The 131,513-nt window shown below is 35.1% G+C and overlaps 14 protein-coding genes, 1 long non-coding RNA gene and 1 pseudogene across 27 annotated transcripts; 6 read left to right on the top strand and 10 right to left on the bottom strand.

Moving 5' to 3' along the window:
• Nucleotides 1-6,321: 6,321 nt before the first annotated feature.
• Nucleotides 6,322-14,168, top strand: LOC122307547. Its single transcript, XM_043120472.1, has 3 exons — nt 6,322-6,541; nt 6,878-7,104; nt 13,683-14,168. The coding sequence occupies exons 2-3, from the start codon at nt 6,922-6,924 to the stop codon at nt 13,947-13,949; spliced, it is 450 nt and encodes a 149-aa protein (XP_042976406.1). The 5' UTR covers nt 6,322-6,541; nt 6,878-6,921; the 3' UTR covers nt 13,950-14,168.
• Nucleotides 14,169-14,692: 524 nt separating this feature from the next.
• LOC122307717 (mitochondrial intermediate peptidase, mitochondrial) lies at nt 14,693-26,870 on the bottom strand. The gene is made up of 17 exons (XM_043120776.1): nt 26,484-26,870; nt 26,310-26,391; nt 26,104-26,156; nt 25,941-25,995; nt 22,650-22,788; nt 22,499-22,553; nt 22,130-22,349; nt 21,763-21,858; nt 20,908-21,027; nt 20,678-20,803; nt 20,270-20,425; nt 18,305-18,421; nt 17,208-17,333; nt 16,909-16,976; nt 16,275-16,410; nt 16,006-16,171; nt 14,693-15,287 (listed from the first exon to the last, which is right to left on the bottom strand). The coding sequence occupies exons 1-17, from the start codon at nt 26,684-26,686 to the stop codon at nt 15,034-15,036; spliced, it is 2,172 nt and encodes a 723-aa protein (XP_042976710.1). The 5' UTR covers nt 26,687-26,870; the 3' UTR covers nt 14,693-15,033.
• Nucleotides 26,871-42,183: 15,313 nt separating this feature from the next.
• On the bottom strand, nt 42,184-44,216 carry LOC122306656 (MYB-like transcription factor ODO1). Its single transcript, XM_043119102.1, has 2 exons — nt 43,884-44,216; nt 42,184-43,256 (listed from the first exon to the last, which is right to left on the bottom strand). Exons 1-2 carry the CDS (start codon nt 44,144-44,146, stop codon nt 42,713-42,715), a joined length of 807 nt encoding a protein of 268 aa, XP_042975036.1. The 5' UTR covers nt 44,147-44,216; the 3' UTR covers nt 42,184-42,712.
• An 11,017-nt stretch (nt 44,217-55,233) lies between these two features.
• Nucleotides 55,234-56,050, top strand: LOC122307155 (21 kDa protein-like). Its single transcript, XM_043119836.1, has one exon. It carries the CDS (start codon nt 55,299-55,301, stop codon nt 55,890-55,892), a length of 594 nt encoding a protein of 197 aa, XP_042975770.1. The 5' UTR covers nt 55,234-55,298; the 3' UTR covers nt 55,893-56,050.
• A 4,508-nt stretch (nt 56,051-60,558) lies between these two features.
• Nucleotides 60,559-61,410, bottom strand: LOC122307152 (pectinesterase inhibitor 4-like). Its single transcript, XM_043119834.1, has one exon. The coding sequence runs from the start codon at nt 61,350-61,352 to the stop codon at nt 60,648-60,650; it is 705 nt and encodes a 234-aa protein (XP_042975768.1). The 5' UTR covers nt 61,353-61,410; the 3' UTR covers nt 60,559-60,647.
• A 3,914-nt stretch (nt 61,411-65,324) lies between these two features.
• On the top strand, nt 65,325-66,274 carry LOC122307153 (21 kDa protein-like). Its single transcript, XM_043119835.1, has one exon. The coding sequence runs from the start codon at nt 65,402-65,404 to the stop codon at nt 65,999-66,001; it is 600 nt and encodes a 199-aa protein (XP_042975769.1). The 5' UTR covers nt 65,325-65,401; the 3' UTR covers nt 66,002-66,274.
• A 2,927-nt stretch (nt 66,275-69,201) lies between these two features.
• LOC122307156 lies at nt 69,202-72,938 on the bottom strand. Of its 2 annotated transcripts, XM_043119837.1 has the most exons (6): nt 72,691-72,927; nt 72,519-72,574; nt 71,789-71,909; nt 71,590-71,696; nt 69,650-69,719; nt 69,202-69,553 (listed from the first exon to the last, which is right to left on the bottom strand). In XM_043119837.1, exons 1-6 carry the CDS (start codon nt 72,770-72,772, stop codon nt 69,474-69,476), a joined length of 516 nt encoding a protein of 171 aa, XP_042975771.1. In that variant the 5' UTR covers nt 72,773-72,927; the 3' UTR covers nt 69,202-69,473. The 2 variants fall into 2 exon arrangements, with proteins under 2 accessions (XP_042975771.1, XP_042975772.1); XM_043119838.1 differs by lacking the exons at nt 69,202-69,553; nt 69,650-69,719 and adding an exon at nt 69,956-70,320 and having other exon boundaries at nt 72,691-72,938.
• Nucleotides 72,939-74,018: 1,080 nt separating this feature from the next.
• LOC122307151 (endoglucanase 8-like) lies at nt 74,019-77,195 on the bottom strand. The gene is made up of 7 exons (XM_043119833.1): nt 76,913-77,195; nt 75,659-76,066; nt 75,448-75,540; nt 75,016-75,213; nt 74,813-74,921; nt 74,556-74,719; nt 74,019-74,426 (listed from the first exon to the last, which is right to left on the bottom strand). The coding sequence occupies exons 1-7, from the start codon at nt 77,141-77,143 to the stop codon at nt 74,079-74,081; spliced, it is 1,551 nt and encodes a 516-aa protein (XP_042975767.1). The 5' UTR covers nt 77,144-77,195; the 3' UTR covers nt 74,019-74,078.
• Nucleotides 77,196-79,397: 2,202 nt separating this feature from the next.
• Nucleotides 79,398-83,152, bottom strand: LOC122306182 (annotated as a pseudogene).
• A 2,436-nt stretch (nt 83,153-85,588) lies between these two features.
• On the top strand, nt 85,589-87,593 carry LOC122307150 (probable pectinesterase/pectinesterase inhibitor 60). Its single transcript, XM_043119832.1, has 2 exons — nt 85,589-86,639; nt 86,794-87,593. The coding sequence occupies exons 1-2, from the start codon at nt 85,745-85,747 to the stop codon at nt 87,486-87,488; spliced, it is 1,590 nt and encodes a 529-aa protein (XP_042975766.1). The 5' UTR covers nt 85,589-85,744; the 3' UTR covers nt 87,489-87,593.
• Nucleotides 87,594-91,830: 4,237 nt separating this feature from the next.
• LOC122307767 (probable pectinesterase/pectinesterase inhibitor 17) lies at nt 91,831-93,878 on the top strand. Its single transcript, XM_043120853.1, has 2 exons — nt 91,831-92,756; nt 92,986-93,878. Exons 1-2 carry the CDS (start codon nt 91,877-91,879, stop codon nt 93,675-93,677), a joined length of 1,572 nt encoding a protein of 523 aa, XP_042976787.1. The 5' UTR covers nt 91,831-91,876; the 3' UTR covers nt 93,678-93,878.
• A 1,476-nt stretch (nt 93,879-95,354) lies between these two features.
• LOC122308086 (monocopper oxidase-like protein SKS1) lies at nt 95,355-100,544 on the bottom strand. The gene is made up of 9 exons (XM_043121256.1): nt 100,170-100,544; nt 99,043-99,152; nt 98,656-98,926; nt 98,427-98,565; nt 97,516-97,882; nt 96,575-96,940; nt 96,413-96,491; nt 95,743-95,942; nt 95,355-95,643 (listed from the first exon to the last, which is right to left on the bottom strand). The coding sequence occupies exons 1-9, from the start codon at nt 100,317-100,319 to the stop codon at nt 95,544-95,546; spliced, it is 1,782 nt and encodes a 593-aa protein (XP_042977190.1). The 5' UTR covers nt 100,320-100,544; the 3' UTR covers nt 95,355-95,543.
• A 262-nt stretch (nt 100,545-100,806) lies between these two features.
• On the top strand, nt 100,807-106,581 carry LOC122308085 (protein FAR1-RELATED SEQUENCE 4-like). Of its 4 annotated transcripts, none has more exons than XM_043121253.1 (8): nt 100,807-101,247; nt 101,979-102,080; nt 102,166-102,292; nt 102,379-104,474; nt 104,559-105,195; nt 105,339-105,437; nt 105,548-105,641; nt 106,288-106,581. In XM_043121253.1, exons 2-5 carry the CDS (start codon nt 101,988-101,990, stop codon nt 104,745-104,747), a joined length of 2,505 nt encoding a protein of 834 aa, XP_042977187.1. In that variant the 5' UTR covers nt 100,807-101,247; nt 101,979-101,987; the 3' UTR covers nt 104,748-105,195; nt 105,339-105,437; nt 105,548-105,641; nt 106,288-106,581. The 4 variants fall into 4 exon arrangements, with proteins under 4 accessions (XP_042977187.1, XP_042977189.1, XP_042977186.1 ...); XM_043121255.1 differs by having other exon boundaries at nt 105,542-105,641; XM_043121252.1 differs by having other exon boundaries at nt 104,559-105,437.
• Nucleotides 106,582-106,837: 256 nt separating this feature from the next.
• On the bottom strand, nt 106,838-108,437 carry LOC122307994. 2 transcript variants are annotated; one of them, XR_006241885.1, is made up of 3 exons: nt 108,267-108,437; nt 107,335-107,489; nt 106,838-107,239 (listed from the first exon to the last, which is right to left on the bottom strand). It is a non-coding gene; the product is annotated as an uncharacterized LOC122307994 (long non-coding RNA). The 2 variants fall into 2 exon arrangements; XR_006241884.1 differs by having other exon boundaries at nt 107,335-108,437.
• Nucleotides 108,438-110,268: 1,831 nt separating this feature from the next.
• Nucleotides 110,269-116,870, bottom strand: LOC122308234 (trehalose-phosphate phosphatase A-like). 8 transcript variants are annotated; one of them, XM_043121438.1, is made up of 13 exons: nt 116,464-116,865; nt 113,727-113,786; nt 113,295-113,627; nt 113,035-113,175; nt 112,848-112,919; nt 112,114-112,239; nt 111,966-112,022; nt 111,762-111,863; nt 111,542-111,619; nt 111,353-111,422; nt 111,186-111,256; nt 111,013-111,105; nt 110,269-110,618 (listed from the first exon to the last, which is right to left on the bottom strand). In XM_043121438.1, exons 3-13 carry the CDS (start codon nt 113,589-113,591, stop codon nt 110,565-110,567), a joined length of 1,161 nt encoding a protein of 386 aa, XP_042977372.1. In that variant the 5' UTR covers nt 113,592-113,627; nt 113,727-113,786; nt 116,464-116,865; the 3' UTR covers nt 110,269-110,564. The 8 variants fall into 8 exon arrangements, with proteins under 8 accessions (XP_042977372.1, XP_042977373.1, XP_042977375.1 ...); XM_043121439.1 differs by lacking the exon at nt 116,464-116,865 and adding an exon at nt 114,945-115,204; XM_043121441.1 differs by lacking the exon at nt 116,464-116,865 and adding an exon at nt 115,029-115,204.
• An 11,387-nt stretch (nt 116,871-128,257) lies between these two features.
• On the bottom strand, nt 128,258-131,015 carry LOC122306181 (protein FAR-RED IMPAIRED RESPONSE 1-like). The gene is made up of 6 exons (XM_043118621.1): nt 130,461-131,015; nt 129,821-130,346; nt 129,327-129,613; nt 129,133-129,222; nt 128,961-129,035; nt 128,258-128,290 (listed from the first exon to the last, which is right to left on the bottom strand). Exons 1-6 carry the CDS (start codon nt 131,013-131,015, stop codon nt 128,258-128,260), a joined length of 1,566 nt encoding a protein of 521 aa, XP_042974555.1.
• Between the last annotated feature and the right edge of the window lie 498 nt (nt 131,016-131,513).

The following is a 131,513-nucleotide window of genomic DNA, read 5'->3' as shown; positions in this document are numbered from 1 at the left end:
TGTTACCTCAATGTCATCTTTAGCCATAAGACAAAGATTTGCTGACTCTTCATTGCTTGCTTCACTATCTGAGTTACTTGAATCATCATCTCATGTAGCTTTCATTGCTTTCTTGCCCTTGTTTCGATCTTTCTTTAGCAGAGGACAATCTGGCTTGATATGACCAGGTTTATTGCATTTATAACAAATTAAAGTGTCATTTTTACCTGAATCTTTTTTGGAAAACTTTTTGAAGGATTTCCTCGGAGGAGTTCTATTTTTCTTCAAGAACCTCTGAATTCTTCTTGTTATCATCGCAACTTCTTCATCTTTATCGTCATTTTCCTCATCTTCATTACTTTCACTTTCATGAGGAACAGCTTTAAGTGCTAAGCTCTTCTTTGGATTTCCTTCTTCTTTTCCTCTTTTCAATGTGTACTCATGGGTGATAAGTGACCCGATGAGTTCACTGAATTCGAGCTTATTGAGGTCTCTAGCTTCAAGAATCGCTGTAACTTTTGATTCCCAACGTTTTGGTAAAGAGTTGAGAATTTTTCTTACTATCTCCACCTTGGAATAAACTTTGCCAAGAGCTGTCAAGCTGTTTATGATATTAGTAAAACGAGTGTGCATACTAGAAATAGATTCATCATCATTCATCTTAAACATTTCATATTCATGAGTAAGAATATAAATTTTTGATTCCTTGACTTGCGAAGTTTCTTCATAAGTAACTTCCAAGTTATTCCAAATTTCTTTTACCGTAATGCAATTCATTATTATATTAAATTCATTTCCATTAAGAGCATTATATAATAAATTCATAGCAGTTAAATTTAAAGTATAAAGTCTATCGTCTTCCCGATCAAACTCTTCTTCTTTCGTTTTGACCTTTACTTTATCAACTATTTTTGTTAGAATATAAGGTCCATTTACAATACATTTCCAGATTTCTCTACCTTGAGTTTGAAGAAATATTCTCATTCTAACTTTCCAGAATGAGTAATTATCTCCACAAAAGAGTGGAAGCCGACTGCTAGATTGACCTTCACCAAATGAAGCTGCAATGTTAGTCATAAGATCTTAACTCAAAAGATAGTTAATCTTATAATAGAACTCTTAGCTCTGATACCAATTGTTGCCCAGATGACTAACACAAGAGGGGGGTGAATTGAGTTGTATTAAAAAAAATAACAATTATAAATCAAATATATAATATAAAATATAAATAAAATATGAAATAACAATAAATATAAAGAGTAAGGGTAAGAGAGAAGCAAACTCAGTATGTTAACGAGGTTCGGCCCCACTGCCTACGTCCTCGCCTCAAGCTACCCCTTGAGGATTATCAAATTCACTATTCAACCTCCTTCAGGTGGAGATAGAAACCTATTACACATTTGAACAACACCGCTACAAAGGATTCGTGTAGAACACCCTCTACACTTGCAATCACCTTACACATGGTGATTCAACTATTCCCCGTGTAGAACACTTTCTACACGCACAAGGGTTATACACACCCTTTTTCTGATACAAAAACTGATAGTGGGTAGGTTATCAGAAAACACTCCTCAATGAGTGAAATAAGAACAATACATCGCAACCTATATCTCTCAAAATGAACAAGGATTAAAGCTCAATGCTTAGAGAAGAGAGAATGAAAGTTTTGAATGAATGTTGTATGCCCTTGGTGTTGTAAATGTGAAGCTATCAAATGATCTATTTATAGGCATATGAGACTTCATATTCAAATTTAAAAAGATTCACATGTCCAAGACAACATCATTCACTTTTTCAAAAAATTCAAATAAAAGGTTCTTCTTTTTCAATTGTCAAAGACAACATCATTCACTTTTTAAAAAAATCAAACCTAATCTTTTACTTTTGGTATATGACAAAATGAGCACACTTTCCTTTTCAAAAAATTCAAACCTAATCTTTTACTTTTTGCATATGACAAAATGAGCACACTTTACTTTTCAAATTTTTCAAACAAAATCATCTACCTTTTGTATAAGTCCAAAAAAGTATCAATCACTTTTGAAAATATTCAAATAAAACATGCACATATGAAAGATGACAATCAATCATCTTTAATATTTTTAAAGTTTAACTCTTTAATCAAGGCATGCACATGTAAAAGATAACAATCAATCATCTTTCAAAATTTTCAAATTTAATTTTCAAAAATATTCATGCACATGTGAAAAATGTATTTTAATGCTTTATGATAAAATATTAATTTTGAGCATTAATCCTAATTTCGAATTTTGAAGAGATTTACAACATTACTCTATAATTTTAATGTGAACTTGTTCCCTTCTTGCTTATGCTTGTTTCCTTAATGTGCTAGACTCCATTGTGTAGACAACTTGAACTTGAGACTTCTTTATTCTTTGAATTCATTTGTTATCGTCAAAATCCATGTGTAAATATATAATTACACAAAACTTGAAATCTTGGGTTCAACAATTGGATTGGCCTTCACTCCCACATTTGAAATTAGTTGACCCAGGTGTTCCACTTCTGGAACCCAAATCTGCACTTTGAGAGCTTAGCAAAGAGTTGATGGTCTTGCAGCAGTTTCAAGACCTATGTAAGGTGCCCCAAATGTTCTTCCCACACGCCTTGCTGTACACTAGGATGTCGTCGAAAAAGACCAACACAAATCTACGTAGTAAGGGTTTGAACACATCATTCATTAACTCTTGAAATGTAGATAAAGCATTGGTGAGATCGAAAGGTATCACCAAGAACTCATAGTAGCTCTCATGAGTTTGGAAAGCTATGTTGGCGATGTCCTTGGGTACCACCCTTATTTGGTGATAGCTCCATCTAGGTTCAATTTGGGGAAGACCTTAGCCCCCCTAGCTCATCCAACAGCTCATCTATGACAGGAATGGAGAATCTATCATTTGCTATCTCTTGGTTAAGAGCCTTATGGTCAACACAAAGTCTCCAACCCCTACCTGCCTTGCCTACTAGTAGCACGGGTGGTGAAAATGGGTTGGAACTTGGCCTTACTACTCCATTCTTCAATAGTTCTACCACTATCTTTTCTATCTTGGACTTTTGGTAGTAGGGGTACCTGTAGGTAGGGGTGTCGTGTTCGTGTCGTGTCAAAGCATATATATTATACTATATAGGTAAACCCTAACCCGACCCGTTAAGCTTATCGTGTCAAAATCTCAAACCCTAACCCAACCCGTTAACATAACGTGTCGTATCGTGTCAACCCGTTTTGACCCATTAGTGAATATTACTAAATAAGTTGACATGAAACAATATGACTCGTTTCAAACCGTTTATGTAAATGGGTTGAATATGTCTGAAATTAACCTGTTTGACTTGATTAAATTTAATATAATTTTTTATAAATGTTAAAATCATAATATCTATAAAAATTATAAAACTAACTACAAGTCCAAAATTACAATCTAAACAATAAAAATATTGAAATTAAAATTCTAACAATTTTACTTTTAGGTAGAAAGATATAATTGTAACTTTAACTTTATTAACGTGTCATAACGGGTTGACCCGTTATCAACCCGTTAAGCAATCGTGTCTTAACGTGTCAACCCGTTTTGACCCGAATCCATTAAGGCTAAACCCTGACCCGCTATTATCGTGTCGTGTTCGTGTTGGGTTAACGGGTCGTGTAACATATTGCCACCCCTACCTGTAGGGTCTTGTAGATATAGGCTATGTACCTTCTTTCAATGTAATTTTGTGGTCACAAGATCTTGGTGGTGGTAACCCTTGGGGCTCCTCAAAAACCCTATTGAAAGCTAACAACAATTATTTTTATATTTGGGTGTATTTCAACTTTCAGCTCACCCTTATCACACTGTTCAATCTGTAAAAACAGTCCCTTACTCCTTGCTAAAGAGTCCAACATACCCTTACCACTGCATTTAAAACTTAGAGGTTGTGGAGTCCTGAAAGACTAATTTCTCTTCCATTTTTTATAAACTTCATTGACAAGTTTGCAAAATTCCAAACCATGGACCCTAAGGTCACCAACCAATTTACTCCCAGAACTACATCACATCCACCCAACTTTAAAACATAAAGAGAGGGAGTGAACATGTTACCTTGGATTTTGACCTTCACGGCTACACAATAGCCTGCACTTTTCACCACCTCTCCATTTGCCACCCTCACAATCAACTGGGTAGAGGGAATCAATTTTCAACTTAGTTTTCCTGGACATAGCTGGGTCTAAAAAACTATAGGTGCTCCTCGAATCAACGAGAATGACCACACTCTCCCCTGCAATCTACCCCCACAATCTCAAAGTAGTTGACTAGGTGTTCTTGTGATGGCATTTAAACTGATTTTAGGTTCCTCAGCCAACATTTTAGCTCCTTTTGTCTCTTCTACATAAGGCAAGTCCACACTAGGTTCTACAAAACCTTCACCTCCATCTTCATCACAGCCTTGTAATAAGTAGATTTTTGGTTTACATGTGTCGGTGGGATTCCACTTCTCATTACAGTGGTAACAAAGGCCCTTTCACTCTTTTCTCATCCATTTGGGTAGACCAAACCCTTATTGCAGGAGCTGGTGATTTTTATCATCTACTGGGGCCCTCCTACCCTCTTGAAACCCTGGTGTCGAGTATGGTGTGCCACTACTCTTCTCCCCCACTAGTTTAGAATTTTTCTTAGTGCTCATTAGGTATTCTTCTTGAGTTTTGGCCATCCCAAAAGTTGCAATAAGGCTAATTGGGTTAAACATCAGGATTGATACGCGAATTTCATCCTTAAGTTCGTTGATAAAACAGCTTAGCTAATGATTTTTAGGGAGTCCCTTCAACTAATTAGAAAGGGTTTCAAACTGAGTCTTATAGGCAGCCAGGGTAGAGTTATGCTTCAAATGAGTTCAGGTCTCCATTGGATCATTGTAGGCTGTTGGACCAAAGCAAAGTTGGAGAGCCTATGCGAAAGTCTCCCACGAATCTAAATGGTTGCTGTCAGATGCATCCTAATACTAGATTAATGCTTCCCCTTGCATATGGTAAGAGGCCATAAGTAATCGATGGCCTGTTACGTTTAATGGTAGCTAAAATACTAATTAGCTTTGAATACCCACCCAGCTGCATTCTCCCCTTCAAAATGTGGAAACTCTAATCTAACACTTCTAATATTTGTTCTTCTAGGGTCATGGATGTCAAGCCCTCTTTGTAGTTGCTGGTCACAGTTGTCAAGTTGTTGCTGGTGTTCAAACATGGTGCGGAGCATGTCGGTGATTTGGGCCACTTGTCCTTTCAGATCCTGGATCTCCTCCTGCATAGCCAACTGATGTTAGTTTTCCTGCTGCTATTTATTAGATCTTGTATTTTCGGCCATAAGTGTGGAAATAAGAATTGGTTGCCGTATAGTATATGGTGTTTGTATTTGGTTCTGTATATGGGTATGGGTCTCTGTATAAGGAATGGTTCTAGAGGAAAATTGATTGGTGTAGGTGAATGGTCACTGTATATGGGTATGGTTGTGTGTATGGACAAGGAACAGTATAGGTATGGACAAGTATAGGATCTACAACTTGGGATACCACTTGTTAGGACTCCCTTAATTTCCTGTAAGTTAACAGAGTAACAATGGAATAATCAACTTAGGAAGAAAATGAGAATGGCCATGCCTTGGGTATTCGAGACATAGTTTTGAATTTTGTACCGTACTGGCCGGTACAGTCGAAATATGCCATATTGGCTGGATAAACGGTACAGAGAAGACCCTTGTTTCGAATTAGTAAGAATTTCGACTTTTGCTTTTTTTTTTTCTTCAAACTGCAAACTCATTTTTTGACCTCTAATTCAAATCAAACTATTTATAAGTTATATATACATATTTATATATAATTTATTCATATACAGATTATTATTTTAAAATATAATCTATATATATAATTTATTTATATATCGACTATTTCGAAACGGTATATAAAATAGTACCGATATCAAAATATTTTATTTTAATTCCTTGTCTATTACAATCTCGATTCAAAACTTTGATTCGAGATCCCAATTCCTCTGGCCGAACACAATTCACAAATTGACGAAACGATATTCCTCCCCGCTCAGATAAGAGGGATATACAGTTCACAACACAATTACTTATTTGCCCCCAATAACAGCCTAAACATAAAGTATAAAAACTACATCGTTTAGCACTACATTGCTTGGTTTATCAAAACGCAGCCGTCTGATGCCAGGGATGAAAACGCAGCCGTTCCTTTAGCAAAACGGTGCCGTCCACTTCCTTCCATCATGCGACGTCGTCTGGCCAAGCCCGAACTCCGAAGCCCTAAAACTCAATTCCCTCTTCTTCTGCTCATTTCTTCTCTCTTTTGCAGCCTCTCCCAATCCAAAGCTCCCATATTTACATCTTCAAACCAGCCCATGGAAGCTTCTTAACATTTTTCTTCATCTGGTTTCAGAAAATCGTTGGAGTTTGCTTCCTTTGATTTTTCTTCATATTTTCTGTGTTCGGCGACGGGAGGGAGGGTGCTGCTTGTGTTATGTTTTGTTTTGTTTTTTAAATAATAAGTAGAGGTAAGTTTGAGCGGTCATGGGGAGCGGGCATAGTAGCATTTTCCTTTGTTAATTCTGTTGGTTAGGAACAATTTGAATGTTTCAGAGCTATACAAGATACGACTTTTGAGTATTTTTAGTAGTGTTAAATTTTCCTAGCAACCAAATAAGACTTTTGGATTAATTTGTATTTTTGTTTTTTATGCTATATTCGGTGTCGCCGTTTTCTGCTCTCCTACTTTCATTTTGTTCGGATATTTCATTGGTTTGTTAAAATTCAATTTATTCTGTATAAGGTTAGTCTGAAGCGAGATTTGAGATTTCATTTGTTTATTAAATTGCGCCATGTGATAACAGCTTAGAGGACCGGTTCAGCTGCACGAGGACAGGAGGAAAAAAAAATGCCTCTATATGATTGTATGCTTCTATTGAAACCCCATGTGACGAATGAGGCCTTAATGGACTTGGTTGCCCGAATAGGAAAACACATTTACCGACGAAATGGGGTTCTCACCGACATGAAGTCTTTTGGATCTGTTCAATTGGGTTATGGAATCAAGAAGCTTGATGGGAGGTACTACCAGGTGTGAATTTGCAAACTTTCGCCTTTATATTGTCTTTGTTAACATGGAACTTATATTTTGTGTTTTGTTGGTTGTGTTTCTCATTTGTACTTGTAACTTAAGGTCAAAGTGGTTAACTTAATTGCAATAATGGAAGCATTCTTCCCTGTGAACTTTGATGCATAGTGCAAAAAGAATAAACATTATCTTTACCTAGCTTTTGGGATAGATCAAGGTGAGAATGAAAAATGAGAAACTTGAAGTGTTATATATACATATAAATATTTATAAGTAATAAGATATTTTATTGATATAAAGATAGGCATAGCCAAGGTACACTGGAAGTATACATGTGAAAAACTTGAAGTGCTATATTTGTTTTAAAAGGGAATGATGGATTATTTGAAAGAATCAACTTAACGGAAACCGGGTATCGGCAGTGTCATGATTCTTGACTAGTAGGTTGGGACCCAAGGGATTTGGCTTAATACCATGATTTAAAAATCATCATTTTTGGAGTGCAGTGCTAGAACTTTATCATGAATTTCTTTAAGCCACATCTCAGGGGACTTTTTCAGTCTAGAACAGAAACTGTGTTAGTCTGGTGTGATAAATATCTTAATCCTTTCAGTTGGATAACCACTTGATCCTTAGAAGTGGAAAATTGGCTGTAGAGGTTCCTCGTGCTCAGGAAACACTATAGAATTGCATTTTGAAGCCTAGTTCTTTTTAGCCAGTATGATTGATATCTTTTTTTTTTGAGAAAACAGTATGATTGATATCTACTACAGGTTCTTCATTTTTGTTTGCCTTTTCTTTTGGACTTACTGTTTCTTCATATGCAAAGCATCCAGTTCTATTTGGCATGTAAACACCAAAACTCTTGCATTCAAAATTGACCGTTTGCTTGAGTTTGGGTCATTGTCATCTAACACTACTGAAGTTACTATTTTGATCCCTAACGAACACTTGGGGGGGTGAAAAGGTGTTGAATGCATTGTTGTTCTTTGCTTGATTCGGGATTGTGTCGGTACATCTTCGGGTTTCTGGTAAACACTTCTTACATTTTCTTAGGAGTCCCAAACTGAATTTCCTTGCCATCCGAAAGGGTGAGAACTATCTTCTTGGCAACAATATTTACTGGAGATTTACTTGCACTTTTTCATGATGAAAGAAATTTGGTAAGGATCATTAATGAATGAAGGTTTCGCGTTACTAAATTAATTTTGAAAGCTCTTGTGTACCTCTTGCGTACTTGGGCTATGCATATTTGTGGTAATAAAACTCTTATTAACTATCAAAAAATAAATAAATTTGAAAGCTAATATTTGGGATATGGGCTTTCTAAGCTTTAGACCAAAGCTTTTACGTACAGGCTAAGCATACTGGAGTGAAGGACTAAACTGATCACACTTCATATTTTGTTCTTTCTCCCATAAAAAAATAAATAGTAACTTATCAAAAATAAAAAGAAAAAAATCGCATCCATTTATTTTCATGGAAGGAAGTCATAAGTTTACATGAAAATCTGAGGTTAATTCATTTTGCACCTGTTAAAACCAGCGTTGTGAAACAATCATGCCTAGGTGTTGCTCTTGTATATGTCCCATGTACTTGGGCTATTTCTAATTCTCATCAATAAAATTCTTATTTACTTTTTTTTTTGTAAGTAATAATATTATTGAAGAAATTGGCATGAGCCCAAGTACACAGGAGGTATACAAAGGATAAACCTACAACTTCCAGAAACAAAAAGAAAACAAACCCAGGAAACTAAAACAGGTTCAGAAATTTTTTTTTTTGATAAGTAAGAAGAAATATATTAGAAAGAAAAAGGGCAAGGCCAAGTACACAGGGGGTATACAAAGAGCCTTGCTACAGGCTAAGAGCTGCGAAGAGCAGTGTAAAGTTCAGAAAAAGAAGTGCCATTCAGTACAATAGAGGATGCCCATAAGACTAAAGTGTGGTAAAAGAAATCCCTAAAGCCTTCCGGAGATCGCTCCTTATCCTTGAAACAACGACTATTCCTCTCGGTCCATGTGCACCACATTAGGCAGAGTGACACCATTTTCCAAATATCTGCAATCTGCCCCTTGCCCCGGATTCCTCTCCAACAAGCCAAAAGGTCTACCACCTTTCTAGGCATTACTCATGCCAGGCCTAGTCTTGCAAAGATGTCATCCCATAATACCATGACGGCTTCACAATGAAGAAGTAAATGGTCTGCTGTCTCACTGTTGTGTTTGCACATAAAGCACCAATCCGTTAGGTAGAGGCCACGTCTTCTCAATTTATCGATAGTCAGTATACTCTCATGGGATGCTAGATTGACCTTGAGTTCGGAGACGGCTTCGAAACAGAGCAATAAAGCCCTTAGAGAGCGGATCTGATCAGGGTCTGGCTTGCAAAAGATCAAAGTGTCGTCAGCAAATAGAAGATGAGAAATAGAGAGATTACCATGGGTGGAGCCGTCCACTGAGAAACCCGAGATGTGACCACCCTCCACTATTCTATGTAACATTCTGCTTAAGACATCCATTACTAAGATGAAAAGAAGAGGTGATAAAGGGTCTCCTTGCCGCAGGCCCCGGGAGCTACTGAAAAAAAAAAGCCTTCGGGAGTGCCATTCACCAAAACGGAGAATCTGACAGTTGAGATACAATGTTTCATCCATTGACACCACCTTTCCCCAAAACCATACCTGCCAATTATGTGTATCAAAAAGTCCCAGTTTACATGATCAAAAGCTTTCTCCATATCCAACTTGCACAAGATACCTTGAATGCCAGCTTTGACCCGACTTTCCAGACATTCGTTGGCAATAAGAACGGAGTCAAGAATTTGCCTCCCTTTCACAAAGGCGTTTTGGGACTTCGATATGATCTCTCCCATAACGGTGCTCATCCGCTGGGCTAGCACCTTAGAAATAATTTTGTAAACCCCACTCACCAAGCTAATGGGGCAAAAGTCCTGCAGCTCTACCGAGCTTGCCCTTTTGGAATAAGGGCGATAAAGGAGGCGTTGAGACTTTTTTCGAATTTCAGGAAAGAGTGAAATTCGAAAAAAACCTTCATAATGTCCTCTTTGATGATGTCCTAGCTAGCTTGAAAGAAAGCCATAGTGAAACCGTCAGGGCCTGGGGCCTTATCTTTTTCCATCCCTTTTAGAACTTTAAGCACTTCCTCCTCTTCAAACTGCCTTTCTAACCACGCTGCACTTGATGCATCAATAGAGTCAAAAGCCAACCCATCTACCTTAGGCCGCCAAGAATGTTGCTCTTTAAGCAACTGGTCGTAAAAGTGCACAATGTGTTCCTTGATGGCTGCCCTGTTGGAGATAATCCTCCCGTCGGAGTGTAGAACCTCAATGGCGTTGGTTCGTCTATGAGAATTGGCAACACTATGAAAGAATTTAGTGCATTTGTCCCCTTCTTTCAACCAAAGGGCTCTTGATTTTTGTCTCCAGGATATCTCCTCCAAAAGCGTGATTTTTTCCAGTTCGGCTATCACCACTGTTTTCCTTTCCTTCTCCTCAGCCGTGAGGACCACGGATGCTTCTTTGTCCTCAAAAAGTTGCAGTTCCTGAAAAAAAGTGTATCTTTGGTTATTTAGATTCCCGAATGTTTCCAAGTTCCATGTTCTTAGATCATTTTTCAAGGTTTTAAGTTTTCCGGCTAAGACAAAACTGGGGGTGCCCGAAAATTATCTGCCATTACATAAGCTTTAGCCCAAAAACCCAAAGTACTCAACAAAAAATCCCTAAGTTCTTCCAAAGAGCGTTCTTTATCTTTGAAACATCTCCCATTTCTTTCGATCCATAAGCACCACATAAGACAAGGGGGAATCATCTTCCAAACACACACCACCTTCTTACAGCTCTTCAAACCCTTCCATCCTACCAATAAATCCACCACATCTTTGGGCATTACCCAATGTAAACCTGTCCAGCTCAAAACCTCATCCCACAAGAATCTAGTCGCTTCGCAGTGAAGGAAAAGATGATTTACTAATTCTCCATCCCTTTTGCACATGACACACCAGTCAGTAATAAACAATCCTCTCCTTCTAAGATTATCAGTTGTCAAAACTTTGCCCAAACAAGCCACCCAACAGAAAAAAGCAACCTTGGGAGGAACTTTCACTTTCCATATACTTTTCCATGGCAAAACACAACTACTGTGACTTGACAAAACTCTATAATAGGATGAAACTGAAAACTTAGCATTTCCAGCAGAAGTCCATATCATGCTATCCTCCCTTTCAAGCACCAACTTTAAGTTGTAAAGTTTAACCAGCAATGCCTGAACTTCATCCACTTCCCAATCATTAACATCGCTTTTGAAAATATCCACTTCCCAATCATTAACATCGCTTTTGAAAATAACATTCCATTCAACCTTATTATTGCTGCTGCAGCGAGAATCACAAACAGCTGCATTTTGATCCCTTGCAATTCTGAAAAGGGCAGGAAATTCCAGCTTGAGAGCAGTATCCCCACACCACAAATCATGCCAAAAGAGAATTCTCTTTCCATCTCCCACCTTCAATCTAAAATTGTTAGAGAAGAAATCCCATCCTTTTCTAATAAATTTCCACAAACTCACCCCATATGCTCCACTAGAAGCTTTAGAACACCAACCTCCCCACAAACTTCCATACTCCACATCTATCACATTTTTCCATAGAGCTTCACTTTCCAAATGATATCTCCAAAGCCATTTCCCAAGTAAAGCTCTATTAAAAACCTTTAAATCTTTAATCCCCAAACCACCACCATCCAATGGTTGACAAACTTTCTTCCAACTAACCAAGTGAAACTTTTTTCCCTCTCCTCTACCACCCCATAAGAAGTTCCGAAATAAACTCCCAATTCTCTTTTTCAACCCTTGCAGGAAGAGGAAAAAGAGAAAGGAAATAGGTGGGCAGGTTAGACAAAGAACTTTTAATAAGAGTTAATCTTCCCCCCTTAGACAAATAGATCCTCTTCCAACCCTCTAACCTCCTTTCAATTTTTTCAATCACCCCATCCCATATGTATACAACTTTAATAGAAGCCCCCAAAGGAAGCCTAAGATACCTCAAAGGCAGTGAAGAGATTCTGCACCCCAGTAAATTTGCCAAATCTGATAAATTCTGAACATCACCCACGGGAACAATTTCAGACTTTGATAAATTAACTCTTAACCCCAAAGCAGCTTCAGAACACAGCAATAGTGCTCTTAAAGCACGTAAATGATCAGAATCAGACTCACTAAAAATCAGGGTATCATCAGCAAATAATAAATGAGAAATCTTTAATCTATTCCTTGTCTCATTACCCACCAAAAACTAGACAGAAAATTACCCTCCACAGCCTTCTCAATCATTCTACTCAAAACGTCCATAATCATAACAGAGAGAAAGGGGAAATGGGATTGGCTTGCCTCAAACCACGAGAACTACAAAAGAAACCAGCTGGTTCTCCATTCACCAAAATAGAAAATTTAGAAGTCGATACACAATACTTCATCCACGAACACCATTTAACTCCAAAGCCATATCTCTGCAACAAATATTCAAGAAAATCCCAGCTTACATGATCATAAGATTTTTCCATATCCAGTTTAACAAGAATACCAGCTTTCTCCAACTTAAATCTACTCTCCAAACATTCATTAGCATCTAAAACAGAATCTAAAATCTGCCTCCCTCTCACAAAAGCATTTTGAGATTGTAAAATTATCCTCTCCATCACCCTACTCAATCGATTTGCCAGCACCTTAGAAACAATTTTATAAACACCATTCACCAAACTGATAGGCCTGAAATCTCTTATCTCCACAGCCCCTGCCTTTTTCGGAATTAGAGCAATGAAAGTCGCATTCAAACTCTTCTCAAACCTCATATAAGAGTGAAACTCGGCAAACACCTTCATGACATCATCTCTAGCAACATCCCAGCACTCTTGAAAAAATGCCAAAGAGAACCCATCTGGACCCAGTGCCTTATCTTTATCCATACCTTTTAACCACATCCAGGACTTCTTCTTCTTCAAACTCTCTTTCCAGCCACACAGCATCTGCCTGCTCTAAAGAATTAAAAACAAGGCTATCTGGTTTTGGTCTGCACGAAAAATTTTCTGAAAACAACTTCTCATAATAATTCACAATATGGGCCTTAATATCATTTTAATAAGTAAATTCTTATTTACTGATTTTTTTTTAAAAAAAAAAAAAAGAAAAAAAAAAAAACCAGTTTTGTGAAACAATCATTTCATGGGAGGTTGTTACATAGATCTTTTTCTTATTTGTAGATCAAAATTTGAGGTTAATTCATTTTGCACCTGTTAAGCTGGTTTAGCTTTGTCAAACACTGATTTTCATAGGATGTGATGATATGGAGATCTTTTTCTTATGTTTTGGTAGGTCTTATTGCAGTCCCTTCCCTCATTACTGGTAGGGGTAGGGTTTATACAACCCCATTATACTCCTTCCTCAGCAAGTTCAAATGCATAATCGATACAAATGGTCCATTTCTTTTTTAATCAAACAGGAAACTCGTCTAATTCATAATTAGTTTGAAATAAATAACAGACTTTTGCTTCTTTTATACCTCCTACAGGGTCGACTGATGCAGATGACAATGATGGCTACACCCAACATCAACAAAGAGCTGCATTACCTTAACAAGGAAGACAGATTGCTGCGTTGGCTTTTGGTTAAACACCGTGACACAAAATATGGGCTGGAACTTCTAAGTGAGGATGATGGGAAACGTGAGCTCAGTAAATTTTCTCGGAGTAGCCTATATGATGACGAGGACATTGATGAGGATGATGACGACGACGATGAATATGATGCGGACCAAGAGCAGAGTAAAGAGCAGTGAGCATGGTGGATGCTGAATGATGCTGGTTTTCTCCTTTTACAGTGGGATCCCAGAGCGGTATGATAACTCTAGAGAGTTCATCTTCCAAATGGTGTGATAACTTGGCAGGCTGTGACATGTATGGGAAACTCGAGAACTAAGCCATTCTAGTCATTGAATTTTGGCACATGCACTTTTAAACTAGTCTTGTCATTAGCAATAAACAGGCTATTTTGAGAACTTTGATTGATCAGTTAGTGGGAAGGATCTCAGAAGGTAGATTCTGGGTGCGCGATACATTTTGGGCCGAAGGATCAAATTGATCAATGCTTATGCCTTTAGTCATCATCTCGGTTACCGATGACCAGTTTTGAATATGGATACGAATCTGAAATGGATTCGTTTAATTTCAAAAGTCAAATAATACAGTATCATCATCAGAATGATCTCTCCATCTTTTACATGGATGGCATCTTGACTTTGCTACCTATCATTTTTACAAATTACTTATTTTTATTTTATTTTTTGTTTATTTCCCTTGAGCTAATTGAATTATTTTATTCATCATTCATATACTATTCATATACTACACATTTGGTAAGGAAGAAAAAAGTACGGTAAAAAAAAGCGTGCTGTGATATGTAAAAGTGATGAGTAGAATTTTTCGATAAGTGAATTCATCTTCAGACTAAAAAGAATTCAAATAATATATAATAATAGTAGTAAAATGAAAAATGACAAATTTAAGATCATGCATCTCGTAATAAATGAAAAATACGAGTAAATTGAGCTAGCTGGAAAAATTCTTGAAAAGGGTTGGGTGGTCTAAAGGTGCAATTTGTTGTATGCTGACAAATATGTCCAAGCATACAGCAAAAACTTGCTAACAAAATTTTTTGAGTTCCTCTCAAGTTGAGTAGCAGGGATGCCATCACAAACTAACTTTCCCAAGGCATCCTTGCATGACAGTTATTAGTCCGGTACATAAGCTGTCTCACCTTCAATGGGAACCTTTGTTTTCACCCTCCAATCTTCTCCGACCCAACCCGATCCCTTCCTATTTTCTCTATTTAATTTCACATCCCCTGGTGATGAGGAGCTACTCTTAAACACCTTCTTCACTCAATCTCATCTCATCACAAAGGCTCGTTATGTCCGGAACAATTCCTCCATCACAATATCTTAAAATGCCATCTCCTACAAGACCATTCAACAAACTAGCTGGTTCTCTGGCTCCCCCATGCTGAAAAAGTCTTGTCCTTAGGGCATTTCCGGTGGTTAAAGATAATGGATCCTCCTGGCACAGCTTCTGCCAAATGGTTGCAGCAAAACATTTGGCATACAAGTAGCTGTAATAACCTGAACAAAATAAAGTGAAAAATCAATCTTTTCCACAGTGGAAGGAAGAAAATCTAAAACTAAGTTCTGGATGAGAAGTTATTGAAGTACAGTACATTCCAGAATTTAAGCACATGTAGCAGCAGTAATTTTTTCTTTTTTCAACGATGATGATAAAACTGAGGGAAAGTAAGAGTTAATTTATCATTTACATCACTGGACTGGAAGATTGAAAAGCACCGCACTCCAGACACTAGAAATTGACCACATATATGTACCATTTACAGAAATAGAAATGTTACATATCAATTAATATAAGGCATTGCTTGTAACAGCAAGTGGAAACTTCTTTATGCATGCATTTGTACCCAGAAATGGACAAGTTATACATGTTATAATTGCCCCTGGAACATCAGAAATAGAGCATTATCCAATCTTTGTCAATCAGAATATCTCTTTCCCAAAGTTCCATAAGTACTTATAAAGCCTTAACCAGTTCCAAGGACTAACATAGGGTAGTACCCATTGTTTTCTGACAAAAAAGAATAACTTCGGGAGATTTTCAATATACCAATAATTGCTTCACCAACCAATCAAATAATTAACTCCACAAAGGAAGAGAAGCACAGCTAAGTTAGAAGCCAAGTAATGTACTCAGAAATACTACGTGAGAGCCAATATATATTCAAATTTTCAACTTTCAGAGCATTTCTAGAAGTTTATGTGATTTCAGACATACCTGCACCATAATTCAGGAGGTGATTGAATCGGGTCTGCCAATGTGTGCCCTCCACATGCTTCCAACTAGTATGCTGTCTTTTCAAATTGGCAACAATAGAGCTTGTATCTTTTGGTGAGGCTGGCTGCTCCCCAAAGAGCGTTTGGTCAATTAAGCCGTAAAAGATCTGACAAAAGTGAAAAAACAATCAAAGATCATTCAATGCTTCATTTTTCAAAGATGCTTTATCTTGAAGGTTTGCTGATAAATAGCCTTGGACATTTGTAAACCTGACGTTGCAATTCAGTAGCAGCAAACATCTTTCTGGCACCCTGCATCGACTCCACCAACTTCTCAGGAATTATTTCACCAGTTATATAATGTCTAGCAAATGTCCTCAAGACTCGATAGTCCCATGCAAAATACCTTGAAAATCACCAGAATATGATGATCACTACCATCAAAGCAAAAAATTGTGATAAGGATAATCAGACAAGGTATTCACAAGGCCTTCTCACTTACAACACTTTTCACAAGCAGACTTATGTTTTCAGACAAGCCATTTATATGTTTCAATTCTTTTCTTTATATACCAGTGCAAAGATATTCATGGTCAAACATAATTAGAAGCTTTGACTTTGAAACCTGAAAGTTGAATTTACAATTCTTTAATGCAGGTAGCTCAACACATTTTCCCCACGGTGAAATACTCTCCATTTGTAAAGAAAGGACGGGACATAACTAACTTATAGAAACCTACAGTTCAAAACAAGGAAAATCATACTACAACATGGTAACAAGTAGCCCTGCTCAAACTATTCAGATACACTGCATGTATTTGTACATTAATCTTCATAAGCTAAAATAAGCATTAAACAGCAATCATAGGATTATATAACCAGGTAATTTCGACAATCTACTCACTCAAAGAGGTTTGAAGGTGTTTCAGCTAAATCAAGAACCACCCTGGTACCTGAAAAATGTTGGTAATCCTGCAAGATCAATTGACAAATTAATTACAATAAGGAAAACAAAGATATAATAATTTTTTTTTGATAGGTAAAAAAAAAAAAAAAAAGAGAGAGATGTTAATTAATGACAAGGAAAACAAAGATCAATTTTTTTTGCAAGATCAATTATCAAATTAATTACAATAAGGTAATAATTGTTTGTGTTAAGGTAATGCTAGCATGCCACTTGTAAAAGAGATGAAAATAGAATACCGTTCTTGAAAGCAATGAATGAAGAGCATGTCCAAACTCATGAAAAAGAGTTTCTACTTCCCAGTGGTTAAGCCTCACGGTTGATGGATTACATGAACCAGAAAAATTGCAAACAAGTGCTACAACCTGCAGTATCAGAAAAACCAAAGCTAATTGTGATAACTTTTTTTTATTGGTAAAGCTAATTGAGATAACTAAAAGTTTAACAAAAGATCATTCATCAAGTTTATACATCAAAAAGAAATTATGAATCCCAAATCATGTCAAACAAAAATGTTTTCCTGTACAAGGTAAGTTAGTAACTGATTCAAAATTGAAGATATCAATAAAACTAGAAATTTAGAAAGTAAGAGAGCTTGGGATGTCCTTGTTGTCACACCTCTATTATATATGTTCAGCAATTGTCAACCATATATAGCATACCCAAATCAACCAATGCTAGTTTGGTACGTTATCTTACACACTTTACCATCCAAGAACGTAGAAAATCATCAAATTGCGGTACACTGAAGAGAAGACAGATTAGATAGACATTTCTCTTTGTTTGTTGGAGAGGATAAAAAGAGATCAAGTGGTAAGCTGTTAAGTTGATTTTCAAATTTTCCTTCTTTTCGTACCTGAAGATAGATGCAAAAGACAATAAAAAAGAGGAGGAAAGCAATGAGGGCGTCGCATTTTAACTAGCTTAACCTTCCCTAAATATGTAAGGGTATAAAGTGAAAGACTAAATTAATTTTCTTCACTTCAACTGAATATGAATGTGATGAAAAGAAAAACAGCAACCTTGCCTTAGAATCCATAATTTTAATATTACATCCCTCCACTCTTTCGGGGTTCTTTCCCAATGGAGCCTTAGAGAGAACTCATAAACCTAAATAACTAGGATTACACAAACATCCATCAAGACTTACTAGATGCTTTACGAAAATTGATGCAACTTCAATATTTATTTTTCGATAAGTATGTAATGTCAATAATTACCAATGTCATCAGCGAAAGTGCAAGGAAAAATAAGGATTAAGTATGCATTGTGCGATGAATAGAACAACATAACACATAACAAAACTTGACTAGAGGAAAAATATACTTTTACATACAGGAAGTTGGTACTCTGATTCGGAAATCCTGCGGCCCCCTTTAATTGCAAAATGAGCACAACCTGGATATTTTCCCTTCCTTGAGTATAAATCAAGGTACAGATGCCCCAAGTCACCCTGAAACATAAGTGGAGTGGCAGAATTAAAGAATGAAATGTGTGGAGGAATAGGCAAACATTTTTGGACATGCACAAGAGTGAGGACTGCATATAATATATTGGCAACTGTGCAGAAAAAGAGAGAAGAACAAGAAGCAATGACTTGTGAAGTTTATGTTAAGGCCAGTAAATAGTTATTATGACTGATGCAACGCCGTGCATTACCAAAGAAAGTAGCTATTATCTACTCTTAAAATCCCAAAGCCAAATTAAACTATCCAACATCAACACACTAGACAGAACTGATGGGAAAAATAACAGCATCCATTAGCAAAGAAAATAAAGTTCAAGGCCATGAGTCTTATAATGAAGTAAAAACGTATGGCATCCAAGTGAGTGCTTCTTAGTCATGCAAACAAGTTAGAAGTCAAGTATTACTGTTTCAAGTTTATGGTCTTAATTATCACAGAACTGCCATGGCACACTAAGGCTGTGTTAAATTTATCGCATCCTTCTACATTAATCTTGTAGGAATCCTGTTCTAGCAACCATACCGGTAAATTGGAAAGGTTCTTATATCCTTTTGATTGTTTTAAGATTAAGTTCATAGTTGACCTTAGTTTCTTCAAAGGCCAAGATTTTAGTGATCATCACTCTCAAATACAATTGCTAAAGAAACCACATTTGTGACTGTAATAGTTCCTCCTCTTCTTCACTTCCTCCTCTATCTATAATAATGTTTGCCGCCAACACCCTTGGGGTCTGAGCAGCACTACATTGCTTTTCAAGTTTAGCAGGAGTCCTTAAAAATTGAATGAACCAATTGGACTCGGACTCTCCCACCCTGGCACAACCTCCCAAATCTCAAACTGAACTCAATCACCACAAAAATGTCAAAAGGTTTTTTTATAAGTCAAAAATGTCAAAAGTTCAACCTCACATATATTTTACTCATAAAATGTCAGGGATAGAGAAAAAACTACAATAATTCCTTATTTTTGCTTTCCTACATTTATTTGCTCATTCTTTTTCTTTTAACAACTTAAAAGTTATAAAAAGGAAACAGAAAACAAAGAGGAAGATAATGCTGTAAAATTGATGAGAAGTGATCTGGGAATTATTAAAAAATTCCATAAAGCTCATAAAATCTTGATTTTATTTGTATTCTATTAAAGAGGTTCTTGATATATAGACATTATTTTGTATATTTCAAAATAGCCTCAAATTATCATTTACACGAAATTATCTAAAGAGAATGATTAGGATCATAGTTTTTAACCCACTGATGGTAGCCCAAGTGTTAAGGGCAAACTTGTGTGCATGACCCCATGTCACAGGTTCAATTCCCCTTGGGATTAAATTGCGATTTAAGTAGGAGGCCATGGTGGTGGGTTGCTGGGCTAGTCTCACCAGGGGTTTAGGTTCCATGGGTGAGTCCTAAGGGCTTTGCTGTGGGGTGGCTACCCCGTCATAAAAAAAATTAAAAAAAAAAAAAAAAAAAGGATTACACAAAGAAAGGAAACTACAATTTTTGTCTATTGATAAACTCATGGATGAATTTAGGGTTTGTTAATATGTGAACATGGCTTTGCTTATTCTTTAATTAATACGCTTTGTTTACTTATCAAAAAATAAATAAATGTGAATTTGAAATAATCAAGTGTAGGGAATAATGTCAGGTTCAAAAACCAAGTTATTTGGTTGGAGAAAAATCCTCAAAGCTTAAATACATTAATTACAATTAAACCAATATCATATGAATTGTTCCAGCAACTTTTATTTAAAACCTTGATTTTAAATTCTCACAGCCTAATCCAATTCAAGAGTTTTTCAACATATCACCAAGAATTTACATTCCTATGGATACCTCTTCTGGATGATAAAGTGAGAATTTAAGCACATCTTCATGCCATGATTCACCGGGAGCCAGTGGAATGCTACGAAATGTTGCACCAAACAATGACTCCACCAGCACTTTCAAACCCTCAATACATTGCGGCAAAGGAAAATAAGATGCCACAACCTGCAATCAAAGAATCACGAAAGTAGAACTTGAACATTATGGATGGGCCTTTTTTTTATGAATAACTTCTTCACAATAAGGCTTGGAGGACTTGATTTTCTATAGGATGGATTAACCTATAAAAAATGCGTAAGCTCACTGCCCTGTAAATGAATAAGAAAGAACCCTGCCCATTATAGATTTCATGAATAAACAACTGATCCAAATAAATACATAAATTTCATGCAAAACAAAAAGGAGTTTGAGACTTACTGAAGAGTCCAAGGTATAGGTGGAAGACTTCATCCATGATGTATAGTATGCCTCATCCCATGGCTCTAAATCTCCAAATGTTTTACCACATTTTTCCCCTTTGAAAGCCCTAATTTTCTTAAACTCCTAATGTGAAAATAACATCAATTAAGAGCAATACACAGCAACATAATCTACCACTACGAGTGTCAACACTTTCATACCTCAGAATGTCTAAAAGAATTCCATACCTCATCAGCCCTGGGCCGGACCATCTTGCTCATCTCGTGCAAAAAGGACATCACAACTGCTGGCGAGGAAGCCATGTTAGGCTTCACAGCAAACTCGGCATAAGATCTACACCCCATTATCTGCATTCACCAATAATATGAAAGAGGAAGGGCTTATGACATTAATCAATGACACTTACAATTTTTTCATCCCAGTATATTTGCTTGCAACACTAAGCCCTAGAAAGTGTAAACTTTAGAAACTTGCCATCTCTTTGTGAAATTAGTCATATTGTGAACTTACTGGTTTCCAAATCTTACATTTTCTTAAATTAAATCATAACTTAATAAACACTTGAAATCTTATTTCTGCATATTTCTGACAATGTAGTACCAGTGCCACATTTTGTTGATCCTTTTTTTTTTTTGGTGATATTAACTTACTGTGTTGAATTTGTATCGAGGGGACAAATTATGTACCATTAAATATTTCATTAAGCCCCAAGGCATGCACATGCTTCACAATGCTATATATAACTTGACCACTAAGAACCACATAGAAAAGAAAACTCAGCATGGTGAACTAAGGCATCAAAATTTAGCAAGGCTTTAGTTCCATCTTGGGATTGACAAAAAAAAAATTCCCACCAACTAATATATAATTCAACCCTGGAAGAAGATTAGTAAGGAACCACCAGGAAGCAATAAAGAAAATTTTCCTCAGTGGCAAATGAAATGTCTCAATTTCAAGCTCACCAAAAATTCAAAATACAGGTCGTTCACAGGCATTGTGAGTTATCAAATTAAACCAATCAGAAATAATCAGGTTGCATGCAGTATTATCTAATTTCCAGAGCTGCAAATAAGGCAAAGAACCTGAGCGAGCTCATGGCGAGCAGATATAAGCTTCTCAAGAATTCCAAGGTTTGCATTCGGGACAGAGTTGCCTTGGACATAGGCCATTTTCCTAACCTGGGAAAAAATGCAAGGAAAACAAATTAACATTGTTAACAATTAGAAAGGGGCTGCTATTGCACAAAGCTCAATTCTCGCAGAAGGGTCCTGATTCTTTCACAGTGAAATTATATAAGAAACTGATAAGGCATCAAAAGGATTAAGTGACTTGCCAAATTAGCAGTCATAGACCCACTTCTAGCTAGTGTCATTCAAAGTTATGCAGAGTCCTCATGTCAAGAATCAGAAAACATAGGTACCACATTTTAAAAAGTAAGATGAAAGATACCTCATCGTCTGGTGCCCGTTGTAGAACAGAAGATAAGGTATGTGGGTCTGTTGTTATCTGAAATCCCTTCTCTCTCAGGTTATCCCTTGGCTGCAACTTCTTTGGTATAATAGATGTGGAACGGTAAATGGGCTTAACAAGATGGTGCAAACTTCTGGGGATGCGTGATGAAGGAAATATATCCACAGAACCTGGGTCAATGATAATATTTTCATTGAACCTGACCGAAACCAAATGCATAAAAGATGGAACATGGTCAATGATTATATTTAATTACTTGGATAAATAATGACTTCTCTCAATGTTGGTCATAAAATCACTAGATACATTGGAAATCAATGTGAAGATTGATTACAATATCATACTTACTCCCTGCACAGCTGAGAAATCTCTATATTTAGTTGATTCACTCGATCTAATTTATCTGCAAAGCAATACTAAAAAAATTAATTTTCTGAAGCAGAGAACCTCTGATGAGTGGAAGTAAAATAAAAAATAAAAACAGAACATGCACACATACCAGCAGAGAGATGGATTCCACCCCTCTCAAAGTCAACACGTAGGTAATGAGCTGCCCTTTGAGCTTCTTCTGTGAGCAGATGATCCTCTTGCTCAGCTTTTCTGACCGCATCATAAAGAACATGATTGGTATTGAGATACTGCATCCAGCAAGAAAAATACACCAAGTGTGTTGATAAGTGTGCGAAAGTGCACTCTAAATACCCTATTATTGGACTAAAATGCTAAAATATGAATAGAAATCATAGGAATTAATGTGTATTCTTTAATTGAATTTCTATTTATGTTGGGATACTCCCAAGCAGTTTTTTTTATGTTTAATTTCAGAGTTTATAAAAGAGCAAGTCAAGCCCAGTCAAATTCAAAGGTAGACATTCATGGAGTTTGAGAGCAATTTGGAAGAAAAGAAAAAGAAAAAAAATCACAAAATGAAACCACAAGAAGTCCAAGTCCGAAATTCGCTAGGAGACAGTCTGGACATTCTTCAGTCTTTTGGCTGTATCTTTTTACTCACATATCGGATTGATGCGATTCTTGATGCATTGGAAAGCTATCTTAAAGGGCTATAACTTTGTCTCTAATAAGGATTTCCAAATTCGAACTCTTGAAAGCCTTACGTGGCTGCTAAGATAAGTCCTAAAATTTAAGCGATTTTTTTATGCGGAAATTAAGAGGACATTAGGGTTTCTTTCCTACCCTATATAAGTATATCATTAGCACCAAATGGAGGGGCGGAGGCACAAGAGGCAGATCTGAAGAGAGGAGAAAATCACTTCCATGGCCACCGTTCGCTTCGGTTTTCTTTGGAGATTTTTGTTGTCCAGTATATTTATGAGTAACTAAATTCTCAAGTAGGGTTAGGGAAGAACTTGCACATTATATGGTATTTCTAATTCATTCTTAATTCATGTATTTGATTTTCAATTGCTAAAACTCTTTTGTTTTATCATTCTCAATTCATCGTTGATGTTTTCTTCTCCGAATAATCATAGAATTTATTCTGTTTATGGATTCAGTCATGCTTTTTCTATTGAATGGATTAGTTCTTTGATTATGTTTGGATCAATTATTTATCTATATTGATTTAGTTTTTTGCTGCAATATCGCTCCCTGAGTATATTGTCGTCATTGGATTTTATCAATAGGGGTAGTAATTTACGTTTTTTAAAAGTGGTGAATGTTTTTTCAAAGGGTTACATTTGATTTAAATCTATACCTTCCAATTGTGAATTTCGGGAATTGAGTTCCTAATTGAGTTATCCAATGAATTAAGAATAATTAAAATACCAGATTTGTGCAAGGAATTCCCGACGCTCTACTGTTTGTCAAATTTGAGTACTTTTTCCGTTACTTCACTTTAATTTACATTTAAAATTAATCTTTGTTCTCCATTATTTATTTAATATTTTTCTTTAGTTTTTTTGTTCCTCTTGCTATTCTTTTAATTTGTCTCCCTGTGGAATCGACACCCCAAAGCTGTGCTATATCTACCGCGTTATTCTTTGGGCGTAATCATGTGTCACTGGCAATAAATCATTACTGGCAAGTGTAAGACCTACAACATTGAAAACATTCCTAATCATAGCTCTAACAAGGTTGAATGAATCTTCAGACTCTTGGCCAATTCTTAACATGTGAACTAGGCCTTTTCCAATAAAAATGTTTATTACTTGGCCAACAAAATTCAGCCGAGTAACAAACCAAATATTTTGGAAATGAATTCATGTAAAGTAGTTGGTAACAAACCAAACTGTTTATGATCTCATATGAAAATCACAATACTTAAAATTAAATCATATAGTAGGATATCCAAGGGACTAATACCTAACTGATGCAAGAAGGTTAATTACATTGGTATAGACAGGGCGGCCTACAATCCAACTTTGGTAGGGTGTAGGTATTTTTTTATAAGCAATTTAAAATTCAATTACAAAATGCAATAGGCATAGCCCAGATACACAACACATAGTAACACTAAAACAAAAGACACAAGAAAAGAATGGAAATTTCATTAAAATCTGTAGTGGCTACCCAAAGGAACAAAGCATTGAGAAAGAAAATTTGAAGCCCCTCCAATATCCTCTCTCAATCCTAAAAATTTCTACCATCCCTTTCCCTCCAAAAACACTACACTAGACAAATAGGAACCATCTTTCACATTGCTATGAGTGGTGGGCTTAACCCTCTCCAGTTAGCAAATAGATCTATTGTGCTTATGGGTAAACATTTTTTTTTCTTTTGATGTCAGGGAACCTCTTCAAGGCAGAGCCCTTTGGACCCACCCCTATAGAGTAAACACCGGTCCTGTGCACCGCACCCTCGGAAGTTTCTCTACACAGAACTGGTTAAATCGCTGGTTTTTCACCAGGGGGTGTAGCCCCAAAAGATTGTTTGTACCCATGAGGTGTTGAGCTTTAGACCTTGAATGGAGTGATACCCCAAGACCAAGGTCTTCACCACTTGGGCCAACCCCTTGGGGTTCTTATGGGTAAACTTGAGTTGGATTGTAATGAAAGAGTATATAGCTTTAAGGTGTCTCGCAACAGCAGAACAAAAAGGGTTTCCCTTTGTGACCTCGGACCATATGGAATCTTGCTGCAAGAAGGGGTCTGGCTCCTACATTAGACAAATGAAGTGTGCGCAACATTCTTGCATGGATCTGCACACTTAAGCTTACTGCCCAAAAAATTTGTTCATGTAGCCAAATGTACACTTCCTGAACTGGGCCTGAATTCTTCAACCGAAAAAAAAAAATGCTTTGATTGTACATAAGATAAATATAGCTTTGCCCAAAAATGTTCACACAAGGTTTCTCACAGCCTACTGCAACAGTCATGGACTATTTCTTGTATAAATTCCGCAAATGAAGGTTTCCATTCAATTGTATAATCTATAGACTACCGCTCGACAATGTATGCTTCTCCAACTAATAGTTGTGCATCTATTCAATCGCAACTAATTCCAATCTGAAATTTTATCCCCTCAAAAGAAAAGCATTATTAACCAACATGGCAAGGCATCTTATTATTACCAACGGCATCCACTACTCCCACCATATAATGTCCCAAGCTATCACTCTTTGCCATAGTAAACATTTGCGTCTTAAAAATCCACTTCTTAATGGGGCCATTTAAACACTTTGTCATCATAAGGAAACCATGCACATGCAGAGACAATACTAACCATATAAAGGGCCACAAGAATGAATACAACGTATAAAATAAGCTGGCTGAGGGCCAATTAAGACAATTGGAGTGGAAAGGGGGAAAAACTGGATCCCCAGTCACCTCACATGTAGATACTCATTGATTCTCATCGCTGCCTTGTTAGCCTCCTCGGTGAACTCCCTGATTTTCCAAAACCATCAAAATGCATCCACATTAGAACAAACAAATTTTACAAAAAGAACAAAAAAACATTATCACGACTGCTGTTGTAATTTACGTTTGATCAACCTGTCTGGATGAGTATTTCTACAAAGTTCCGCCGAGTCAACCACCGAACAAACCTATGATATCAGTCACCAACAATAATTATAGCGCTTTGATTCTCTTATAACAATAAACGTACAAAAATGAATATGAACATACACATACAGATTTTACAGTATAAATGTGCATTAGTAGATACGAAACAAGCACGCATACACTGATGAACCCACCGTATCGGAAATTTCATCCATGGCTCGGATGATTTCGGCAGATGAAGGCATGCCGGATATGTAAGCAACGAGTTCCCCAGACCTAACAAATACGAGAAGAACAAATTTAAAATCAAACTAAAATAAATAAAATTTTACATTTTAATTCATTTGTTTCCCAAGTCATGCTTCAACCTTTCAATGGCATCGTCAACGAAACGTTGAAAGCCTTTGGGGGACTTCAAGTGGTCGAAGCCGTAGAGGCCCATGGAGGTTCCTGTTTGCGGAGAGACGACGGAGGTGCGGTAATGTCGGGTACAGGGAGGATTCGAGTTTCGGGAGCCGAGAAAATGTTTATGACGGAGAGTCCGGGCATTCCTGCAGATGAGGGGCCACATGGTCTGGTTGGGTTGGGTTGGGTCGGTGGCTCCCGAGATACTGCGTCCGGCGGTGGCTGGAGTAGTCTAGGGCTGTGTAACTGCCAACTCCAAGAGAGTTTATGGGCTTTGGAAAAAGCTTGTGTGCCGCCGGGCGGTACCGCGGAAGTGTACCGCTCGGGATTTTTATTTTTAATTTAATGAATTGAGAAGTGATTTTAAATGTATTAATATTTATTTTATTTTTTAAAAATATTTAAATATAAAAAAAATTTGCAATGGAGGGCGCTCAGCATGTACACTAGCCTTATCCTACGGGCTTTTGAAGGGGTTTGAAGGGCGATGGTACTCCCAAGTCCCACCGCCGACGGCTTCTATTGGAGCTCCCGCTTATATAATTTTGAGATTTTTTTTGTATTTTTTTATATTTATTTATTTAATATTTTTAAATATTTTAGAAAAATAAAAAAATTTATAATATTATTAAAAAATACTTATTTAATTATTAAGTAAAAAAATAATATTAACAAAAAAAAAATAAAAAAGTGAAAGCGGTAAAACTCAGTGATAAAATCTATTGGTAAGACTGGCATTTTCTAAGATTTGAATAGATCAGAATTTGAAAGAAAGTTCTTGTAGTAACAATGTAGCTCAATATTATTTATTTTATTTTTTAAAATATATCATTCAAATTTATTTTTGTATTTTATATATTGCTTTTTAAAATATATTATATATTAATTTATCTATTTTTTCATATCATTTAAATATTATACTTTTTAATATGTTTCCTCTAATGAAAAATTAATAGCATGAGAGAGAGTAATTAATTTAAAATATTTACAATAATAAATAATTCCCTTCACATTTAGTGAGTTCCTGTAACAAAATGTAAAAGCACTCTAATCCGATTGTGTAAAATCCTTATAACTGTATAATTTAAAGAAAATCGTGTAAGACTGGCATCCAACGGATGCTTTATTTCATATTTGATTTCCATTTCGCTACAGTGATGCCACTACATCTAGCGGTAACTGTTATGACTTGTACATAATATTTTACTCATTTCTATCTCATATGCTTTACATTTCCTCCCATACTTTGATTTTACTTTATTCATTTCAGCCGCCCCTTCAGTTTATTTCGCGTGGCTTCCCTTCCTCACAGGTTCTCCCGCTTGTCTTCCTCACGGTCACCTTTTGCTTGCCTTCTATCTATCACCGTCGCAACTCCTATTCCAAGTTGGTTTTGGGTATGGTTCAACCTCTTCTCTCTTGATCTCTCTATTCTTCTTCGAATAAGTTATGTGATCATTTTTAGTAGATGAAATCTTAGATTTTCGAGCATGTTGGTATTTTTTGGAGTTTTTTCTTCTTCAAATTTGGGGATGGTCACATATTTAGGGTTTTTTTGTTAGATTCTGGGAGGGACAACAGCTTCTACCTCTTTAATCTCGCAGGAACTGTTGGGTCTGATTGCATTCAATTAAACCCACGTCCATTTCTTGTATTTGTGTGCCAAAATGCAATTTCAATGTGTGGCGTTGTACCTCCCCTCTTTTGCATGCTCCTAACTTTTGTGATGTCTGAGACCCATTGTTCTTTCCCCATCCACTAGAGTCTTGTCCACAATATGAATTTTTCTCACTTTCTTCCACTTGGTACTGGTGCTTATTTGTATGCTGTAAAAGCTCTAAAAGTGCCATCCATTGAAGGGTCTCTGCATATTCTTATTCTTTTAGATGTGTATTTCTGAAACTTGGTGTTTTATTTGGCTTTATTTAATTTCTGGGTATATAGGTGTTTTAGAATCTTTGAATGTGTACAATAATATTCTCACATCTTTGAATAAATTAGAATCCCAAGTTACAGGAGATAAGATATGGGTATGTTGGGAACATATTAGCTAATTTAACTAGCCTTTGAATTTGCCCAACCCAGCTCTTGAAAAGAGACTCGTCATTCTCAATTAGCAAGGCAAAAAATGAGTCAATCAAGTCAACTAAAACTAATGTTTTTAGGCACAACTAAAACTACATCACATTCACTCTCTTTAGAAGTTTGAAAGTAAACAGAGGCAGATTAGTGGTGGGTCACAATTAAGTTATTAACTTCCAGGATTAGCTAAATAGATCACCTATTTTAGAATGGGTAGAGGTACCTCATAATGCCAGGCTAAATAGATCACCTATTTTAAAATGGGTAGAGGCATCGAGTTATTATGGATGAAAATATCCATTTGCATCCAAACACATAAGTAGTTGGGATGACTAATTTCAACCAATTTTGAATTTTTTCAACAGATAAAAATTGATGCAAAAGGTAAGTTATTAGCAACCATTTCATCAAATGGATGCTGAAACTTAAAAATAACTAAATAATTGCATCCAACTGTCGACGATAAAAAATTGATGTAAAAAAATATTTGCATCGATTTTTCCTTGTTTTTGCAACCAAAACAAGCGATGCAAATTACCAGATTTCTTGTAGTGACAATGTTTAGAAGAAACTCCTAACATATATACAACCTAGTCCTTGTGTGTAAGTTCTGACAGCAGAAGAAGAAAAAAGTAGATATTCTGTGGAGGTTTGCTATGGTTAATAATTTAATTATTGCTACTCTAATTTAATTTAATTGTTGCTGCTTTGATTACCATCTATTCTTAGGAGATTTTTTTTTGTATTATATTGTATTTTGTGGGCTCCCATGGATTGTAGAGAATATGTGATGTAGTCAACTGATTTATACTTGAGTGGAATTGGGATTTTTTATTCATTGGTGTTTTTGTATCTGTGGTTCTATGGATTTGTGCAGTTGACAATGATTAATTTTTCAATGAAGGGTGGTCTCCTAGTGGAGGCTTTAGATTGCAACATTCATCATACTTGTGCTTACTTTTATTAGAGTTTATCTATCTCTTTTAATTGTCAAGATTCTGTCATTTGGTTGATTTAGTATTTTATTTTCATTTTTCTATCCCCTTTCATATTCTTCATCTAGCGGTGCTTGCCTATTGGTCATTTTTTTAAGTTGCTTCATAAAAGAAAAAGATGAGTGCCCAATTAACTAGTTGGTCATTCATTGTTAGAAGCATACATCAACAAAAATTCCAGAAAATACCAGCTTTAAATAGCATGATGTTCATCTCTTGCATTGTTTTTACATGTCTCCTGGTAAATATATTTCCTAGAAATGGTTGATTTCTTTTCCTATGTATTGCTTTGTTTGTCTTAACAAAAATGGTTGGCTTGGTGAAATTTATTGAAATTAAATAACATATATCCATGCTTAACAGTACAATTGCATACTCTCTTATTATTTGTTGGTCCATATTATATATTTTGGTGATACCATTTACTAACATAGAAGCTACAATGCCTAAACTAAAGCCTAAGTTTTATCAAAACAAGTGGTACCTGTCAAAATCTAGAATTTCACAAACAATTTAATTGAGTTTGATTGAATTTCATGATCCCATTTTTTTTCTTTTTTCTTTTTTCTTTTTCCTTTAAAAGATGGATTCACAACTCCATGGAGTTCATTCCTTCACCACCCTCTTATAGGAGGGGGAAGAAAGTTACAATGACTACTTCCTCATATCTTTGATCGACTTAGAATCCCAAGTTATTCCTCCCAATCCAAAACAAGCAACTGCTAGAAAAATAAAATCTAGACAAGGAAACTTTAGTCCAGAAGATGATAACTTACTAGTGTTAGCTTAGCTTAATACTAGTTTGGATCCGATCAATGGGGTTGATCAATCTAAACATTCATTTTGGGTTAGAGTACATGAATATTATGAGAACAACAAAAAATTCACATCTTGTGAACGTACTTTGGGCTCTCTCACAAATAGATGGTCAGCCATCCAACATGCTACAAATAAGTTTTGTGGCTTATACGATCATATTATGTAAAATTATGCATGCCATCATAATCTCCTTTAGAGTTTGTCGCTCATAAAATTGTGCAGGTCTGCGTACAATTGCAAATCGAGCTTGAAGCACTCCAAATGTCTGTTTTACATCTTTTCTTGCTGATTCTTGAGCTGCAGCAAAATGTTTTTTTTTTTTATTTTTATTTCCATGTGAAACATGAATTGTTTTGACAAACGTCGACCACGAAGGATATATACCATCAGCAATATAATATCCCATTGAGTAGTCATTTCCATTTATTGAGTAGTTGACCTTTGGAGCATGTTCTTCAGCAAGTTTTCTAAAAACAAAAGAATGTTTTAGAACATTAATATCATTATGAGAGCCTGGTAATCCAAAAAATGCATGTCATATCCAAAGATTATATGACGCTATGGCTTCTAAAATTATCTTTGGTTCATGAATGTGACCACAACATATTCCTTTCCATGCACTTAGACAATTTTTTCATTTCTAATGCATGCAATCAATACTCTCTAATATCCCAGGAAACCCGCGACTTTCTCCAACTGTGAGCAATCTAGCAATATCGCTGTCGTTTGGTGATCTTAAGTACTTGTTGGAGAAGATGCTAATGATAGCCTTGACAAATTTCTTCAAACACTATATTTTCTGCAATCCTCAAGTATTCATCTACAAAATCACCAAATACTTCATAAGCTAATATTCTCATCACAATAGTTATTTTTTGAATGGAGGAATGCCCAAGTCTTCTAGTAGCATCTCTTTTTTGGACGAAGTATGATTTGTATGCTTCAACTGCAGCTTGAATACGCAAGAAAAGATGACGTTGCATTCGGAACCTCCTACGGAATAGATTCGGAGGATATATGGGTGATTCAGCAAAATAATCCGTAAAAAGGCATTGGTAGCCTTCAAACGAATTTCTTCGAATGAATATACGACGCTGAATAGAATTATGACACGATGTCGAGCCTCTTTCATTACCCAAACGTTTTTCTTCCATAGCAAGAACTAAATTTAAATCAAACTCATCGTCAGATGACGAAGAGTCAAATACCTCAAAGACGTTATCCATAAGAACTATATAGAAAGAAGAACTAGAAGAATTGTATAAAAAAATGGAAATTGTTATAAAACTATCGAAAAGGAAAGAGAGAGAGAGATTTATTATAAAACTTTCTAAAAGGAGAGAGAGAGAGAGATAGAACTCAGAGAAGTTATGAAACTTATGAATTTCTTAAAGAATTCAACGATATATATAGGCGTACAAAGGGAACTATGCCAGTTACTATGCAGTACTATGCTGGTACTGTGCATATGTACTATGCCAGTTACTATGCAGTACTATGCTGGCACTATGCGCACTGTGCGATGTCGGCCATTTACTATGCCAATTACTATGCAGTACTATGCTGGCACTATGCGCACTGTGCGATGTCGGCCATTTACTATGCCAGTTACTATGCAGTACTATGCTGGTACTATGCACTGTGTATTTGACGGCTAGCTCAAGGTGGTCATACAATTTTACAATGTTATTTTACAACACTCCCCCTTTGGATGACCACATATAATGAATATGCCTCGTTAAAACCTTGCCAAGGAAAAACCCTGTGGGAAAAAACCAATGGCGAAGGAAAAAGAGTACAATATTCATGTGTACCGTAAAATGTTTTAAGATTGCCTCATTAAAACCTTGCGAAGGAAAACCCAGTGGGATAAAACCTTAGCGAAGGAAAAAGAGTACAATCAGCATAAGTCTTCAAGACGTTACTCCCCCTGAAAAGTGCATGATAAAAGGTCTTCAAGTCTCCGCATTTCAATGTTCTGCACAATCTTCTTAAATGTTGCAGTTGGTAATACTTTTGTGAATAAATCTGCCAGATTTTTTTTACTTGACCGTACCTTCTTGATATCAATTTCAACTTTCTTCTCATGAATTGCAATGATCTTCTTGTGTGTATTTGAAAGATAACTCGCATTTGTACATCCAACTAACTATGGACTTGATCCATGTTGATAAAATAATCACAACTGGATCTTTCTGCTGATCACTACTCTTCTGGAGTTGTACTCTTCTGGAGTTCTTGTAAATAACACAGTTAGTGGAGAATTCATCAACATTAAACCGCTAACCTCATTTTTAATAAAAACGGTGGCCAGCCTTTTGAGATCAGACAAGCACCGCAGATTTTCAACTCCTCTGTAGGTGTCAGGCGTGCTGTCAGGCGCCGCAACTGTCAGGCGTGCTGTCAGGCGCCTCAGCTGTCAGGCGTGCTGTCGGACGCCGCAGAGCTATGAAGCTATATTTCGTCTCTTTTCTCTTGCTTCATGAGAGATGTTGTATCATAATTTTTCTCTATAAAAGAGATATTCAGCTCATCTTCATTCACATCTCATCTTCTTCACTTTTCTGTAATCATACTGCATTTTTACTCTGCAATCTCTTTCTGCATTTTTACTCTGCAATGGCTCAGCGATCTTCTCATGGCCAATATATGAGGTACTCTGCACCTCGTTCATCAGCTGTTCCTGCTTCTACCACAGGTGCTATCATGCAATATAATGATCTGACTCGTAAGGCAGATAATGAAGCTATCTATGAGCTTGTGAGTTTCGGTACCCGATACTCATCATCCATTGTCGCATTTTCTCAGCGACTGCAATCCAGAACTTGTGGAGTTGACGATCTCCACGAGAATATTGCTATACTTCAGCGACTTCTTCTGGAGTCCAACATGAAGATAGAATCAATAAAGCAAGAGAATAGGAATTTAAAATCCTTGCTTAAATCTTCTTTTCGATTGCCCACCGCTTTAGATAGGGATGCCATGCAGATTCTTGAAGAACAAAAGCATTTGAAGAATGAGGCAAAGTGCCTTAAATTTCTGTAATTCTTGTTTCAAGATAATAAAATAATATTTCACAAATATTCATATTTGTGTTTCTATCTTTTGGTAAATGTTCTGTGTGCTTTATTTCTTCTTTAATAATGCACATTTCATATCAAACTCATAATATGAATCTGAAATACTAATTGTATTAAAAGATGGCATTTCATGACTAATAACATCATCCATCTTCCCCTTGAAGCCGCAAGGGTTTCAAATTTATATTTCAAATATGTGCAGTTTTTATGAGCTCTTCTGGAGTTTTAATGACATTTAAATCATATATATAAACTACAATAATAGTTTGTTTTCATTTGCGTTTGGATTGCTTTAGATCATATAAGGATCTTTGAAACTTGATAGAATACATATTTCCAGATGTATTCATATTAGAAGTTTAAGACATTTTCTATCCTTCAGGGATTTTCATATATATATATCATGATCCAATGATCCATATAAATATGCAGTTAATCATGCATATCTAAACTCTCGGTAACTTTCAAGCTAATAAAAATCTCAATATGATTTCAACCACTTTAAAAACATATCAATATTGTTTCTTCGAGAAACTAACTTGTGATCTCTATATCACATTTTCATATTAAAAGCTTCAGGCTTTTTATATCATGTATATAAATATCCACTGATATTTAACAAAAATCACCTCTTTAGGTATTTGGACTTCAAGTCAATATTTATCACATTTTACTTAGTGATATCAATTCTGCATATCAATTCTGCAGGAATTGAGAAACTGACTCGTGATTTATATATCACATTTTTATTTCCTTTCTATAAATACCCACTGACATTCAACAAGCATCACCTCTTTAGGTGTTTGGACTATAAGTCCCGATGCATCATATTTTACCAGTGAATCAATTCTGCAGGAATTGTTTCTTTCAAATTTGGCCAATATTTTACGTCGTATTCTTCGACGATTCTTGATTCACTTTCATCATTACTTCTGGTAATGTCAATTGCCATCTCATATGGAAATACATTGTTGACAACGATTTTATTTCTATTCATAATTTCTCCATTATTCATGAAATGTAACGAGATCTCGTTATTTTCAGGTACCTGTCCCTCTTCAAGGGAAGACATTTTCATGAAAAACCTCTTCAGGAGGCACTCTTCAAGAGTTTATATAGGAGAATTTTATACAAAGAATTTGGATGGACTTTATTGCTTGTTTTGTGGGTATGGTCTCTTCAGGAGTATCAAATTATTTGTGCCTTTCTCTTTTGAGATACTCTATCTTTTGTATCGATAAGTCTCACATGCCTTTATACATGTTTTTAGACTGCTGAATTTCTTAATTGTCCTACAGGGACTTTAATCTTCGCTGGGATTTTAGCAGCTAGAATATGAGACATTTTTATCTTATTGCATCCAAAATTTAATTATCATCTGAACTTCTAGTTCACATATGATAATCAAGATAACGTTTAATAATTTCATCTTATTTGCTTCAAGCAAATTTTTCTTTCCACTTCTGGTGGTAAGATTTTATAGTAAAAGAATCTTCTGGTTCTTTTATGGACATCCATATGAAAATCATTCGACTTATCGTAATTGATTTTGGATGATCAAGATAACCATGAAAAGATATAAATATTTTGAATCATATCACCTTTTGATGCATCATAATATTTGATTCAATAATTTGTATAATATCATCTCAAAGAGAAAGCTTACAGCTTTTCCAATACGAGCTTCTGGCCCGAAAAGATATTCATTATCACGTCCAATCTCTTAGTTTCTTTGAATGAAACGCATTATTCTTTTCACTTCAGGGAATAGAATGATATAAATTCATTATTATTCACTTCAGGGAATGATGTAGATCTAGTAAGACGTGAATAATGATTCTTATTAAAAGCTCATTATTTTGTTCAGTCACTGAAAGACCTGATACAAATTTATAATATATTGTGAACGTTTACATTTTATATTGTTACTTCAGGAGCATACTCGATATTGCTACTTCAGGAGCACATTCGAGACATTCATTCAAATATATATTCTTTCCACAATTTCAATTATGCAACTTCAGGTGCATAAATCATAATGAGCTTTTGGTACAAGTATCACTCATATGAGATACTCAATAAAATTATTGATTTAGGGCGATCCTTCAGGGATGCTCCATTTCCATTCTCAGATAAATCATATCATCAATAATTTATAACAATTATAAATAAATAAAACTTTCGTTACTACAAAATATTGTAGAATATAAAAATATTTTATAATAAGATAAAGGAAATACATTAATTAAAAAGGAACACTTTCATGATCAACTCTACCACTAGAATCTTCAAAGAAATCAGAAACATCAAGACTTGTAATATCTTCTCCATCTATAGAATCTAAAACATATTATGGTTCAGTAAAATTTATTTCAAATTTCTTTGTTTTTTTCTTTTATAGAAGATTGATATAAGTCAACTAAGTGCTTATCTGTACGACAGATACGAGCCCAATGTCCAGTCATACCACATCTATGGCATCCATCTTCATCTTTCTTTAAAAATTTGTTTTGGGGACCTTTGTCCTTCTCTGAGTTGAACCACTTATGGTGGTACGGTGTATATCTATTATTGTCCCTTTTAGTGTGGTCACTTCTAGGACCTCCACTTCCATAGTTTTTCCTATCACGTCCACGCCCTCGTTTTCTTTGAAAAGATGCACCATTCGCTTCTGTGAATGATGTAAATTTAGTACCATTTACTTCAGGAAATGATATAGAACCAGTAGGACGTGACTGGTGATTTCTTAACAAAAGCTCATTATTTTGCTCAGCTAATAGAAGACAAGATATAAGTTCAGAATATTTTTTGAACTTTCGCTCTCGATACTACTGCTGCAGGAGTATATTCGAGGCATGAAAAGTAGTATATGTCTTCTCTAACAAGTCATCATCAGTGACTTTTTCACCACATAATTTCAATAGCGAGCTAATTTTAAAGAGTGCAGAGTTATACTCACTAACACTCTTGAAGTCTTGCAACCTCAGGTGCATCCAATCATGACGAGCTTTTGGAAGAATTACAGTTTTTTGATGTTCATATCTCTCTCTTAAATCATTCCACAAAATAAGTGGATCTTTCACCGTTAGATACTCAGTTTTTAATTCTTCATGAAGATGGTGCCGAAGGAAAATCATTGCCTTAGCACGGTCCTGCAGGGACCCTTGATTTCCTTCTTTAATTGTATCTCACAGGTTCATCGCATCCAGATGGATCTCAGCATCAAGGATCCAAGATAAATAATTTTTCTCAAAATTGTCAAGAGCAACGAATTCCAATTTTGTAAGATTTGACATTTTTTACATATATAAATCAAGAATATAAAAATATATTGAAAAACTTACTTGAAGTAGAGGACTATTAGCTTCAAGATCGTCAGAACTTTCGTGCTGATAACGTGTTATAAAACTATCGAAAAGGAAAGAGAGAGAGATTTATTATAAAACTTTCTAAAAGGAGAGAGAGAGATATAGAACTCAGAGAAGTTATGAAACTTATGAATTTTTTAAAGAATTCAACGATATATATAGGCGTACAAAGGGAACTATGCCAGTTACTATGCAGTACTATGCTGGTACTGTGTATATGTACTATGCCAGTTACTATGCAGTACTATGCTAGTACTATGCACTGTGCGATGTCGGCCATTTACTATGCCAGTTACTATGCAGTACTATGCTGGCACTATGCGCACTGTGCGATGTCGGCCATTTACTATGCCAGTTACTATGCAGTACTATGCTGGCACTATGCACATTGTGCGATGTCGGCCATTTACTATGCCAGTTACTATGCAGTACTATGCTGGCACTATGCACTGTGCATTTGACGGCTAGCTCAAGGTGGTCATACAATTTTACAATGTTATTTTACAACAGAAATGAAGATGTTGGTGAAACTTTATGAATAAATGGTGTTATTTATAGCAAAATTTTTTAGAAAACAAAATGTATATTCTCATAATATATTAAAGAATATACTAAGAATATTCTTTCACAATTATAAAAAATGGATATTCAGGGAATATACTAAAAAATATCTTAAGAATATTCTTTCATTTTTTTCACAATTATCGAAAATGGATATTCATGGAATATATCGAAAAATATCTTAAGAATATTCTTTTACAATTATCAAGAATAGATATTCTCATAATATACTTTGAGAATATTTTCATTATATAATCTCTTCTTTAGATTTTTTGAATTAATTTATATTTTAGTTAGTCTTATAAATTTGGATTAATTTAAAATAGAACATAATTATATGACATTGTATATGGGGAAATATTGTAAATATCAAAAGATATGAGGATATCATTGGTAGTTAGAGAAAATATTTGAAATGAATAAAAAATAATAAAAAGTATAATATTTAAATGATATGAAGAAAAAATAGATAAGCTGATGTCTGTTATATTGTAAAAGTCAATATGTAAAATAGAAAAAGTGAGTTTTAGTAATGTATTTTAAATGGTGGAACAGATAAACCATTATGAGTACTCTAAAATAAATGATGGAATACAAAATCCATTGTAGGACACATTTGAGACAATTTCTTTATATTTTAAATAAAATTGTATTATAAAACATCATTGGAAGTGCTCTAATGTATTAATTTGATATGTTTTGACGAAAAAACTAGTCTAAAGTATTTTCATATATTTTAATTTTTAAAAAAAATTAAAATTAATTAAGAAAATATTAAGTATAATACTTTATAAATTTGCGTTGGCAAGATGTTAAATATATTTTAAATTAAAGAAGTTTACATCTTTAAAAAGGAAAATAAGGCCGGTTTGCTTTCTTATCTCATTTCATATAATTAATATAATTTTTTAAAATTTTCATATAAAAATAATAAAAAATTCAACATTTTCAAATCTCAAAATAAAATTAATATTAAAAAATTATGTTATAACAATTTTTTATTTAACTTTTAACAAAACATTTTATCTCATTTCATCTAAACTATGTAACCAAACGAGACCTAAATGCTAGAAGCCTAGATCTATATCGAGACTCTATAAAAACGAAATTATAAATTAAGTGTACCTTAATGTAAAATATTAAATCTATTTTAAAATAAAAGAGTTTTATAGTCTATGGTCATTATGTCAATTTATAAATTTAAGTTTATAAAACTACATATGAACGCCAATGATTTCTCAAATATAAAATTAATTATTGGTCTTTCTGTATCCATGCCACTCGAGTTAAGGCGTGAGAGAATTCAACTCAATAAAAAAACATGATTTGTTTTTAAGTTTTTTATGATTTCTTTTTAATTTATTAAATATTTTTTGTTTATTTTATTCTTACAATCCTCTAATTTTTTTAATAGTCGATGTGGAATGTTTTGTCTTAGAAAATAATAAAATTATATATAAGATAGTTGTCATGATGGTCCATGAATATCTTTTAAAACTCATTTTAATAATAAGTTGATGGGTGTAAATGACACATTTTGATATGACACGTTTTGCATATCAAATCATGTCATATGAAAAAGAGTTCTGCTACATAACCATCCATGTTCACTCAAACTCTGCACTCCAAACTACATAGCTCTTTTTAAAAAAAAAAATTTGAAAACGTGCTTTTTGATTTTATCTCAATTTTTTTTCCTTTTAATCTTTACTCATCAAAACAATACAGAGCATAGAATTAAAACCATTATTCTCATTTTCAATTCCTTTCCTTCAGGTTTCTCAGCCTCCAAACATAGGTTAAAAGAATTAATTTAGAAATCCCAGAAAAAATGTGCTGCACAGAAATTGGCAGCGCAAGACAAAGTTAAACCCACTACAAATATCCCAACCATAATTCCTGCCCAGACCGAAAAACCATTTACGTTCATATATTTTCTTTCGTTTTCCTAGCAACCAATTGCATAGCTACAAAGAAGGTCAAAAAAGAGGGATCAGAACCTGATTAATGAGCATTGTAGGAAAAAATCTGAGAAAAACCAAGAATTTTTGCTCAGGTACAGTGGGTTATTGTTTTTTGTAATAGTCCATTGTGCTATTGTGCTTAATAAGGGGTTTAGTTCATGAACTATTCATGATAACATTCTCATCTATTATGAAAGATTACGAAGAGGATGTGTCCTGAGAATTGAGAGGTAGACATTTAAAATGAATTGAAAAAAAAAAAAGTAACTTTGAGGACAAGTAAATCTTGGGGCAAAAGGAGAGAAGGGGTGAGAGAGAAGAGAAAGGTTGAGAATTCTGGTTCGAGTTACAGGTTCGAGAGGGAGAAGAGGGAGATTTACTACATTGAGACTGAAGGGGGTGAGGGCATCGGTAGGTCTGCAACCCGGCATTGCAAAGTTGGTTTTGAACCCGACCCAAGCCGATGGATCTCATCCAAGGAGCCAACACGGATGGACTCGACCCGAACAAAAGCAAACCAGGTCAAACCCGTATGACCCGACTTTAAAACCACGGTCGTTATCCATGCTTCCAGAGATATAAATTGATTCAAATCCTTCAAAGATTTACATACCATGGGAGAGGAAGAGAGAGAAGTGGTACCTTAATCGTATGCATCTTCACATATCATATCAACCCGTGCCGTACCGAAGAGGCATCCTGAACGTCCTTACAGATGAAACAGTCCCAAAGGTAGGGTCCACTAGGAGTTTGATCTTGACGCCCAGCCTTGTTCCCCAAGTATATAGAGTCTTACGAGCAACCACATTCTTAAATTTCTGGTTTTTTTTTTTTCTAAAATTTAGAATATTGATGATGTTGGTATCTTAAGGATATGATAGTATTATTAATCTGTATATATACTCCAAAAAACGAAAGCAAATTCGTCTCGTTTTCCATCTTCAACCAAACCCATGTGAAAGCATATTCAAGACTCTTGGAATCGAAGGAGGAGAAGATCTCGAGCTGAGAAGGTGAGGCATCCCCAACTCTCGACTTGCCCAGCACCAGCAATAGCGGTGGCAGCAAAAGATCCGTGAACAGCGGCGTCTAGCTTGAGCAACGCTACGCTAAAGGTAGATAAGCAGATATGTAAACGGAGGTGTTTAATGGCTACGTCTAGCCTCTTATCTTCTCTTCTTTGCATAGCAAGCTTAAAAAAGCTCTGCTTTTTGGCTTCTCTCTCAGCTTGAGGGCTCAAATCCGGCTTTGATTTTGGAAAGGAGGGTGGCTGTACTAATGGTGGACGACTGCTAAGGAATTTAATTTATCGTGGTTGTTGCAAAATGATTTTGGTAGGAAGAGGCGATGGCAAAAATTAATGAAAGAACTCTCAGCATGCAGTATATATATGTTATTTTCCGTTTTTGTGTTTTCCTCTTCTCTTCTCTTCTCTGCATAGCAAACCCAAAATTTTTTGTTCACCATTTTCTATTTCATTGTGTTTTCCCTTTTGTGAATTTCTTCTTTTTGTTCATGCTTGCTGATGTCGCAAGCCAGTTATTAACCAAATAGGAAATTTGGTGTTCATATCGAGCAAGATGGTCTGGAGGAGTTTGTCAAACTTGACGGTGCCATTGCCATTGGCATCCATATTGGCCAGAAGGACGTGGAACTAGCTACTGGCTAGGGTTTGAGGAATTTCGGACAGGTTGATACCAATTAATAAACTCGTTATTTAGTCGGGTTGGAGACCTGCTTAAGTAATATCCGATAAAATACGGATCGGCCTAATCGGGTTCAGCAAGTGCTCGGGTCACATGCACACCCCTAGGCATCAGGGTGAGAAAGAAGAGGTGAAAGAGAAGAGTCTGAAGTTATAGTTATATCAGAAGCTTTGAGTGAGAGGGAGGAGTTGAAAAAATGAGAGGTCTGAGGGAGAAGGAGGAGAATGAAGGTACTCTGTCGAGTGAGAGGTCTAAGGGAGGAACGAAAATGAAGTAGCTCGGTGAGTTGTTCACTAAACCGTAACATGGTAATAAACCGAGTTCGTCACGTCAGGAGTGTGGCTTGAGGTTAGAAAACCGGAAGTTGGATAAATTTATTCTATAAAAAATATAGAAAGGTGTATCGTACAATCCCGAGCTCTAAAATAAGACTTGATCTCTATTCTAAGGAGAGCTGAGGGTGTAGCACGAGAAAGGCTCTCAAGCAATTGCTCTTTTTTCATTTTTTTCTTTATTTTAAATATTTTTTTAAAAACAATTTATAATATCATTAAAAAACACTTAATTAATTATTAAGTAAAAGAAAAAAATTATCGAGATCCTCGGAGGGAGTATCTTTTCTCATACTAAGGATAATTTGGTTTAAGAAGGTCCAACCTGGAGGCTAATGATTTGTTCTCTCCCTATAATTTAGAAGGGGATTGTTTGTCTTTATCCAATAATTTCTTAGTTGGAACTGAAATAATGAATTCAGTGGTGTGCGATTAACACTATGTTTAGAACAAGTAACTTAGGTGTAAGGTGTAAAGTCAAGTGACAAGCAAGGGAAGCAACCAACACACACCAACAACTAGATACCATCCATGAGTATGGTTGAGTGACCTAGCTGATACCCTCATTCATCACCATCATGGATGGATGTTCTCTTTTCAAAGCTATCTCCACAAATGGCTTCAAATAGATATCTTGCACTGGGATGTAATCTAGCTAGATTGATATTCATTAAGATATCATGAAGGCCAAGAAACAGGTAATATTTCATCATGACATTGCGGAAGGGATAAAAAAGAGATGAGCATGAGCTATTCTTGGGATCAACTAGTAATTTATTATTATCATTATTATTATAGAAGTTGGATGCAATATCTTACTGCATTACACATGTTTACAGACTACTATCCATTTACATAGGGGTCCTGTCATGCACCTGAGCTTCAGCCACACATCTCTTTTGAGTGGGGTGAGCTTTTTGGTAGCAATATTACAAAGTCTAAAATCTGAAAAGATAAAAAGGGGGTATAGGTAGCAATCTCCATTATCCTATGCATTTAGAAACCCTGAATTGGCTCCAATCTTGTGTACGGAGAAAAGATTGATAGATGGGAATCATCCCATATATGGGAAAAAGGCACACTTTTCCAACCCATACTTGATGGCTATATACCCATATCCTTGTTGGGACTGAGAGCAGCTAGAATTCTTGTAAGCTTTCTAATTGCACAACTTGCTGTTGCTAAAAGTTTCTAAAATTGTATTAAAAAGATATTGGAAATTGGAAGAATTAGGACCAAAAAGTGTCCAATTATGAAGTACCCCTTTGTGCTGTTTTGAGCTTGGTCAGTGGCAACCACCCATGTCTAGAGAATTCATGTCCGTGCCACTGAAAAAGCCAAGGCCAAAATCCTCATCTCCAAAATCCTTGTAGTCCAATAACCACTGATCAGAGTTAATGTCCTCCGATGTTGGCAATCCAATATCTTTACTGCAGCTCTCTCTAGTGCCTAAGAAATTCCAGAACGAGTCATCAAGAAAGGTCTCTGACCATATGTGAGTACTCATCAATAGGTCACTATCACCGGGGTCCGACGACCGAGATTCATCGGTTGTCGAGGAGTTCTCTGTTGGGGCATTAGAACTGTCAGTGCTGGAGGAGATTGAGCCGTATACTTTTGGTGATTCTGCATGACTGACTTCCATATCTCTTTGATCATTAGCGTGACAGAGGGCTTGATCGACTTGTGGGGTAGCTTCCTTATGAAGAGATTCATGCGTGATTGGATCAATACCCATCTTAATAAGCTTCTTCTTGATGTGGGTGTTCCAATGATTCTTGATCTCGTTGTCGGTTCTTCCGGGAAGTCTTGCAGCAATTTTCGACCACCTACAGAAAATGAAAGTACAGCAGTATTTTAAGGCGGAGATCAGAGCAAGAAAGACCACTAAAAAGAAAAAAAGAAAAAAAGAAAAAAGGAAAAGAAAAGAGAAAACACCATGAACTTTTATTAAAAGATGGCATTAATTCTACTTTTTAATGTCCCGAAACGTCAATTATCACAAACCACTACTACTACTAATTTAATCAAATTTCTTTATGTCTATAGGATCATAATTTTGGATACCCTAGCTATTACTACTGATCTTATCTCCGACCATATATATTTGACCTAGTTTTACATTCACGTGTACGTAAATGAACAGTGTAAAATTTAGAATATTATCTTATGGTCACTTCTTAAGAATTGTAAAGTAATCATCTTTGACTTGGTTACATTGTCATCTGTCACATTTCAAAAAGTTGAAACCAATTATGTTTTCTGGAGATGCCCAGTACTCTTGATCAGTTTCCTTTGAATGCATGTGTTTTTACACACCCAGTAGTAGTTAAAGCACTAGAGACCCCAGAAAAACAGCTAAAAAAAAAAAAGGTATTCAGATGACAGAAGAAAACTGTAAATTCTTGCAAAGTTAACAAAGAGTACTGATCACAAAGAGATCGAATATTAAGCACCTGTTTCCAAGACGAGCATGAAGATCAATAACAAGTTGCTCCTCAGCATCGGTAAGCAGGCCTCGTTTCAAGTCGGGCCTGAGGTAATTAGTCCAGCGGAGGCGACAGCTCTTGCCACAGCGGCGTAGGCCGGCAAGCTTGGGGACGGCACGCCAACAACATTGGCCGTGGGTGAGGATGAAATTGACCAATTTCTTGTCCTCTTCAACCGTCCATGGCCCTTTCTTCACTCCAAGTTTGTCACAACAAGGTTGCCTACCCATCACTACTTTTAGAACCCTAGTAGTTTTGCCACACACCAGTCCACCAACTTTAGGAGAACCCAAGCCGGCACTCACCCACCTTTATATACCATGTGGGGGTGCTTCCCTTTCTTAGGAGGAAATCAAATGTTGTTTATTTTGGAGGCTAGCTAGTCTCACGCTTGTCCTGCGCATGTGCACGACTCTCCCAAGGCTTGGCATTGAAAATTAACACACCCATATTTCCATAAATATATATATATGTAATAAATATTGATGTCTTGGGAAATTCATGAAATATAAAACGTCCATATATTTCGATAAATCCTAAATTTTTCCATCTAAATGACCCTCTTTATCCTCATAAAATGATGATCAAACATTCTGTTTTGAAAGTAATGGCCAAAATGCCTTGATTATAATTAATAACTCTTAAAAGTTCCTGAAGGAAAAATATTACAGTCACAAAAAAATTTTACAAAAATAAATTTACAAATCAATGTCATTTCACGTAATACATTAGGTTTACTTTACAATCTGATCACTTACCATATTGAGTCGAATCAGTTTATGAGTTATTTTTGTGAAATCTCTTTGTGACTATTACAATAATTATAATTTATGGTAATCGTAATGTAATTATCATTTTCAATCCATTTCTTTTTTAGCAAATGCATATTCTATTTATTTTCCTTAAATCACACTAAATCCAAAATAATATTTATGTCATGGAAATTTCTTTATTATATTTTTCATAAAACTAATTCAGATAAAAATAATATTTTTCATTTATGTGGAATATATATGTAAAAATTTATAAATTATTAAATATTAAATTTGTCGAGATCTCGGTCTTTTGTAAGGCCACACAAAGCCCACATTTATAGGTAGGAAATCATGTAAGTTGCATTTCGATCATGACAAGAAAATGAGTAGTAGTGCCCTCGGGTTTTGGCTATTTCTTCTCACTGATTTTGGTCTTTTAATAATATATACAGTAATAATAATAAAACGACCAAATTAAATGGAATTGTCTTGGCGCGTGAGAACACGTCATATGTAAGGGAAGGAGAAGGAGAGTGGAGGCAGAAAGAGTGGGGGTGGCCCACCATCGGGTTTATGATAGCAGCGTGGGACCTAAGATTTTTGGACTTGGGGGCCCACGATTCGGATGGTGGAAAGTGGTGCACCCAACCGCACATTGACACAGCTACTTCATCATTTTTGTTCACTCTGACTCAAGCATTTCATCACTGCTTTCGTCAGCATTTAATTTTGATCCAATATCACATAAATTATTATTAGAGTAAACCATTCAAATGATATTTTTTTTAGAGAAATAAATTAGTGGTAAAGGTATTTTGTAAAATTAAACTTATACATTCATGCGATATATTAAATTATAATTTTATTTTTTATTATAAATTTGTTTTAACTATAGGAAAGTACATTATTTTATAAATTTACTTTGATAATTTTTTTTTTTTTTATAAATGTAACACTTATCTATATGAGTAATGCTATGTACGACTTGAAATGTATAAGTGACGTATAATCGTTTTGAAAAAAAATAAAATCTATTACTAAAAATTAATTTTTTTTATGTGAGTCTCGTATTTATTTTTTTATTTTAAAATAATTACGCAATACTTGTACAATCACGACTGTAACTATAGTTTCTTTCTTTATATATATATTTAAAAAAATTTATGAGTAAAATAGATTATGACTTGTGTGTCAAATTAGGAGAATGAGTGACAATTTTGACAACAATTTATTGGAAAAAATAAAATAAAAGGAGAGACTCATAAAAATAAGGTGATTTTTCCAAATAATGTAAATAGGAAGCTCCATTTATTTTTGGACGGTTCCCACCGTAACCATCCACCTACATTAACTATTTTTTTAGGAAAAATACTATTCTCACATACAATTTCTACCGAAATTGTTTACCGAATTTTTTTTTAATTTTTTTTTTTTTTACTTAGTGATTGAGTAAAATTTTTTAAATGAATATGTGATTTTTTTTTAATTTTTAAAAATGTTTAAATAACTTTAAAAAAATGATGAAAGAAAAAGTAAAAAAAAAAAAAAAACAGAATTGCACTTATCGGTAGAGGATTTCGGTGGAAATCCTCTGTGTACGTAGCAGGCTCCATTTTTTAATTCCTAGAAAAAAATGGTTTGCACAGCATCACACTTGAGTTTATTGAGCTAATCCACTAGTGCTCAAACTTCATGCCGTTGTGGTGCGGACTAGGCAAATGACTTATACGACCTGACGTTTTACCGTTAGAAACTACCCATGGGTCTTAGAGAATTTACTAAAATACAAATAAATAAATAGCCATATTAATGATAACCATATCCATTTAATTAGGAATGATTAATGATGCAATAAGTGAGTAGGAATACCGTCATAATTAGAACATGATTATATATATCTATATATATATAAATCCCCAAAGTAGGAAAAAGCTGAATTAAAAGGAATCTTTGTTAGTTTTTAATGAGTGTATGTTTCAAAGGCAGGTTTAGAATTTTAAAGAGGGGTACTTTCTTTTTTGGTAGGTAGGTATAGTGGGGGAATATGCATGTCAATTAAATGGAGTGCGAGTCCCGCAACATCATTATTTTATTTTTCACATGAAATCCACAATTTTTAAGGGGGCAATTAGGCAACATTCAAAGTAGAAAACCCCCCACGCAACAAGTGTTTTGGGATATAAATTAAATAATAAAATTTGTTTCGTGTCATAAGTAATGATTTCCAATAGTATAGAAAATATATTCTAAGTTTGAATCTTGACTTTGCATTTTATACACATTTAGTTAAAGAGACATGCTACAGATACAAATAGATTACAGAAAGGTAACATGTCAGTTTATAATAAAAATAATATTATAATCTCAAATATCATATCAAGACATATCAGTTTATGAGTTTATTTATATGTAATTCTTTTGTAGCTAGAATATTTCTTTTAATTAAATATTTTTCGTGGCCTGCACATAAGGGATATTAAAATCTAAAACGAATAACAGAATCTACGTCTTTTTATAAATTTAAGATTTTAAAAACGAGGGATAATTTCACAAATGCATAAACATGACCTACCTACCTACCAACAAATTAATTAATTGGTACTGCAGCATAAAAGGTGTATATGGATAATCGACCCTATTACCATATGAACACATCAGTTTCATAATGTTTTAATGTCTTTTGACTATTTATTTATTTATTATTATTATTTTTTAATTTTTCAATTGGTCTCGTGTAGTAGATATATAAGCCACCAGTTTTTTGACCAATAATTTGGTTTTGCGTATGATGAAACACAAAAATGACCTAAAAGTTAATGTAACGATCAATGCAAATCAATATTGTTTGGTGAGGATGCTGATAGGTGGGATATTGCACTTAGGACTAGGTATATTGATTAGGTAAAGTACTACAATATTTAGGTATCTTAATCCGGCCCCTCTTGATATCCAGCGTATGTAGTCTAGCCTGTTTTTTCTTAAGCCACGCAAACTCGTGATAGTTTTAAGAGTAATGTTATATACAGTTTTATAATATTTTGTAATTTTTTTTTTTTTAAAAAGTGAAGTCCACCAGTTAAAAAATAATTTCTTTTAATATGAATTCTATATTTACTTAATTTTTTAAAAAGAATATATAAAAATTACATATTTTAAAATTATAAATATCATTCCTCTAATTATCTGGAGATGCATGAATTTGGGTACTTGAGGATCAGTACTGGGGGTATTTTGTTTACCGAATTGGAATCGACGTTTTGATCTTGAATCTTCAGGACCATTGATACTTTTCTCACGTTTAAATCATAGGCCGAATGTAGACTTGATGTGCATAATTGTGACCTTTTGATGACAATTTATGGCAATTTTAAATTGAAGGAGTCTAAGTAGATTAGTTTGGATATAAAAACGATTTTATCTCATCTTATCTTATCATTATAATTTTTTTTAATTTTTATATAAAATATAATAAGTAATTTAATTTTTTAAATCTTAAAATTATAATAATATTAAAAAATAATATTTTTTTTCATTTTTATTTAAAACTATTTCATCTTAACATAGTATCCAAACCGCACCTAAAGATTGGTTAATTGGGTTGGATCATTTGCATGAGACCCATATGAGAATGAATTGATCATGGGTTCATTTTCCACGTGTATCAGATTCTCAGTTTTATCTCCCTCTAGATTAGGAGTCTCTCCTGATTGGCCCAAATTGAGTTCATGATCATGTGTTGGGAATGGACCAAACAAATAAAGGGTAAGTTGAAGCAAACAATAGTGGAAGCAACAAAAGAAACAACAATCACACAAAGAACACCAAGATTTAAGTGGTTCAGCTCAATGTGAGCCTACGTCCACTGTCGGGGTCGGTTTCAAACGATTTCACTATGAACAAAGATGGAGTACAAGAGTATTGATCACACAAAATCCTTGATCCTAACGCTCCAATACACCCAATGGACTCTTAGGATTGTATACAAAAGGATTCTCAAAACTCTCTCAAACTTGGCTGCTGAGGGCTCTTCAAAATGAAGAGAAAATGATGTATTTATAGCACAAGGCGCTAATCAGAACATTCGCTCGAGCGGACGTCGAGCGGAGTGTCGAGAGCACGTTAGGGTTGCATTCTCGCTCGAGCGGACAGTCGAGCGGAGGTCGAGCGAAACTCTCTGGAAGATTTCGCTCGAGCGGACTGTCGAGCGGAGGTCGTGCGAAACTCTCTGGAAGATTTCGCTCGAGCGGACTGTCGAGCGGAGGTCGAGCGAAACTCTCTGGATGAGTTCGCTCGAGCGGAGGTCGAGCAGAACTGTAGCGGAACTGTAGCAAATCCCAAAAAACACATTTTCAGCAGGAAATCAAGCCAAACTCAACAAATCTCCACCTTGGCTTGAATTCCGTCAAGCCTAAACAAAAAACCATCAACCAAGAAATCGATTCCCACCAACAAACCACCGAAGGGAATCACAAAACCCCGAACACAACGTCTATCCTTGAAGAACTCAATTTCCACCCAAAAGTCTTCAACACCATAGACAATCTTGACCAAATCACAAGCTTGGTCCTAATGAAGAATCAACATCTTCACACAAAAGGCAACGCACCACTGAACAGACTGCTTACTTGAGCAACGGCTTCTGAATACACACGGAGGCTAACAACAAATATTCTCTGCCAAAGTAAGAACACCTCAAAGTCTGCACGAGCATATCCCAAAGGTGACCAAACTGCCTCCTCTATCTACCAGATGAAACTGTAGACTTGCTCTCATTGTACGCCAATGCCAAAATCAAAATCATACTTAATTTCAATAGCATGATCTAGAGTACCACCTGCACTCTGTTGTGAAGCTCTCCCAGCAACTCCACCTTCTTGCTATAACCATGCTCTCATTTCCTGTGGAAACAACAACTGAAAAACAAGTTGTAAAGAAGAGAAGGTTCACCCAATAGCAAGTTGTGTTGACCGCTTCACCCAAATCTGTAGACAAGCCTGGCAAATCCAAAAGCATACTACGGGCTCTCACACAAGAGTCCGTCTCATTCCATTCAACTACTCCATTTCTGTGGAGTGGACCCAATTGTATGGTATGAACAACGCTCTACCTTCTTGTCTGTAGATCACTAGCCTTCACAAATGCTTGAACACATCAAACACATCACAAAACAAAGATAAACAAATCCAGACTCTTCTTCAAATGGTCATCAACAAATATGAGTACAAACAGGGCACCACATCACACCAGATGTATACCCAAAAAATCACAAGGACATAAACTCTAGAAAAAACTGATTCAGCACTGCTTTACAAGAATACAATGCAAACAAACAAATCAAGTTTTTCTGTCTTCTGATTACACAAAGCAAAAATTACCTACTCATAAATGACCATACTCATTCATCCATATGGCACAATCACATGCGCCATAAATGAGTAATACCTGAATCTGGAACATCTGAAGGTGCTCCACCAATCACTGTACTGCCCTGAAGAAAATAAAGACCATCTGTCTTCTTTCCTGTCATTACCACCGAAGAGCCCTTGTAGACTCGAATGACTCCACCTCCAGCTGAATACTGGTAACCAAAGGAGTCAAAAATGCCTAAAGATATAAGATTTTTCTTCAAAGATGGAATATGCCAAACGTTAGACAAAGTTCTAACGAGTCCATCATACATCTTAATCTCAACTGAACCAATCCCAACAATATCACAAGCCATATCATTTCCAACCAAAACGGAGTTACCGTTGATTGATTCATAGGTAGTGAACCAATCCATCCTGGAACACATATGGAACGTACAAGCTGAATCCATGACCCACTTGTTACCAAAGTGACCACTAGAGCCGCTGACTGCTAGGACAATATCAGAGTTGTTAGACTGTTCAACGCTAACAACATTGGAGGAACTTTTACTTTCCTCCTTCAACTTGGGACACTCATTCCTGTAATGACCAAACCTATGACAGTAGTGACATTTGACATTTTTCTTGTTAAATTTAGAGCTACCACTGGAACTACTCCCACCATAATCCGAACCTCTTCCATTAGATCTACCACCAGAGGAATATTTCACAAACAAACCATTGGCTTGATTGTTCGTGCCTTGTACACACAATTTTGTTCTCAACTCCTTAGAATTCAAAGCAGATTTTACATCTACCAAGGAGATAGTATCTCTACCATACAACATTGAGCTCACAAAACTTTCAAATGATACCGGCAACGAACACAACAAAATTAACGCTTGATCCTCATCATCAAGCTTAATATCAATATTCCTTAGATCTATAATAGTTTTATTAAATTCATCTAGATGATCGGAAATAGGAATATCTTCCCTCATCTTGAGAGTGTATAGTCGCTGCTTCAAATACAAACGGTTGGTGAGCGACTTTTTCATATACAAGCTCTCAAGCTTGGACCAAAGACCGGAAGCGGTCTCCTCATCAGCAACCTCCCTCAAAACTCCATCTGATAGTGACAACAAAATGGCACTATGTGCCTTCTCATCTTCTTCTCTTGACGGTGTAGGAGAATCCTCGGATACCTTCCCCTCCAAAGCTTTCGACAAGCCTTGTTGTCGTAACAAAGCCTTCATCTTGATGCGCCATAAGCTAAAGCTGTTTTGACCGTCGAATTTCTCCACTTCAAACTTTGCCATAGCCATTCCTCAAGATTTTGCAAAGAGCTTGACGCTCTGATACCAGTTTGTTGGGAATGGACCGAACAAACAAAGGGTAAGTTGAAGCAAACAATAGCGGAAGCAACAAAAGAAACAACAATCACACAAAGAACACTAAGATTTAAGTGGTTCAGCTCAATGTGAGCCTACGTCCACTGTCGGGGTCGGTTTCAAACGATTTCACTATGAACAAAGATGGAGTACAAGAGTATTGATCACACAAAATCCTTGATCCTAAAGCTCCAATACACCCAATGGACTCTTAGGATTGTATACAAAAGGATTCTCAAAACTCTCTCAAACTTGGCTGCTGAGGGTTCTTCAAAATGAAGAGAAAATGATGTATTTATAGCACAAAGTGTTGATCAGAACATTCGCTCGAGCGGACGTCGAGCGCACGTTAGGGTTGCATTCTCGCTCGAGCGGACAGTCGAGCGGAAGTCGAGCGAAACTCTCTGGAAGATTTCGCTCGAGCGGACTGTCGAGTGGAGGTCGAGCGAAACTCTCTGGATGAGTTCGCTCGAGCGGAGGTCGAGCGGAACTGTAGCAAACCCCAAAAAACACATTTTCAGCAGGAAATCAAGCCAAACTCAACATCATGCATTTATGTTTTGAAGTTATTTGTTCATATTAATGTTTCAACTCCACTGGCCATTAAAAACTGAAACAAACCAAAAAATAAAAATGTTCCGTTTGCAATATCATGTAATGAAACTTTTCTGTTCCCAAACCTACTGTCAGTTTCATAGGCAAGAAAATCAAAAGGTTACGCATGACAATGGAATTGGATTTTTTGGAAGAAACATTAATCCTGCAATCCACAATGAAGTATATGTGTGCTCTTTGCATTTAGTAATACGATGGTGTGTCATTCACATAACTTGTAAATATATATATATATATATATTTTTTAATTTTTTTAGAGGAAAAGTACTTTACTAATTCCTTAGATGCAGTCTTAAAGACTTAAGGTGTATAAGTTCTACGCACTACCTTTGAAAAAAAGTAGAATTAACCATTAAAAAATAACTTTTTTCATATGGCTATCAGATTTATCAATTTTTTCAAAAAAGAGAATACACAAAGCTTGTATACCCTAAAACTGAAAACATCGTTTCTCTTTCATTCCTAACACAATTTCTCTAGGCACATAAGCAAGCACAAGTAAGACCTCGTTCACTTTTACAAAACTTTTCATCGCATTTCTTCTGATCTCCTCTAATTATTACAACTTTTTTAAATTTTTACACAAAATAAAATAAACAATTAAATTTTTTCATATCCTAAAATAAAAATAATATTAAAAAAATATTCTAACAATATTTTATTTAATTTTTAACTATTATTTCAATTCCTATCATCCCATCTCAAGCTTATAACCTTCTAAATTGATGCTGAATTATGTCACAAAACAAGCAAGTAAGACTACTTAACTTGTCTCAAAATTAATCATTATTGAGCTGTATAATTATAAGAGTAATGTACTAATATTATATATAGTTGTGAGTTAATACTAACTACCACCTATAAATATCATTTCTGTAATAATAATTGTCTCCTAATTAATGGAAGTTGCACAGGTGATGGATTAATAGCACCACCTACAATATAATATTCCATTATTCTTATAGTAATAGTGTGTGTGCAATATTTAATAAAAAAAAATTGGAAGGATTCGAAGCAATCCTGCCCTTGAATCAGCAAACAGCTGTCCTTCGCACGAATGCATATATTAATGTTGTTAAGAAACATTATGTTAAGGATCTTGTCCAAGATACCCATGCACCTAAACATATGCAAAATAGTTGTCATGATCACCACTTAAAGCTTTAATTTGTGTACTTTTTTTGTTCCCTTATTATTAGAAAAATTATATTTGTAGTCTCAATATGCGTAAGTATTGTACACTACTTTTGAAAAAAGTGAGTAAATATAATATTCATATAAAAAAATTAATTTTTTTAATAGTAGACTTCACTATTTTTCAAAAGGAGTACACAGTGCGTGTACAACACCACAACATATAACTGTATCTACATTAGTCATCTACTATTCATATATAGCTCCTCAAACTATCCTAATATTCTTTCTATTTTTTAAATTCGTTCATTTTTCAGACAAGTTATGTTATATAAATTGACAATTATATACGACAAAAAATACCTCAAAATTACAAAATTATTTGACAACCACCTCCTTTGCCCATGATGGACTCGCAGTCATTATACTTTTACTTCTCGCAAAGTTGGTCAGTTAATGTTCATATTGCTTTGCTTCGACTGCCAAGGAACAACTTCCACATTTGTTTCTTCTTGCTTTTTCAATGGTTTCATATCTCTTTTCCTATAGTTTTCTTTATTAAGGTATCAATTGTGAAGCCTTTGGCCTCGGATCCAAGTTGGTCAACAACATACGGGTAACTCAATAGGCAGGTGACGGTAACACAGCACCCCCAATGGCTCTTGTAAAATAGAGTTTTTGTAAAATATAAAGAAAATTAGCCAAAAGTACCTTCTAATAGATTTTATATTTTCATCTTTATTTTATATTTTGCTACAGTAATACTCTAGATGTAGAGAATACTATTCACACATCTAAAATATTTTTAATTATTTTCTCTTTCATTTGGATTTCACCGCTACTTTCCCTTTTCCAAAAAGCTTATGGCATTTGTAATTATATAATATTGTATATTGAGAGATATTATAAATATCAAAAGATACGAAGATATTGCATATCTCTTGGTAATTAGAGAAAATATTTGAAATGAATTAAAAATATTAAAAAAAGAATATTTAAATGATATAGAGAAAAAATAGATAAAATGAGGGATGACATATTGTAAAAGTTAATATGTAAAATAGAAAAAATAAGTTTTAGTGATGTATTTTAAAAGATAGGATGAAGAATCCATTAGGAGTGCTCTAACATAAAGTAAAAAGTGTAAAATTATAAAAAAATTTTGTATTTTGATAACATTAGGGGAGAGTTTTAAAGCAGAAAAGAAATCATAGTACGTATAGTTGTGTGTCTGTATATATATAGTACAAAGAAAATGTTAGTGAAACCCCTTAATATTATCACTCATGTATTTTAATTTTTTATTTACTTAATATTTAATAAAGTGATTATTAGTAAAATTATATATATATATTTTATTTTTTACATGATTTAAGAATATTAAAAAAATACTTACACAGAAATGATAGAAAAAATTAATCACTATGTTTATGCTAGCGGGCCGCTCAGCCTTAAGTGCTGGTGGCCCGCCCGCTAGCGCCATCTATAGTACAAAGTCTTGGTTGGGTTGGCAGCTTATGTTATTATTTTTTAGGAATCCTAATGATGAGTGATTAAAGTAAGATTATATTCCATCACTTTCGACTCTTTTCTTATAAAAGAAATCACAATCGATTGATAAAATATATACGTAATCATGTATTCATATATTAATACTGAGTATCACGTGGTGGGACACTGCTGCAAATATTGTGACCGACAAAGGGCATCCCAAACTCAAAGCATGTCCCGCCTAACTATACATGCTCAAATACCTACTAATTAGCATCGATTACCTCCAAATACTTAAAAAAAAAAAAAAAAAAAAAATTAAGAATGAGTTGTGCGAGTTTGTAAATAAACAAAATAACAAAAAGTAAATTTTTTTTATGTATAATCACTTTTAATTACGTAAAACATGTAGATAGGCCGCTTTCTGGATCTAGGAGAGAAGTGTTTGCATGTAACGATTCTAGAAGAAACTTGATTAACTCAATTTGTGAAACTGGTTAAAGATTGCAGCAAACACACACGCTGTTCACACGGCACACACGGCGCACAGTGGCTTGAAAGTTCTCTATAAGTTTCTAGCCATCCTGCACTCAGTCACTCATCCACACAACAATAAAACATACAACTGTCCCTACCTACCGCAACTTTATGGCCAGAGTTTCCCATCTTTTGCTACTATTCTCTGTCTTGCCTATTGCTTGGACAGCCATGTCTGCAGCCACTGCGCCAGGCAGTACCGCCACAAATTTCATCAAGGCCTCGTGCGGCACCACTACCTATCCTGTCGTATGTGTCCAATCCCTCTCACCCTACGCCTCAGAGATCAAACAAAACCCACTCCAACTGGCTCAGACCGCCTTGTACGTGAGCCTAGCCAGGGCTCAATCCACCAAGACATTTGTTTCGAATATGAAAAAGTTCAAGGGATTGAAGACTAGGGAGTACGAAGCCATTGAAGATTGCTTGGATGAGATTGGGGATAGCGTGGACAGGCTTAGCCGTTCGGTCCAAGAGCTCAAGGACATTGGGGAAGCCAAGGGTCAAGACTTTGTGTGGCACATGAGCAATGTCGAGACGTGGGTCAGTGCAGCACTCACCGATGAGAACACTTGCGTTGATGGGTTCGCAGGCAGAGCATTGGATGGCAAAATCAAGACTTCCATTAAGGCACGCGTTGTCAATGTTGCACAAGTCACCAGTAATGCACTAGCACTAGCAAATCACTATGCCTCAAAGCACTGAGCCACTAATTCCAAGGGTAGAGTTTTTTTGAGGATTCTTCGTGGCCACTGTTGTGTGCTTTGCTTATGATGTCGTATATATCAGTAGACGTATTTTTATGATATAGGAAGAAGTGAAAAATGCCTTATTTCAGAAATAAAATGGGTCGATTCATGGCACTTTTGCTTATGATGTCATTGTCAGGACAAAGGCACCATATATAGTCAGGCCATCTCTGCTGCAGAATTAGCTTCTGTGTAACAAAATTTGAGTTGGATATTAGTCTGCAAAGGACAGACTATCATGGAGCAGTGGCTCCATGCATTTGGTTGGGATGCCTCTCTTCTTACGAAAGAAAAAACCAGAAATTGGGCACCAACTCAACAAATGGATATTGCAAATAAGCAGGTTGCAGTCCTTTTCTCCATTTACTGTTGATTCTGACGCCTAGATTCAGAGCAAAACCAGCATTTAAAAACTTCCATGGCTATCTCTATGATTACTCTCCTCCTGCACCTGAATATACAGGATTCCATCAATGCAGTTAACTTTCACACGTGATGTAAATGGTGAGAGTATTCTTCTTCTTCTTTTCTTTATTTTTTTGGTATAGGCAATTAAATTTGCAAAAACGATAAGATTTGATTGTGATATGGTCGCTGTTGGTTGTAAAAGTGTATGAAAGCTAAAGGATGAGAACAGGGACAATATTGCAAAACAGATCAATTCAGAAACAGACAAATGCACTTAATTATATTGGACGACCGACCATGACCGCGTCTGAACGGCACTATAAAGTATTCTGAAACGGGTTGATCGGCCCGCGTTCGGTTGACACATATAAGTTGTGGGGGGCTGCGCTAGCTGCAGATTGACGGTGCACGTCAGATTGTCCCATCTTCTTTCATATTTTACTTGAGAATGATTTTATTTAAAAACCTTTATACTACACAATTATCTATATTCACGTGATATAATTTAATTTAAAAAATAAATTTTAAAATTTAAATCTTATAAATTTAATTATATATAATATCCAGTATAAAAGTTTACAAATAACACTTATTTGAGATAATATGTGTGCTTTTATATAACAACTTATAAATAGAATTTTTTATTTTAAAAAATATTAATTTATGCATTTTTTAAAATGATTTAATCTATATAAAATATGAAGAATAATTTTATAAAAACTAAAAATTAAGTTTTAACAAAAGTACATGAATGCGTTGATTGATTATAAAATATTTGTAAACATTTTAAAAATATTGAATATGAAGTATTATAATCTTCGCTCTTCCAATCTTATTATTTCTTAGACGCAATCGAAGGTACTAAAGGAAGCATCAAACTATTGATATTGGGGTATTGTAACGACGAAATTAAAATTAAACTTTTTTAAAGATCAAATTGATGTTTGTATTTTTCCTTCTGCTGAATGATCATATTAAAATTTGTTATACGATAAATAAGGTATCGTGACTCTGGATTTGGAAAACATCTGATATTATCTTATCTTATTATTATAATTTTCTTAAAATTTTACATAAAATATAATAAACAATTCAATTTTTTCAAATCCTAAAATAATAATAATAATAATATTAAAAAATAATATTCTAAAAATATTTTATTCAACTTCATATAAAACCATCTTATCTCTCCCATCTTATATTTGAATCCAAACTTGTTTGGATAGTGAGATGAGATAAGATGATTTTATATCAAAGTAGAAAGTTGAATAAAATATTATTTTTTTAATAATATTATTATTTTTAAATTTAAAAAAATTAAATTAAAATTTAAAAAAAATTAAATTATTTATTATATTTTATATAAATATTTAAAAAATATATAATAAGACGAGATGGTTTCTTAATTTAAACGACTCATAAATCCAGATTTAAGTAAAGGAATTACAAATATTAGAGCCCACTCTGGACTAGCTCTTGGACTAAGGTCCAACTCCAACTCCAGTTTCTAGTTGGGCTTTGGGCTAAATCAAACTTTTGCTTCATCTTGTTACGTTCACTATCCTTTAACAATTTAAAAAAGAGAGCTTTTACAATTACGTAAAAAAAATTATGTAAAAATAAATTTATAAATTAATAAAATTAAATATGATACATTATATTTATTTTATAAAAAAAATAAATTTACAATCAAATGTACGACATCAAACCATTTCGTGAGGTTATTTTTATAAGATTTTTTGTGGCCAATTAAATCACATTTCTCTTTAGAAAATTGTAGTACCATATATTTCGCTTCCTTTATTTAGACGCTAATATCATCTTATAATACATATACACGTACGTACCATCCCATTAAGTAATGGCAAATCATGCGCCCCGGCAGTTCAAGATTATATTAGAAGCAAGTTTTTTCAGAATATTAAAATATTTAATTACATATATATAATATACTAAATAATAAATTAGAAATTATCCAAACAAATCTTTTAATCATTATTCGATCTGTTGGGTATCCTCAATCTTCCACATCCTTTTTTGTTCCTCAGCATTGGAGCATTCACCAACTTGTCTTGATTGGCCAATTGATTCAAAAAATCTGTATGCACTTTTTACATTTGCACACATATTTTTTCAATCATTATTATTTTATGAATCAATAATTTCAAAATGAAATAGTCACATGCATTACGATTTATTTTATAGACAAAAAATAGATAATTTATACAGTAATATGTATAATATGTTTAATTTGCTAGATAGATAGATAGAGCATAAAAAACCTATATATATATAGAAATCACAAGTTTTGCGCTAATTAATCATTAATGTATACCTATTCCTCCGCCATAAGTGATATATACTTTATTTTCAATAATGTTCGGAGGCGCCGCCCTCCTTAAAAGTTAAAACAAAAAAATCATTAATGTACACCTCCACCTTCGATATATATATATATATATAACCTCTTCCCAAATTTCATTAATTTATTATAAATACATGAATTATAGGGTAATTAATAACTAATATTCCATGAACGAAAACATGGGTTCAAAATAAAGAGGAAATTAGACGTTATATGTATGTGAATAATGCATATACTTTAAAATGGTAGGCGTTTGCTTTTTGCAAGTACGACACTGAAAACGGTGAAATGAGAAGTAATCGCCGTTAATTGCTCTGTGAACAAAAATGGCAACATAAATAAGCTGGCAAACGTGTTTTCTTCCTGAATTAGTTGAGATATATAGCTCAGAAACAGCACATATATAATGCACAATCATGGAAAAAGATCGAATATCGATCACATGATTATGATTCTATATATGTTGAAGATTTTAATCATGTGCATGATTCGTATAGTACGTATCATATTGCGTGCATGCATGATACTAATTATCACTACGTACTTTTCGTTTGACTTTCACGTACAATTAACGCTAGCTAGCATATATACTTGGATAACGCTGTAAATAATTAAGGCAAAAGAAAAAACAAATAAGGAAAATTATCATTGCAGTTTGTGTGTGTATATATCACACATTTATATTTAAGGCAACAGGAAAACTCTTAGCCCTCTGCAAATTAGAGCTTCCCATGTGATCAGATTCCAAAGATCGATGGTGTATGAAAATCAAAAGCAACCCCATTTTTCAGGAAATACACTATATATATATATGAAAATAAATTACAATTATTCTCCACCGTACTGGCCTTTAATCTCTTGTTTTCTTTATTTATTAATCCTCTTTCATTTTTTTCATACCAATTAACTAAATGGAAAATTTCAATGTATGAAATATTTAATTAAATCAAGTGAGATAAGATATAGAGTCGGAGTTTAGGACTTATACTATGATATCCTATATGATAAGAATAAGAGTAGGTGGTGAATGAGATCCCACATTGTTTGAGAATGAAAAGTTTTTACTCTTTATAAGGTTTCAATGAAGTTTCAATTGTATCATTGACTAGTTCTTTTGAAATATAGGTCATGTAATTTGAACCTTCCAATGGAGTGATACAAATGATATCAGAGCCTATCCCAACCAGAGATGTGGGACTTGAGCCACGCTACTTACGACAAACAGGTCCGATGAGGATATTGAAAATTTAAGTGGGGAAGATTGTGATATTTCATATAATAAAGATAAGGGTAGGTGGTGAATGAGATCCCATATTGTTTGAGAAGAAAAAGTTCTTACTCTTTATAAGATTCCTATGAGGTTCTAATTGTATGATTAACTAATCATTTTGGAGTATAAACCATATGATTTGAACTTTCTATTTGGGTGTTACATATATTCTCATATATATACACTATATGAATGAGAAGAGATCATAAATTTTATTATTTAATTTATATCTTGATTAATGAGATCTTTTAAGTATTGGAGTTCAATTTTTTCCTTCAATATTTACTAGCTATGAGCACGTTAATTCATGAAATAACTATTTCATTCATCATAATATTTATCTCGTCCAAATACGCTTAACAACGAGTAGGTAGGATTCTCTACTAGCATAGCTGCTAAATTCTCCTGTCATTTGGGGCCCAAATTTTTTAGGTATTGGTTCGCAGTAAATTGGCAAGTTCATGTGGAAACATCCAATTAATCGAACAGACAATCCCAAACGTGCATATAACATGGCTCAGAAGCTAGCCAAATTGCATGGAATTCACCAGTACATGTTACTCTCGTATAACATGAAAATTAATCGAGAAACACGATTTTTTTGTTTTATTTTTTGGTAGGAGAGACTGGTAATTAATGAAAGACAAGGCAGGCATGCAGCCTAACAATCAGTAGGAGTAATGACTGTTAATGAGGGACAAAGCATTGCTAGTTGGCCTATCAACATTGAGAATACTCCTAGTAATCTTGTTCTTCACCGTCGCGCTCACTTTTTGTTCTTCCAAACCGTCCGTGCACGTAGATACATCCGTTATGGCAGCACTGACCCAAGTCTTTATGTTCGATATCTGAAATTGCACATCAGAGCCGCCAGCTCCAAGATGACCCATCTCGTTCAAAGATTGTTTGAGCTCGTCGATGCTGTCCTTAACGTTCTCGATGCAATCCTTAATGACCGCCGCTTCACTGCGCGTCAAACCCTTCTGTTTAGACAGCTTTGATATCGTCGATGAAGCGTTGCGGGCGGCTTTTGCGGCCACTGAGAGTGCGGTTATGCAGAGTTTCTGAGGATTCCCTTTGATCTTGGAAGCATAGGGGGAGAGGGAACTGTAGCATACTAGTGGGTATGTGGTTGAATTGCAGGCTGTTTGGATGTAAGTTGTGTAGGATTTGGTCGAAACGGAGCTGGATGCAGACGTTGCTGCTAAGGTTGTAGGGATGTTTGAGATCAGGAATAGAAGATTCATAAGAATTAGGATTGTAAGAGTGCTGTAGGCTTCCATTTCTCTCGCTCTCTGATCACTCTGTTTCTGGTTCTCGTTTTCTTTCTCTGTTTCTGGTTTTGCATTGATATGTGTGAAGAAGATCCTCATTTATAGGAAATAAAAAATAATACAAAAATTATTATCTGTATCTCAAAAAAATTCAACAAAACTAATGAAGGAAAAGGAGAAAATGATAATTAATTTAGAGCAATATTTTCTGGCCAAAATTCAGGATATTGAATTTCAGAGATTCTATCTTTTACAAGAAGAAATACAACTAAAATTGTATTTAAAGGCAATTAAGATGGCTTGGCTTCGCGTAAAATTAAAGCTAGGGGACTAATTTTCTTTTGGCACGACAGAAAAATAAAATTATTATGATAAGTACAGTACTTAAGACAAGACATGAATAGGCATAAGGGTATACGGCAGGCCATGTGGCTAGCCTGTAAGATTGGGACACGTGTCCACATTTTGGGATCGTTCGATGGAAGGTTAAAAAGTCAACCGAGGTCGGCGTAATGCGTATGAATGTACTGATCTAGTTATGTCCAGTACCTGCATTGCTCATGCACGTGCACCCGCCTCATCTTTTTATCGGCATCGTCCGGTAGCTTATTTTCCAGTCCAAGCAATCTCACCGGCCCATAGAGAAGGACCTGGCGATCTCTTTCGATAGATATCTGTACGTCTCGTCAACCAGCAATTCCTGAACCCGAACTGAATGTTACTAAAAAGCAAACCCGTACGTACATCCTACGCACTAATCTTACAATTAATATTGAGTAAGGTTACACACAATATATTTCGTAATAATCTTGTAAGAAGGTGGTATTTTTATAAAATAATATTATTTTTACTTCTCATCTAAGTATTATTGTAAAATATATTATGAAAAATGTTATGAAAAATGTAAGAAGATCATCTGATCATCCCATGATATGCATTATTATTAATTATATTGTTGCAGACCATCGGCAAATAAATATATATCAGATTAATGATCATGAGGATACATTAATTAATTAATTCGATTGTGCGCCCTGCCTGCATATATCACTCTCACTCTAATAATACCATATATTATAATATTCTACTCAGATTGTTATATAATTTTATCGATCGATCGAGGACAAGCAAGAATATTTGTGTTTGGTATATGATTTCATAATTTTTTTCTTATTTATTTGGATCATCTGCATGCACGTACGGTTAATTCATCAATGCATTGTTACTCATGATGATCATGGGCATGTCATGAGTCAAATAATATACCAGTTTCTTATATATAGACTAACTTTTTTTTTTCTCCGTTTTAAAATTGAAATAAATTATAAGAAATGATTTGTAATAAGTTTTGTGCAAAAATATTTGTAAAAAAGTAGACCTCACCATGAAAAATTATATTTTTTTAATGAAACTAATTTATTTACAAAAGGCTTAGTCGAAACTGACGGGTGTATTTAAGGTTTATACCTAGAATCATTCACAAACTATTATTAATGTCAGATCAACACGTGGCATCATGAGTATCTCTAAGAATCCTGAGTGACCCTATGATCAGCTATCTGGACATGTTTTGTCTACCTTGATAACATGAACTATCACTTAATTCTATCATGGCCCCAAGCCCATCGTTTCCTTGCTTTGCATTCTTGTATCCAAACTCGTAAATCTGGTCCCCAGATACAGCGAAGAGCGGATGCTATTCGGCCAAAGCCCACGGCCTTTAAGCGCGCCGATTCAATATTTGAAGTGAGTTGATTGAGGATTTCTAACTTTCTAAGGCTAACCATGAAACAGCCCACTCGTTCAGTCTCATTGGGCTTGTTCAGATTGCTCTAAGCTGGCTAGCTCTACCAAACAGTTTTCTAACAATAATGGACCCCAGTTTTAAAATTTTGAATTTTTTATGTAGATTAATCTAGATTTTTCAATTTTTTTTAAGGAGAATATGCGGGACTTTTATATTTTAAAACTGTATCTAAAATTACTCATATATATATATAATAATCTTAGTGGTTGATCTACATGTGCATGCCTCTCCTATTTCTTTTAAGCAGTGATCTTCAAATTAGCCCCCTAGCTGCCGGCTGCTCCGATTAAAAAGAAAAAACAAACTATAACAACAATTAAAATAAGTTTTATGGGACTTTGGAATCCAATTTCATGATGCATGCATGGTGGATTGAATAATGTGGATTGACATGGACATTTGATGTTATCATCATGTTAACAAGAACAAGAAATTAAAAATGATGTAAATCTGTATGTAGGTAAATCCTTCAACAGTAGTCATGCAATCAATAATTGTGAGATTAGTTTGGATTAGTTGGAAAGAAATTGGCAGGGTCCGACCTGCTTGCAAGACGAATGGCCAAAATTAAGATATTTGGGCCCGGTTGTTTGAAATAAGGTGGAGACAAACATCATGTGCATGTGGTGCCGACCATGCAGGCAGACACAATGGTTTATGTAGAGTCCTAATCTGCTGCACAACTGTTAATTCGAAAATCATTAATTGTCGAAGGTCATGCATGTGTGAATTAGTTTGAACGACGTTCTGAGGAGTACGTACTAGCCGGCCCGGTCCCCTGATGAAGGCAAAACTCATGACCACAAAAAGACGCGTCGCGTGGATCGTTTTAAAGCTGCTCGATCGAACACAATATCGTACCGACACAGTGCAGGCTGCAGAGTACTACTCTGCACCCTTTTCGTTTTTTCGTTCGTTCGTTTGTTTGTTTGTTTTTTTTTTTTTCTAAAGCCTCCATGCGAGTAAAAGTATTCTACCATTAGAGATGTCAATTATAAGCAGTTGAGTACGAAATTCTATGTCAATTAAAGCTTCTTTGTTCGTATATGCGGAGCCTACTCAAGGGCTCAACTTGGCTGCGGAGAAATCTGCCTAGACCTTCAGTACTGAGCAGAGAGAGAGAGAAGCCTCTTATAGAGATGTAATCAATATTAATATCCATGACAAAAAAATCAGTAATGGCCTTTGAATCAACAGTGTATATGAATAAATCATACAATACACACACATGATATATTTGTGTGTGATGACTATAAATGAGTGGCGGCCTAAATAGGTAGAAAAATGCTCTTACTAGATAGAGATTTTATAAATATAATTCATAAATTGATATGATTTTATATAAATTTATAATTTAAGATATCACATCAAATCATCAATTTATGAATTTTATTTTATCAAACATTTTTATATTTAAAACATCTCTATAATTTCTGATTTAAGCTGTGATAAAAAAAAAAAAAAAAAAAAAAAAAAAAAAAAGATTTGGTCCAACTTATGAATCGCGATGACCAGAAGTCGCAAAGGGATTGCTGCGTGTGCAAACTGCAAACATCTTACATGCAGCAGTTTGGCCAAATGCTTTGTATTCCGGCTTCAAGAGTAGTACCCCACAACTAGTATTGCTATAAAGAATAAAAAAGACTAGACGATATTTATAAAAATTAAAAAAGCACCTCACTCCTTTATTTTCTTTTTCTTGTCTTATCGAAAGATATCTATATATACATAGAATATAGAAACGTGGCACACAATATTTAATAATATTATATGCATGCATATGGGTCCCTGAATCATGGAAAATATATTCTCAAATGAACATGAGTTGGAGAGCACGTAATTTCCTTTGGACGGCATTACATATATATAAGACTAGCAGCTAGACGATCAATCTGATCATCTTATGAGAGCTTGCCTTGCAAGTTGGGCACGCGGTACATATTGGCCAAATTGAATGTGGATCCTAGTAAGCTGCAGCTGCAGTAATTAGACATGGAATCCAGACACCTTATTATACGTACATGGGAAAAGCTCCAGGCTGCTATAGCAAGGTCGACCCGTGAAACCTTAACCTAACTCATGAGTTACTCATGTATAGGAACTGTTTTGGAGCGATATATTGTGATTTGACCTTGAGCAGGCCCCACTAATTATTTCCAACCCAAGTTGAGCAGCTAGTTTAAATCTCAGAGCCCCTCCCTCAAAACTCTAACCAATCATGTGGGTTCATTCAGTACTTCTATAAATAGGCCAGTGACCCTTCGACCTAATTTCATCACCCCAACTACCGGCCTCCATACTTGTGTGCTTTAGAGAGAGAGAGAGAGAGAGAGAGAGAGATATGGAGGGCTCATCTTCTAAATATTTGATAACATTCCTTCTCATTCTAGTTGCCATTAGCTCCTGCATAAACTCAGGCATGGCCGGCAAGGCCAACCGGTTAAGCACTGAGTTTATCAGGACATCTTGCAAATCGACAATCTACCCAAGCCTTTGTTTCAGCTCTCTCTCAGCCCATGCAAACTCCATCCAAACAAGCCCTCAACTTCTGGCCAGCACTGCTCTCAATGTGACTCTGTCTTCGGCTCAGTCAACCTCTAGTTTGATGGTGAGACTCTCCAAAACCCGGGGAATGAGTCCTAGAGTGGCTGTCGCCATGACGGACTGCGTTGAGGAATTGAGCGATTCCGTGGACGAGCTTCGTCAGTCTATAGCTGAGATGGGCAACTTAAAGGGCTCGAACTTTAAGCTCATGATAAACGACATACAAACTTGGGTCAGTGCCGCTTTGACGGACGAGAGTACCTGCACCGATGGGTTTCAAGGGAATTCCATGAATGGGAAGGTGAAGACCACTGTGAGGGGCAAGATCGTGAAGGTAGCACAATTGACTAGCAATGCCTTGGCTTTGATCAATCGATATGCCGCTTTTCATGATTAATTTGCTTAAATTAGCGAGATTATATGCGCGAGCGCCGCATTCATTCTGAAGAAACAATAGTATGTCTGTGTGTGCATGTGTGGATGTATGCTTCTGCGGCATCATTTATATATCTCATGTTGTTGTACTCTTTATGTATGGAATCGGTTGATGTATATATAGCTAGCTAGCGTTAACAGCTTGCTTGCTTGTGATCGATCCGTGCTAACGTGCTAGCTGCTGCATTGTGTGGCTCTTTAATTAGGATGCATGGAGGCTAAGCTCTTGAGATTATTTGTGTCGCATGCAATGAGTTGCAGTCTTGCAGGAGCGTTGGTAATTAGCTCGTGTATTTCTGTGCACAAAGTTGCAAATCGAGTCAGTTTTAGCATGAAATAATCATTTTTACGAGAAATAAGTGATAAAAATTATCCAATTTTCTTATAGTGTAAGCTCAATTTTGCCTTGTTCAATACAATTCAAAGCTCAACCACCTGAGTTTCACCGAAGAAATATATATCAGCAATATTTATGAACACTTATTTTCAATAAAAAATAATTATTTATAATGAAAATATATTTATTTTAATAAAAAAATTATTTTCAAAAAAAATAAGTTAATAACTAATCAAATAATTAAGCATCAGTTCTTGTAAAGTTCCTAATCGAAAAATTGATCATATACTGTTTAAATTATTTGTGGAGAGAGAGAGAGAGTCACATGTAAAGGAAAGTGGATGATGTGGCAGTACTCTAGTTTTCAATTCATGGAATTATCTTTCGATCGAAGTAAAAAGACAAAAAAAAAGAGAAAAAGATGAATGGGAGACATCCGTTGAAAGGCATTATCATCATGTTAGCCCGCGCGAGTATTCATTTCATTTTGTAACTTTCTCATGTTGGCCGGATCGATAAACTTTCTCGATCGTGACATTTTACCTAAACAGTTAGCAAGAGAGTGGAAAACTGTTAAAGATATAAAATAATTAATAATTTTTTTTATTAGTTTAAAAGTTTTGTAATAATTGGTCATGATTTTCTATTCTATAAAAGGAAAAGTTCTAAATTCGAATTCTATATTTTACATATTAAACTATTTATTGAGAGAAAGTCTGATTTATATGTGAGAAAAATTATTAAAATATAAAATAAAATTAAAACTATATTTTTTTATCAATTTAAACTTTTGAGATAAATGATGATTTCATATTAGATCTCTATATAGTCTTCCATTTCAAAGATTCAATGAAGGTCATCGCTAGCTATGATCTATGTTGTTGATCTACTATTGCTGTCTTAATTAATTTATGTTCTTTTTGATTTTATATTTAAAGAGAAATATTTTAGTCACAAATGAATTACAATAAAAGAAATCTCTAAACTGATGTGACTTGATGCAGTATGTTAGATTGTAAAATTATTTTTAGTACATAGAAGATATAACAGATCACATGAAATCACGTCAATTTGTAAATTTACTTTTATATATTATATATGTAGCAATTTTCATATCTAAATTAATGTTATGTAAATAAGATTTTTAGGCAGCGTGAATTTACGGAACGAATATTTAATATTATGTTTATTTTTTTAATAAAATGATTATTAGGAGAATCTCTAGTAGTTACAGAGGAAATGAACTGCAAGGCCATGTATATTAGTTGGTGATAGTGGGTATTTATTGAATAATTAGAGCTTTAACATCTAAATTTTGAAAATTCAACATATCAATGTAAATTATATATTTAAGTTTTATTTCTATTGGGACAAACAATAGGTACATGGTTTTAACATATAATTATATATATAAATAAGATTAAAAATGAAGGTATATAGATAAATAATTTTGTGTATTAAAATTAAGTAGCCGGTACAAAATGGTCCGGTCCACCGTCCATGTACGCCGCAGCTGCTAATAAAACAAGTCGACAAAATAAAAGTAGTTAGCCTACTCCTACCATCTACTACCACCGTTTGTGTTGCTCGTACGCACCGAATTTAGTCACGAGCACACATAACTACCACAATTAGCCCCGCAACACAAAAAATAAAGAAATAATATAATGTCAGTATACTGCTTGATTTTGTCTCTTTATTTTGATTTTTATATATTTAATTTTTTTATTTAATAATTAAATAATAGACTTTTAGTATATTAATATATATATTTTTTATTTTTTAAAAATATTTAAATGTTAAAAAAATATAAAAAAAAAAAGAGTAAAATTTGTATTAGAAGCACACCCAACAGCCATTGCAGTAGCCTAGAATCAATCTATCGTTAATCATAAATATTGGAAGACAGATTCATTACGATAAATTAATTATATAAAAATAATTTTATAAATTGATGTAATTTTATTTAATTTATTAAATTTATAAATTTATAATTTGATAAATCTCATCATTATGTTAAAATTTATAAAATTATTTTATTGTAATTTTTTTATGATTAAAATATTTTTATTTCTTTAATCCCATCTTTACCATAAGATTCTGTTTTAATCGATTTTGGAAGTTGGGTTTTGGGGGCCTGGGTAAACTTTAAAGATGCTAGAACCGACGAATCTATCAGAAGACTGAGATTTGAGGGCTACGCTTGGCCCGGGTCCTTAGGTACCTTGGAATTCTAGGTCCCATTCCGCAAATTTGGACCATAGAACATGCACAAGGCACATAATCTCTACATGTGTAGGGTCACGTGGATACACGTATACACTCCTCCCAATTCAGAGAGAGATTGAGAGTGAACCAAGGTGTAAATATAAATAGATGAAAGGCTTCTTTCTCTATACGGTACTTGAATATGTGTACACCTATTTTATCAAGCATTTAATGAAAACTAAATAAATGAGAAAGGGATTGAGATTGAGAGGGGTCGTTGTGAGGCGGATAATGGGATTTGATCTTTAGTGGGGTGAAAGCAACCATGAGAGCTGAGCAGAGCTGTGGATGAGAAGTGGCAGTTGTTTTGGGAGTATAGACCGTATAGTGGTTTGAGGTGGGAGAAAGACCGGACGTCCATTTTGCATATTTGAGCCGTTTTGATCATTTTTAGGCTTTGGGTTAGTTCGGACTCAAGTCTCAAACACAAAGGCACAAGGATATGACGGAGAAATACTTTCTGTCCAAACAAACAGAACCTTAACATTATCAAAAAGTTTTTTTTTTTTTTTTCCATGGATTCCGTATTAATTTACTTTTTTCAAAGAGACTGCACGTCGCTTACACAACCACGACTGCAAATATCATTTCTCAAAGGTTTATCATCTGTTATCTGTCAAATGAATACGGATCAACTCGCTATATTGATACCCTCTTTTACAGACAGTGAGTGTCGAAATACAACACTCTTTCTCAAGGATGGATCGCACCCATATGATCAATGAACTAAAACTAAAGAATCAAGTCTTTTGTGATTTGTATGGATTATGCCGCACCCAAAAAACTTCAGCTGTTGACATGGAGAGTCACTTAGAGTTACAAGCATCAGTTAAGAGGCCCTTTTGGGAGGAGACATGTTACTGATAAGAGATGTTGTTGTGCCAATTGTAAATACTTGTATCAGAAGCCCTGGAAAAGTTCAACATAGGAGATTAAACTTGCAGTTCAGATGTAAAATAACCATTAGTTATAATTATATAATCAGCATTAAAGATTTGAACTCACCAAATAGAACAAGAGCAGTCTCCAGAAGTTCCAACTTTTTTGTTTCCCAGTTACTTGGATCTTGAATAACCTACTCAGAAATTAAATACAAAATCAGGACATATCAATAGGAATAACAATTGAAGTTCAACAGTAACTAACTATTTCCACCAAGCATAAATATATAATTCATTTTTGGAGATTGTGCTCTGCAACTGCATATGCGACCTTATAGATGCCTGGACAGATGAGAAGATCTTACCACAGGATAGAATTGATAACTCAAAAGTTTGATTATATTATTTACTATTACTAATTGCAATCATCTTAGCAACTTAACAGCTTGCAGCAAATCTATTTTATATACACACACATGTATATTACAGTCGATATTTAATCAAAGTATAACTACTGTCATTTATACATATTATCCGAATGACATAACAAAGCTACAACGTGCACATTTGAAACAGATATTCAATAACATAAAAAACCCAACCCATCAGCAATTTTCTCAAATGCTTGTTGAGTAACAGATGTTCTGGAGTTACAAAATTCAAGGCATTATGATGAAATAATCTCTTGAACCATAGTACAGCTGGATTATTTGCTCAAGACTTTTGGTTCTCTACTCGGACCCCCATGAAAAATCTGGACTTGTGGAAAATGATTCTGCTCCAGTACTTGATTGCCTAGTAGAAACAGAAGGTGCCCTGAAGGGATCCTCATGGAAGAAAAAGGATTGCGATAACTTTGACAATGATCGAGTGCCATTGCTTCTTTAGTCCGAAGCAGTAATCTCTTAGATAAGATGCAATATGGATCTTATTTTACCATTGATCACAGATATTTCTATCAAGACATGACTCAAAGTAGGAAGATCTACAGAAATATGTATTTGAAAGATAACTGTGACAAGATTCCACAGGCATATAATAACACTAAGGAGAGTAGGGAAGGTTTTGTTTCATTTTATTTTATTCTATGATTATTTTCTAAAACTGTATGTCTAATGGTCTAATGGAACCAAACTAATTCATGCTTCCTTAAGTTTCTTCTCCAATGCATTGACAGGTACACCAATGAAACCCTGCTGCTAAGAAACTCTCTTTGACTACTGACTTGGAAACAGTTAAATGAGTTGCAGCAGTTTTTAGTTTCTTGTATAAAGAATGTGAAACTTTGGGAGAAGGTCAAGAGCCAAAGAAATCTGTTAAGCTAAGGGAGACTTGGCTTCTCATGTTATGGCGTTTGCATGAACTGTTATGGATAACTACACAATAACTGATTTCAGTTTGACTACTTCCATTTAATGGCTTAACAAACTAGAACATTGAGGGTAAGTTTTTTTAAGTAAACATTGTGCTTAAGTTGACAAGGCAAAAGTACAAAATTGTGGGTTTATATGGCATCCAATGACTGGCGATCTTCAACTACTTACCCCCAAATTCAGATAACAAAACGGTTTTCTAATGCTCACAATAAGTATATTTGGAAAAGCAAACATATGACAAGACTTCATCTCAAAGTCAAAGTAGTATAGTTATTATGCCATTATTTTTTGGACTAAATATTCCTAGTAAAAGAGTAGGAGACCTACAAAGAATTAGTGCATTACTAACAGGTAAAATTAGGGCAATGTTTATGGGATAGAATATTAAGAATGAACTTGGATATGTATGCAAATGATTGGACGTCTAACTATTTTGTATATCACGCAAGGTTCTAACAAAATAACTTCATCCATTCATATAAAAGAAAAAACTTAGCAATTCTTGAAGATCACTCTATCTTGTTGCTCTAGCTTTTTTTGCTTGATTCTTTCAACGTCCAACATCTTTTTTAAATTTTTTGATAAAAAACAACATTGGGATTGGGGTTTTTTTTTTTTTTTGTTTTGTTTGGGGGGGGGGGGGGGGGGGGGGGGGGGGGGGTGGGGGGGCTGCAGGAATCGTCCTTACCTCCAGCATAAAATTGCTCTTGGAAACACAAGCAATCCAGAGAAGTATCGTGGTAGAAGATGCAACCATGTAGACTTTTAAAAACCCCACTCGACTACGTCTTCGACCTTCAACAAAACAGGAATAAATATCTAACTATTGGAAACGGATGCATATGCATTTGGTAGCTTGATAAAGACATTAGGTTTTGGTCAGCTACCTAATTCCCCTAGTATCAGGGAAACAAACCCAACAGCAATAGCCAAAATAGCGAGTCTATCAGGATCCTCCTTTGAGGTTGACAGAACTGTGCACACAGTTCCAATTAATTGAATGACAGCCTGCAATAAACAGTGCAAATCCAATCAATAGGAAATACAAAGGTAGCTACTTGACATAAATGATTTGATTAATCACTTGCATATATGAATGTTACACCACTACTAAAGTTTGCTATATCATAGAATTAAAGGAAAGAACCTGAACACCTCAACTGAATGGCCAAAATCCCACCTAAGGTTTTAAAACATAGACCACCCGAAGTGGTCTAGTCTATACTCAACCTTCCACAAGTCAGAACAATTCTAAGTCAATTTTATGAGGGCACTATCAAGTAGCAATAAATTCGCGTGTATTGGGTAACACCATTCGAGTTTCCAGGGACTACATTACTAGTTCTAATTAAAAAACAAATCACGTTCAGAGAATTAAAGTCTATCAATAGAAAAAGAAAATCCCAGCAAATTTTGTGTATCGACCACTTAAAAAAGCAGACACGCAATTACAGGAAAAAAAAATGTTCAAATTTTCTATCGACATGCATCGGCTATTTATGCATACATCAGAATAATTCATTATTTTTTGATCGACAAAACGAATAGAAAAACAGAGCAATTCATTATTACAATTGGTAATGGGATGTAGAAAACAAACACTGAGAGGTACTATACCTGGGTGAAAATTAGAGAGGAGAGACGAGACTTTCCTGAAGCTACCTTCTGATACCCTAAGATCCAAATAAGATTAAATCTCTTTTATTCTTTATTTACATAGAAAAGCTATAGCCAAGAACACTAATGCTCCTGGTTAGAAGCCTAAAGGAAGAGTTTGAGCGGGATTTACTTGAATCGACCACCATCCGATAAGAAAAATCTGAGCCATCCGTCCCAGAAGGTCTCCCAGATGCTGATTTTCTCTGCTGCATCGTCTACTTCGATTTTCTATCTAGGGTTTCAAACTTTCAGTTGGTTCCGTTATGAAACTTTTGAAATGAGTGGGGTCAGAGTAGAATTGTTTGTAAGATGGGAGCAAAGAATTGATTTTATTAAACGGGACCGTCGGATAGTTGTAAATGAAACTTCGACCCTATATTTCCAGGTATTCTACCTTTTTTACCTCTGAAAGATAAGAGTTAGTGATCTCTATAGATTATTAAACATTAGGCCGAAAATCATGGGCCTTCAGCTTGGGCCTTATCAGTATAATTGATGAGTAGATGATTATTCTTGTTTAAATTTTAACCTTAGGAAAAAGTTAGTTTGACTCTCAACTTGTATGGCTATAATGTACCGTTGGGAATTTTTTTTTTTAATGTTTAGAGAAGTGATTTTAAATATATTAATATATTTTTTTAAAATATTTAAATATATTAAAAAGTATTAAAAAAAAAGTCTGGACAACACACCCAGCAATAACAGCTAAGCGACATGGTAGCCCAACCCTTAACGTTAAATACAATTTTAAAATTTAAAGTCTCATGTTTTTTGTAAAGTTAAAATTTATTATTATAAAAAGATTTTTTAAAAATTATATTTAACATTACTTAATTTTTGTTAAACAAAACTTGGTCATATATAGTCTTTGTATACAATTTATATAATATATACATACGGCTTTGGATTACTTCTAATGAAAACATCACTAGGTTGTGTTTGCGTATTGAATTAATTTCAAATATTCTCTGAATAGTAAAACAAATGTAATAAAAAAATAATAATAAAATATTAAATAATAGTAAAAAAATATAAAAAATAATAATAAAATAAGAAATAGTAGTGGAGTATACTGATAAATTCCACCATCCAAACTGGCTCGTTCAAATAAACTCAATTGACCCAATTATTTGGAAATGATGAAGATTTGGTGAAATTAATTAAAAAACCAACATTTTTATTCAATTATTCAAAAAGTTTTGTCAAAAACATATGATCACCCTAAGCCTAAGGTTCTGCTTGGTCACTGAGAATTTTCAGATGAGAATTTTGAGTTTTAAGATTAAATATTAAAATATTATATTTTAATATTATTATTGTATTGAGATTTGAAAAACTTAAGAAAAAGTTAAATTGTTTATTATATTTTGTATGAAAATTTGAGAAAGTTGTAATGATGAGATGAAAATTTTATATTTGAGATAAAAATTTCTTGGGGCCAAGCAGAACCTAAATCTCTTGAGGGTAAACCAAGCATTTCTGTAGCATAAATTGAGCATAAATAATCAATGTATTTGATCAAATGTCAAATGTCGTATTTTTTAGAGCAGTTGATTTGAAGTAAGCCAAGACGCCAACAAAAGGTGCATTTATGTATGTGGTTGGCTCCGTCTGCCCAACATTCATCCGAGAATCACTGAACGAATCGTCCCCGGCAGGGCCTCCGATAATTGCCCCCGTCAGCTGGTTCATGTCGGGATTCTGGCTATAAAGGTACTGGTCTCCGTCACGGCAACCTATCTTCTGTGGGTGTTTGTCAATCGAAGGTATGGTGGCTCCACGGTGATGTATCTTCCGAGGGAACTTTGGGCCAAATCCCACCATGTATGACCTGCCCAATGGGTTATTTCCCAGTAAATAATCCACCTGCATTCATCAATTTATAACGATACAAAATCCTTGTTATCCAGATCACGTGTGCATGGAACAGGATTAATTTCTCAGCGAAGCATTTTGCCAAACGATGATCATGCTTAATTTGTTCGAGGTGCATACCTGGCTCCTGGCGATATTGATCAGCCGACTTGGAGTGACAATAACATCACCACAACGAACCAGTTTATGGGCAACACGCATATACCGAGAGTAAACAATTAGGAGGAAAGAAGAAGCTGTTACATGTTGTGTGTTACTTCCTCCAGGCTTGATTAGAAGCCCACCTATATATATAGAAATCGAATTAGATGTGATTTATTCAGGGTTATGAAATCAACCGATGCATCTATTCATGAGGTTGGTTGGAGAAAACTAACCTGGAGTGTAAGTGACTGATTTGGAAGGTGATTCGGGTAATATGGAGCATACAAACTTATCAGCGTTGAGAATATAAGGATTATCATTGGAGTAGTGCTTCATCACCCACTGCCAACAGAGGAGGATCAAAGAAACCAGAATTTTTGTTATGGGAAGATCGAAAATGGTGAGAAATGATTGGGTTGGATAACTGATCATTAACCTGGGAAACAAGTACGTTAATGCCAGCATGCTTTGCATCCCATCCAAATTCAGCAAAGCTAGCACCTACATATGGATTGCCATGTATATTTCTTACAACAATGGATTCCAAATGGTGAATGTTTTCTCCGAGATACTTCCAGTAATAAGGCCTCTGTGTGGCCTTGTATAACCATGCTGCTGCCCAGAGCAATTCATCCTACAAAGATATATAATGTGAAACTATGCTCTTTATTTTCCATTCAAATTTGAATTCAATCTAACCATGCAGTTAAAATCCAGCTTAGGAAAAAAATGAGTAAAGTTGATCCTTGCACGGACAGCTAGCATTCATTTCAGCCAATTCATACCAACTTATCAAGATTATTCAAGCTCTGTCTCATATATCACATAAATTCACCGAAATTGATAACAAAACTATCCCAATGCATACCGCGTAGCCGCTGTAATCACAGTAAAATGGGCATGCCACTTCGCCAATACTCAAGTTGTAAGATCCCTGATACCCATCTGCAAAGTCAAAGACCTGATATTCCACAAGACATGAAAAAAAAAAAAAAATTCGAAATGATCAAAAAAATAATTGGAAAGAAAACGGTATAATCTAATGGAAAAGGTGATATATTATAATCAAACTCAAGTACCTGTTTAGATCTTTGTAGAAGCAATGCAGAATAGTTAGCATCAGAAGCCTTAAAAGCAATTGAAGAGGCTGCAAGTGCTGCTGCAATCTCAGCCGAGACTTCGGTTCCTGGATTTGTTTCATTAACTACATAAGAGGTTCGAGGAGTGTCCATGTCCTCCGGCCTCTCCCAACAATTGTGATCGCCATTGGAGTCGGCAACTTGGCCAACCACAACATGTCCGACGCTTGTGGCTTTAAGCAAGTAGTCACTTCCCCATCGAACAGCCTCCAATGCATGTTTTTTCTCCCACCCCATATACTTCCCAAAGTCTATCACACTCCAAGCCAGCATCGTTACTGTGAATGCCATAGGAAAGTGGAACTTAACATTGTCACCCGCATCGTAGTATCCCCCAACCAAATCCATCTGTAAATATTGGAACCATCTCAATTTGACAATTTAAAAGAAATGTGTTATGCATATATACGTGTATATAAGAAATGTATATATAACATGATATCAAAAATCCTAATTTGAATGTTGACTCTATATTTCATCTATTTAATTAAATATTCCACATCTTGAGCAACTTATAAAAGGGGAATATGAGTCACATGTGGGGTAGCGTTAATATAACAACTAAATAATTAAACTTATATGTTCTAAAAAAATAATAATTAAAATTATCTCTTTCCACCAGTTTAAAAATTTTAGGATAAATAATGATTTAACATAGAAAATGACCAGCCATGCATATAAACTGTATCCCAAGTGGTGATTTTACACAAAAACCAAACATACCATAAACACATATGCATGATTCTTCTTCTTCCCTTTCTTTTTTTTCTTTTTTTACTATTCATTGCTTTTGATATCAATTATAATTAACTGGTTTGAATTCAGAGATGAAATGAGATGAGATATAGTTTGAATTTAGATATAAGATGAGATGATTTTAGATGAAAAATAAAAGTTAAATAAAATATTGTTATTATTGTTTTAGAATTTGAAAAAGTTGAATTGAGATTTGAAAATTTTGAATTATTTATTATATTTTATATGAAAATTTAGAAAAATTATAATAATAAGATGAAATAAGGTGAGATATTTTTGGAATCCAAAGAAACTTGTATTGACTTCTATTATTCTAGTCTCCTTTTGACAGTAACTATGAGAGAGAGAGAGAGAGAGAGAGAGAGAGAGAGAGAGAGAGAGAGAGAGAGAGAGAGAGAGAGAGAGAGAGAGAGAGAGAGAGAGAGGGGACTAGCTTACACCAATGTCAGAGCCATCACGAAGAGCGGAATCCTTCCTCCAAGTCATACGCTGGGTAGAAGGTAACTTTCCTGACCTCTGGCCTTCAAAGAACAGTATGCACTTTGATAAAGCGTCCGCATAGTCGGGTGAATTGGAAGCCGAGCTTGTCCCTGCTTTCATCATAATCATCACCGTTCCCGTCAATATTATCAACAACGCAGGAATTAGGCTATTGCATTTCCCAGCCATTCTAGCTGATCTCTCACTCAAAACCAACTCCGCAGGCAGGCAGGCAGGTAGGCAGTACTGATGATGTGAAACGTACGTGCATGTATGTTTGGCAATTGGTATATATATAGTGTTAATGAAATAAGTAAAAAGTTAAAAACTATGAAAGCACATGAGCTATACATGGAAGAATATTATGGCATATAATTTGGGAAATAATAGTACCTATATATATGTATCAATTAAGGAAATCAATATATATACATATATAATTCCATATTGATCTTCACATGTGAAGTAATTATATAATGGAACAGCTAGAATCAATTAAATTTCAATTACTACCATACTTTCCAAATAAATATATTACTACTTTATCTTATTATTTTCCATGTTTTCGTGATTTTGGTGGCTTTTCTTGCTTTTTTGGGACATGGGGCGAATGTTTTTGCATATATATATATATATATATATAAGTAATTATCTGATCATCTCAAATCTGGTCTACATGGCTTGCATGCATATTGCTGTTCATGAGTCATGATGAACTTGCCAATTTTGTCATATTCAGCTACCTGGATGTGAATTAAGCTAGCTAGATTTATTTTCTGTATTTATTTACTTCGCAATTAATTTCCAGCTCAACACACGGTTGCCTTATAATTATATATCATTATAATTATATATATTTGTTAGCGACGAGTTTTGAATATTTTGCGACGAATTTAGATGATGCAAAAACCATTCTTCTTGTAATGATACATAAGTCAATTTTCACATTAAGTTTTTTCTTTAATTAATTTCTTGATCTATATATTATATATAAATAATATAATATATTAGTTAATTAATTAGTGTTATATTATATATATATTATATTACATACAAACCATGCATGCGAATTAATTAGGTGCATGCAGCATCCGCCCGTTTCAGTGTATTGACTCCATGCAAATATGGCAGCTTCCAGCAGACGTTGCATATCTCTGGTTGTAATTAAGCATATCTCTGGTAGTAATTAAGCAGTAATTATTAATTTTTTTCCGTTGTCTCGATCTTATTGGACATGATATTACTTAATTAACACATTGAATTTGAATTTCAAAGTGATTAATATATCGTTGAGGTCGCTAATTAATTAATCTAGCTAGTAATCTAGCTACAACGGAAAGTTAATTAATTAGGCTCATGAAGTTTGGTAGGTAATTGTGTGAGATGATGATCTGTTTATCAATGATTTTTTGAAAATAAAGAAATTAATATTTCTCAATTAATGTTACTATTTGAAAGCCAATAATTAGCCAAAACGTACGGTACTTTTCATAATCCGACTACATGATCTAATATAAAAACAAAAATATTATAATATGATAGTATTACTACTGGCAGGAGCTATATATAGTTTATAAGCAATGCTACATACAGTCGTGGAATTGTAAACGCCGCGCAATCGCTTTGAAAAAGAGCGGAATTCACGATTAAAAAGTTAGTTTTTTTTTTCATGTGGATCCCATATTAATTCATTTTTTTCAAAGCGACTGCACGTCGCTTGCACAACCACGACTGCAAATATCATTTTTCATAGTTTATTTGTAGAGAGTTATAACAGTAGTTAAGACTATACCAATTATAAAAGAATTTGTATATTGGTAGAGCTCTAAACACAGCAATTGACTTGTGATCTTAGAATTTCCGTGTATGTATCAAGTCAAAGATATAACTTTTTTCTGATGAATGAATGAAGTATGTTTCTCCTAAAAAAAATAAGGGAGCTAAGACCCTATATATATATATATATATAAATCAAACTTTCGAGTACATTTGAACAAATTAAACACTTAGTAGCTCTTTGCTAGTTTATTTCTCTTTGTAATTATTTGGGTTTTAGCTAGATATATATTTAATATTCTAATTAGATCGAAAATCCTGCATGCATGATTATATATCGTACGTACGTGCATATGCTAGCTATAACGTGTGGAGCATCAAGTACCATGCATGCATGCACGCACGCACCTCTTCGAAACATTAATTTTGTCTTTTTGCATTGAAATAATAATATTTTTGGTGCCACAGTGATCTTGTCGACTGATCATGAATAAAACTACATGACTTTGTTCGCATAAGTTGGGAATTAATTACTTTATTATATTTTCTAATTCCTTTTGTACATGATCATTACTGTATTAATTAATTAATCTAATAATTCCCTAGCTGCAAAAAATGAAATTAATTAATTAAGAAAATTCTATGATCTACGATCGACTTGGATTAATTATGCACATTTAAAGTTGGCCAGGAGTCCCACGAGAGGTGCGTTAATGAAGGTAGTAGGCTCCGAGTGCACATATTCAGCTCGAGAATCAGTGTAGGAATCGGGCGTCGATGTCAGGTCCTCCAATAACAGCCCCTACAAGCAAGTTTGGATTAGCATTGTCGCTTTTAAAATACGAGCTTCCGCCATTACATGAGTCAATGTGCTCTGGATGTTCATCAATGGATGGCAAGGAAGATCCTCGATGGTGTACCCTCTTTGAAAACCTTTTACCATATCCCACCATGTATGACATCCTCATTGGGTTGCTTCCTAGTATATAATCCACTTGCAATATTGATCGATCCATCTTTCAAACTGTTTCTACACATTAACATGATATATATATATATATACACGTGATAATGTATCATTTGTACGTAGGCCAATTATTATTATTATTATTATTTTATATGATCCTAACGCACCATTTAAGTAGATCACACAATTATGGTACATCAAGAGTTATTAAATATTGTGACGTAAATTAAGATCTTTAAATAAAATCAAATTATACCCGTTACATGTCATAAATACCTGGTCTATTGCGGCTTGTGTAAGCCTAGCCGGAGTGGCAGCAACTTCACCACAATGAATCACTCTATTTCCTAATTTACTCGAATAACGAGCATAAACAAGAAGAAGAAAGGACAAAGCCGTCGTATGTTGCAAAGTTACTTTCCTCCCGGTCTGAACAAAAGCCTAGTACCTAATGACCAATTTAAATAACAATTATTAGTTTCCCTCAGTGATGATCAATTAACTACCCAAAAATGGAACAGTTAAGATATATAAAAATTGCATATATATAATAATATAAGTGAGATATATATATATATATATATATATATAAGTGCTACATACACAAAGAAAATACACACAAATAAACCCATAAACTAATTAATGTGTCATTAAGTACTAATCCGTTAGATTTGTTTTACAATAAAAGTAACTTTACAATCTAATGTACTGCATCAACCCATATTAGTTTGTAGATTTACATTTATATAATCTTTTTATGGTTAAAATATTTCTCAAATATATAAATGAATTACCACTTTAACTAAATTATTAGTTTTCTTTTTTTTAATTGCTCCCAAAACTCTTTTTCGGGTGGTGCTGTATTATTGTCCATTAATCTGATCTAATTCCCTGCATTTAATATAATAATATTATTATTAATTAATACCATGATTAATTAGTTTCAAATGAAGTAATTAAGTACGTACGTACCGGGAGGATATGAGATTGAAAGGGTTGTTGATTCAAGTAACGTACATACAGCACACAAACTTGTCCGCGTTAGGGATAAAGGGATAATTAGCATCAGAGGTACTGACATCCATCGCCAACTGTTTATTCGAGTAGCCATAAAAATAGGTAATTAAATATGTATAAATATACAACTAATTAAGAGGGAAAAAAATCTAATTTAATTTAGCGCTGTTCATCGGAGTTCTAGACTGAGAATCTGGATATACCCGGTCCGGAATCCGGGTTTCAAATCCGGACCAGATTCTAGATCAGATTAATACGGATTATGATTCGGACTGGAACCCAAATGAACCCGGGTTTTTACAACCCAGTAATCCGGTTCGGTGCTATATCCGGTTTTTGTTTTCCTTTTATTATTTTTTAACAAAAGCTTATTACATGTTAATTTTTTTTCTAGAAAAGGATAATGTTGAAAAGCATAATTTTTAAAAAAAAAAATCTAAAAGCCTATATTCTATTACAACTTTTTCAAGAAAAAATGTTGAAATGCATCTTTTTTTATATATAAAACAAAAAATATTTCTGGTTAATGTTATAAGAAGTGTCTCCTTCCAAAAATAAAATAAAATAAAACTAATTACCTTTTTAACTAATTATATTATTTGATATTTATACACTACCTTACAAAACACAACTATAATATATGAAAATTACATATCTAATTGTCCTATTTTACTGTAGGAGCCTGTTTCATTTATCTGGAACACTAAGAACAAATCACTGCCCATGAAGTCGATCACTGCATTAGCTTTTTTCATTGGTCCATGAGAGTTTCGCTTTCATACCAAAACTATTTCTTGGAACTGTATCTTCAATGCTTTCCAAAAACTTTATGATTTGGTAATTTGTAACATACGGAAGAAGTACTCTGTCTAAATGAGCGCATGAACTTAGTAATGTATCAAATGTGTCTACAACAATCTCCAAGAGCTGCAATAACATAATGAACTTCAGAGAAGAATCTTTAAACAAGAAAATGGCACTATAAATAGATAAATATAGAATGTATCTGGTATAGAATGTATTTAGTGCATATATATGGATAAATGAACTTCAGAGAAGCATTAATACAAAGAGGAATATCCTCTAATTCAATGAGTATGTCAGTTATATCTGGTGCATTCTTGGCAAGGCAATGAGCCACCTAGCTCATTGGTATTTCTCTTGATGTGTTTGACAGACATGCACTCAAACTTGTGAGAAAGTACGATTTTGGAGGCGCCATTGTGACCATTTTTTCCCTTACGCAAAATGTAGATTCTCCTTTATAGCTTTTCCATTTTTTCCCCTTCTACAAATTTTGAAGTGACCATTCATGACCCTCACTCCTCCATGTCCCTTTGCCAATAACGACAAAATTGTCGTATATATTCCCAAATATATACCCAAATACTCCTCAAATCAACAAAGTAATAGAAGAAAAAAAAAACCCTAAAAAAATGCTTCAAAGTCGAAAGACTCTGTTCTATCCAAGCACAAAGAGACCCAGTTAACCAAATCACTAGATCTACCAAATCTATCCAAGCACAGAGAGACCCAGTTTACCAAATCATTAGATCTACCACATTTACATTCATTGTTCACAGATCGGGAGATAGACTTATCGAAAGGTCACCGACGAGATGAGGGATTGAGGACAAAAGAAGATAATCGGTGAGTCGCGCGTCGGGTTCCGGACAAAACGAAAGCGCTTGAAGGGATGAGAGAGAGAGAGAGAGAGAGAGAGAGAGAGAGAGAGAGAGAGAGAGAGAGAGAGAGAGAGAGAGAGAGAGAGATCTGAAATGGGTCGGGGGGCGCGGGTAGAATTAGGGTTTTTTTTTTCAGTTTATAAAACCCAAATTCCGGTCCGGGTCAGATAAAATGAACAGCCCTAATTTAATTGATGTGGATCATCAGAGAAAAATATATATATACACACACACGCACATATATATATTGTATATATAATTATTAGCACCTTGGAAACAAGTATGTTAATACCGGCATGCTTCGAGTCCCATCTGAATTCAGCATAGCTCCCACCATTGTTAGTCATGACAGTACCATCTCTAGTACTACTTTTGACAACAGACTTCTCCAAATTGTGTATATTCTCCACTATAATTCCAGTAATTAGACGCCTTTGTTGCCTTAAATAACCAGGCTGCTCCCCAAAGCAATTCATCCTGTTATTATATATCATATCATTAATGTCCAATTTGTACGTGTTACATTATGATCTCGATCTTTTTCGGCATTAATATAAGATGTAACTCATGATATTGTTCATGAGAATTAATAATGATCTCATGTTCAAATAAGCTAGCTGGCTATGAAGCTAGTTGATTAGATGCATACATGATGCACACCTGGTAGCCATTGTAATCACAATAAAACGGGCACCATGGGCCAAGACTGTCATTGTAAGATCCCCGATACTTATCGGCAAAGTCGAAAACAGTTTTAAATATTTTGATATACAATTAGGTAATGAAATAATAATGGTTAAAAATCTGTATATAATGTACGTAATTTTTAATCTTTTAAGCTTTGATTTCTAATCTTAAAAGATTAGGTTTTCGCGAGATCTCTGAAGCCACGAAAAGTGGAGAAATCAGCTGTGTACGTACGTGGTCCATGTACATACCAGGCTTCAAGGTTAAAATTAGGCCGTCCGGTTTGCTTAACAATTGGATGTCTATATATATATATATATATATATTGGCTGGATATCATTTGGAATGTTGGGGTTGCTTTTTTCTCTTTTCCAAAGTGCTTCTACTTTTTATGTTCAAAGGAAAGTCCGAAATCATTGCCAGCCTTCAAGTACCATTCATTAATTTGTTTATTTCCAACAAATTAATATACTAGCTCATTGATCCCCGACAATTTTCTTTTTTTTTTCCACGTAATCAAACAACTTTTGGAATTGTTGAGGTACTTCATGTACATTGTTAGTAGTTTTCTTTTTCTTGAGAATTAAACAAAAAGATAATTTTGTTCCATTTATAAAAAAAAAATCTCAACAGTTACGTATCCTTATGCCTTGTTTGGATTGAGTCTAATCTAATCATTACAAATTTTTTTCTAAACCCTCACACAAAATATAATAAATAATTCAACTTTTTAAAATTCTAAAATAAAATAATATTCTAACAATATTTTATTCGATCAACTTTCATCTCATCTCATATTATCTCAATTCACTATTCAAATATCTCCTAAATCCGCTTGTACGTAGGATAACAAGATTAAAATTAACGGGTTCTGCTTGACCACTGAGAATTCTAAAATGAGAATTTTGAGTTTTAAGATTAAATATTAAAATATTATATTTTAATATTATTATTATTTTGGGATTTGAAAAAGTTAAGAAAAAGTTAAATTATTTATTATATTTTGTATGAAGATTTGAAAAAATTATAATGATGAGATGAGAATTTTGTATTTGAGATAAAAAATTTCAATGGCCAAATAGTACCTAAACTAAAAAATTCTTGGTTTTTTCCTTAATTAAAAAAAAAAAACTCATTAATTAACCATTTATTAATTCTTTATTCTTTACCTCCCACTTTCACTCATCACTTTTGAATGAAAAGGGTTTGGCATGCAGCTAGCTAGCGCTCTGATGGTCAGAAATGAAGTATACTAAAAGCTAGCCGGCCCCTAATTCGATCCTCTTCCTTTCCGACCAAGCATTTTCAACCACAAAACGGGAGAGAAACCATGATTTTCCTCCCAGCTCCTTATTCTTTCCACCTTCCGGCCTCCCATGCACTAATTCCTTCCAATCATATGAATTCATGTTAATATAGAAAGACCGCCATCGTTGCATAACCACTATATATGTCATTGATCGCTAATTAATAATTAATACTATATAATATTATTCTTTCATAATTAATATAAAAACCATGCATGCATAATACTATATCATTTATGGTAATTAATATTGGTATCTCTGGATAATACTTGCAGTAATTTATAATTAGCATTCCGTTAAATATTAATGTAAGTTGCTTATTCACACTACAAGAAAACTACTCAGTTGTTACTAGTTATTTCTTACAAAAATGATTATTTTCTGTCAAAATGAGTCTATTTTAATCGCAAATATCCATTCTCATCGTATATAATCTATCAAAAATAGTCATATTTCTGGATCCAGAGTAAAGTCAACCAGCTTATAACAAGTCTAAGTTATATCCTAATTCCCATGCAAACTTCTCTCCCAAGCTATAATATCATGATTGAACATATAAGATAATGTAAAATGAAAAGTCGTAACAAGTTTCCAACTTTAATTCTTTAAAGAAATTCTCATACGGATAAAAAATATTATATATAAATAAAACATAGTCCTTTATTAGTGTTACATATATCATGGCCTTGCTATCTCTCTGAAGTCACGAAAATAAGATAATTAAGAGTTTGGTTGCTTACTCTACGATCAACTACTAGAATGCACATGGATTAAGCCCAATTTCAGGTCTCTTCACATCTTCTTTGAGTGAATTTTAATTTCCTTCCAAGAAACTGTTACTTCGAATATAATTAATGAAGAGTGCACCAAACAAAAGTAATGTCATGAATATATATATCATGTTCTTATATAAATATTATATAATATATACTTAACCATTTGCTTAACATCTAGCTAGCTAGAAGAGAAATAATTAATGTATTTTCTTTTGGTGTACGTACACGAGTCACATCCCGTCATAATTAATATCTTTGTTTTAATAATTAGAACGATGACTTCACTTCTTTTCCCCTTGCTTCCTCGATTGTTCTGTGTTTGATCAATATTCACGCAAAGAAGAGCATTCTGAAAGATAGATAGACCCAATAATAAGTAAAGCCAGCAAGAAATATCTTAATTATTCTGCCATGCATCTGCATTCATATGATTCGATCGGCGTGTCATTCTTCATTCATTTTTCAGACAAGTTAGGCAATCACTAACCTATCTTCATTCTTCTTACACAAAGAATCCAAGCACCAAGATATGAGCCTTAAAAACCTTGATCGATAGCCAATCAGGAGACATAATTATGGCCATGAACATCAGTATTCCGTCTTTTATACTCATAATCTTCTCTGCAACATTCTTCACAGGCGCCCTTTCGAGAAAATCCTCCAGTGACAATATAGCTTGGTGGTGTAAGAGAACCCCACATCCAGAGCCATGCCAGTATTTCATGGGACACAGCCGTCACCATTTTGCACCAAAACACAGATCTGATTTCCGAAAAATGGTGGTGCAAGTGGCCATGGATCGCGTCATTACGGCACGAAGATATGCCAAGCGCTTCGGGCAGAATCTTGAGAACGAGCACCAGAAAGCCGCATGGTCAGATTGTTTGAAACTCTACCGCAACACGATTTCCCAAATGAACCGTACCCTTCAAGGCCTAGACAACAAACAGAGCTGTTCCGACTTCGATGCCCAAACTTGGCTCAGCACTGCCCTCACAAATATTGAAACATGCCGTGTTGGGTCCTTGGAATTGAATGTTTCCGACTCTGTAATGCCTTCCATCTTGTCCAATAATGTATCTGAGCTAATTAGCAATAGTTTAGCCATTAATGGTGTGATTCTGCACGAAGAAAGTAATAATACAGATGAATTTCCGAACTGGGTTTCGAAGCAAGAAAGAAAACTGTTGCAGGCTTCTTCGATAAATGCAAACGCAAATCTCGTGGTGGCAAAAGATGGTTCGGGGCATTATCGGACGGTTCAATCAGCCATTAATGCTGCAGCGAGGAGAAGAAGCACTACTGCGAGGTTTACAATATATGTGAAGAGAGGGGTATATCGAGAAAACATTGAGGTTGCCATAAACAACAATAATATTATGCTAGTTGGTGACGGCATGAAGTATACGATTATCACGGGTAGCCGTAGTGTTGGAGGCGGCTTCACCACCTACAGCTCAGCCACTGCCGGTGAGGGATTTGATTTCTCCATCTCCTATATATGAAATGCACGCATTGATAATACTTGGTTCTAAATTCATATAAGAACTTTAGAAGATTTTTTCTTTTTTTCCCATAGCTATTTGCTTTAGCTCAATGACTGACATGCGGCCAATACTCTCAGGAATTGACGGCCTTCGCTTCATCGCCCGAGACATCACATTCAGCAACACTGCCGGTCCCCAAAGAGGCCAAGCAGTCGCCCTCCGGTCAGCCTCCGATCTCTCTGTTTTCTACCGCTGTGCCTTCCAAGGTTACCAAGACACCCTCATGGTCCACTCCCAGAGACAATTCTACCGACAATGCTACATCTACGGCACAATAGACTTCATCTTTGGTAATGCCGCAGTAGTCTTCCAAAGCTGCATGATCTACGTAAGGAGGCCACTGAAGGGCCAAGCCAATGTGATCACGGCCCAAGGCAGAAACGACCCATACCAAAACTCTGGGATTTCGATCCACAATTGTCAAGTGCGGGCAGCACGGGACCTCAAGCCCGTGGTTCGATCATTCAGAACCTACTTGGGCAGGCCCTGGATGCAATATTCTCGAACAGTTTATCTGGAAACTTACATCGACAGCTTGGTGAGTCCAGTGGGATGGTTGGCATGGCAGAAATCTAAATCTGCACTTAATACTTTGTATTATGGTGAATACAAGAATTTTGGTCCAGGTTCTTCAACAAGATACAGAGTCAGATGGCCTGGATTTCATGTCATTACTAACCAAAAAGAGGCATCTCGCTTCACCGTCGTCAACCTTCTTGCGGGGACGTCGTGGTTGCCGGCCACAGGTGTGCCATTCAAGTCCGGCCTGTGACCATGTATGTGGATTGATTGAATTCGTAATGTATTCATTATGATTTATTTATTTGTTTGCAAGGAAAAACATTTTTAATTACTAGATCTTTTTTTTTTTTTTTTTTTAACAATAGACAGAAATGCATATATATAATAATTCTTAAACTACTATATATACATGTAATATTGGAAAAGAGTACATGACAGAAGTTGGACATTTATGATACTTATTCACGTTTCAATTACCATATTTTGGAGACATTTGCTGAGATGCCTAGCTGCTTGTTCGATCATAATTCCAGCCTTTTTTATAAATGAATTAATTTAGAGCTTTTAACAGATTCTACTTCCAATATATATATATGCTGATTTATGTTCTATAATAAATAAATAAAATTAAAAGATAAGAAATATAACGTTCATCAGAGGCCAATCGACTCGCACAATACTATGGTTATATGCGTACGTACGTGTATATACAGACGTAAATGCCACTGATCTTACGTATGCATACATATCACATACATATATATATTTTTATTATTTTAAAAACTCTGGTCTCAAGTCAACTTGTATAATGCAGCTAGCTAGCGTTCAAATTAATGCAATAAAAAATAAAAATAAAAAGAACCTGAAGTCAGTGCTGGCTAGCTCTATATATGTTAATTGATTTTGTCATGTCACCTTGTCGAGAGAAAAAAAAAATTATGAAAAATTATTTTTATGTATTCTTTATAAATTCTATTAATGTGATTTTGGTTGTATCATTTTTTTTTAAAATATAGGATAACTATTTTGGTTAATATAAAATAATTATTTTGATCAATCATATTAATAGGTAAAGGTAATTATAAGTATCAAAACTTAAAAAAAAAAATATTTTTCCTAATTCCCACTGTCCCCCTCCCCCCCCCCCCCCTTTGTCCGTACCCTTTCTCCGTAAAGAAATCTCTTAACTCGATAGGCTCTCCACAAATCATTTTCTTCAGAGGCAGAAGTTGCTCGTTTGGATGATGAGGAAATGAGAATTTTGTAATAATAATGAAGTAATTTATAAATAATAGTTAAATAGTTTGAGTTAGAATATTTTATTGAATTTTAAAAAATGAGAATGAAAAAGTTGAATAAAAATATTATAAAATTAAAATATTGTTATAATATAATTATTTTAATATTATTTTTCTAAAATTATATTATTTTTTGTATTTTGTTTGAGAATTTAAAAAATTGTAATGATTAGATAATGATTAGATGAGAAAATTAAAAGTCTGAAATTAAAAAATGTTTGTATTTAAATTATATTTAAAATTTATAAAATTATGAGAAATTTTGAACGTACTGAGCTGAAATCATCACATCACATCCTAATTAAACATACAAGCCCTTATTCTTTTTTATTATATACATTTGGAGAGGGGGGTTTAGAGCTCCAAACCTCTATTTTAAAAGATGGGAGTAATGTCAATATTCAGGCCACATACCTTTTACATAAGCACTTATTCTTGATCAGCAAAAATATTTTCCTGACTCCAAATTAAAATAATGTTGGACAGGATTTTTCTTTAAACTATAAAAATGAGATTTTTTTTTTTTTTTTTTATGAAAGTATTAGTGGATGGCGACAATATGGCCAACTTGGAAACTAATGACATTAAAGGGAATGTCGATCAAGCGATCGAGGGAGTAGCATGCAACGTACGTCTACAAAATGAATGTTGTTGTCCAGCTAATATATAATCTGATCTGTACCATATAATATTTCAATATAATTTTCCTAATTTGCACGTTCATGGCTGCTGATCATGAGATCAATTATAAATAAATATATAAAACGAAGGTTCCCTTCCCTTTCGGGTACCGATCGATCATGAGATCAATATTCATGATCATGATCAGCAGTACCTGTAAGGTCAAATAATTGTGGCAAATAGCATGCACATATCATGCAGTACCTCTCATGCCATTTATCAGCTTACGACTTTGAACAAATTAATTAGATAGCTAGCTCATGTAGTACGCAATGCGAGAAATTCAGAAATAAAAAACACTTATACATTCGGTTTGTTTTCATGCTAAAATAAAACTCAAAATAATGGCTCTCTTGGTCATAAATGTACTACTGCATCCAGCTCGAAGTATATTGGACACTGAAATTAAGGAACAGGTTTGGTTGACCGGATGATCAAGATCATGATCATCTATCTACTAAAACTCTAATTAAGATAGAAAAAAAAAAATTATTCTTTAAGTCGATGGGTGTAGCACACACAATAAGATATTTACATAGCATATATAAATTTTAAAATTTAAATATTACATGCAGATCTAATCTTACCGTTTAAATGATGTATACAATTAATATACGTATGTGCTCTATGCACTGGCTTGAAAATACATGAATAATGCAGTCTATACTATATATAATTATTATTTTGCACATAAAATATGGATAATGATATATAATTCCTCTTCAACCTACCTACCTAGCCAGCTCCGTGATGCGACAAAAATGGATCAATAATTAGGATTAGTGAATCGGTGATCATGATGATCAGGAATTTAAGAGGCATATTAATTAATTATTTGGTTTATTCTATTATTGATTTATAATATACTCTTATAATTAGAAACATAAAGAATATTATATGTATATGATCGATCCCTAAATTGAAGATCATCACTAAATATTATAATTAATAATCAGCTGGATTTTAAAAGGCATATATATATATATTAATTATTTGGTTTATTGATCATCTGATGATAATTAAGAAATAAAGGTGTTGAACAACTCTATTATTGATGTCTATATATATAGAGTTTTGCTATATATAAGCACAGTCGCGTATTAATTTGTGTACCAATACTGATTCATTCATACTTAAAATTTAAATTAACAGTACTGTTTTAAATAAAATCTACTTTTTGACCATGTACATCACATTAGTACACATATTAGTACATAATTGTACTTACAATTATATTTTTCCATATATATACTCTTATATATAAGAAATCATGCACAGAACATGGATATATATCCCTTTTTCGACGTAATTCAATCAAGAAAATGGTGGCCGGCTGGGCTGGGAAATGGGAATCTTCATATATTTTAAGGAAGGGATCGATCGAAGTTCACACATTATATGAACTTAATTCGAAATCATCAAAGTTACTGCCTGCCTTAATTATTAATAATCCTTGTGCAGAAGTAGTACTACGTGTTATTCTGTCTGGCACGTACACGTTTTGGCGCCGCCTGCATGGAAAGTCAAAGTCAACATCATGATTAACATCTAACACCATTCATTCTTGCAAAAATTAATAGTCAGACGTTCCACCGGCATGCGTAATTCATGCTTTTAGAGTTGGTAGATTCACAAACATATTTTATAAAAATAAATTGATCATAAATTAATGATACAGTTTCGTGGAATATTTTAATGATAATTTTATAATTTAATATATCACATCAAATTATATTAATTTATAAATTTATTTTTATGAAATTCATAGGCTCTATCGATCAATTACTCACTTCAAACGCATCATCGTGATATTAATATTCTCAATCACGAGCCATAGGTAGGTTCGTATTTTAAAATTTTTAGTACCTTTTTTTCTTCTTCCCCTTTGATTATTAATAATAATTGATCATTGATCATCACCGCCACCCAAGGAAAACAAAGGGCGGCCAATAGGAAAAACAGGTGGGAAGATGGAAGAAAGACATATATATCATTATATCATGTATGTCCTGCTCATAACATGAGAAGTACGTTTTAAGTACCATTGCATTTATAAGGTGATCGATACTTGCAATAATATTAATCCTCGCTCAAAACAATCCCATTTCATATTATATATCTGACTATCACATGCAACACAATATATATTTAATATGAGATTATATATGATCATTTCTTTTAGGAAAAATATAGTTGCAAGCATAATTGTGCATTAATCTGTACACCAATGTGATGTGATTGGTCAAAAAGTAGATTTTATTAAAAACAGTGTTAGTTTAAATTTTAAATATGAATAAATCAGTATTGGTACACAGATTAGTGCGCGACTGTATTTGTACGTAGCAAAACTCTTTCTTTTAGCTATTTAGCATCTAGATGTTTTGATAATGAAATGACTGTCATATCCAGTTCGCGTACGTAAAGAACATTGATCAAAGAATCGGTTGGGTAAATCATATGTATGGGTCTCCCGCCGTAGCTGTAAAATAGAATTCATGCATCCATTTCGATTCGTCTACCATCGCTTTCAACATCCATGTTCAAACTCAGCAACCTCATGTCTCCAACAAGCTGCATATCTATACTCTTTTGATCCCTATATAAACATGTCTCACCCATCCCTTGAAAACCCATCATTTGAAAAAGAAAAGGTCCATCAATGGCAAAGCTTCTTGTCTTATTCTTATTAGTATCCCTAACCTTACTTTCCTTCCTTTCCTCGACCCTGTCGAGTAGTGTCTCTAATGGCATAGATTCGTGGTGCAGCAAAACCCCACACCCTAAAACTTGCAAATACTACATGAGCCACAATCCCAAATTCACCGGTCATTTACCAAAATCAAAATCTGAGTTCAAGAAAGACGCAGTCAATATAGCCTTGGAGCAGTCCCTTAAAGCTCAAAGTCACAACAAGTGGCTTGGGTCCAAGTGCCGGAGCAAGAAGGAAAAGGCTGCATGGGCTGATTGTTTGAAGCTTTATCAAGAAACCATCACCCTGCTCAACCAAACCCAGGACCCCGCCACCAAGTGCACCGACTATGACGCGCAGACCTGGCTCAGCACTGCTCTTACAAACCTAGAAACCTGCAGAGCCGGCTTTGCAGAGCTGAATGTTCGAGACAATATATTGCCCCTCATGTCCAACAATGTTTCAGTCCTCATAAGCAACACTTTATCCATTAACAACGGTTCACTCCCACCAGCAGAAACAAAAAGAAACAAAGATGGCTTTCCTAGCTGGATTTCCACCGGTGACAGGAAGTTGTTACAATCTTCAACACCCGCTGCAGACCTGGTGGTGGCGCAAGATGGATCGGGGGATTACAAAACTATTACCGAAGCTTTGAACGCAGCGGCGGATGGGAGTGGGAGTGGAAGGTTTGTAATACGTGTGAAGAGCGGGGTGTACGAGGAGAACCTAAATATGGGAAGTCAATTCAAGAACATTATGTTGCTTGGTGATGGGTTGAGGTGGACCATTATTACAGGTAGCAGGAGTGTTGTCGGAGGCTCCACAACTTTCAATTCTGCAACAGTTGGTAAGGGGACTTCATTAATTTCTTTCTCGCTCTCTTTCAAAATTAGAATTAATAGACATAGAAAATAAAATCATTTTACATATAATTATTCGATTTCATGCATGATATGATGTCCACAAACCACGCTACATGGATATAATTACATTGATCTCTAGCAATGTATACTGATCTTATCTTTTGCCTCGAAATAATTTATTACTAATTCCTATGATTTTATTACCATCATCAGCGGTGACTGCCGACGGTTTCATTGCTCGTGGCATCACGTTCCGCAACACTGCCGGTCCCGAGAACCATCAGGCAGTGGCACTCAGGTCAGGCGCAGACCTCTCGGTCTTCTACCGGTGCGGCTTCGAAGGATACCAAGACACCCTCTACGTCCACTCACAGCGCCAGTTTTACAAAGAGTGCTACATCTATGGCACAGTAGATTTCATTTTTGGAAATGCCGCTGTAGTGCTCCAAAACTGCATGATCTATGCAAGAAAACCCATGAGCGGGCAACAGAACACGGTCACGGCCCAAGGCAGGACCGACCCTAATCAAAACACAGGGATTTCGATCCATAATTCACGAGTCATGGCCGCAGCAGACCTCGTACCGGCGCTTGGCTCAGTGAAATCGTACCTGGGTCGACCATGGAAGGAGTACTCGCGAACGGTTTTCATGCAGACTTATATCGACACTTTGGTGGATCCAGCGGGCTGGCTGGAATGGGATGGTGATTTTGCGCTCGATACATTGTATTATGGGGAGTACAAGAATATAGGCCCGCGTTCTTCGACGAGTCAAAGAGTGAATTGGAGTGGTTATCATGTCATAACCAGTGCAAGCGTGGCTTCTCAATTCACGGTTGAGAATTTTATCGCCGGGAAGTCATGGTTGCCGGCAACTGCGGTGCCATTCGTTGCTGGTCTCTGATAAGATTGAACAGTACTCAGCATTAATTGTGATGATTCCAATTTGTTTGGTGATTATTAATTTGTTTTATTCTGTAATAAGTTCAAATCACGTCCTTGTGGAATTAAAGAAAGTACTGCAGATCAAGAAATTCTTTGTTCTTTCAAGCAGAATAAAAAGACGTAAATTACATTCTTTTTCGTGTATACTCAAAGAAAATCTTCATTGTTCCGCGTTCTTTATTTCATTGGGCAGTCAAACAATAAGTCTATGACAGAAAACTACTATATACTACTACTCATTTCGGGCAACCATCGAGCTATATCTGCATCTCCCTTAAAATGATCATGCCTTAAAGTTGATTTCGGTTTATTTAGTAAAATATAAACTATGTATTATTATAGTATGAGAGAGAGGGAGAGAGTTGATATCCTGTATTATTATAAAATTAATTATGCAATATATATATAGCTGTGTTTATACTCATACATCAGTGGAACATGTTGTACAGGCACCTTATCAAACCAGATAATGTTCTTTATTAATTCACAAGAAACCCTACAGCACGCCAGAAAAGAATAATTTTACTTATTTTATTTTATTTTTTTTCATTTTTCCTATAACAAATATGTAGTGTATAAATGATAAGTAAAACAATTCAATTATTTTAACAAGAATAAAATAAAATAATATTAAAATATGTAAAGTATATAGTGTGATATAATAATTAAACAATTGGTTTGAGACTCCCCTGCCCCTTTCGAACATATATATATATATATATATTTTTCATGAAACCTTATAGCCGTGGCGGTGGCGGTGGCGTTAATTCATTTTTTGATAAATGTGTATATATATACGATGATAGGAATTCTATTTGGAGGGCAATTAGGCCTTGTTTGTTTAACCAAAACCAAAAATCTCATCTCAACTCATCATTACACCTTTTTCAAATCCCAATACAAAATATAATAAACAATCTTACTTTTTCAAATCCCAATACAAAATTAATATTTAAAAATTATATTATAATAATATTTTATTTATTACTATTTAAAACATCTTATCTCATCTCATCTCATCTGTGTAATCAAGTGGGACCTTACAGTATCCACAGCCGGAGAAGGTTCAAATTGTTGAGATGATATATAGTTGACCCAGCAGAGCCAACCTGGCCCAGAGAATCTTGCTCAGCCCGCTTTGGCCCATTGCGTTTCAATCCACACATGAACCAAACTGAGAAGGTCCAAACCACATTGGTATCTGACCCAGGCTGCACGGTAAACCTGTATTCCCGATCATCCTATCCTCCAAGAAAAATGGAAGGCATGGAAGTATGGAACAGTTCAAATTCTACCAAAATGACATGGAATAAAACAGACAGTGTCCCTCAATATGCCATCCACAATACTTTAGCCTTATTTCATCATTTCCTGATGTGACATCAAGTATAAGAATATGATACAATTATAGTGGAGGGGCATGTGAGCAACAGCTTGAAACTCAATCATTCCATTTTACTGGAGACAGACCACTCATATTGAATGGAACAATGAGACAAACAATAACGAGTGTTCCATGAATCAAATGGAATAATTGCATATGGAGGCATGGTATGCTACATTATCTACACAAGTCTTTTCCTCAACATAGGAGCGCCGAGCACAATGATAATAAAGAGGATAAAATAAACTCGAGTAAGAAAAAGTCGGATGCTATTTGGTATGAATCAATCATAGTCAATGTAACGAACCACAGATAATGTACTGACAAAAATCATTATGGGTACCTAAACTAACTATGTCTCGCAAACTCAACAGTAATGTCCGACCTTCAACAAGCCGTAACTTCCTGTAATGGCAGAACTTACCGATGCAGCAGCAAAGCTTAGCTAAAAAGAGTAATCATAGCGTAAAATGCCACCAGCAGACAGAAAGATAGCTTTGAGCTTCCCCTTGGAAGTGATACTGCAGAGTTGGTCAGATCCCTAAAGATGAGAACAAACACAGAATTATATGAGTTTCAGAAAATTATGTTTTAGAGAGAGAGAGAGAGAGAGTTCTATTTAAATTTTTTAGTCATATACTTTGATAATTGCTGGAGTGCACCACAGTATAAAACATTCTCAGGTGCAGCCATCTCCGTTTCACCATTTTCCTCAGGATTGACAATTTTCATATAAGTTTCTTGCCCTAGATACCATCTATCAAGATTTTCTGCTCTGATGTTCCATGTTCCAACATTGTCAAGAGAGACAAGGACTGCCGTCCAACCCCCAGGGAAAACCTGCACAACAGTAAGATTGATTTTAACACAAGACATGCAGATAGGCTATTTGCGATTTTAGCCCCTTAATGATTCAAAACAGCTGCAACAGAAACCTTCATTAACAAGTTACAACATAAGCACAACAAAAGAAGCATTTTTCTCAGTCACAAGGTCCTCAAGATTTTTTTGAGTTTAATACGCAACTCAAACAATTAAGGCAGAGAAACATATTCTGGTGTCTCTGTAGAGAACTAGTTATTCACAATTCTTTCATGGATTGTATAACAGGCCAGAACCCTTGTATCACACCTCATCACTAAACATCCAGGCAAAGTTTCAGGCCCAAAAACTCGCCATATCCTTAATCATTTTTCTTTTTCTTTTTTCCCTTAAGTTCAACATATCCTTCTAACATACCCTCTTACAGCATAAGAAATAGGGTGCAGTGAATAGTAGAGAAAACCAATGTTTACATGAACAAAACCAACCTGAGTAGTGCAGCGAGAAATTGCATCCCACTTATTATATCTATTTCTACTTTCTTCTGTCCAATCACCAAAATCCATCCTGCATTCATGTAATCAATTTCTCACAATGCTTATTAACCTTATGGCAATGAGAGACTGTTTAAACAAAGAAAAGATTCATACCCAATTACAAAAAAAGAATATCCATCCACATGAAAACTCTGCATCACGGTGTCATTGTTTTGGAAGATTACTTCTATGAACCCCTTATAAGTCGCATTAATAACAGATCTGTCTATACGAGGGGTTCTGTTAAGTGGCCTGCTGGGGAAATCAAGCTTATATTCTCCCTTCACTTTATACTGATCAGCGAGCCTGATTGGTGTATTAGGATTGACAAATGAGATCCCATTGAGCGTAGCTCGAAGTGTCCCATTGATTTGTACTGGCGGCACAATCTTTATCACATATGTCTCCGTAACATTAATTGAACCGTAGTGAAAAGATCCCTGTGGATTAGGGCGAGCTCCACTCGCAGATACATTTTGCCTAAACAATATGGAATGGAGATTTAAATTTACATATATTCAATAGTAAACTAATGTTGCAATAATTGCACTGACACTTAAATCAAAATGAAAATAAGGGAAAGCAGGTCAAAAAGTGGTGGTCCTATCATTCACAGGCATCAACTTAAGCCATGAATTACATCAACTTCACCATCAAGTTATTTATAAACTTTTAGGCATGAATTCAATCTAATTGTGCCACCTGGGAAAGTGGTTGGTTAAATCGTTGTAATTTTATGCTTAATAGTGTTTATAACAATTCAAGGAAAACCCAAACTACATCTAGGGTTATACTCTAAAAGAACTGGTCAACGATTAAAACCCCTTGGAATCGAATCAATATAAACAGCAAGAACTTCTCCCTATTTTTTTCTCTCTGCCCCCCCCCCCCCCCCCCCCCCTCCTCCCCTTTTCCTTCTCTCTCTCTCTCTCTCGCTCCCAGGCAATCTGCTATCTTGGTTCACCACCTTCTCATTCTAAGTCTGGGGTATTAATGTGATGTATCACAAGAAACCAAGCTGTCCAGGATATCAAACAACGGTTACAAAAACAAACCTGATGCTTACTGCCTGGTTTAGTGGCCTTGACTTGTCATAAGTATCATTTGGTGGATCAGGTAGAGGACCTGTTGCCGGTCCTTTAGAATTGGAATAGTGTAAAACGGCAACACCGGTCACTCTCTGCCAAAGTGATTCATTCACAAACCTAGCACTTGCAACGATATAGTAATCAGAACTTGCATTCTGATCCATGGTGACCAAGAAAGAATATGATTGACCAACATGAATATCAACATCTGTAAAGTTTTGCTGCACTGTATAATGTCCCTCGGTTTCTGCAAGAATCAGAAAGTGGTTTTGTATTCTAAAGTTCAAACTAGTTGAAATTCCAACGTTGTGCACACGAAGTCGATACGTTTTGCCTGCAAAACATAATTCTATGAACAATTAATACTTAACCAGTTGAAAACATTTGCCAAGAAACATGAAAAACAAAGTAAGTCATATCAATAAATTCAGTAAAATAAAAATACTAAAATAAATTTTAGCATGGACACTCCCTACATCCACATGTATGTGCGTTCTCCAGATTTCTACAATCTTAAACTATTACCAACTGTGTTAACAGTAGGCAGTAGGACAGAAGTAAGCTTTTTATAGGCCACTGGAAACCATATGAAACTTTGTTTGGAATTCAAAAGGTTTAAAATTTTAATTTATGATGAAAGCAGGTCAAGAAAATGCTAGATTAAAATGAAACTTCCAAGTTCCAACAAAGTTAACAAATTTAGAACATTGAATATGAAGAGAAACTTGGGTAATGACTGATGAGATATTCACCCAAGAGGCAAGAGAAGCAGAGAAGTTGTGGAAAATGAACTTCCATATGGTGAAAAACAAAAAATGAAAATAAAAACAATGAAAATGGTTCAACCTATGCTTACTATTAATGCCAGAAAAAATTACCCGGATCAACATGAATGGTTTCATATTCAATGCCATCAGGTACAAGAGTGGTATTGTATCGATAAGGTCCCTTTCCATTGATGATAACTCCATCAGGCATCCCAAGGTCTTGTCCAGCATCAAGGGCCGACCGCAATGCCTAAAATCAAAAAAGAAGACAGCAGAAGTTAGTTGCTACATCCCACTGCTACATTCATAAGCAAACATCAAACAGAGAATAAATACTGGCCTTATGGCTCCGGGTATACCAGTCGCCAATCATAATGATGATATCACCATCTGGCTGTGCAAAAGGAATCGGGATTATATTCCTATTATTAATAATGAAAGGACCAAAGCCACCAGATGCTCTCTGAAACTTGAGAGATGGGAAGTAGAAAAAGCTCCCAATTTGATCCTTTACTTGAAACTGATAAGTCCAATTTTTTTTGGGATGAATGGGACAATTTGTGCCAAGAACACCATCCTGCCATGAATTTCGCCGCATTTGAATTCCAGACCTGTAACAACCATTAATCCCATATTTGTCATAGCACTCCAAATACAATTCATGTTTTCTTTTTTCTTTTTTTGGTAAGAAAAATAGTTTAATAAAATGATATGTGCTGAAACCAACCAGGTCATTAGGAGATCCTCATCTAAATCATTCCATACATTGACAACAACATTGTTATTAGTAGTAGAATTGATTACAGGGCCTGGGAATCTCTCATTTACAGCTATAACCTGCAGACAGTAATTAATTGAAAAAATTAAAGCTACCCAGATTCTGTCAACATGCTATTCATAATTTGATAACAATTGGGAATATGACCATTTCAAAATAAAATTGAAAATGAAAGAATAAAAAAATAACAATAAAAAAGTCACAACATATTAATCATAATCTAGAATGAAATGTAGGGTTATAATCTACATTAACTGTACACAAAAATCCAAACTCAATTCAGCAACATGCAAAAGACTCATAACAGAAAACTGAAGAAACAGAGAATAAAAAAAAAAACAAAAAACAAAAAAAAAAGGCACAATCACCATGATCTAACAACATCTTTAAGAAAGGAGGAGGACCAGGGGGACCACTCCAAAAAAACCCAAATCTAATTCAGCAACATACAAAAGACTTATAACAGATAACTGAAGAAATAGAGTTTAAAAAAGGAATCCAAAACACAAGCACCATGATCTCACAACATATTTAAGAAGCACCATCCCCAAAAAATAAAGAAAATAAAAGAAAAAAAATCAGTGCGAAATTTTTTTTAGGGGGTTTTCTGGTCATTTTGCAATCTTAATCTTTGTACTCGTTTACTTCATGGGCAACTACTTTGAACTCTAATCTCTTTCGATAATAACAATTTACAGTATCAGATGTGAAGCACATAAATATATGTGATGCTACTTGTAGGAAATGAACAAAAAAATGTCCATAAAAATTGTAAAACCCTTGAAGAATAATTACCAAGTAATTACATGTTTGGACCCAACCACTTCGAAACCCGTTTCTCTAGTACAAACACTTACACACAACATATACCATTGATTGGCAAGAAAAACATAAAAAGACGCAACACCCACATAAAAAATCATCTAAAAATGAAACCAAAAACAAGGTTCTAAATAAAAAATATATTACCCCCTGTCTATATTCTGCGAAGGAACAAACGCACACCCGCGTGGACCAAAAAAAAAAAAAACTAAAAACTAACAATAAAGAGAGTGGGAGAGAGTTAGGAAGTGAACCTGTTGAGGAACGCCAAGAGGGGAGGCAGTGAGGTAAGATACATGAAGGTCATAGAAGACATAGGGGTCAGCGGCAAAACATAAGCTTGGAAGCAGAGCAATGTGGACCAAACAAAACAAACAAAACCGGGAGAGCCCAGGATCAGCCATTGATGAAATCTTTGGTTTACGGATGTGCGCAGAGCAAGGCAAGGCAAAGCAAAATCCTTCGAGATTTGGTGGTGTTTTACATAATCAAACGATGAAAGAGAGAGGAAGAGACTTTCGAGCCTGTGTAAGAAAGATACTACTGACCGGTAGGGTATCAGAGGGTCGCCCAGAAAACAAAACACATCTCTGTTTTTGGAACTTTCGAGCCTACTCAACGTCCCAGTACCGGTTACTCGCTAAGCCAGTTAAAACTTGCATCTCTCTTTTTTCTGTTTTAAGAAAGTTTTTTTTTTTTTTGACTGATTATCTTACATCTTACAACTCAATTTAATTTCTTATTATTTTAATAAGTTCGAACTGCAAGACGTTTAAGAACCGGGTGGAGCCGGTCGAAGGTGAAGATGGGGTGGTGGGAATCGTGAGTGTGACAGAGCCAACAGCCAGCCTCCAAATGTTTGCACTAGTTTCGGCGTCCACTGTCGAGAGCTTTCACTCCTCACGCGTTTCTAACGTTCACATTTTGAGTTTTGATTGGCATCAGCCACTGTAGCGGTGTGCAATTTTGCACACCGTACGTGGCAAATGTTTTTTTTTTTTTATTATGCGAAACGCACCGTTCGTTACATCAACGCAATCTGAAATACCCATTTCGAATTGAAACCCCCCCCGCGTTGAAATCGAGCCCGCGTAGAATACAGTCCCCGCCCGCGTCGAACGTCATCTCCCCACTCCCACCGGCGACGCCGTCTGCCGTCCAACCATTTTCGCCGGTTGAAAGCATCTGGCGACGTCGTCTGTTTGCAGCCGTGACGCCATTTTCACCGTCGCTCAGCTCAGCACCCGCGACAGCGCCACCCAACCTGAAGCTCACCAGCGCCGAAGAACGAAAATAAAACTGTTTACCCGGCCAGCTGCGAAACAACGAGAGGTAACTCCCGGATGTATTTTTAAGCTCTGTCCGTATTATATATTACTGGGTTGCGTTTGAAAATGTTCAGAATGCATTTTAGGGTTGTATCTGGCACTTAAAATGAAAGAAAGAAAGGAAAAAAAATGTGGTTTGTTGCAGAAGGTGAATTTATTGTAGTTCAGCATTAATATTTGAGTGAAGAAGGCTAAAAAATATATTTTATCGGTTTTGAAGTTCCCTGCATTAACTGTTGTTCTGCTTGTATGGTTTTATTGTTGATGATCCATCTGTTTTCTAGTTCACACAGAAATGCGTGATCATTTTAGTTATTTTATCAGCCTTTTCATGAAGTATGAAAAGGGGTAGTTAGTGTTTTATGACTTATGTTTGAAAAGTTTTTTTTCAAGGACTAAGTATTCCCATTTAGTGGTGAATTTTTATTTTGAAGAGAAAAAGATTGTACTTCCAGTTGTCTCATTTTAGTAGGAACGTAAGAAAAATAAGGCAATTTCAGATTTATCGATCGAGCCGGATCACGAGCCGCATGAAATAAAATAGTTTTGATAGGGACCAAGCATTATAGTGGTGTGCAAAACTCCTACGTGGCATTCGTTTTTATTTAATTATTTTTTATAATACATTGAAACGCACCAATTTTACATAATAAAAGTTGGACATTTGAAACTTTTATTTAATTTTTATTAATGGTTATCAATTATGATTTGTTAAATGTTTGTTTTTCTTCATAGATTTTTGTGATGGGGGAAGAAGATGAAATGACACCCAGGCCATCGACTTCAACTTCGCAGTCGTTAATGACGCCTCAAAATACATGTTCAAATGACTACCAAGTGAGTGTGCAACTTGATGCCTTTTATTGTCTTTAAAAAAGTGTGTTTGACGTGCTCATTATTCTAATTATTTGCATTATTTCAGCAAAATCCTGAATTTAGAGTGTCCCACCCTCCGCCTCCGAGTAATCCGGATAACTTTACTCAAGAATTTTCTCCCTCTACAGAATTTCAAGAAAATGTTGGAAGTACATTTTCTGATGCGGCTGATGGTAGTACACATAATTTTGCTTTGCTTTGACTTTAATGATGCTAATATTGATGTGATGCTAATCCATCGCTATGTTTCCATGTTTAGAAATGTTATTTGATTTAGATGAAGATTTAGAGGGTAACACTGTTAGCCCAGATGGTGATGCCCGGGTTGAAGCACCAAGATCCGGTATGGAATTTCCTAGTGAGAATGAGCTGACGGCGTACTATAAACAATATGCCAAGCAAGAGGGATTTGGTGTAAGGACACAGAGGACTAAAAAAGATGATGATGGGAGGCCCGTTTATGTTACTATTGGATGTGCCCGTGGGGGAAAATACCAACCTAAGAACATTAATCCCTCGAAGCCACGTGCAACAACTAAGACGGATTGTAAAGCCAAGGTCAATGCGACATTGAACAAGAATGAAAAATGGGTTATCACCACAGTTGAACATGTGCACAACCACATTACTATCAGCCCAAAGAAATCAAGACTGTTGCGATCTCACAAACGTCTAGATGAATACAGTCAACGGATTCTCGACCTCAATGATAGAGCAGGTATTCGGTTGAATAAGAATTATTTCTCTCTTGTCGTTGATGCTGGGGGTTTTGAGAATTTAGATTTTCAAGAGAGAGATTGTCGTAATTTCATTGATAAGGCGAGACATTTAAGATTGGGTAAAGGAGGTGGAGATGCCCTTTATGCATACTTCCAGAGAATGAGAATGCAGAATGATGGGTTTGTTTCTGCCATGGATGTGGATGATGACGGAAGGTTACGGAATGTATTTTGGGCTGATGCACGGAGTCGATCGGCGTATGAGTATTTTGGGGACGTTGTGACCTTTGATACGACGTACCTAACAAACCGGTACGGAATGCCTTTCGCTCCATTTGTTGGGGTTAACCATCATGGGCAATCGATACTACTAGGGGCAGGGTTGTTGTCAAGCGAGGACACGCATTCATTTGTTTGGTTGTTCCGCACGTGGTTGGATTGCATGAATGGTCGAGCGCCGAAAGCCATTATAACCGACCAAGACCGGGCAATGAAGAATGCCATTGAGATTGTATTTCCGGGAACCCGCCATAGGTATTGTCTTTGGCATATAATGCGCAAACTTCCAGAGAAGTTAGGATCTCACTCTCATTTCTCTACAGGGTTGAAGACCTCTATTCAGGCTGCATTGTATGATTCACAGACATGCTCGAAATTTGAGAAGAGGTGGTGCCACCTTCTAGATATGTATGATCTCAGAGATAATAATTGGTTGAAGTCCTTATTTGAGGAAAGGACGTTTTGGGTTCCGGTTTATTTGAAGGATGTTTTTTGGGCGGGCATGAGCACGACACAACGGTCAGAAAGCATGAATGCTTTTTTTGACGGATATGTCCATTCCGGTACAACATTGAAGGAATTCGTGGACCAGTTTGATAATGCTTTAAGGAAGAAGGTGGAGCTAGAGACAACGGCTGACTTCAATTCCAGTAACCAAACGATCCCCTGCGTCTCCCCTTTTAACTTCGAGAAGCAGTTTCAGAGCTTATACACAAATGCAAAGTTTAAAGAGTTCCAAAAAGAGCTGATGGGCCTAATGTGTTGTAATTGCACATTGGTGTGCAAACAGGGGTGCATTTCAACCTTTGATATCTTGGATGAAATCTCTATTAATGACTGCAACAAAATAGTCCACTACACACTTTATTTTAACGAAAAGGAGTGTGAGTTGAAGTGCACGTGTGCATTGTTTGAGATGAGGGGAATTTTATGTAGGCATGCACTTAAAGTTTTTCAGCTGTCCCGAATTAATGTGGTGCCAGATAGATATGTCTTGGATCGGTGGAGGAAGGATGAGAAGAGGACATACACATTGATCAAAAGTAGTTATGATGACTTGCGGTCCAGTGGAGATGCACGAAGGTATGAGATGGTGGTTAAAAGATGCATGAAACTAGCAACTGAGATTTCACGAAGTGATGAGCGTGTCAATGCATTCCTACGTGTTGTCGATGACTTTGATTCAAGATGTGATGATGCAACGGTTGGGTCGAGATCAGAATCAACGCATGTTGGTTCAAACGTACATGCGGATAAGGGTAAGAAGATATTAAGCCCTCACGTGGTTCGAGGGAAAGGGAGACCCCCAAGTAAGAGAAAGGTTCCGGCTGTGGAGAAGGTGGCAAGAAAGAGAAAGGTAGTACACTTTCACATTTCTGCATTTACTGTTTTTATGGTCATCTTTCTCTAATTTTCTGGCTTTATTTGTTTCTTAACTTAGGCTTGCAGAAAGATATTGGAAGATGCAATGCCATTGGGTGATTCCCCGGGCCCTCAACAACCTCCATTTGATGATGGGCAAGGTGTTGGGACACAACAGAGCAATGTCACACAATCTATGCCACCGGAGATTTCGAGAGGTCTTAAGATATTGGTTAATTGTGTCTTTGAATATATTTTTATCAACTAAAGATTGATAACATAATGTAACAGTTGTTTACATTATAGTTGTTTTATTTCAGATGTGCCGCCATAGTTGCTGTTTTTGTGTCTATTGGATAATGGTCGTTGCTGTTTTTGTGTCTATTGGATCATGGTCGTTGCTGTTTTTGTGTCTATTGTTTTTGTGTCATGGTGTAGAAAAGATTGTCGATGTGAAGTCATTTGTTGAGTGATTGGTTGAGTGATTGGGTAATACACTCATCGGTATTTGTTTGGTCGTTTTTTATTTTCCCACTTTGTGAAAATGCCAAACATGATGGGTTTTTTGTGGAGTGCAACGACATATTTTTTGATCCTCCGGAAGAGGTGTGGTGATCTCCTTTGAATATGCCGAGATAGTCGAGAAGCAGCTGGTTTTTGGTAGCATAATGAATAAGGTTGGTTTTATGTGACTTGATGATGGGCAACATAAAAAGGTTTGGTTTCTTTCCATTCACATTCCATAATTTATTGTCTTTCATGTAAGAGTGAAATAGGGTAAGCACCAAGTACCGGTATCGAGGCTAGTTAGGATTTTGATTAATGATGTTTAATTGAGTTTTATTGATTCTGTCCACAGGTAGCAATGAATGCATTTGAAGGTATGAGATTTTGCACTTGTGGATTGTCTGCATCGGTGAAGTCAGATTTTTGTGGCATGTTACGAGTGCTTTCCTTGGTCGGACAAACATCCCTATTTTTCCCTATTATTATTGCTATTTTTAGGTCCTAGCCTAACCATTTTATTTTCCTACCATGGCTTTTGTTTGTGTTTCTAATTAGTTACAGGGTTGGGAAGTTCCAATAATGGGAACTGTATGGATGAACATCATGGTACCAGAAACACGTCGGTTTAGAAGAAAATGTATTTGTCTCAGGAAAGGTATTCGAGAGCTCGGTATTTGTTTCCATAATTGGCTGAAATGTTTCTGGTAATTGTAGCCCAAAATTTATTCACCACTAGTGTGGAGTATAACTATCCGTAGTCATATTACCTTTGATACGAATACAGTTGAAGGATGTCTATTGACCTGCTACAATGATAAATTTGACAAAATATTATGGTTTCAGTTTAGCTACTTTCAGTCAGGTTCAAATGTAATAATTTTCAAGGGGAATTTGGTGCTCTTGTTAGATTTATTTCAATATATATCTGCAGTTAAAGTTAGGTTGTCATGGATTAGGTGAATTCGTGCAACGGCTGAATTTCCATTTTGTGTCTTTAGACTAAGCACGCTGTATTAAAGGAGTTTCCTATTAGAGAAACCTTAATGCATCCTATTGGAATGGAAGGAAAAAAAAAATTAAAATCCCCACATTTATATCAACTCTCTGTCTCTTTAGGTGACATACACTTAAAACTTTATTACCTACTTAATAGGAAGGGTAATTGGTCAATTGGATAGTGACAGGGGTGCATGAATTTATTTTTTTAAGATTGGCAAGTTACAACTGTGCAGAATATTCAATGTTATTTTCTGCATTTATTTTGTTCCCAAGCCTAACGGATTGTGATTTGCATTAAACAGGAAAAAATAGGTACAACAATTCGGTTTGTGGCATGCACTCAAAACATATCACTTCCAGCGACCTACAGACAACGGCTGCTTATGCAGGCAATTGTACTAGCCGACATTGTATTCATTCTCTATTAAGAATTTTATAATTAACTAGTGTTACGTAAATTCCTTTTGTACGGTTGTTGTCATGGAAAGAGAAGAAATTCCAGTAGCTGGAATTAAGTGGAAACTGCAACAGCCATTTAATGGGCAGTGATTGTGAATATTCGGTTTCTATATGAATGGAGAAGTCGTTGTATGCAAGTTAAGATATTGGGTTTCTTCAGCTACTCGGTTTCTTAGGATAAGGGTAGTAGAAACCTTAATGCTTTTTCAAGTGACTATTTTGAGCATCATGAAAGAGAAACATTTTGGGTATGCCAACGTCAGGACCATGATTCCCTTTATGTATGAAACCTGTTTTTCGACATCTCCTCCAATTAATGTTTCTCCAATTCAGTTTTATACAAGGATTGATACCAACCTAAATGCATGAATGAATGCTAGAAAAGTACATAAATTGTCACACTTGGAACTTCATTGAAGCACATGATAAATTTTCACAACCTAGAAATCCCCTTTTTGTACATCATAACCAAAACATAGGGAGTACGATTACATTAGAACCAATTCAAAATGATGTACTCCATACAACGTGTCTTTGAATACATACAAGGCATTATCCAAACCAAGCAAATAGTATTACAATTGTGAGAGCCCAATACAAACACAATAATTTCCTTCGTTTTTTTTCAAGTGTTCTCTCTCTCTCTCTTACTTTGTCTTCCCTTAAACGAACTTCGCACTCTCGAAGCAGCACGTCATCCCACATCTTCCAAACTTTATTTTCTCTGTTACGAATATTCTGATCTAGCAAATAAAATATATCTGTCCAGACGAAGAATTCACACCTCACATCTCCCTGCACACTTGACGAACTCCCAATTAACGTAAAAATCCACAACCCCCAAGCATAATTCGATAATGAGAATATGACAAAATACATAATTGCTTTACCATATCATACTTTGGGCAGGCATAAAATCTCCTTCCAGGATTAGACTTAGTGTGGGATGTCTTAACTGATGTTTTCAAGCCACACCAACAAGTTGGTGATTCCACCCAATCATCATTAGATAAACATGATGATTGGGATGATGCCATGCGTGATTCTGAATAATGTAGCAGCACGTCAACGATATATATGTGTCATTTACAGCATTGAATACATAGCGATAGAGCCTACTGATCGGAATGTAAATAATAGAACCACAAATTTAAATACATAGTAAAATCCTTATCACGTGTGCATAAAAATGGTAGACAACTGCATGTGAGAAAAATGTATTTCTTTCCAAATATTGTCCAGAATTTTTCCCCCTATGATTTTCAATAGCATTATTTCTTTCCAACTAATAGGTATTCATTTTCAACGAAAATGTTTGAAGATTGACAAACTTGCCTCTTTCCTTATACAGTAAGGGAATACATTGTAATCCCTAATCACGCCTCAATGATTATAATCATAGAAATATAATCATGCACAAGTTATGAACTGATCACCATACCCCTAGCCATACCATTAACAAATTTCAACTCCTTCCAACAGTGAGTCAACTCTGGAAAATTCTATCATAGAAATTTATTCTCATTTCAACTGAATTACCTTGGACTAATTACAGGTCAATTTACATGCATGACTTTCATAGACTCGGTTACACAACATATTTTTTATGCAATCAAAACTCTTACTTTGAATTTTCACTACTCAGCCTACATGACACCATAACTTAAGTGAGATTGAAATTAACGAGTATGACTACGTGATGGAAGCTTACATCAAATGTTTATCTAATTGAACCAGCACACACTTTAAAGCTGAAAACTCCATAACATGCAAAATCCACATAACACAAAAAATCTCACGAAGATTGAATGGGAGTCAATACCTTCGTCCGTGGCTGCAGATCTCCCACCAGAAATTACACTTTTCAATCACCACAATTTTAGGGCGAAACAGACATGGCAACGCGAGGGTGTGGGTGGGTTTACGAATGGGCGTCTCGGGGAGGGAGGGAAGAGGGAGGCGGAGATGGGTCTCGGGGAGGGGGGGAAGAGGGTCCCGGGAGATGGGTCTCGGGGTGGGGGGAGATGGGTCGCGGGGGGAAGAGGGAGGGGGAGATGGGTCTCGGGGTGGGGGGAGATGGGTCGCGGTGGAAGGGGTCGGGGTGGGGGGAAATCGTCGTCGGGAAGGGGAGGAGACGGAGATCTCGGGGGGAAGAGGGAGGTGGAAGGGTCTCGGGGTGGGGGGAAGTCGTCGTCAGGAAGGGGAGGAGACGGAGAGGGGAAGAGGGTCCCGGGAGATGGGTCTCGGGGTGGGGGGAGATGGGTCGCGGGGGGAAGAGGGAGGGGGAGATGGGTCTCGGGGTGGGGGGAGATGGGTCGCGGTGGAAGGGGTCGGGGTGGGGGGAAATCGTCGTCGGGAAGGGGAGGAGACGGAGATCTCGGGGGGAAGAGGGAGGTGGAAGGGTCTCGGGGTGGGGAGTTTTGATTGGCAAGTCGTCGTCAGGAAGGGGAGGAGACGGAGACAGTTTTTCAAAATTTGAAATGAAGTGAAATTTACTCGATCGACCAGCAGGGATACAAAAGTAAAATCACCCTATGCCACGTGGGGTGTGCTTCGGCTTCAACAAAACAGGGGCTGACGAGAAGCATTTTCGTTTTCGAATCTCATAATCCCGGGATATGCGAGTTAGACAGTGAGAAAAGATAAATTAATCGGAAAAAGAAAATTAAAAGTTAAATAAAATATTTTTTTAAATATTATTATTATTTTAAAATTAAAAAAAAATTAATTAATTGTTATATTTTATGTAAATAATTATAAAATAAAATAAGATAAAATTTTTGTTGTATCCAAACCTACCATTAACATAAGGGTGTATAAAAAATTGTGAAATCGGTTGTGACAGACTCAAACAGGTCGTCAGAGGTTGGAATTGGCCGAAATAGTCAATGAACCGATCTGCGAGTGGCAACGTTTTAACCTAACCGACTGGTTAGGTCACGGTTTGAGACCGGCTCAAACCGCTAAACCAGCCAATGTAATAATACCTTATTTTTTAAAAATTATATTAATATGAAACGAGGTCGTCCTACTTAAGTTTAAGTGGAACAGCATCATTTTACTCCTACATTTGTGTTTCAGGCACAAATTAAACGACATCGTTTGTTATTAAACTAAATGACGTCGTTTTATCTATAAGGTGCGAAAAAATAAGTAGAACAGTGTTGTTTGGTATTAAACTAAACGGCGTCGTTTAGATAATTTGTCGTCTTCTTCTTCCCCGTTTCGATACTCTATTTCTCACCCTCTCTCTCTCTCATTTGCAACTCTCTCTCTCTACTCTCTCAAATGAACAACGCCAGTAAGAGTGAATCGAGAACCGACCATGAATTGCCAAAGAATCGCCTGAGTCAATACAGCTAATTGTTCTCCTCCCCTTCGACCAATTGCAGTTGGTTACTCCACCGTTTTCCCTCTCATCTGTCAATGGCAGTTTTGCCTAAAAACTGTGCCGAATGAGTTGGTTTTCTCCCCTACCTTAACATATATTATTATGACAAGCTTATTCAAACAGAAAAATTCTACACAACCTCTACACACCACACTTTTTTAAATTTTTATTATTTTTTTCTTTTATCAAATATTTAATATATGAATAATGAATAAAAAATTGAATTAATTTAATAAGAATAAACTCAAAAAAAAATTAAAATTTTTTTTTTAAAATTAAAAAAAAAAAATGGTGTGTAGAGGTTGGGAGATTGTGTAGTATTGCTCATTCAAACAACTCTTTTTACATCCTTTTTATAACTCTATTGTAAATTGAATGCATTTTTGTAATCTAACATACAAAATAGTCATGGGAGTATCATCGGGAATAATGATACATCAAAATCTTATGAACATTCAAATATTAATATTTAAAAGAATTAACAAATGTTTCTAAGTAATGAATAATTGATACACTTGTGCATGAAGATATGAAGGCATCCTTAGAGCCAATAACAGGATATATATCTATATCTATATATATATATATATATAAGACAAGAAGCTCTGAGCTGTGGTCCAACACTAATCAATGATCCAACCAAACTGTACTTCAAAACCTCTCCATATATTCTCTAGAAAACACAAAACGTGATGTAGGCTGCTTTACTCTTTGTAGCCGTCATAATATTTATAAAGCACTTGACTTCTTCATTGTCACCAGTGACTTGAGAAATTCCATGACCTGCATTTCCAGATAACACCATCGTCAAAAACCTTGAAAGCAACAACATAACAAGTCAATATTGTTCCACAAATACATTATGAGAGAATATAAGCAAAGTATAAAAATTAAGGAAACAAAAATAAACTTCTTTGTTGAATCTAAGATTGAATGTTGTAAAGCGTCTATAATATAGATAGGAATAGCCATGTGAACCATATGCTAAAGCAAGTTTCTGAAAATTTTTGGGAAGGGACAAGCAAAGAGCCAGTTTCCCCAGATGTTACATTCTATACTAAAATATACCAAGGGCAATCTTGTTCTTCATATATGATGGATGTGATTTTCATAGTAGCATCCATAATCTCAAACAAGGTCTACGAAAGAATTACTTCAGATAAAGAAAAACTTGTACCTCCAATGGATCCCTCAGCGAGTAAGCTGCATTGCTTTCCTTGGGTGCAGAACCGACTAAAATCCCATAACCTCGATTGCCCTCTCTCAAAACCTTATACACGATCAATTTGATTGTTTAGATAATTCATGAACTCATGAAGAGTATTAACTTCAAGGTAAGTTATATATTACCTTAAATGCGTCCTCATCTGTCCGGTCATCTCCAACATATATGGGGAGCACATCATCACAGTGACTCAACCCTAAAACAATTCTTTTCATTGTTAAGTATGGTGGCTGGATGTAAAGACTATTAAAGGTCTGTAAACAATGCATCTGAAGCAAAAAAATTAACTAACCGAGTGATTCCAGTAAAAACGTGACAGCTTTTCCCTTATCCCAATTGATCACAGGGCGAACCTCTAAAACCTAAAGAAGAGATAAATATAACTCCAACTAGAGGAATTAAATTCCGTATGGCATAAGCAGAAAGTCTTTAACTGAAAATGAAAGTATTTATCAGGTCAGTCATTGGTTCTAGAGAATACCTTGCGACCATGAGTCAAACGCAGATGTGGGTAGTCTTTTAGAACGTCATGAACACATTGAGCTACTATAGTCCAACTCTGGATATAAAAATCCAAATCAAGTGCCAAAAACAAAAATGAGTAAATAAGTAAATCAAAAGAGACCTCCCACTGATTAGGCGAACTATGCAAGTAACTGAGCAATGCATCCAAACCTTGGCTGCTCAATAAAAAGTCATACCTCCTCATCTACATTACGGTAATGTACAGAGACACAGAACTTATTATTCTCAACTTTTGCTCCTATAATATCTTTGGTGCATTGAACGAGGGATCTAAAAACCTGCTCAAACATGAAAAGGTCAGAAAGGTATGATAGAGTGAAAGATTGGAACAACTTCTACTTCCTAGCACTCAAGTAATTGAAGACAAGACGGTTACACACCTCATCAATCACGGGTAAAAATTCACCAGCAGGCTGGAATAAATTAACTTCCTTACCCTGTAATCAAAATCAGACAAAAGTCATTTAAATATATATCTTGAAGAAAAAGAGGCGAGATGTCAAATAATGAAGTTTATTAGGCCAGAACCTGTTCATCCATCGACCTAATACAATTGGGCATGTCATTACATATGTGTTCTCTAACAGGACCCATGATATCCATCCCATGACTACCCGCATAATAGAGTTCTGTTAGCCTTACAAACTCATAAACCTGAATAAATAAGGGTGTGGGATGAGCAATTGACAAAATCAATGACCACAGTCATACATTTGACATTCAAAAGTAAATAAACAGACAAATGCAATGGAAGATGTAATTAAGAAAAAGATAATTTTTTGATTTGCACCCATCCTATTTCAAATTTCACCACAAACTACCAAAACTAACAATTTGCATCTGAAACTCCCACAGCTTTCCAATTTGCATCCGGCATGGTGAAATCCCAGATTTTTTTATAAATAAATTATCTAAAATGCCCTCAATACACGTGTAAATAACACAATACACTTGAAGTATTTAAAAACAATTACGAATAATGAAAATAAAATAAAAAATAAGAAAACAATAATAACAACAAAAAAGTGGGGTGAACTGTGGTTGGCCCAAATTTTATTAGTTTTTTTTTTTTTTTTTTTTTTTTTAACTTAAAACTTTTCAGCACTGAGATCCTAAAAAATGTGGGGTGAAAATTGTTGATTTTGGTAATTTGTGGTACAGTTTGAAAAAATTAAATAAACTAAATGAAAAGTGGTAGTTTAGGGGGTGCAAAGTGAAATTTCCTTTAAGAAAAACTACTTAAAAATAAGCCAACCCATTACCTTGTCTCGGCTTCTTCCACTAATTATAGCTGTTGGGAAGTATTTTGCCGCGTTTTTCACATTAGCACGCATCTGAAAAGACTACAAAGTCAGAATGACAAAATGATGGAGGAGAAAGAAAGAAAAGAAAAACATAACCTTAAAAAACAAACTTTTCACATGTTTTTAATGAGAAGAAAAATATTACAGCATCAGACATGAATGCGCATTCAGGATTATCTACTATTGGTGAAAGTGTCCCATCATAATCCAGAAACAATGCTATTCTCTTTCCTTTTGCATGATTTGCTATTTGCTCAAATGACGCAATTGCTGATGGATACTTAGCCTGCAAAGTTAAAATATAAACGTGCAGAGAACTGGGTAAACATCTCACCTACAAATTCCAGAAAGGAATAAAACAAAAGTGAAAAAAAAAAGAACATTAGCGAGAGGAGTGCAAAATACCATCCAGGCATTGTATGCAACATCAGCATCAGTTGATGGATACTCGTTACTAACATCCTTGGTTATCTTCTTAGGAGGAGGAGATGAAGATTTCATCGCATCCAGCCAGATGCTAGATCGAAATTCATCAAGTATTCCAGTCTTCTTTCTAGGGATTGCTAAAAGAAAGCCTGGAGGGAAAACTGTTAGTGGAGGTGAATAAGGCAACAGTCTGGAATGCATGCCTAGTCTTGACTTGTTCATGGGAGCAGCAGGATCGGTAAGAACAGGAGCAGCATTATTTGACTTTAGGTCCATCGATCAAGATATGTAGCACCACTTATATTGCAATAACTATGTAAGAATGTAACAGCAGATTAATCTACAGAGATGAAGAGCAACAGATTAATCTTAGATATCTTCTTCACCCAAACTTTTATCGATAAAAACCACCTCTTTGTGTCTTCTTGTCACTACCACTCAGCAAGCAGCAGTACATCAAATGCAGGGCACCTGAAATTTTTTTTTCGGTAAGTGAAAACTAATGACCATAAAAACATGTTAACTACAAAGAAGTTGGATACGCAACATCAGAAGGTTGCTCATACAGAACAAGAGTAGACTCCATACACACATTATCATGCCCATAGCAATTGTATGTCTGAGGCAACAACTGTTATCTGGAGAGAGAGGCAAGGATTCAATGATAACTGATGCTGCCAAATGCATGCTCATGTAACAAGGATCCCAGAAATTATTTGAATGAAACTACACAAATGAGAATGTCGAAAACACGGTCATATAAAATCTTTTGGAAAATAACTCTTAACATCTAAAACATAACCCAGTAAAAATTTGAAGCAATGAATTCCAAAAACTGAAGCCGAGAATATTTATGCAAACCCAATGTGATATGCCTAAAAATGGTTGGTGGCATTTTTCTAAAGTGAAAAGTGGAAGAAAAGACTTGTGTTTCCCCTTTATGTGACCTCTCACTCTATTCTTACTTTTGTTGTTCAGTCTTCTTCCAATTAAGTGAAGTTAATTCCACAGAAAATGGCTTGATAAAATGAAAAATGTCCTCCTTTTTTAAGAGTATAAGGGAAAAGTTTTTAAAGCCATTATTAGATTAGTGGTAAATATAAAGCTCAACTATGTGGTCAACTTCAATATCATATTTCACAACGAAGTAGTGGCAACTTTATTTTCGGTCTTTTTTTTTTTTGAGTAAAAAGAAATTTTATTCAACAAATGTAATAAGCGAAGCCATGTACACAGGAAGTATATAAAAGAAAACACCTGATTACATTCTAAGAAGGGGAAAAAGAAGACAGAAAATCATGAGTTGAAGCTTCATCAAGCCCTAAAGCAGAAAACCATTGCAATAAAGAAAATACAAAGAATTTCCAGATTTCCTGCGCTCCTTTTTTTCAGTTTTATCGGAATTCCCCCTATTTAATACTATCCCAACCTCGACCTCCAATTCAAATATACAAGTTATGTAAAGCTAAAAACTAGCAACTAGACCATTGCATAGTGTTGAAGACTGAATATGTGACAGCAAAGTGTCGGTCAATGTATTGGAAACAGCCTAGTTGATCGCAAAGACAATAGTGGTGGTTTAGATAACAATCCTTATAGGAATCATGTATGCTATGATGTAAACCTTACTTAAACGATTGGTCGAACAATAAAAGCAGAGCAACCTTGACCGCAGAATACATAGAGGTTTTCAAGTACTAATTCAATTCTCACAATAACATTTTCTTTGAAACTGAAGGTTGATGGCCCACGAGGTTGATAACATCGCAAAGAATCCAAAGCGCTAAAATGAAAAGTTAATGTGAGAATTATAGAGGCAGCAACCAAAGATGACGAGAACATGGCTGCCTCTCGCCATTGAGAAAAGATTGTGTTGAACAGAAAAATCCATAATAAATAACATACGCGACAAAAGAAAAGGAAAAAAAAAAAAAAAAAGCACTAAAATCTATTTGGATGCTACAAATTATTGATCGTATGGTGCAAAGGAAAATCCAAAATTTATTCATTGAGAAAAATTATTTCATCAAACGGATATTTAAAAAAAGATATATACTTTAATTATAAACAAATTACAAAAAAATAAACTTATAAAATGATGTTGCTTACCGTGGTATCTTATATTATGAATTTATTTTTATAATATAATAAATTATAAAATTACGTTAATTTATAAATATATTTTTATATAATTTTTTTTACGTAAATAGTACTTCCCACTAACAAAAAGTGTGGCCAAGAGGTGGTGGTATAGAACATGACTTTTCCAAAACGACATAGTTGAGAGGAAACAAAGCATGTGGGAATTATCAAACGTATGGACCATCAGAAAAAGACTCTTGAATGACACAAAGTTACAGACCACCGTCGATGCCAAATGAAAAGTTTTTAAAAATTCAGACATCTTTTCTTGCTATCCCCCACATCCACAGTGACCACCAAAAACAGGACACAAGTTTTTAAATAATTTAATTGATATTACTTTTCCAAGTTCCAACCTTACATTATGATTTATGATCAACTTTTATTGTCAATTTCTTGGAAAAGTACTGCGTCAAAGATATGACTTGATTAATACACGTGATAAGAGCATCATCACCGAACAGCGGTTGCCGAAAGGCCGGCTGGAAACCAAAAGAAGAAAACAAAGAAACATTTCACATCAAATTAAACTCATCAAAAACTGCAAAGAGGGAGACTAGTTAGAATCGATGTTCGGAGCCGCGGTAGGGAAAAACTGGAAAAAATAAAAAATAAAAATTGACAAGTCGACCAAAGAGAATCAAACCCAAAATGCAATGAAAACCAGAGGAAAAAACTGACACATATTAGCTATCGCGCATAAGTTGATTCAAAGAGAGAATAAAAAAGGGAAAAAAAAAAAAATAGAAGCACCCAGATCAGAAGCTTTAAAAGTCTGAAATGGAGTTGCTCGAAGTCGAAATAGTGCAGAACCCGAATAGTAGAAGCCTTTGATCATACAAGAAATCGAAACATTTCGAAGTGTAAGGAACCCATAATGGAACTGCAACGCGCAGACATGCATTCGATTCAAGAACCAGCTTTTCCGAACCCAATCCAAACAGAAATTCATGCAAAACTGATTAAGACCATTTAGAAATACAAAAAGAAAAGGAAGAACACGAACCACAAACTTATTGAGGAATGCGGTGGCTTCAAGAACCCAAGTGCGTGAACCGGATATTGAGGAATGCAGTTGTCTAATCGAAAAACCTTCAGAAACTGCCACCAAAATGAATAACAAAACCAGTATTGACCAAGAAACGAAACGCTCCGTTAGAACTTATGCTTTTGTTGCTGGAAGATTTTCTTGGGAGCCAAACAGGCAGGTAATAATAGACTGAGCTGCAGAAAATGAATGAGAATCACCAGCTGAAGAAGGAAGGAGCGGGCATAAAATTACAGGATTCGCAGAGAACGAGAGACGAGCAAAAAATCGACGCCAAAATCAAATGAAAAGAGAGGGTAAATTGACAACCAAATAGAACTGTGGTATTTATATAGGTTCTTCTGTCTTGACGAAACGTGCTTAAGGTCCGTTTACGTGTGAGTCGGGATGGTTGGTTGTGTCTCGAATTTAGAAAAAATTAATTCTACCGACATTTTGACTAATAAATAAATTTAATAATTTAAGAGATTAATAAATAAATATTAAATTTAATTTAAAATTAAATTAATTTTAATTCAGTACAACTTTCGAACGGCAGGCTCTGGCGGTTGGTTGGATTGTGGAAGTAGGTGCAGCGCACCACGTTTTACCAGGCGATAGTTGACTAAACGCGCGTGAAATAGCAGTTTCCTATGCATTCTTATTAAGGAAAATGCTAGTACGTCTATAATCTATTAATGGTTAATATAAAAATAATAAATAAATAAGGCAAGACTTTAGTTTTTGTGGGTCTCACCACGGAGGAGAATCTCAGATTGCGGACTAGGAGAAGACGTGGCCGTTGGAATCTAGCGGCCAAAGCAGTTAAGGACACTTGTGTCATTGTCGGTGATGACGTGGCCACGTTATGGGGGACGGGCCCTCCAGGTAAGCTTCTGGACCTGTGAGACTGTGTCGTCGTTTTCAATCGCTTGTGGTCGTTGACGACATGATTTTTTAAGGCTTTTTTTTAATTCTAATTTATCATTCCTGCTTACACAAATCTATTTTTGAAAATTATTACCACTTATTAAAAAATTTGATATAATTTATAAAAAATAATAATAATAAATATTTTAATCATTATGAAAACTACTTCAATAACATGGATGGGTGTCTCAAAACATAAGCTTATAAATAATATCTTTTAAAAACAAATCAAGTGATGCATAAATTTTAATTAAAAAAGCAAGTAAAATTGACAGATTTATTACTTATATTTTTTAACTGTCTAAAATTTAATTTTTTATCTGTCATTTAAGTTGATGAATGTGAGATCGACTGCCTCGATCAAAGTTAAAAAAAAAAAATAACATTTGAATACTAATTGTATTAAAGTTGTGTACAAGTTTTAACTATATTATTGGTCAAAGAAAAATAGCACGTAACTAAGAGCTCGTTTGAATATTAAAAATATTTTAAAATATTTATAAATAATAGTAAAATATTTTGAGTTATTATGTTTTATTAGATTTTGATAAATGAGAGAAAAAATTAAATTAAAAAATTAAAAATTTTTAGAATATTATTTTTAATATTAGTTTTAGTTTGAAATTTTAAAATTTTGTATTTTTTTATGTTCTATTTGAGAAATGTGGTGACGGTTTCCAGGACAAACACCCCCCGGGCCTATGCGAGGGTGGGGTATGGAAATGGAGCAACCTTGAAGGCTCAGACCCGGATGAGTCGAAGAGTTATTTCTTGTCACTTATAATATATCACTATATAAATATAAGCTCGAAATTCACAATTACTCATAAATCTCAATGTTTTAAATCAATTATTCCAAAATAATTAACTAAAAATACCACAAAGTCTTAATATAAATATCAACCTCTCAACATACCACGTCATTAGAACACGACAAATTTACTGAATAGCATTTTTCAATAACCATGGCATTCTTTTTTGTGCTTAATCCACTATACTTAAATAATCTCGCATATGTTCTATAATCTTGATCTTCAACTAAAACATTTAAATCATCTAAAAAATATTATAGAGATAAAGGGTGAGTTATCAATAATTCGATAAACAGAGAATATATACTAGTATGTAAATATGAGCAATTTTATAGAGTTCATAATGCAAAACAAAGCATTTCAATTTCAAAATGCATATCCCAAAAACGTGTTATCAGAACATCAAAGCAACATTTCAAAATGTTAATATTCAAAAACCTTTTAGCATAACATGAATGAATATCACCATCTTATCATATCATATTATATCATGTCATCATATCATATTACAGACATGTTTAACCCCTATGATAAGGTTTTTCTATCCTCGGTGGCCAAACTAGACAGTATTAAAATGTGAATTTTTCCTTTATTTATTCTCGGAGCCCAGAGTGCGCAATCAAGAAATGCCGCATAGAAAAATCACTTCGTTTTCAACGTGGGTGCACTCAAAAGAGATATGTTGGTACCAATCATATAACAAAACCAAAACCATTGGATCAAAGCTAGAAACAGAATCAAATACAAAATCATAACAGAATTCGAATGTCATGCCAAAAAATTTTCAAATAATACATTGTATCAAAACAGAGTACTGAATAGATTCATATCATTTTCACAATGTCAAAAATAGATTTAGAGCATCTTCATATAACTAGCACAACTTGTCAAATTTCATGTTCGCTCTTTTTGTAGAATTTAGAAATAGAATGCTAAAATGTTTTCTCATCTCTATACCAATCATATCAGAAATTATTCTCTTTTATATATTTCATGAGTAATGCAGAACACATAATTGATGTTATTTTCATATTTCTTTTTTAAAACATAACTTGCAGATTTTTCACAAAATCAACCTCAGTTCATTTTCTTTTTATGCAAAATCTAGCATATGAATCCCACTTACCTGGACTTTGTAATTTCTTCTAAATTTTCTCATAATCGTACCAAGAGAATATCAATTATCACCTATAAAACAGTCATGTAACTTATGTAAAGTTTTCAATTTAGCACATATTTCGTAATTTAAACTTGAGATATAAAAATCTATATTTTCCTTAATGTCTAAAAATCCTCGGAACCCTAAACTATTGACTCTCCCCAAAAGATTTTGATTTTCATACAACTTCTCCAAATAATTTAACGATTAATTCCTAAAACAAAATCATGCCAATCCAATGGATACTCTCAATCTTTCCACGTTAATAATTTTTTTATCTTTTTTTTTTGTGACCTTACCTTTAATATTGCCTGAAATTTCTTAACTCATAACCTAGATGCAAACCCGAAATATGTTTTTTTGGTGCAACCCATACTCATAACACTAAATAATTCAAACCCATAACCCATAAAAGTACAAATATAACACATAATATTGATATATATATATATATAGTACTAGGGAGGGAGAAAACATGATTTAACTTCTATAGAGGAAGAGCTTGGCTGAGAGAGAACTGGTGTGGGGAAGGAATGTGCGACTCACGTCTTCGGTTTGAGGCGATTCATGGTGGCCACTATGTGGTACGGTGATGTTGTTGTAGTGTGGTTATGCAGTTGTGGACGGCAACTCGAGATAGCATGCGAGGACACATCCCTTGGTGCTATGGTGGTGCGTGGCTAGAGGTGGTGCAGTGAAGAGAGGAAATCGTCGCAGTGCATCAATGGTCTAAGTGTTGGTAAGGGGTGATCAAGGATGGGAGAGGTCTGGTCGAGGCTACACTTCAATGCTTTGTTTTAGGTTGCTGGAAATAGAGGGAATTCAGTGGGATTTCGGAAGTGTCGTGTTGCTGTTTCCGACGAGGAACAGTGGCTAAAAACTGAGAGCTTGGGAAGGAGTTTAATTGGAGGCCATGAGGGTGCTGAGCTTATTGTGTGGCGTTGTTGTGTGGAGAAGCTGGGTGGCTCACGTGGAGGAGGGTGTTGCTTGGTCTCCGTTTCTCACGGTGATGCATATATAGTGGGGCTTCCTATGGTGGTTATTCCTAGCTTGGTCATGCTAGAAAAAGAAGAAGGAAAAAAGAACGAAAGCAAGTAATCAGGAAACAAGCAGTGTCAGACCCTCACTTTCTGTAGTAGGGGAGTGGCCATGCAGAATGAACTTGACGTTGCTTCATTGCAACATTCAGAACCTATTTCTGAAACCAGCTTCAAGAAATCATCCAAAGCAATCCCATGGAATCCATCCTCATCAATCTCCAAAAGTTTGAGCATTTCTTTGAAAAAACCCAACCTCACAGGGTAGAGCAAAACCGCTGGTTCTCGAAAATCCAAACTCCTCGGCTTTCTTCAGCAGACTTACGAACACTGGTAGGTTCAAGAATCGAGTGGGAATCATGAAGCATTTGCATTCTGGACCTACATAAAGCGCGATAAAACCGAGCGGGATGTGATGACCGGAATTGAAATAGGAAGAGGGACATGAATCGGTCTGACGCCGGAGGTTCATGTGCTTCCGCATCAGGTTGACCTGTTTGAGCCACACAATTTGACGTATTTTACCTACCCGTTTTGTGGAGGTCGCCATGAGAGTCACACAGATAGTGAGAGAGTCTACCATTGGCACAATTTGACAGATTGTTGCTGTGACGCCCCCAAATTCCGTTTGGGATCGGACGGACATTTGAAGCGTCGAGACATGCAACACAAGGTTACCTGCCCCCGTTCATGACATATAAGATGCAATATTCCTAACATGCATCTAACATTATGCAATATTCGCAGCGGATAATTTTTTTCTTTAGCAATACTATGCACAAAATTGAAAATATCTCAATTGCTTAAAACATACTTCATACATAAAGACCCATTGAACAACTAAAGATCACAACACTAGTCCAAAATGCTTATGATCCAAAAAGTACTGGAGATGCAACTCCATCGTACAAGTAGTAATTTAACTACTATATTAACATTAACGACGCACCGTCGTTCAGTCGACTGTGTCTAGTTGGTCAGCTCCTGATCCTCCTTCAGGTCCTGTAACAAGATCTACCATTCGGGGGGAATGGTAGTTGGGACTACCACAGTGAGATTTGATTACAAATCTCAGCAAGTTAACAAAAAACTTCCACACAGACTAATGATGCATGGATGACAGTAAAAGCATAAATGCATAATCAAATTCATAAGTAATTAAAGCATAACTTAGCGTACAACATAGCATAATTGACATGACTTAAATTGAAACATGAACTGAACTTGACTTGACATGAACTTGATCTGAAACTTGACTTAGCATGAAAAATACATACTCCACAGTTGTTGTGGCCCCATGTATTCTACGTGTAAATACATACTCCACAGTTGTTGTGGCCCCATGTATTCTACACAAACTTGACTTAACATGAAAAATACATACTCCACAGTTGTTGTGGCCCCATGTATTCTATGTGTAAATACATACTCCACAGTTGTTGTGGCCCCATGTATTCTACACATCACAATGCAGTTAAATACATACTCCACAGTTGTTGTGGCCCCATGTATCCTACATAAACTTGACTTAACATGAAAAATACATACTCCACAGTTGTTGTGGGCCCATGTATTCTATGTGTAAATACATACTCCACAGTTGTTGTGGCCCCATGTATTCTACACATCACAATGCAGTTAAATACATACTCCACAGTTGTTGTGGCGCCATGTATTCTACGTGTAAATACATACTCCACAGTTGTTGTGGCCCCATGTATTTTACACAAACTTGACTTGAACATAACTTGAAATACATGACCAACTTGAGATAGAAACATTTCATAACATGGCATAACATATAACAGACAACATATTTAACATGACATACTTGTAATGTATAATAATACATGACAGAATATATTATGTAACAGATAAAAATTGATGACATAATAAATTCTGTATAATAGACAATTACGTGATAACTTGGCATGGCATGACATATATGATAACATACATACATACACTGTAGTTCTTTTACTTAGCACACATACACAGTAGATTGCTAGTAAGTTAAAAGCTAACTTACCTCGATCTCCGCGTTTCTTATTAAAACCTTAAGCGCGATCACGAGAAACTGTAATTAGTGATTCTAAAAGTTAGCACTAAATCACTAATAATTTGAAATATGGAAAAATACTAACTTAAAGAGTAAAATTTCTATTTTACTCTCTGCATGTAGGAAAATGACCATTTTACCCATAACTTAAGGATTTTGCATACTAACTCCAAAAGTTTCTAAAATTTACATTCCTCATGTAAATTTTGTCATAAACTTAAATATCAACTCAGAAAAATTTAAAACAAAACACAACTATGGAAAACATACTATGGCCAAAAAATCCATAGGTCATTTCCCTTGATTTTTGTTACAATTCCTTCCAACTTCAAAACTCATGCTTAAATCAACATTTTGCAACAAACATCTTCCAATCCTAAGTTCAAAACCATACTTAAAAGATCTATTTAGAAAAACCTAATAATCAACACCAAACTTTTTTGTAAAAAGATCCAAGCACTTGAATCACAAGTTTTGACCTTAAATCAAAACATCTCTAAGAATTTCAAAAATCAAATCTTACTTCTAACATATTCATAATATCATCCTAACATCAACAATACTTTAAATCATCAAACTAAAGTCACCAAAATCACAAAATAACATTTGGAGTTTTTGGTTTTACACTTAGTCCAAAAACAGAAACTTTTTCCTCAACTAGTTTTGATAAATCTCTTGATCTATGACTTATAAATATATGATCTTCAAACCAAACCGTCACATGGTTTAAAAAGATGTCCTAAAACATATATAAGCTTCTAATTCAAGATCACATGGTTAGAAATTAACCAAAATATAAATTTAGCCAAGAATATCCACACTTTGACTTATCTGAATATCTCTTTGCATAAAATTTCATATCTTTGAAACTAACATGAAATATCTTCAAAATAATAATATAAAATGTATATAAGATGCTTAGGATCCTCCAATAAAATTATCAAAGTCATTAGAATAGGTTTAGACCACCAAAGAGTTAAACTTTCTCAAAACAGAAACTGTTTTTCCTCTTCCAGTTTCTAAGTTTCTAAATCTAAGAAAATCTTTCATCAAAACCTTTAATTATGCAAAAATCCTCGACCAATAGTCATATATACATGTTAAAAATACTCCATAAAAATTTTGGACCAATATCTATCCATTAGCTTGATCAAAAACTCCAAACTATAACATACTCTCCAGTTTATCTCCCAGAATGACCTTTCTATAGTTTACATAATATTTGACTGACCAAATGATCTTCAAATAGGGCAAATAAGATATCCACGTAAACTAGACTCAAAAAGGAACAACTTATATGAAGGAGACTTTATGATAAAACACTTATAAAAGCTTCGAAATGGGCGTGCAAAAGAACTCCTAAAAGCTGTCCGAGAGAAAGTGTTTGATATTCTTTTAAAGGAACGTGTAAATGAAGATAAGTTCGTGGGTGATGGCTGGAGATGCTTATGGATGAGATAAGGGAGATGATAAGGCTGGAGTTGAGAGTTGAGTGTGGTTTTCTCCTACCCAAAATATCTATAAAAGATTATCTCATAATATTCTATCTAATAATATCTATAAAATCAACTCAAAATATTTTTACCCAATAATATTCATGAAAATTACCTCAAGATATTTCTTTTTATCCAATAATATCTACAGTTTTGAACAGACGTTTTGTCCGAAAATATGAAAAAATGTTATTGCGCCATAAGACTTTAAATAACCCTCCGAGTCTAATGGCACAACCCATAATACATTTTGACACTTCTAACTATCTCCAATAATAAAAAACACTTCTGATATCATAATGAGTAATAACACTAACTATGTAGTTAGCCTAAAACCTATATGATTAATGGATTCGTGAAAACTTATAGACTATTCACGAGGTTCCTAAAGTCAATAGAAATTCCACAATTGAATTTCTAGCGGGCTGTTACAGTTGCTCTATCTATGATGGAGGAAAGGGAGGGAGAGCTGGTGTATATTAAATGCACAGTTTCATTTGTACACCTGGAGGAATGGGTATGCGGGGAAGGTGCAAATAGACTTTTTCTAGTCGAAGACAGAGGTGAGGAGGAATTTGGAAGGGTTTAATTAGAGAATTAGCAATCGCCCAAGTCTAAAATTTGACTAAAATTAGATATTTTGACTAAAGTCAAAACTAATAGAGATATTAATCTATATTGGACTAGCTATCTTAAAGTCAAAATAATAATATTATATTATATTTTAATAATAATTTTTTTTAATATTTTACAAATACACTCTATATATTAATTAATAATTTATTTTTTACTTAAAATTATTGTTTCTTAGCTATATTTTTCTCAACCTAATTATCCATTAAATACATTTGAAAATATTTTACTCATAAAATAATGTTTAAAAGATGAATAGTGGCTGACTAAATTTGGAGAAACATATGAAAATACTATAGTTCAAAACTCAAGCCATTGAGCTTTGACTATTCCAATGCAGACCAATTTTAACATAATTAATTATAATTTGATTAGTCACTGAATTTGGTTAGCCAAATGCTAATGCTTTGCTGGTCGGGGATAGAAACTTGTTTGTCAAAAAAAGGCATTGCCAATTTAATTTATTTTAGGTAATGTTTCAACGATGATGATACATTTATTGCCTTCTTGCCACATTTTTATTACTCTAGTATATTTGAAATTTTTATTTTATTTTTATTATTTTTTTAATATCCTTGATCATTAAAAAAAGATTTATATAAAAAAAATATAAAATCAAACTAATAGTTAATTTCTTAATTATTAAGTAAATAAAAAATTAAAATAATAAAAAAATAGTAAAATAGTATTGAAAGGATAATAAGCTATAGAAAAATGCTTCTTGCACACGCCGAAGGGGACAAGCCGCGTACACGGGTCTAGGTGGCATTAATGAAACGGTGCACGGCACCAGTCCTCCGAAATTGATCAAGACCTTCGTTACCTTTCTCCCCTTCAGAATTGGTTCTTCATTCTTTCCCCCTTCATATGAGATTAGGGCACAGCTGCGGATTGAACACAACAGGTAATCAATTTCATCTCCTTCTTCTCTCTTCTAAAACCGGCTTCATGTTCTTCTAATATTTCTGGGTCAAACCTAAAAGCACTCACTTTCGGCAGCCACAGAACAGATTCTGGGTTCGGCGTGTGCACCCCCACAGACGACCACGAAGACAGGTTACTCTTCCCTTTAGTTTTTCTCATATTCGAACTCTTGGAAAATAGTTCTCTTATTTTTGTAGTGAATCAGTTACAATAGATTTGGAAATGCCGAATGCCCAAAATATACATGCATTTCAATTGTAACCGATTTTGGAAATTGGAAACCCTAACCCGAAATCTCTTATAATAGAGATGTTTCTTGAACAATAGATTTGGAAATGCTCAAATTGTTGATAATATACAAGCATACAAATCGGAAGCGATTTGGAAATTGGAAACCCTAACCCTAAATGTCTTATATTTGTAGTGTTTGTAGAACAAAAGGGGACACAGGCAGCACTTATGCCGTAGAACCCTTTCTCAGCTTGCACTGTCTATTTTTAACCCCATCATCCATTTTATGATCTCAATCTTCATCCGATTGAATCCCCCATATCTATTTGAATTATGCAATTAAGTAAGTTTTAATTTAGATTTTATAGACCACACATGATTTTTTAATTTAGATTTTATAGACCACACATGAAGTTTTAATTTAGATTTTATAGACCACTTATAGACTACATGAAGTTTCAAAACCGAGATGTGCATCTACCAATAATTTATCTCCTAAGTAAATCACCATTGTGGCAATTCCATTTATGCTCGTGTACACATCTGTTTGATACCTGCAATGACTTGACTTCTGAGTCATCAACTAAACAGCTTCCCTTCTTCTCTGCCTAAAAAATCAAGAGCCACCTTCAATAGAACAAAATGTGTTCACTGTGTAAATAATTGAAAATCAATAAACATATGACATCATTTACTTTATATACATTATTTTAAATGCTTGACTGAACTATCTCATTGATTTTGGGTTCATCCAAGCACTTATTGCCAACAGAATGCTTATTTGCGAAATTGGATTTGCTTGGCTTTTACAATAACTGACCTCATGCACTGTAATTTGTCATGGTTTGAAGACTCTTTTTATTTTTGGATGTATGAGTACTATAATACAAGTTATTGCTTGATCATCTAACTTCTTCTTTCCTTCCTTTTCGAAAGTTAAACAATTACTTAGAAATATCTTCAGAATTTCATTACTTTCTCAGTTAATCAGTGTTCTATTTTTCTGCCCAAATTTTTCGTGGCATTGGATTAATATAAGAATATGTCATCATCCACAACGACGTCCTCTACCTCTTTTGCCAAACGAACTCTGGGCCATCCATTATGCTTTTGTGAGATTGAAGCCCAAATGAGATACTCAAATACAAAAAAAAATTCAGACTGAGCCTTCTTAAGTTGTCCAAAGTACAACAAAGAGATAACTATATTCATTTTTAGTTAAATTATTACTATTACATGCATCTAACTTTTTTGCAAAAAATCTGTATTCATTCACAGGGAATTCCATATTGTAAGTATTTCAAGTGGGTAGAGGGTGATGAATACGTGGCATTGGATCGTTCAGAAACTCACAATGAAGTATTAAGAAAGGAGAAAGAGCTGAAGAAACTAATCAACGACTTTGAAAACATCATTATTGAGTTGCGTAGAAGAGCAGATGAGATAAATTTAGTACTGTCCAATAGAAATGAGGAGTTATTGAAGGAGTTGGTGGTTGTTGTACGTGAAGCTGAAATAAGACGTTCACGCACATTACTCCGTGTGTTTTGGACTTTTGCTTTTGTTGTAGCATATTACTTGATAGTACATAGGTAATTTCATATTAGTGTTAGAGACCCGTGGCTGCTGTGGTTATGTAATGTTATTTACTAGTTAGTTTTAATTGTCAACCATGTAGATTGCAGCTACCTAACAAGACTGGAAGCATCCTAATTTTGTATTGTATTTCCCGTTTCATCTTGCTTTTAGGTGCATCATTCCGGTCATTTCCTGTTTAAGCAAAGGTTTTCTCTATCATTGCCTTCCTTTTTTCCTTGATGAGTAGGTGAAAAAGTTTTTAATAAAACATCCACCATGAAATTTATTTACATAGCAGATGCATATCCTGGCAGCCACTTCTAAAAAAAATCCAAAACTTTATCCTGGTAGCCAATGACTACTAAATTATGTTTATTGAATTATGGTCATGCATCTTTTCTCTTCCAATAAATTTAGTCAGTCTAGGCGCTTAAATGAGGAGAAGAAAAACTCACACAAAGAAAGATGTATAGCAATGAGCTTATTTTTTGTTATGAATAGAATACAAGATACAGAGGATAGATTATTCAATAAAAGAGAAATTAGTAATGACGTTTTGGATTTATCGATCTTTTCATGTACTTTCTCTTTCTAAAAATTTCCTTACGCGGCTCAATGGAGCTTACTCACTAATGTGCAACTCATCATGCACCTCATTTTACGTCATCATCAAAATTATAGAATTTCTTCACTTCTTTCATTAAGTAATAAAAATACTTGGGAGCAACAATATAATTGTGAATTGAACAAAGAGATTTTTGCATCATGCAGGGATACAAAACCGGTTGAAAAGAAGAAGATAGAACCTTTATTTTCAACATGTCACAAAATTTTGGGACCAAATTTAAAATTTTTTGTTTAGGATAGCTTGGCAAAATTATGGACATGCAGCTGATAGCCTAGAGGTAAAAAAAACTTCACAAACTCAAGAAATTGCAGTGTGCACATGCCTGCATAAAGACACAAAAGGGAAAAACAAATAGCAAGCCTGCATAAAGAACCCGATCCTGCATATAATCACTATGTGTAAATTTCCAGCATTTACATAATATCAAAAACATACAAAAATACAGTCATCACTATATAACTCCATCATTTACTTAGTATAAGACTTATTTTTTCGATCAATATAATTTTATCCCCAACAAAACATACAAATATATGGTTGCACCATATATTCAACATCATTTACTTAGTATCAAATAACATTAACCAAATTGCATTTCCATCACTACTTCTGGAGAAATGTTTCACATACAAATTATTCTTCATTCTTCGGCCATTTTTAATGTCATTACATACACCTCATGCCACAAACTAAATCATTGCTTCGGCCCTACATGGGCAAGCTAACCAACGTCAATAGATGAAATAGAACATTGGAACCATAACTACAAAAAAAAAAAATTCCGTGGTTTTGGTAATTATTCTTAAGAGAAATAATGTGTTATTTAATTACTTTCTCACCCCAATCCAACATGTCACTGAGGTTGCACCGGTTGTGATCTTCCACCGCAACCGGTTGTGATCCATCCAACCCAAAGTGCATTTGCAAGGAGTAGTATGAAAATCTTAATGTAATGTCAATATTAGACTAAGAATAAAATTCTGAAATAGTACGCTTTCTTGACTCCCGATCATTGATTCTTGGCGCTGGGTTCCACTAATGTCAACAACTGGACTGTCTTCAATAGGCTGGTGATAACATCACAAACATAATAATTCTTCTCGATTACATACAATCCAACAATAACCACACATAACAATCATGAGGCTTACGAAATTTTGTTACCTGCATCAATCCAACATTGGATATATCTTCATTTGACGGGCCAAATAAATTCCTGCACGAGGGTGGCATAGGTGTATCTCCTCCATCTCTCTAACATACAAATGTAACATAACACATTGAATCAAGTATGCATTAATAACATATAAAACCGCATAATATACATGCCTTTTTTGTTAACTAGCTTATAGAATTACCTGTTTACGTTTTTTCTTGACTGTTGCATTCTTCGCCTTCGTTTTAACTTTCTGCATCTCTTTTTCCATTATCGATGCTCTCTTCAAAGATGGTGGTCTGCCTTTCCCTCTTACTACTAGCGGACTGAGTACTTTCTGTGAACCTGCATATGTAGTCGTCTTCGGTATCGAAGGAATAACATTGGAACCCGTACATGTTCTAGATGGAGGTTCTTGGTTCTCACTATATAACTCAATCATTGCATGTAACTTCTGTAATGCATCCTCAGTATGTTTTTTTGAACCAGCTGTGTGAGTAATCATCTTATAACAGATATTCAATAGAGTAGAATATTTGTTAGCATCTGCTCACTGACCCCCTGCGTCATAGCTATTGTCGATTAACGTATACCTCCTCTTAATATCCTTCCTCCATCTATCCAAAATATATTGATTCGGCAAAACTTTTATACCATTACATTTACATACAACCAATATATGCCTGCACAATATACCCCTCATCTGAAATAGCCCACACGAACACTTTGCAGCTGTATCCACATCACTAAAGTCCACTGAATATGTAACTAGCTTAGTGAATTCTTCCACATGAACTTCATCCTCTACAAGGTACGTCTTTACACCATCATCTCTCTTAAGTAACTCTGGAGCCAAATCTATAAGACATTGCAGTTCTCGCTGAACTTCTCTGAATTTTGTATTCGTGTAACATTCTTGAAACTTCTTTTCAATCGGAGATCTAGATATGCAGGGAATAGTGACGCTGAAGGAGTGAAAGTCAGAGCTATTTTCATTCTCAATCTTTTTCTTCAATGCGTTGTCAAACTGATCGACAAACTCTTTCAAGTTTGTCTTAGCGTAAACATAACCATCAAAAAAAGCATTTATGCTCTCGCTCCGTTGCGTTGTACTCATCCCCGCCCAAAATGTATCTTTCAAGAATGCCGATACCCAATGCTCAAGCTCAGTGTATAAAGTTTGCAGCCAAGCATTCTCCTCCAAGTTGTAAGTGGTGATTAACTGCTCCCAAGAGCTTTCAAATTCTTCAACATTTTAGGAATCATACACACATTTCATCAAGGCACTCTGCATCCCATTTTTATAGGCAAAATAGGAGGAAATCTTCTCAGGGACTTTTTTCAGTATATGCCACAAACAAAATCGATGTCGACTTTTTGGGAAGACAATATTAATAGCATTCTTCATTGCTCTGTCCTGATCTGTGATAATAGCTCTAGGAGCTATACCATCCATACACTGTAACCAAGTCTTGAATAACCACACAAACGTTGTCGTATCCTCACTGGATATCAATCCTACTCCCAAAAGAATTGACTGGCCGTGGTGATTTACACCAACAAATAGTGCAAATGGCATCCCATATCTATTCGTCAGATATGTGGTGTCGAATGTAACCACGTCACCGAAATCTTCATAGGCTGCCCTACTACGAGGGTCTGCCCAGAAGACATTCTTCAACCTCCCGTCGTCATCTAGATCCATCGACGCAAAGAACCTAGGATTCTTGTATTGCATCCGTAAAAAATATTCCTGAAGCGCTCTAGCACCACCCGCGCCAAGCCTTAGATGTCTTGCCTTATCGATGTAATTCCGACAATCCTTTTCTAAAAACGGGAGGTTTTCGAAACCTCCCGCGCCAACGACAAGAGATCCGAAGCTCTTATTCATTCGGATACCAGCCAGATCATTTGTATCTAAGACTCTTTTTACGGAATCACTAACTTCTCGATTACATCGAAAGAAGCAAAATTTTTTTGGACTGAGGCCGTGGTTATGCATGTTATTAACTGTTGTCAACTAAAACTTTCCGTCAAATTTTAAGACATTAATCTTTGCCTTACATTCCGTCTTTCCTGTCGGACGTGGCCTGACGACATTCAACGTCCTATTACGGGCCTTCACACCCCGGGCACAACCGAGGGTGGCATATCTGACAGTCTCATCATCTCCCTTCTCAGCCCTTCTTGTCATCACCCTAAACCCAATACTCTTAGCATACTGCTTATAATAAGTCATTACTTCTTCAAAGGAATTAAACTCCATCTTCGACTTGGGCTCTAAAATCGTGTCACCACCAATTTCATCATCTAACTGAGATGTCTCGCCAATTCCATTCTCAGTTTCCATAGAATCTGGTCTATCTTTGTTGCATTCTTCAACTCTAGC

The sequence above is a fragment of the Carya illinoinensis genome, chromosome 4, assembly GCF_018687715.1.
Source record: "Carya illinoinensis cultivar Pawnee chromosome 4, C.illinoinensisPawnee_v1, whole genome shotgun sequence".
NCBI classification, from domain to species: domain Eukaryota; kingdom Viridiplantae; phylum Streptophyta; class Magnoliopsida; order Fagales; family Juglandaceae; genus Carya; species Carya illinoinensis.
This window is presented reverse-complemented; position numbering and strand designations above follow the sequence as displayed.

Bases quoted from the DNA above. Each gene is read 5' to 3' on its own strand.
- LOC122307547 (XM_043120472.1), top strand. From the start codon at position 6,922: ATGCCTCTATATGATTGTATGCTTCTATTGAAACCCCATGTGACGAAT. The intron at 7,105-13,682 runs GTGTGAATTTGC...TACCTCCTACAG, and splicing joins TTGATGGGAGGTACTACCAG to GGTCGACTGATGCAGATGAC.
- LOC122307717 (XM_043120776.1), bottom strand. From the start codon at position 26,686: ATGTGGCCCCTCATCTGCAGGAATGCCCGGACTCTCCGTCATAAACAT. The intron at 22,350-22,498 runs GTAAGTATGATA...GGTTTCGGTCAG, and splicing joins ATTTCTCAGCTGTGCAGGGA to GTTCAATGAAAATATTATCA. The intron at 16,977-17,207 runs GTATTCTATTTT...TTGATCTTGCAG, and splicing joins ATTCATTGCTTTCAAGAACG to GATTACCAACATTTTTCAGG.
- LOC122306656 (XM_043119102.1), bottom strand. From the start codon at position 44,146: ATGGGTAGGCAACCTTGTTGTGACAAACTTGGAGTGAAGAAAGGGCCA. The intron at 43,257-43,883 runs GTGCTTAATATT...CATTTTCTGTAG, and splicing joins CATGCTCGTCTTGGAAACAG to GTGGTCGAAAATTGCTGCAA.
- LOC122307155 (XM_043119836.1), top strand. From the start codon at position 55,299: ATGGCCAGAGTTTCCCATCTTTTGCTACTATTCTCTGTCTTGCCTATT.
- LOC122307152 (XM_043119834.1), bottom strand. From the start codon at position 61,352: ATGAGGATCTTCTTCACACATATCAATGCAAAACCAGAAACAGAGAAA.
- LOC122307153 (XM_043119835.1), top strand. From the start codon at position 65,402: ATGGAGGGCTCATCTTCTAAATATTTGATAACATTCCTTCTCATTCTA.
- LOC122307156 (XM_043119837.1), bottom strand. From the start codon at position 72,772: ATGCAGCAGAGAAAATCAGCATCTGGGAGACCTTCTGGGACGGATGGC. The intron at 71,910-72,518 runs GTATAGTACCTC...TGTTTATTGCAG, and splicing joins CCTCTCTAATTTTCACCCAG to GCTGTCATTCAATTAATTGG. The intron at 69,554-69,649 runs GTGAGTTCAAAT...GAACTTTTCCAG, and splicing joins GACTGCTCTTGTTCTATTTG to GGCTTCTGATACAAGTATTT.
- LOC122307151 (XM_043119833.1), bottom strand. From the start codon at position 77,143: ATGGCTGGGAAATGCAATAGCCTAATTCCTGCGTTGTTGATAATATTG. The intron at 76,067-76,912 runs GTAAGCTAGTCC...CAATATTTACAG, and splicing joins GTGATGGCTCTGACATTGGT to ATGGATTTGGTTGGGGGATA. The intron at 75,214-75,447 runs GTATGCATTGGG...ATATCTTTGTAG, and splicing joins GTGATTACAGCGGCTACGCG to GATGAATTGCTCTGGGCAGC.
- LOC122307150 (XM_043119832.1), top strand. From the start codon at position 85,745: ATGGCCATGAACATCAGTATTCCGTCTTTTATACTCATAATCTTCTCT. The intron at 86,640-86,793 runs GTGAGGGATTTG...CAATACTCTCAG, and splicing joins CTACAGCTCAGCCACTGCCG to GAATTGACGGCCTTCGCTTC.
- LOC122307767 (XM_043120853.1), top strand. From the start codon at position 91,877: ATGGCAAAGCTTCTTGTCTTATTCTTATTAGTATCCCTAACCTTACTT. The intron at 92,757-92,985 runs GTAAGGGGACTT...TACCATCATCAG, and splicing joins TTTCAATTCTGCAACAGTTG to CGGTGACTGCCGACGGTTTC.
- LOC122308086 (XM_043121256.1), bottom strand. From the start codon at position 100,319: ATGGCTGATCCTGGGCTCTCCCGGTTTTGTTTGTTTTGTTTGGTCCAC. The intron at 98,566-98,655 runs GCCAGTATTTAT...TTTTGATTTTAG, and splicing joins GGTATACCCGGAGCCATAAG to GCATTGCGGTCGGCCCTTGA. The intron at 95,943-96,412 runs GTTGGTTTTGTT...ACTGTTGTGCAG, and splicing joins TTTCTCGCTGCACTACTCAG to GTTTTCCCTGGGGGTTGGAC.
- LOC122308085 (XM_043121253.1), top strand. From the start codon at position 101,988: ATGGGGGAAGAAGATGAAATGACACCCAGGCCATCGACTTCAACTTCG. The intron at 102,081-102,165 runs GTGAGTGTGCAA...GCATTATTTCAG, and splicing joins CATGTTCAAATGACTACCAA to CAAAATCCTGAATTTAGAGT. The intron at 102,293-102,378 runs GTAGTACACATA...TTCCATGTTTAG, and splicing joins ATTTTCTGATGCGGCTGATG to AAATGTTATTTGATTTAGAT.
- LOC122308234 (XM_043121438.1), bottom strand. From the start codon at position 113,591: ATGGACCTAAAGTCAAATAATGCTGCTCCTGTTCTTACCGATCCTGCT. The intron at 112,240-112,847 runs GTAATGGGTTGG...TTATTTATTCAG, and splicing joins GTGGAAGAAGCCGAGACAAG to GTTTATGAGTTTGTAAGGCT. The intron at 111,620-111,761 runs GTATGACTTTTT...TTTTATATCCAG, and splicing joins ACCGTAATGTAGATGAGGAG to AGTTGGACTATAGTAGCTCA.
- LOC122306181 (XM_043118621.1), bottom strand. From the start codon at position 131,015: ATGAATAAGAGCTTCGGATCTCTTGTCGTTGGCGCGGGAGGTTTCGAA. The intron at 129,614-129,820 runs GTATATTGTGCA...TTACTCACACAG, and splicing joins TGGGCTATTTCAGATGAGGG to CTGGTTCAAAAAAACATACT. The intron at 128,291-128,960 runs GTACTATTTCAG...GTCTTTATGCAG, and splicing joins TGATCGGGAGTCAAGAAAGC to GCATGTGCACACTGCAATTT.